This window comes from Diospyros lotus, chromosome 4 (assembly GCF_014633365.1).
Source record: "Diospyros lotus cultivar Yz01 chromosome 4, ASM1463336v1, whole genome shotgun sequence".
In the NCBI taxonomy this organism is placed as follows: Eukaryota; Viridiplantae; Streptophyta; class Magnoliopsida; order Ericales; family Ebenaceae; genus Diospyros; species Diospyros lotus.
In genome coordinates this window covers 13740505-13866011 of record NC_068341.1, presented here as the reverse complement: position 1 = coordinate 13866011, position 125507 = coordinate 13740505, and the positions used below count along the sequence as shown (strand labels likewise).

General features: G+C 37.2%; 4 protein-coding genes and 1 long non-coding RNA gene across 10 annotated transcripts; 2 read left to right on the top strand and 3 right to left on the bottom strand.

The window, feature by feature from the left end:
* The first annotated feature begins 9273 nt into the window (after positions 1 to 9273).
* Positions 9274 to 13866, top strand: LOC127799044 (protein NETWORKED 2A-like). Its single transcript, XM_052332747.1, has 2 exons — positions 9274 to 9593; positions 10257 to 13866. The coding sequence occupies exons 1-2, from the start codon at positions 9500 to 9502 to the stop codon at positions 13667 to 13669; spliced, it is 3507 nt and encodes a 1168-aa protein (XP_052188707.1). The 5' UTR covers positions 9274 to 9499; the 3' UTR covers positions 13670 to 13866.
* Positions 13867 to 15564: 1698 nt separating this feature from the next.
* Positions 15565 to 79839, bottom strand: LOC127799176 (uncharacterized). 6 transcript variants are annotated; one of them, XM_052332943.1, is made up of 6 exons: positions 79576 to 79839; positions 79267 to 79459; positions 73425 to 73511; positions 60537 to 60911; positions 58327 to 58474; positions 15565 to 16953 (listed from the first exon to the last, which is right to left on the bottom strand). In XM_052332943.1, exons 1-6 carry the CDS (start codon positions 79644 to 79646, stop codon positions 15845 to 15847), a joined length of 1983 nt encoding a protein of 660 aa, XP_052188903.1. In that variant the 5' UTR covers positions 79647 to 79839; the 3' UTR covers positions 15565 to 15844. The 6 variants fall into 6 exon arrangements, with proteins under 6 accessions (XP_052188903.1, XP_052188900.1, XP_052188902.1 ...); XM_052332940.1 differs by lacking the exon at positions 58327 to 58474 and adding an exon at positions 18185 to 18332; XM_052332942.1 differs by lacking the exons at positions 58327 to 58474; positions 60537 to 60911 and adding exons at positions 18185 to 18332; positions 21233 to 21607.
* On the bottom strand, positions 56860 to 58316 carry LOC127799177 (uncharacterized). The gene is made up of 3 exons (XR_008022555.1): positions 58095 to 58316; positions 56974 to 57101; positions 56860 to 56872 (listed from the first exon to the last, which is right to left on the bottom strand). It is a non-coding gene; the product is annotated as an uncharacterized LOC127799177 (long non-coding RNA).
* A 6330-nt stretch (positions 79840 to 86169) lies between the features above and the next one.
* On the bottom strand, positions 86170 to 112398 carry LOC127799068 (NADPH--cytochrome P450 reductase). The gene is made up of 19 exons (XM_052332780.1): positions 112231 to 112398; positions 111791 to 112138; positions 110114 to 110173; positions 109945 to 110021; positions 109774 to 109831; positions 109604 to 109687; positions 109484 to 109520; positions 100027 to 100096; positions 99647 to 99841; positions 99458 to 99550; positions 89254 to 89479; positions 89072 to 89155; positions 88712 to 88863; positions 88527 to 88623; positions 88226 to 88375; positions 88073 to 88150; positions 87868 to 87990; positions 87669 to 87782; positions 86170 to 86499 (listed from the first exon to the last, which is right to left on the bottom strand). The coding sequence occupies exons 2-19, from the start codon at positions 112079 to 112081 to the stop codon at positions 86419 to 86421; spliced, it is 2070 nt and encodes a 689-aa protein (XP_052188740.1). The 5' UTR covers positions 112082 to 112138; positions 112231 to 112398; the 3' UTR covers positions 86170 to 86418.
* A 9953-nt stretch (positions 112399 to 122351) lies between these two features.
* LOC127799678 (protein VERNALIZATION INSENSITIVE 3-like) lies at positions 122352 to 125081 on the top strand. Its single transcript, XM_052333902.1, has 3 exons — positions 122352 to 122578; positions 123722 to 123913; positions 124153 to 125081. Exons 1-3 carry the CDS (start codon positions 122530 to 122532, stop codon positions 125007 to 125009), a joined length of 1098 nt encoding a protein of 365 aa, XP_052189862.1. The 5' UTR covers positions 122352 to 122529; the 3' UTR covers positions 125010 to 125081.
* Positions 125082 to 125507: the final 426 nt, after the last annotated feature.

Below are 125507 nucleotides of genomic sequence, written 5' to 3'. Positions count from 1 at the left end.
TACCTAAAAACCAAAATGACTAAATGGTTGGATCTTAATAGATCTATTTTTTTTTTAAATAATACATGTTTCTAGAAGGGCATCACACGGTCCACCGTCCATGACTGATTCTGATGATCGAAACTGACCATTGGAATCACATTTGTCTTGTGACTCACATATCAAAAACCAAAACAATCCAATGGTTAGATTTGACTAGATATGGAAATCATTTTTTTTGGAAAAAAAAGGCTATTACCTATTTTTGGAAGGACATCGCCAACCACTGTCCATGGAAGGGTTTGACGATCAGAACCAACCATCATAATCGTCTTAATGCTGCACATATCCAAAAATCAAAACTAGGGGTGTTCAAAAAAATCGGCTAATCGCGAAAACCAGGCAAACCGCACCGCACCGCATCAAACAGCGTGGTTTTTTTAGATAAGCGGTTTGGTGCGGTTTAAAAAAAATTGCAAACCGCAGTTTGCGGTTTAAAAATTGACGATTCGATTTTAAACCGAACCACCCGAATAATATTTTAATAATAAATAAAATAAAATATAAAATATAAAATATAAAATATAAAAGGGCACATAACCCAAATCACTTCCAATTTCAAGCCTTCTGTTTCTTCTCTCTACCCACTGCCTAGCGCCGCATGCCTCCAACCCACCAAGGACTCAAAGGGGATTCGATATGTCAATCTTATTAGCAGCAGCTGCCTCGTATCACCAGGATAATAATTCCCTATTGATGGAGTTACCCAATCAGGAGCAGTAATAGATGATGCTTGCAACTGTTCCTCTGTGTGTGGGGTTTCAGATTCTTCTACAATTGATAGCTGGGAAAATTCTTCTTGAAGAGCATGTGCAATGATCTCATCATTCTCTATGCTACACTCTATACTGTAATTATTTTCTCTCTGTACTGTTCACGAGAGATGTTCATGCCACAGCAGTAATAGAAATTCTTGTAGTAAATTCCAAATCAATTTTTCTGTTTTCTTGGACTTTCTAGTTAAAAGATTTAATGTAAGATCAATGTAGTGTGTTTGTTATTTGCTTTGTTTGTAAACATATGGATTTGGAATTGATGTTTCAAGTTATTGGTTACTTGCTTTGTTTATGCGCAGAGCATCTGGTATGTCTTGGTTTTAGATATGTGTTTATTGCTCTGTCAATATTACATCAAACTGTGGAAACCGCACCAGACCGCACCACAAATTGCAGTGCGGTCTGGTGCGGTTTTTGTAGACCAAACCAAACCGTGCGGTTTGGTTTAATGATAAAACGCACATGCAATTTGGCGTGTTAAAAATAGTCTAAACCGCCCAAACCGTACCATTAACACCCCTAATCAAAACAATCCAATAGTTGGATATCGCTAGATCTAAAAATTAAGATTGCGTTCTCTTTGTTGTTTTTAACCTATTTTGAGTTTTTCAAAACATTGAAAACACGTTTACTTTACTATTTTCAAAAACATATTTTTGAAAATAAGAAATTTTTTTATAAAGGAAACCCAAAAAACATTTTGTTATTTTTGGTATTTTCAGCCAAAACATGCTGAAAACACCCAAAACGAAGAAAACACACAACCCCCTCCCCCACCAATCTCGCATAGACCTAGCATTTATTGTAATACCCTGAGAGCCCAGAGAAGTTAGTATATATCGAGGATAGTGTAAGGAATGAAACAACACCAGCTAGATACCTTTTGGGTTGAATGTTAGCAAAGAACTCCCAAGTTAAGCGTGCTTGACCTGGGGTAATCCAAGGATGGGTGACCCCCCTAGGAAGTTCGTGCAGGTCCATCAGGGAAAGTTATTCCGGTCCTTCCTATCGCTCGAGCGGAATGTTACAGGTGGTATCAGAGCCTAACCTTGGAGAAGGCGGTCTGATGAGGGCGGGGAGTGGCGCCAGGGGCGCAAGGCCTGATCAAGGAGCGGCTCCTGGCAGCCTTCTAGGATGGCAGCCTCCAAAGGGGAGAAGGTCTGGGACCAGTTGTAAGGTCGCATGAGGAGGACGTCATGCGCTCAAAGGGGGAGAATGTAATACCCCGAGAGCCCAGAGAAGTTAGTATATATCGAGGATAGTGTAAGGAAGGAAACAACACCAGCTGAATACCTTTTGGGCTGAATGTTGGCAAAGAACTCCCAAGTTAAGCGTGTTTGACCTAGGGTAATCCAAGGATGGGTGACCCCCCTGGGAAGTTCGTGTAGGTCCATCAGGGTAAGTTGTTCCGGTCCTTCCTATCGCTCGAGCGGGATGTTACATTTATTGTCTATCTCCTTTTTCTTCTCCTTTCTCCTCTTCCTTCAGCCATCGATCAAGCCTACCACGCCATCATCGTTGTTAACTACGCCTGCCATTACCATCATCGCTGTCAACCGTGCCCACCACCATGACCACCGCCGTCAACCGTGTAACACCCCAAATTTCTTGAGCATATTATAACTTAAGATTTCGGGAATATAAAAAGTTTTCATATCAGAATAGCTGTCATACATCATACAATATCCCCAAAACCTTAATTTTTACCTTCTTAGCTTAACAAACTCAATAATCGAATAGCTAAGACGGGCGTTAAAATTTCAAATGCGGAAGCTAGATCGAACCTGATATGGTTCACAACCATATTACTTTATTTATCATAAAATTGTTCAAGACGTCTACAAAATGTATTGCATGGACATCATCTCTAGTAAGTGATAACTGGACATCTTAAACATATCCAGAATTACATAGGTTCGCACATAAACAAAAATATGCTAAATATGCTACAGATAGTAAATTAAACTTATTCTTCAGCTATCTCATTTCCCTTAGAGCCGCTCGTCAAACCTGGAACGTTTGAATATTCCAGGGACATGGTCCAATTAGAAGATGAATCTTCTAATGAGAAACTCCAAAAATAGTTTATATCAATGCATGATCAAGTATAAAATGTATGAGAAGACAACGAGAACTACTCCAAAGTGCCTTGTGAACACGTCAGCCTCCTCCAACGAGAGCTTTCTCAATGGCGCACGCATAACGCCTCTCGGGATATCCCTAACTATATCACTTCGGCCCGACCTCATAGAACTCATGCAAGCACCACATCCATTGTTCCTTAGACTCACGGTCTTCCCCACGAGAGCTTTCTCGATGACGCACGCATAGCGTTTCTCGGGGGATATCCGACTTTTGCTCGGCCAACAACAAATAGGTACAACAGTATGGCCACATAAATTTTATAAATGCAACAATTAAAAAGCCAACAACATATATTTTTTAGAAAAATTCATTTCATATATGCAACATGATTTCACGTAAGAGAATAACAAGAGTTTATGTATAAGAACTTCACAAAACACGTCTCATGCAATAGAAGTTTCTCATAAGAGAATAAAAAATAGGATTTGGAGTATAGGAGTCTCACCTTGTTGGTTTATCTCTTGAACGGTACGATTTCACTGCAAAAGGCCCAGGTTTTTGCAGAAAAGATGCATTTCAGTAAATCTAACCTCAAATATATTTACATAGGGTTGAGGGGCATTAAAGTATGGACAAAACTGGAGAAGTTGGAGAAAAATAGGCCCCTCACGCGCCCTAGAAAAGTGGGCCACGCGCCCTCACGCGCAGCCACCTTCCGGCACGTGTATTTCACGCGTTGCTTACAAGATTTGGACAATATTGTGTCGTTTTCGTATTTCGGCCATATCTCCCTTGTTTGAACTCCGATTCGACCCCGTTTGAACCTACGCGACCCTCTCTTCCCCCTCTACAGGATTATAAAAAAAATAGACTTACCTCATTTTTTTTTCTGACTGATTTTGGTGAATTCCAACGAAGGCTCGTAACTCCGACGAGACTCGTTCTCCTCGGCTTCTCCTTTGATTTCTTCCCGCCTTCTTGCCGAACTTCCTCCTCTCTCTCTAGAGCAAGCTCCTTCTCTTACAGTGCCTCAACTCTCAAACTTGCTTGGAATGATTTAAGAACAACCCATGGTGCCTATTCATAGATTTCTTCAACCAATCACATTGTGCCACTTATCACAATCTAAGCCATGGACTCCAAAGACTCAAAGATATATTTGAATGGTTTTTCAAATCCAAAACTATAATAGATTTAACTTTTGAAATCCAAGCTAATTCCCCAACTTATTCCAAATGACATTTTGACCCTTATTTCAAGTCCTCAACTTTAATGTTTTATCACATGAACTTATAATTTCATCCTTATTTCATTTGGATAATTCTCTAATTATATTTACACCTTTAAATATCAAATTTATAGAGATACTTAAAATTTCAAAATTTATAACTCAAAATTTCTCGATATGTACGATTTTCGGGAAGCCCTTACCATCATTCGGTTTTTTCAGGCTACAACCTAGCTTAACCGAAAAACCGTCTCCAATCTGATTTCTTTCCATGTCATAAATCTCGCCTCGAGACGCTCATAAAAAATATACTATTTCCTTAGGTATCTAACCTCCAAGGCATTCCCTGCAGCTGATTCGGTCACTTGTTGCCATTTTAAGCATATTTTTTGATATTTTAAACTCACTAAAGATATATGGCATCTTCACAAAAATATAGGGTATTATAAATCGTGCCCGCCACCGGTGATGCGAGCTGCTGTCGACCACCCCCCGTCGCTCTCTTGTTGGTTTTGTCTCATCTCTCATCTTTTCTCTCATCTCTCATTTCTTCTCTTCATTCTCTTACTGGTTTTTGGGTATGTTAGTCGATGGGCCCTTGGGTATCGAGTTGTTGCCTCTAATTGCCAGAAAGCACTAGCAAACGGTGGCCGGTGGCAACTGACAATGCGTTTATAGATGGGTGTTGGTTTTGGTCAAACGTTTAAGCTTAGATCTAAGGAGATTTGACTGTTGGCCTGCTATTTTTTTGGTATGTTGGTCGATGGACCCTTGGGTGTCGGGTGGTTGCCTCTGATTGCCAAAAACTATCGGCCATGGTGGTCGATGGTGACTGGCAGTGCATTTTTTACTTGTAGCCAAAAATTAAAATTGGATTTACAAAAATCCAACTATTAAATTTGGCTTATTTTTGTGTATGTTAACCTCCTTAGCTTGGATTTTCTAATGGTAGGCTTTAATCTTGTGAATCCCTGGTTGGCGGTGGTTGTCAGTGACGAAAAAGATGTAAGGTGCCGGAGAAGAAGAAAGGGAAAAAAAGAAAAGGAAAAAAAGAGAGAAAAAAGAAAAGAAAAAAAAAAGAAAAGAAGAGAAAAAAAGAAGAAAAAATTATTATTAAATTTTGAAAATAAAATTATATATTTATTTAAAAATTAAAAAATGTAGTATATTTATATTATGATTAAAAATATAGGATAACATATAATATATTATTAAGTGTACAATTTAATATAAATTATTATTAAGGTGTATATCAGTAATTTATTAATCAAATTTATTGTCTTATTTTAATAGTAGAATTTCATTAAAAAGAGTTAATTTTATTATTTAATAATTAAATTTATTAAATAAAATATCATAAAATAAGTTTTTTTTTAAATTCCAAAGTAAACATATTTTCTAGTTTTCTATTTTAAGAAACAATTTTTTCAGAATGATAAAAAGAATGCGTTTTTAAAAATCTCAAAACAGACACTCAAAACACAAAATTAAAAATGAATTCAAAACTCTAAAGTGAAACACGAAGAGAACACCTAATTTTTCGAAAAAATTATACTCGTTTCTAGAAGGGCATCACCGACCACCATCTATCGTAGATTCTGACGATCGGAACCGACCATCGAAATTGCCTTGGTTTTGTGATCGAACAAAAAATCAGAACGATCCAACAGTTAGATCTCACTATATCTAAAAATTAAAATTGAAAAACTTTAGGTGCTTACCTTGAATTGGAGAAACTCTGATCGCCAATGTCTGAGACAATAGTCCGTTGGTCGAGGAAAGAATAGATATTGCCGAATGAAAGGATGAGAAAATGAGCCAACGGCTGACGATTGCAAGTTAGAGAAGAAAATGAGACGGAGAAGCAAACGAGAGAGAGAGAGAGAGAGTAACAGGCGATGCAGAAAAGGAAAGGCGACTGCTAGGGTTTGCAAGTATTTGGCCAGCTTACCAAGACCCGACTGGGCCGGGCCATTTTAGCGGGCCAGTTGCCCACAAGCCATTTTGGTGGGCCGGGCTGGGCCGCGGGCCACATATTGCTGGCCCGGCATGACTCTCGTTTTGCTAGGCGGGCCAACCCGGCCCGTTTGCTACAGTAACGAGCCGGCCCGGCCCATGGGCCACCTGACCCATTTCCCATATCTATCCAAACCTAGTGATTTTTCAATAATTATTACACACCCATACTGAAATTTAAATTAATATCACTCATTTTAAGCGCAATTTTCTTTGAAAATCATTGGTGTTGGACACTGTCCTTGCCTTAACCCAAAATTGGATTTAGCTATTCATCTCCATTTAAAAGTAATTGATAGGAATTTAAATAGCATAATTTAAATAACAGAATTTAAATAACAGGAATTAAAATAGCAAAAATTAACCGGCCATTTAGGCGGTGGATAATAAAATGACAAGAATTAAAATTACAAAAATTTAAAGGGAAATTAACCGGCCATTTAGGCGATAGATCGTAAAGTAACAATAAATGACATAAGAATTTAAGAGAAGAAAGAAAAAAAGAAAGTAAGATCACAAGAGAAAACAATAGAGAAAATAAGAGAGAATAAAAACAATTCTTAAAGAGAGAATTCTAAGAAAACAACTAAGTTTTGATTCAAGAATAATAATCACACTTACAAGTGCAACCAAGTAAGCTATTTATAGCCCACAAGATGCAATACAAACCATACATTTCAATTATTCAACTAGACATAATTATATCTAATGGACACTCACACACTTAAAGTTGAATGAATTTTAGCTAAAATACACACATAAAGTTAAATAGATTTTAGTTAAAAAACACACCTAATAAAGCATTCATAAAACAAATATTTAAAAATAAAAAAATAAATTTCTACAATTGGGTTTTTGGTCTTCATTAGGATTAAAAAAAATGTTTGAGTTTTCTCCAAATGATGTCTTCCATGGGTTTGCTCAAGTTGGGCCTTAAACATGTGCTGGGCATTGGGCCTTCAATTTAATGGGTACGCGTTAGGCTTTAATTCTTCATGGGTTGGATTTGAATTCTTTATTTTTCAATCCAATTTGAGTCTCCAAGCCCACATTCTTCATGCCTGCAAGCAAGCAATTGAGTGTTATTAATAGATTATACATATTATATATATTTTTATTATTATTATTATTATTATTATTATTATTATTATTATTATTATTATTATTTTTAAATTTTATTTTAGAACTTCATTTAATTCATTTTTCAATTTAAACTTGCATATAACCATAAAATATGTATTAATATCTAATTTAAGCCATTTTTTAAGATCAAAAGAATGTGTAATTATAACAGAATTTTTACAAAATTAACCACTAATCAGTCAGGTATCGGGTCAAGTTGACTTGACGTCCTGCAATTTCTTCAATTGTAGGATGAAAGCCTTTTCTCGTATGATAATATCATTGTTGAGATTATTATATAAATATAATATATTGATATTATTAATATTGTAAAATATTTTTTATAGGTAAAAGCAGTCGCTAATTAAATACCCAAATTTCATAATTATAAATGAATAATTCTCATTAGAGCAACTCCAAGAGGGAGTGTCAACCCATTAACACTCTAGATTAAAAATTTTCCACTCCAACAGAAATGACATCTAGGGTTGCAAAATGGCAACAATCTTTTTATGGTGTTATTTTTTCAACCTCTAAAGAGAGAAAAATGGAGAGGTGCCATTTCCAATGGTAAAATCCATCGGCTCTATTTCAACTTCTATAAATATATAGCTTACTTGAAACATGGGTTTTTAGGTTAAGCGAGGCGAGCGACGGAGCGAGAGAGAGCTAGAGAGGAAGCGAGCGACGGAGGGCTAGAGGGGTGAGTCGACGAAGGCAAGGGCGAGGCTGAGGCAGCGATGTCAGTGAGCGACAAAGTGAGAGAGTTGAGAGAGGCAGTAAGTAAGAGCGAGGCGAGCGACTGAGGGGAGAGCCGGTGAGGGCGAGGCGACGATCGATGAAGATGAGCAACGAGTAACAATTGACCAAAGGCCGGGGGGGAAGTCGTCGAGGGGAATGAGGCACAGAGAGAAAGACACAAAAAGGAAAGGGAAAGGAAAAGAAGCAAGGGTATATATATATATATAATTGATTTTAATTTAAAATAAATATTTTTATTTTAGTTAATTGTTAAAATTTAAATTTAAATAGATTCTTGCTTTGCCTATATATATTATTTTTTGTAATTTAATTTGAATTTTTTTAATTAAGGGTGATTTTATTTATTTATTTATTAATTGATTAAGTTTAATTAAAAGTGAAAAACTATGTATTAAGTTTGATTACTATAAAAGTACTTGTGAAATTGAAATACAAATTGAAATTGAAATTGAAATTAAAAATATATTCGTTAAATTACAACTGTTATGAAAATTATATTCATTAAAATATAATCGTTAAGTTTAATTATATTTTTAATAAAAAAATTAAAATATTAAAATGACACCCCTATTTTAGCACATGTCATTGAAGTGTATTTATAATTCAGAGATATCTTAACACTATTCAAAGTTACAAATAAATGGTTTAGCACCCCCTCCGCCAAAATAACACTCTCCCTTAGAGTTGCTCCTTGAAATTAAAATTAAAATTAAAAATATATTCATTAAATTACGATTGTTATGAAAATTATATTCATTAAAATATAATCGTTAAGTTTAATTATATTTTTAATAAAAAAATTAAAATATTAAAATGACACCCCTATTTTAGCATATGTCATTGAAGTGTATTTATAATTCAGAGTTATCTTAACACTATTCAAAATTACAAATAAATGGTTTAGCGCCCCCCCCCCCCCCCCCCCCAAATAACACTCTCCCTTAGAATTGCTCCTATCATAACAAATGAAAAGAGAGTTGATGATAGAAGCAAAGAATTTGCACTTAATAGAGAGCGACTTTTAAGAAAATGGACACACTTAATAGAGAGAGACTTTTAAGAAAATGGAAGAGGTAAAATCTTCTCTCTGTGTTTTTTCTTTATACTCATTTATTAAAGAAAAAAGGTTTTTAAAGATAATTGGATAAAAATTATGTGACTGATTTTCTGGGAATTGATAGAATTGGCACATTTAATTTCCCCATGTTTGAGCATTTGAGATTGAGACTTGAGAGGATCCCCACACCTTGTTCTTTGGCGAACTATTCTCCCCTCCATATCCAGCCATTATCAGCCATCTCTCTCCCACAAATTTCTTTTTGGTTTTTTATTTTTATTTTTTACAAACCCAAAATCCAAAATCTTCTCTGGTTTTGTGTTAATGGGTTCCATGTCTTCTTTCATTTCAAAGGTGGCTATGCAGATTGTTTCCGACAGTTGCTCCATGGATTCAGAAGCTTAGAGATACAGAATGTTGAGTAGGGCAGCAAGGAATGCATATTCATGGTGGTGGGCAAGCCATATCAGGACAAAGCAGTCCAAATGGCTGGAACAGAACCTCCAGGGTAATTCTAACATATCAATCTGGCCACATCTTGTTCAAAGCATTAAATTTGCAGCCATTTATGCATATTTCCATGTGGGTTATTATGATAAATCTTAAATAAATCCGATTTCAAGACAAGTTTTCCTCCCTTAGGTTATAAATAAGATGCCATCTGAACTGCACGAAATTGGCAATTTTCTGCTTGGTTCTGTGATTATTCCGATACCCTTTTCAACAGTTTTCTTTTTTTTTTTTAAATCAAATATGTGCGTTCCAAGAAATCTCCGTTAGGCAATGTTTGTTAAAATAAATAAAATAAGACTCTATCAAAATAATTTATCTATAAAGTTCAAAATAAGTTATCCGAAAGGGGGGAAATAAATAAATTTATCTTGAAACTTCAAGATAAGAAATTTCTAAAAAAATTAACAAACACATTGAAAAACATTTTTGTCTGGGATGTTTTTAATATTTCACTTTTTTCGATCTATAATTTGGTTAACAAACACTATTGGGGAGGAAAAGGAAAGATGATGTAGAGAAATGTAATGCTTTTCACAACCAGAAAATTCCATCAGAAACTACAGGAAATGGAAATTTTCTTCCATTGAAGAAAACTGTTCAATTCATCATTTGCGCATATTGTGGTGTGGTGTGTAATGTGAGGTTTGTGCAATTGCAGACATGGAGGAGAAGGTAGAGTACATAGTCAAAATCATCGATGAGGATGGCGACTCCTTTGCACAGAAGGCTGAAATGTACTACAGGAAGAGGCCGGAGCTGACAAATTTTGTGGAAGACACTTTTCGAGGATACAGGGCTTTGGCAGAGAGGTATGATGCCATGTCAAGAGACCTGCAAAGCGCTAACCGCACCATTGCCACTGTCTGTCCCGAGCAAATACAACTTTTAATGGCTGAGGAGGAGGATGAAAATTGCCCTGCCACCTTTGTTCCTCCCTCAAAACCGTCAAAGAATTTGCCAGTTGCCCCAGAGTTATGCCTCCCCAAAAAGACTACAACTGAACCAAAAAATTTGAAGGCCCCGACTAGAATGATGTCAAAGAAGGGACTGCTCAAACTGAGCGTTCCTGGTGATGCTTCAGCTGCTGCAACTTCAGGAATGAGCAAAGACGAGGCCCTTGAGGAAATTGATAACCTTCAGAAGAAGATTTTAGGGCTTCAAACCGAAAAGGAGTTTGCAAAAAGTTTGTATGAATCCGGGGTTGCAAAGTATTGGGAGATTGAGGGGGAGATCACGGAAATGCAAGCTAAGGTTAACAGTTTACAAGATGAGTTTGGCATTGGTACCTTCATTGAAGATGATGAAGCTCGATCATTGATGGCGGCTACAGCCTTGAAGTCATGCCGGGAGAGCTTGATTCAGCTGCAGGAGAAACACAAGCAATTGGATGAGGAGGCCAGAGTGGAGTACCAAAAGGTAAAGGAAGTCAACAAGAAGTTGGGTGCTCTCAAAGAGAACTTCAACTTCACTGAGAACGTTGAGTGGGATGGTACAAGCGCTGACGTAAAGGAATTGGACCAAGAAGTTGATAGCTTGGAAGAAGAGAGGCATGATTTGGAATCGTTGAGGGCAAATATTAAAGAGAAGCTGCAAGTGAATTCCGGCGAATCTCTTTCTATCCCTGAACTGGCAGAGAAGATTGATGACCTGGTAGACATTGTCGTCACTTTACAAACTGCACTGTCTTCCCAGAATGCTTTGGTGATGAGACTAAGATCAGAAGCAAATTGGCTTCAATCAAATCTTTGCAGCCTAGAGGAGGACAAGGAGGCTCAGGCTAAAGGGTCGCAGGATATTCGTGGCAAAATAAGTGAGCTGGAGCGAGAAATGGGTAGAATTCAAAATTTCAACCAGAATGTCAAACACCAAAACCGAAAACTCCAAGTTCACTTTACTGAAGCGAGTTTCAGCGTTGATCATCTCTCGGAGAAGCTGCAGACTGTGAAGCAGGATGAGGAGGATGTGGCTGGAGTCCCGATCAAAGAATTAAGTGCTACTCATGATATTGGACTGGAAGAGGATCTTCAATTACATAAAGAAGTGGCTTCTCCAAGGAACCATTCTATGATCTCGAAAGATGTTGACACAGGAGCCATGGAGAAGATTGATATTATGGGGCAAAGTGCTTCTTTCAAAGTTGAAGAAGAGAAAATTTTGAAGTCCAATCTGGGAAATTACCTTATTGATCTTTACCAGAGAGGTCAACTGAGTCTCAGAGATATTCCTGATGCCGAAACAAAAGACAGCATTGCAGATCAAGAAATTGCTTTCAGAACTGAGGACCGGAACTTCGTCATTCACAATCTAAGCAGTGGTGTTGATGTTCATTTGATTCCGGTTGCAGAGAGAGATGTACCAAATGCCAATCTGGAAAGGGAGTTGAAGGAAAACGAAAACAAGGTGTCTCTTAACCATGATTCAAATACCCTAAAAAATGTGAGAATGGAAGTGGAGGCCAAGAAAGGTGATGATATAATGGCAGCTTCTAACAATCAGGTGATCGCAAGAGATGCAGATACAGGCAAGATCAAGAAAAAATATGGAGATCAAACTCCCGGAGCTTCTTTCAGAGCTGAAGAAGATTACCTTGTCATTCCAAATGCCAATCTAGTGGAACGGTTCAGAGAACATGACGATATGGTGGCTTGCAGTAATGATTCGCCGATATCAGAAGATCCCAAAACAAGGGAGGAGGTAAACGATAATGCTAGAAGAGAGAACAGTACCATTGTGAAAGCCAACGAAGAAGGTAGTTGCCTTCATTCAAACTCAAGAAGTCAGCTAAATTATCACTCTGGAAAGGACCAGGAGCTGAAGAAACAAGTACTGGAATCTGAGGATGAGTATCAACCAAATTGGAGGCAACTGTACCTGAACGGGTTGGATGACCGAGAAAAGATTCTGTTAGAACAGTACACTTTAATTCTCTCGAACTATAAGGAAACAAAGAAGAAGCTCAGTGAAATGGAGAAGAAAAACCATGATGGGCTGTTGAAATCCGCAATACAAATAAAGGAGCTGAACAATGCTAATGCATTGAAGGATGCAGAGATCCAATCTCTGCATAAAAAACTGAATTCCCCCCAAAATTGTCCAGATGAAACTCCCGATACTAGTTTGAAAGACTTCGACCTCTCACGGGAGGAAAGGCCCAAGGAGGAAAGCATGATAACAGAAGTTGCCACCACTCAGGTTGTTGATACTTGTGCAAATTCTGATAAAAAGCAAGTCTCTTTTTTGCAAGATAAACAAATATTTGAATCTGTAGAATGCAATGAGAAAGTAAGTGCAGCAGAACTCGTGATAAACTCTTCTAGAGAAGGCGAGGAAGGTGAGAAAAGGGTAACATTTCTTGATGAACTTCAAGATGTTCCAGAGGCGGAAGGAAAATTTCGTTCAGATATAGATGGACTGCTCGAGCAGAATGTAGAGTTCTGGTTGAGGTTTAGCACCTCATTTCACCAGATACAGAAATTCCGGACTTCATTTTTGGATCTGAAGGAAGAGTTGGCGAACATTAGGGAAAGAATGAAGAAGCAGGATGGAAGCAGTAAACAACAGACTCCCCTGATGTCAGAGGTTCGCCCGATATACAAGCACCTGAGGGAGATACAAACTGAACTAGCACTATGGCTGGAACACAACACCTTACTAGAAGATGACTTGCAAACCAGATTGTCATCTCTGTCGGGCATTCAGGAAGAAATATCAAGATCTTCAAGTTTTGGGTCTAAAGAGGAAGAGACTGAGCTCAGCGACTATCAGGCTGCAAAGTTTCAGGGGGAGGTCATGAACATGAAACACGAGAACAGCAAGATTGCATATAAATTGCGGGCAGGTTTTGAAAGCGCGAAACAACTCCAAGTTGAAATCTCAACTATACTTTGGACTTTGGAAGAAGAACTTGGGATTTCAAAACACCGGCAGACTAAGTCTTCAAGTCGGTCTAAACTTCCCTTGCGGTCCTTCTTGTTCGGGGTTAGGTTAAGGAAGCAGAAGCCATCACTCTTCCAGTGCATGAATCCAGCACTGCAAAAACAATACAGTGACTTGCATACATTGCCATCGTAGGTTGGTTTCACTCTTTCTGTAGGCTTACATTTAAATTTAGCTTGATTTTGGGGCCAAAAAGTGAGAAAGGACTACTTCTGCATCGTCGCGTCGCATCCCATCGTGCCAGCTGCAGGTTTTAGTTTATTTTTGCTGTAAATGGTGCTTTTGAATTTGTATTACATTGCCAAAGTTGCTTGGTTGTGTATTGATCTAATGATATGGCTTGCTTAAAATTCCATTAAGAATTTTGAATTTTCTGTTCTAATTGTCTCATCATCTTCAAATCAATTCAAGTTGACCGAGTCTGTCCCACAGCCACAGGTGGTTTACCAAGCATAGATTGTGTCTTCTCTTCCATTTCCCGTGGAAAGGAAAATCAAGTCATTTTCTCCTTTTTACATTCATTTGCTTAACTGAAACTTATTTTATCATCATCCTTTCCTCTTTCCTCTTTCCTTTCTACCCATTTTTCTTCACAGAAACAAGCATCTTCCCTTTCAATTCTTTCCTCTCTCCCTTTCACATGTTTGTCTTATGTTTCCTCGTTCCAATTGGCGAGCAAGTTCGCTTTTTAAAAGAAAAAGTTGATCCTCGAGGCTTCTTGCATGCTTCTTGTTTCACTTCTTGTCTGCAACTAGACAGTTAAAGCCAAGAGCTTCAAACCCTAAAGGGTCTGTGACTAAAAACTGCCCCTGAATAAGACTAATCTGAGCATTATGTAAAACACAATGGCATGCTAAACCACTATCATATTAAGGGTATCCACATATATATGTATATATGCATATATATATATATACACTCTCTTTATAAGTTCCATTAAGAATATAAAAAAGGCATTTGAAACTTCCTGTTCTGAGACAATTAAATATAGATTATTTTTATATGTTAAAAGAATGTTTTCACAACTCAAACCTATTATTATCCACTAACAAAAGAATAATTTTACCATTACTGTTAAGACTCGCTTCCTCTACATTAAAAAGATATTTTGGTAAAAGAAAAATTCTAAAACTCCTCTAAATAACCATGCTATTGAACAGTATGATATAGGATTATTATAAATCCCAATATTACATATTTACAGTGATTTTTCTTCTTTGTTTGATAAATGCATTATGCCAACTAACAACCTAGTAATTCATATGTTGTATTGAAAGGTCTTTTTGATTATATTTTTTTCACCTTTTATGCAAATCTCCTAAATAGTTAGAAGACCATACAATTTATAGTGTTCTTTATTCGTTAGAGGGATAAAAAAAAACTCTTACTCTCTGTTTGAGAAAGAACTTGGAATGGAAAGAAATAGAGCTAAAAATGGAATGTAAAATATTTCTTTTGTTTTTGTTTATTCTTGTTTGAGAGAATACTGAAAATAAAATAATATTAATGACAAATCATAATTGATACCTCTTCATGGATACATAAAATATTTTTTGTAAAATTAATAAAATCTATACACAAAAAAGAAAAAAAAATACTTACGACCCGTTACCATTTCATTCTTCTCTCCCAAGCACATGGTTAGTTGATTGACGGCCCGCTGATATAAATTTTGAAAATGAGAGATGAATAATTCATATGCCTCTGCAGAAGGTGCTACTGTTAAGCCACCCCCCATTATTGGAATAAAAATCGTTATCCTTTTACCTATGGATGATGATTCTTGATGAGAATAAAACAAAGTAATATATGTACATAATAGAACAATGCGAATTTAATGCAAGAGCAAGCTACACCTACACCTGAAGGTTTGGCATTAAGAGCGCCAAAGAAGGTTTAAAACTTGATTTTTCCTTTTCTTTTTTTACAAAAGAAAAAAAAAATGCTTACACACATTTTTGCATACAAATATTAAGACTATGAATTGCTTTCCCGAAATGTAATTATCTAAGTACCATAAACCTTTCCCATCCAAAAGTAACCTCATTGCATTAATGATGGTAAACTCGATCCATTCTCTGTTTTTCTCCACATTTTATGATCATCCAATAATAATAGCTTGTTTCTTAAGTTATAACACGAGCATCCCAAGCAAAGACACTTGGACCTTGTGATGGGCAAAGTAGTTATATTACACCACTAAAAAGAAAACAGCCCTAAATCTAGAGGAAATAGTCAACTTATAACACACAATTCACTCCAACCTAGCCATCCTTCCCCTTGTCCCCAGTCTCAGCTTTAGTTATTGATTCAGTCGGCAACTTCCATATTTTCATCACTTCCATCTCTTCCAGTGCCTGCCAAATCTGTTTGTTTCACATCCAAGATCTGACTCTCAGGAACTACTTCCACCATAGACTGGTTTTCGCTTCCTTGCTCCAAGGCAGTGCATATCAACATCTCATCATCTCCCTTTTCACTTCCACTTCCACTTCCAGTAACAGCCTTTGTACTGGTAGTAACTGTTTGACAATCTGCCGGGTTATCTGGACTTGAGGAACACTTGAGATTCTCAACAAAATCGTTTTGGCCATCTGAGCTGGGTAAAGCAGTTTGATCTTCTTGGACTTGCTCATTTGGTGCATTGCTGAGAGCAGAAGCTTGATCTTGACTCTGCTCTTTGGGTGGAGAGCTAGAAACAGAAACTTGGTCATTCTGTACTTTCTCCTCTAATGCATTTCCTAATGCAGCAGCTCCAGTTTCTTGGACTTGCTCTCTCCCTGGGATAGTAACTTGATTTTCCTGGATTTGCTCTTTAGGTGGATTGCTGGGGACAGAATTAATAATGTCATCAGCCTTGAGGTCACTCGCAGGGCTAGAAGCAATGACATTCGTCGCTACAGCTGATGGGTTTGATTCTGCAGCAGTCCTTGTTGAATGAAGCTGAGCTGCAGGTGCTCCAGGTTTTGGAGAATTGTTCTGTGCTTGCAGAGTTCCACCAGACCGCGAGGCATTGGTGGCAGCAGCAGGATAGGCAGAATGTTGTACAGGTGCCAGGCCAGTACGAATAAAATGAACATTAGGAGGCAAGGCGCTTGCATTGCCTCCCACAGATGATTTGACTAAAGAACTCCCTCCAGGCATGATATGTACAGCATTCTTGGACTGTGCAGCTTTAAGCAGTGATGCCGCATCAGATGGGGTGGCAATGCGGGCCCCAGCAGCAACAGCAGCAGCTTTGACCATAGCATCAGGGCTCAAGACAGGCTTTATTATTGAAGGCTTTTTCGCTGGTACCCGAGGTTTTGATAAAGGAGCACAATCTTGTCGGGATTGTTGTTGGGATTGCACCCCAACTGAAGCTTCTGTAGCAGCAGGGCTTGCTGTGTTACCAGGCATGGTGTTAGGATTGGTTCCGGCTGTTCCACATCAACCAGGTAAAAACAATGCTTGTGAGAATACCAAACTGGGAGGGAGCAAATATTTGAGATGAACAAACAGAAAAAACTTGTGAAGAATAAACAAAATCAAGCCATCTGATATGCCATTTTCAAACAATTTCACAAATAAAACTCCCTCCCTCCCTCTCCTTGGAAACATGGATGCACGTAACAGACTGATGAGTCCATACTGGACACCAATATTCATCAGAAAGAGATACGGACACTTCTAATAGGATAGCACATCCATACCAGGCACCAAGACTCATCAGAACCAATAATTGTTTTTATTCATAAAGGAAACATATATATTTATATATATATATATATATTAACAAAAAACAGCAATAATTATTATCCAGGTTTAGAACCTGGGGCTACTTGTTTTACTCTTTTAAGGCAAAAAATGATGATGATGATCGTTGGTATTTTTATTGCTATTTCATAATACAGGCTCATACAAAAGTAGTAAAAGATTGGGTCTGGTTAAGAATGGTTTCAAGAGGAGGCAGTGAATATGCTCAGAGGGAGGGAGGGAGGGAGGACTACAAATATCATTTATTTGATTGCTGTTCCCAGATGTGTGAATATCATGTTTTTGATAAGGAGGTGATAGAAAGAAAAACAAAGGTTGTCAACATAAATTCAGCAAAGGGAAGACAATAAAATTTTTGCACAAATGATGCTATCTCCATACAGTGATACACTACTCATGGTATTGTAAGCAGGTAGAATCACTGATAACATTTGAACAAGCTGCTGTCAGAGGACTACAAATATCATTTATTTGATTGGTGCTCCCCTGACGTGTGAATATCAAGTTTTTATTAAGGAGGTGGCAGAAAGAAAAAAAACAAAGGTCCTCAACATAAATTCAGCAAAGGAAGGGAAGGCAATGAAAATTTTTGCACAAATGAAATTATCTCAACACAGTGATACGCTACACATGGTATTGTAAGCAGGTAGAATCACCAATACCATTTGAACAAGCTGCTGTCAGAGGACTACAAATAATATTTATTTGATTGGTGCTCCCCTAATGTGTGAATTGATAGTTTTTAATTAAGGAGGTGGCAGAAAGAAAAAACAAAGGTTGTCAACATAAATTCAGCAAAGGGAATGCAATGAAAATTAATTTTTCCACAAATGAAATTAACTCAACAACCGATACGCTACACATGGTATTGTAAGCAGGTAGAATCATCAATACCATTTGAACAAGCTGCTGTCAGGTTGTCTACCATTGGCATGTTGAGGGCCATGGAAACAGCTCTGCGAGCAGCCAGCTGAGCCTCTGAAAGTTGTGAGCCACTACTAATATTCGAGTTTCCTTGCCGCTTTCTAATAATGGCCCACCTCTGCATAGACCCAGATCCAATGAGTATTATTACACACACACACACACAGAACCATGAATCAAACAATACTATTATAGACAGCCAAAGGATTAGAACTTCATAGAAGATGCCAAATCTATTATCCCCTTAACTTCATGAAGAGAGTAATACGAACAATATACAGGGTAGCAAAGTATTCCGTTGCTGGGATTTGAACCCGGGAAACCTGGGCAGTACCCAGACATCCTAACCAAACTAGATAACAACGGATTCCCATACTACAGTAGTAATATTATTTCTCAACTACAAGCTTATAGTGGAGTCAAGATTTAAAAATAGTGTTGGTGGATGAAACAAAAGGAGTGAACACTAAGCTTGAGTTGTGAAAAAATAATTTAGAATCTAAGAGATTTAAATTAAGTAGAAAGAAAACAGAATATATGGAATATAAATTTAGTAAAAATGCAAGAGTGGATGATGTTATAATAAAATTAGAAGACCAAATCTTACAAAGAAAAGACCATTTTCGATATTTGGGATCAGTGATTCAAAAAGATGGAGAAATCCACGAGAATGTCGCACATAGAATTAAGGCAGATTGGCTAAAACGGAGAAATGCATCGGGGGTGTTATGTGATGGTAAAATCTTATTAAAATTGAAAGGAAAACTTTATAGGACAGCTATAAGACCAGTCTTGCTGTATGGCTCAGAATGTTGGGCAGTCAAATACCAGCATGAGCAAAAGATGAGTGTAACGGAGATGAGGATGTTAAGATGGATGTGCGGACATACAAGAAAGGATAAAATTAGAAATGAAGTTATTCGTAATAAGGTAGGAGTAGTGCCAATCGAGGAGAAGATGAGAGAGACTAGACCAAGATGGTTTGGTCATGTGAGAAGGAGACTAAGAGACGCTCCTGTGAGGAGAGTTGATGAAATGAAACAATTAGTCACAAAAAGAGGTAGAGGTAGACCCAAGAAGACTTTGTGAGAGACATTAAAATTTGATATGAAATATATGGATCTAAATGAGGATATGACAAAAGACAGAAATACATAGAAGTCTAGAATTCATGTAGCCGACCCCACATAGTGGGATAAAGGCTGAATATGTTGTTGTAATAAAGATCTGAACTCCAAAGAAATTTATCAGATAACAAGATCTGAACTTATGGTTGGAATAACACTTCAGTTTAACAGGGTCCTTGCATTGAACACATCATCATCAAGTGCACCTTATACTAATAAAAAAGGGTCAGCAGCACGGCACTAATAATGTCAATGGATGTCTAAAAGTCATATTAACAATAAAAATCTATGCAAAAGAATACGTGGTAAAATTTTACGCTAAATGCCCTTCTTGACACAATCCTATAGTGAGGGAATGATGAGATAAAGTTCCAACACCATCTTCACATGGAAAAGTTTCATGAGATGGCGGTGAATTAAGATAATTGATATGGTCATGTTCCATCACATAGTTGGTATTGTGAAGCCAACATGTACATGGAAATACAACTTGGTCCTTGCTTTGAACTTGGTTAAAAAGAAATAAAAAGAACTATTACACCAGTTTGAAGGATTTTCTCTTTTATGAAATCATTGTGCATAGCATACAACTGCTGATTTTGAACTTACCTAGTACTTAAACAAGGGTAAGGGTGAAGGAAAACAAAAGCAAGAAAAAGCATTGTACTCTTCAAGATCTATTTAAAGATGTGTCAGATGGGTACAACCATTAATTATTAGTCACCACAATAGGTCAGTTGTCTATGCATTTTCAGAAACCCAATGATCTTACACTAAACCCTTTGAACTATTATTGCAAAAAATATGTCAAGGTTCTGCGCAAAAGCTATGGAGAAAATATATATATATAGAAGCCCTCAGCATCAATATAGATTAGCAGCAAGAGATGCAGCACCAAATATGTTTAAATTCTAATAATAGACACATTATTGCCTCACAGGATACTGGCACAATACATGGACCATTATGAATGAGATGATTTTAATCATAGCTTTCTTTCAAGAATGTTCTTCTGAAAAGGGTTGCTAAAAGATCCTCTCAGAGAAAAACCTTAACCACTAAAGATTATTATATACCAGTAAGAAGTTATTGCCTGACAGGATACTGGCACAATACATGGACAACTATGAATGAGATACAGGCTTTCATCATCGCTTTTAAAAATGTTCTTCTGAGAAGGGTTGCTAAGGACACTCTAAAATAGTACTCCCAATGGAGAAACAACTATTGACAATTTGAAAGAAATGAAATCTCCAAAATAGTAAAGAATTAAAGACCACTGTTTATTCATGCTAAGGTGGTAGAGGAAATGTTCTGTAGATATTTGCACATTTATTGGTTTTAGTACCACCTTCAATATTCTATTATTATATCAAATTATTTGTTATCTAATTATGACATCAAATTTTGGTTATTGTTAGAGTTGAATCAGTAATCTGTAACCCTTTCCTACTTCAGTTTGCCAATAGTCTTAAGGTAAAAGCATATTAAGATGTAATAGTCCCTAGCTTCATTAGTTGAAAACCAACACACAAAAAAACGACACAAATATTGTCCTGTTTAGATGCTAATAGTAATTTTACAATTATACGTCCAAAATATATGGTCTTCTAACCTTAAATTTGACAGATAAAGTATCTGCTTGATTAAGCATATGCATCTAAGTGCTCATACATCATGTGAATCCAGAATGGTCATTAACCCACCCTACCATACAACTTATAACTAAGCATCCTCAGGGGCATGGATTCAAATCCGCCAGTTAGAGGCAACAGGGTTCAATACGGTGCAGATGAGAATAGGATAGTGAATAAATAAAAAGAGTACAGGGGGGAGAGAGAGAGAGAGAGTCAAATCTGAATCAAAAGTCAACAAGGAAGAGAAAAACAACCTGAGAAAGCTGTGAAGCAGTCCTATCACCCTTGAAATCTCCTTTCAAGATATTTGCCCAATTCCCTTCACCACATTTCTTCACAGCAGCAATCAATTCCAGGTCCTCTGCTGCAGACCATGGTTTTCTTTTCCTTCGAGGAGGTAGGTTGCCACTTGCTAGTCCATTTGCATCCAATCCTTCAGAAGAAGTCACTGTCGGCAGTGGTTGTTTCTGAACAGTAACTGGAATTGTAATGTTTGTCCCTTGCAGTTGTGAATTTTCTGAAGGAGCCCTGAATGGCTCACCATTAGGTATATTTATAGTTAATGGAGCCTCAACTGTTAACCCATTTGGAAGGCTGGTATCGCTTTGTGAACCCGAAGAAATCAGTACCTAATCAAGTCACCCATTCCAAAGAGAGAGAAATTTGACCATGATAAGTTTATTTGAGTTCAAACATTAATATTCACTGAAAATACATGTGTGTCAGGTCAAAAGAAAATGCTTATTCTTCAGAATTAGCATGCTAAGTAATGATCCAATAAAACAACAGCAGCACAAATGTAAGGTTTTGCCATAGATATCATTATATGTAAGATTTGATAATTTATTGACGAAAATATACATATATGCACCTGGCACCCAGAAAAAGAAAGAAAAGAAAACCAACATACGTGCAAGTGCCAAGAGTAGTGGAAACCACCTCTTTGCTAAAAAGGGATTAAAGATGCATACAAAACCACCCCTCTCCAACCCCTGTAAAGTGAGGAGCCTCATGCATTAGGGACACCCTTTCTACATACATGCACATCATTGCAGAATGCCATTGAAATACAAAGCAGACAGTATACATGTCAAAGATACTCAACTAGGTTGTTGTAACACTACAAAGGTATTCAACCAGATGGTAAGGTATTCAACTAGATTGTATGCTATATCTATAAGTAGGTTTGGCTTTCTTCAAAGAAAGGAACAATCTATGATCAATTATGCTACAGTGCAGTTAGCAATCAGGTGCAGAGTTTCTCTAGAACATTACCAAGCGATCCAGGACTTCCTCAGGCTGGCATTGTCTTTCTTAGACCAACGACTAGAGATGCCAAATGATATTTTGTTGTAATCACTTGTATTAGATTAGCTTTGGTTTTCTCAGGAGAGTTTCTTAAACTGTTAGCATTTGTATATCACTTGTTTTATTCTAGAAGGATTGTTTCTAGAAGGGTTAGTTAACAGATTTTTTAGTTCAATTAGTTGGTTGTAACTACCGGTCTTTAAGATGCTTTCTGTTTACCGCCTCTATGTTGTATAAATAGAGGTCGGGTGTGAGGCTTTAGTATGGGCTTTTATTCTGTCTTGAGATGAGAGGGTGAGAGGAGTATGCACTCGGTTTACTTGAGAACTAAGAGGGTATACCTTTGTATCTTGGGTAGGGAAACTCTCAGCAGTTCTGGGTATAAGGCTGGTGAGATTATTGGTGCATGCAATCCTTGGAGTTTCATTCAAGATAGTGAAGAAAAAATGCCTTGGGCAGTCTAGATGTAGGTCTTCATAAAAGACCGAACCAGGATAAAATTGTTGGTGTTCTTGTTTCTCATTTTGTGTTCGTATTTTTTGAGTTTCATTAATTCTTGTGTGCGTCAAAGATCTGAGTGATTCTGTAAAGAGTTTTGTTGTGAGTGCGAGTGTCATTGAGAGAAAGAGAGCTGTGAGATTATTCCAACATATTTTTTTCCTGACACACGGCATGGGAAGGGCAGGCTTACTTAGAAAGATATTTGGCATTGCAGCTCGCTTTGGAAGGGGTGGCTTTGTTATTTCATTTTGCATATTTACAGTATCTTGATTTTCCATTTCCCTTCTAATAGAAGTTAGCATATGTGAGAATCCAGTATCAAATGAACCATGTCAAGGATCTTGTAACCTAGACCAAAATTCCATAGGGATTCTAGAATGTTCTTTTGGATCCATTCTTGGAGAATGTACATAGGAGGGGACAAATTACCATGGACTAGCACTACATATATAAGATCAGCAAGTCAATGATTCACCTTCATCTCCATTGTCATATGGTACAGAAAGACTAAAGACCTTCTCAGTCTATTTTGAGTTAAGTGGATGAAGCTTGGCCTCAGCCTCAACAGGCTTGCCTAAACAACAACAAAAAACTATCTTAATCGTGTCTCAACCATCTTATTTTCTATAGGAGTCACTTTGACTTTTAAAAAATAACCTCGTTTTAGTTTCATCTTTTCTTATATGACTGCACATTCATTGTATCGTGGTTATCTCATTGAGCTCATTTTTTCCACGGGTTGGTGCATCACCAACATCACCATTGTTTTTGGACTAAAAATCAGATTGGGAAGGAAAAGATGAGGAGATCAAAGGGAAGGGCTCGAAGAAATTGGGTTTTCAATGTTTGTCTTCTTGAGTATTATTCTCCCCCTAGAGAGAAACTTGGGGGCAGAAGGATTGATCTTCAACAACGGAAACATCACACGAGATCAGGAACCGTTTCGTAAAAGGTTAATAGCACTTATAGCCCCCTTGTGTGGAGGAGTAACCAAGAAAGACACATTTGAGAGCTTTAGGATCAAGAGAATTATGGACCCAAACACACGAGGTTCAAGAGAATTATGAACCTGAGAGGAAGGAAAGACAAAAACAATGCAATGAGAGGCGTTCGGTATTGAAGGACTTTGGAGGGAACACGATTGATAAGAAATGCTGATGTAAGAAGGCTTCACCCCAAAAAGAGTGTGGAACATGACTAACAAACATTATGGATCGAGCATCTTCCAAAAGGTGACGATTTTTTCTCTCAGCAACCTCATTTTGTTAAGGAGTATACACACATGAACTTTGATGAAGTATCTCATACTCTTGGAAATATTCATTTAGTTCACGGGAGAAATACTCTCTATCATTATCCGTACGAAGAATATGGATAGATGACTGGAAAACATTTGTGACACGCTTGTGGAATTGTTTAAAAATTTTAGTCATTTTGGATTTTTCCATCATCAAGTAAACCCAACATACTCAAATATGGTCATCAATAAGAATAACAAACCATCGTTCCTCGGTTAAATTGAACACTCGTGAAGGTCCCCTGATGCGGACACTGATCAAGACCCGGCCCAAGCCAAGGCCAAGCCAACCACGCCCGAATAGTAGCACCAGAACAGTATTTTAATACTTCATATGTTTTAGGATTCTACTTGATTTAGGATTCTATTTCATGTTTCTACTTGATTTAGAATTTTATTTCATATTTGATTAGGATTTATTTCTATTAGGATTCTAGTTGGATTTTGTTTACAAATATTAGATGGATTTAGATTAGCCAAATACTATAAATATGCCTAGGATCTAGAGTTTGTAATCAAGTTTTTTCTCAATCAAATTTCAACAACCTATATGGGTTTTCTTAGCAAAACAATCTTATTTTTGCATCTTCTTGAAAGCCAAGCTTCAACCATTGAAGTTTACTCTTTCAATGGTTTATTTTGTTGTGTTTTTTTCACACACATGCTACACGTTGCGTCATCCCCACACATCACTATGAATTAAATGGAATGGAGTAAAAGGTTTGTACGCGTGAGGTGGATAAAATGCATGGGTTTGTTTGGCAAGAGTACAATAATCACACTAACATGATGAATGATCTTTATTAATTAACAAATGAGGGTACAGACGCTTTAAATAAGAGAAACTGGGGACGCCTAATCTATGATGCCACAACAGAACATTGGAATTAGAAAACAAGGAAAAAAAAATAGGCAACTTTTGACTTGAAGGAGAACCAACACCTAACAAGTAATAGAGACTAGCTCGCTCCTTAGCATTCCCAATCGTCCTCTCCGATGACAAATCTTGAAATTTATGGCCAGAAGGGAAAAATATTACTGAACAGTTCAAATCTTTGGTTAATTTACTCGCTGAAAGTAAATTGCACTATAAATTTGGAACATGAATAACTGAATTCAATTGAGTTCCATATCTCCTCTCCTTGTTGCTGTGCACATGGACCCATCTGCTACAGTAATACCAAGATTTTCCTTACATGGTTGATAGTTACTGAATCTTGTATTAGAGCTTGTCATATGGTCAGAAACACCTGTGTCCACTATCCAAGCATCATGTGAGCCTTTACATAACAATAAGAAAAAAATACCTTTATTGGATGTAAGCGCTGCAGAGTTGGTGGAGATTGATGGGAAAGTTTTGGAGGCAGTTGTAACTAATGAGGAAGCCATCAGTTTTCGGAGAATTTCCATTTGCTCTGTTGAGAATGGTTGAGAGGCTGCATCAATTGTTATCTCAACCACATAGGCATTCTTTCTCCTCTGGCTTTGTGGCTTCCAATCTAGGGGCATGCCATGAATATCCTAGCATGTCTTTAGTATGGTTGGACTTCTTACAATGCTCACACCACAAGCGCTTGTCCTTTCCAAAAGGACCTTTCGGATTGTATCCTTCATTTCGATTTGCAACTAAAGCAGATCTTTGGACTGTTGTCTCGGTGGATGAGCTCTGAACTGGAGAAAACATCACTTTTCTCCTTGCTTCTTCACGCTGGACTTCAATAAAAACCTCCTTCAATTTAGGTAGAGGCTTTGTGCCAAGATACGTCCTCAAACGTCATCAAGATCTTGATTTAGGCCTTGTAAGAAATTAAATATTCGATCTCTTTCAACCATCTTATTGTATGGGACTCCATCATCCAAACACTTCCAATCAATATTGTGAAACAAATCGATTTGTTGTCACAATTTTGAGAGTGTATTAAAGTACTCGATGATAGATAATATACCTAGTCAAGTGTTTCGAATTTTAGAGCAAACTTCAAAACTTTGAGATATATCCTCAGTGTCTGAGTAAATCTCTTCCACTGCATCTCACACTTCTTTTGTTGTTTGGTAGAATAGGTACAGACACCCAATCTTTTGCTCTCGAGTTTATCAACCATGCCATCACAATTGAGTTTTCTACTTCCCATACAGTATAGGTGACAGAATCTGATGGAGGTGTTATCATTCCTCTTGTTAAATATCTCATCTTTTCTCTTCCCTTGATCACAAGTAAATACTGATTGATACCACTCTCTAAAATTGCTCCCATTCAATTTATGAGAGATAATTTGTATTGAGGGGTTTTCAGAATGACCGGGTACTAAGGATAATTGGGGGTTAGAGACAGTTGGGATCCTGGTGAATTCTGATGTGGATGAAATGGAGGTGGTCATTTTATAGATAATGGTGGTTACTGGAATTCACGTCAGCGACGATGGTCAGCTAGTCTAAAATCAGTGGGTTGCTACAAACCAGATTTGAGACTATGAAGTCCAGATCTGAGGTCGACGGTCTGATAGACTACCACAAAAAAATCGAAGAAGAGGATCAGGATGGAAGGAGCAATAAGCAATGGCAGAAGCTCGTTGAAGAAACGGCAACAGTGGATGGCGACGGACGATGGTCGGCGACAGTGGACAACGAAACCACCGAGATCTGGATGGGTTGAGAGAGACTAGTCCAACGGTGGTGATGACGTCATGATTGGAGCACCAGAGAGGGAGATCGGAGCAAAAACAGTCTTGGCAAACAGATCTAAAGGGCGACGCGTGGAGACTGCAACGGTGGTTGGGCTCCAAGAGTTAGCCGATCAAAGGTTGGCGTGACGGCGATGAACAGATTGGACACGGAAGCCTGATTGATGGCGGTGAAGTCTGGCGGTCACAAAAGCGACAGACAAAGGTGGTGAGGCCGACGATCGACGATGGTTGTGCGAGGTCGACAACGGTGACGATGGCCTAGGCATCGGTAGTAGCGGAGGGCGAAGGTTGGCGAAAGTCAGAGATGCACGCAACTTTTGGAGACGACGGATGATTGAATGACGAACAAGAGACCCTTCGTCTTCTCTGTTCCTGGTGTTTTGACAGCAACAACAGACTTGTCTACTAGAATAGTGGCAGATCAACGGCGGCTACCGGTGGCTCTAATACCATATAATCAGATAATTGAAACAACAATGATATCTTCACACCCCCAAACCTAATCAACCTACAACATCCTATATACAAAATAACTTGCTAATCCTCCTATTATTCAAACTAAAAGATAAAAAACAAGAAACCAGAAATTATGGACACGTGATTCCCTAATTTGTGGGATCCCATAAATTATAGATCATGTGTCCCCATTTCCTACAGTATCTATCTCTTGATTTAGTCCCTAAAAACTGATTTTAAATTCAGCTTCTTACCTGAGGTTTCACCTGCTTGGCTGCCACCTTACATATTTTGTTTTAGCAACTGTCTAAGAATAGCGCTTCACCTTTTTGAAGTGTCATTTTGGGACCCTCTTCCAGTGTTTATTAATAAATTTATAGGGTTTCACATCCAAGGTGCGAGGAACGCATATCCAATAGTGCCCAAAACTGTCGAGCATTACATAGAGTGAATGGGCAGGCAATACTTGCTGAAAGTGTGCGCCTCTCGGGCAAATGTTATGATATGAAAGCTAAGACTTCATCCTTTCTGTTGTTTACACAACATGGGCACAACTTCGGCAAGTGTTTTACTTTATTTATATAAAAACATCTAACCAAAACAAAGAACCATATCTTAAATATTTCTCTCAAATGTTTACTAGTTTATGCATCTTTTCCTTATAGTGCTTGAAATTTTGTGACCTCTAGGAATTTGAATAATATAAACCAGAAACTGCTTCAATAGGAATGCATCTACAGAAAAAATAAATAAATAAAAACAAAAATATTGTTACAAAATTTTCAATAAGAAATGATTTTATGGTTATAATATACATACGTTATAGATTTATTTACTTTCTCTTGAGTATAAATCCACTACATATTTTATTTTCTTTTAAGTATACATCATTAGAATGGATATTTAATGACACATCCATTATATACATCTTGATAAGTAGCAATAGATAGAAAAAGAAAGTGCTAGAAGGTAATGAACCTTATATAAAAGTACAAAAGATCTTTTACGAGGAATGTTCATCAAATAAATGCAACAAGAATGAGAAAAGTGGGTCGGATCATTCCTTCACAAGAAAGATAGGGAAATGAGAATGGCTACTTAAGACAGATAAGAAACAAAAAGGAATAACCATTCATGTGATGAAGACATATCCTGAAGCATCTCTTATTCTTTAATATTTTTTTATAAGAACAAAGACATATCTTGAAGCATCTCTTATTCTTTAATATTTTTTTATAAGAACATCTGTTTTGAGTAATTTATGTATATACTGAGGGGGCGTTTGTTAATCAAAATATGAGTTGAAAAAGTCAAGATATGGGATGCATCCCGGACTTCTATCATTTCCAATATATTTGTTAAGCTTATCTGATCATTCTTGAAAAAATCATTAATAACCTTTTATCTTGATCTTTCAAGATATACTTATTTCTCCCCTCCCTCAAAATAAGCATATTTTGGTCTTTATAGATAAGAAAAAAATGACATTTGTATCCTCTAGTGCATTTTAAAAAAATTAACAAACAGCTTAATAAAAATCTTAAAATGTTTCCCAACTTTATTTTGACCATTCCATATCATGGTCCGAAAATCATTTCGGACTTATCTTGATACTCCCTTATCTCGCTCATTTTAACATACGCTACCTAAAAAGACATCTGAATTAGTCCAGCAAGCATGAAGCGGTTCCAGTTTGAAAAGGTATAAGGAAAAACCTAGGACAAAACACAAATAAAGCAGAGAGAGAATTCTGGAGATTGCACTAGCTTCGTATTTCATAAATTGAAAAATTAAAAACAACAAGAGTGCACTACTGCATATATATAACAGTAAGCCTCTTACACTTGCATAACACTTACACAGATTAATGACCTAATACAAATAACACAGCAGAGAAATAAAGAAATAGACCGAACAAGAATAAGTGTTGTTGCAAACACAACATGCTTTCACATCCCCCCTCAATTAGAACTCCCTTGCTCTTTTGACTGGTGATCATTTATAGAGGCATAAGAAATCCTGTGAGCTGGAGAAAATCTTAGACCAAGCTTGGTACACAAAAACTAAAACCGACTTTTTGATAATTCTTTAGTGAGAATGTCAGCAACCTAATATTCTATGGGCACATATCTGATTTCAATTTCTCCTTTTTCAACCTTCTCTCGAATGAAATGTACATCAAGCTCAATGTGCTTGGTTCGACCATGAAAAACAGGATTTTCAGCCATACTCTTAGCAACCAAATTATCACTCCATAAAATAGGCCTTGAAGAAAAGCTACAAGGATCCCCCAACTCTATGAACAAAGATTTCAACAAAAGTAGCTCAGTTACACCATGAGCTATAGCTCTATATTCAGCCTCTCCAACCGATCGTGCAACAACAGATTGCTTACTGGAGCTCCAAACAATCAAATTAGATCCAAGATAAACACAAAGCCCACTAGTTGATCTTCTTGTGATCTTGCAACCTGCATGATCAGCATCTGCATATACTGAAAGTGCCAAATCTCCTGGAGATGGGCAAAAGAATAGACCATAACCTACCGTCCCTTTCAAGTATCTGAGTAACCTCTTACAAGCAGTCCAATGCTATAGCTTAGGAGCAGTTAAAAACTGACTTACCGTCCCTTTCAAGTATCTAAGTAACCTCTTACAAGCAGTCCAATGCTGCAGCTTAAGAGCAGTTAAAAATTGACTTAAACGATTTACCACAAAAGCTATATCCGGACGCGTGTAGGTTAGGTATTGAAGAGACCCAATGAGAGTTCGATATAATGAGGGATTAGGAAATACTTCACCATCATCAGTGAGACAGAAACCAGATGAGGTAGGAGTTGCACAAGGTTTACAATCAGTCATATCTGCTTTCTTTAACAGATCAAGGGTATATTTAGATTGAGTCAAATAAATCCCACTTGAATCTCTAAAAGCTTCAAACCCTAGAAAATAATTAACTGATCCTAGAGTTTTCAGTGCAAAAGTACTCTCCAAATCTTTAATACACTTAATAGCTGAAGAATTAGATCCAGTTATGAGAATATCATCAACATAGACTAAAAGAAAAAGTACATAATCAGCAGTGCATTTACCAAAAAGATATGCATCAGACGTTGCCCTGTAAAACCCCACTGAAGAAGAGCAGATTTTAACTTCACATACCAAGCACGAGGTGCCTATTTTAAACCATATAGAGATTTAAGCAGTCTACACACATGAGAAGGATATGTAGAATTCACAAACCCTTCTGGTTGGGTCATGTACACAGCCTCATCTAAGTCATTATTCAGAAACGCGTTATTAACATCCACTTGTTGGATGTCCCAACCAAAAGTAACAGCTAGAGAGAATAGGACTCTGATTGTTGGAGCCTTCACCACGAGGCTAAAAGTATCACCATAATCAACACTGGGTGTTTGTAAAAATCCTTTAGCCACCAAGCGAGCTTTGTATTTAAGGACTGAACCATCTGATTTGTATATTTCACCCGAAAAACCCATTTGCTTCCAATAAGATTCATCTTATTAGAAAATGGAACAAGATCCCACGTATTATTACGTTGCAAAGCTGAGAATTCCTCCTGCATAGCCTGCAACCGTCGAGAATCTACCAAAGCCTCATGAACTGAACAAGGCTCTAGGCTACTTACTAAGGCATGAGGAGAGGTGGTGACAAGTTGTTGAGCTTTAGACCTTGTTACCATTGGATGAACATAGGGTGCAAAACCAAGTTTAGACTTAGAAACAGAAGTAGGGTTGGGTGAAGGACAAGAAGAAACAAGCTGCTGTTCCCTTACAACTGACTCAAAATCAGAAGCACGGAGATCATTAGAACTTGAAACAACAAGTGACAAGGAAGGATGCAAGGGCGATGCTACTCTTGGAGAAGAAAAACGTGAAGTAAGTGATTGAAGATAAGAAGTAGAATATCCTAGTCCATTGGGTGAAAAAGAAGAAGAAGAACGAGGGAAAGTAAACAATGAAGGAAAAGGAAATTCATTTCGATTAAACTGAACATGCCTTGAAACATAAACTTTCCCATAAGGATGTAGACACTTATACCCGGCTTGAGAATGACAATACCCTAGAAACACATATTTCGTGGAGTGAAAATCGAATTTATGCTTGTTATATGGTCTTAGGAGGGGAAAACAAGCACAACCAAAAGGTTGCAACAAAAAATAGTTTGGTGGTTTGCCATACAGCAGTTCAAACGGAGTACACAACCGAATAGAAGAAGCTGGCAGCAAGTTAATGGTATGACTGCAGTTTGAAAAGCATCTACCCAAAATTTAAGAGGCATTTGAGAGTGTGCTAAAAGAGTTAAACCCATTTCAGCAATATGCCGATGCTTTCCTTCTGCCACTCTATTTTGCTGGTGGGTATATGGACATGAAAATCGTGGTCAAATTCCATGGCTTCTAAGGTATGGCAAAAAGGCTTTGAACTCCACCCCATTATCAGTTTGTAAAGCTGTGAGCTTTGAATAGTATTGAAGCTCAGCAAACTTGTGAAAAGTAATAAAAGTAGATAGAGCATCAGATTTAAGTTTCAAGGGGTAAAGCCAAGTATATCGAGTATAAGCATCTACAAAGATGATATAATATCTATAGCCCTCTATAGACAAACTTGGAGAAGGTCCCCATAAATCTGAATAAACAAGTTCCAACGATTTTGTAGCTGTAATAGCACAATCACTAAATGGAAGTTGAGGTAACTTTCCAATTTTACAAGAGTCATAAAATGGAATAGAAGATGAACAAAGAACTTGAATTTTATTCATAATATGTCACAATACACGAGATGATGGATGTCCCAAACTTGCATGCCATTGTTTACAAATTGAAGAATCTGTAAGAATTACATTGACACAGGGAGTAGACAACTCATGACAAAATGAGCGTCGTTTATTACACGTATGTCTCAACTGTTTATTACAAGCATTCAAAAAAGTATTAAGCTGAATAGAATCGGTAGGCACAATAAGATGAACAGAATTGCTGGTTGCCACAGGAACAAATGCGGAATCCAGCTGGTATAGTCCATCCTTAAGGTGACCGTGAAGTAGCACCAGTCCAGAGTCCTTAACAGGTTTAGGAGGTAATTGGGGAGGAATTGGGGACTTAGATCGGAAAGATGGGAGGAAGTTAGAGAGAACAAGACAGAGAGGGAAAGAAAAAGAGAGATTAGAGAGAAATTGGAGAGAGATTGAGAGAATGCAAGAGAGGGAAATAAGAGATTTCAATTCATCAATTCAAGCATATCCACTCTCTTACAACAATGGCTTATTTATAGCCTCCGGCCATCATCCCCCCATGTGCAATACAACTATAAGCCTAACAAGTCTATATCCTTATTACAAAATTGCCCTTATACTACTATTAGGGACATGACACTTCCCCCCGCCTTGAAACATTTCTTGTCCCCAAGAAATGCCAAACCTCCACAACTTCCCATATCCTTTTTCCTTCTCTTCCACAGCTTGCATGGAGAAGTTTTGAAAAAAATCTATATGCATAACAAATTTGCAGTGGTTCTCATGTACTTTAATTCTTCATCACTTTTCGCAACAATATCCACAAATGCCTTAAAATGCGGCAATGTAGAAATGTCGAGTCTAGGAGTTGCTGCAACATTAATTTCCGCCATCACTCCATCCATCATTGTAGTAGGCAAAAATCCCAAATGGCCATCTATAGCAATAATGCACAAAGCCGCAGCAGCTTTGTTCTCCATGGCCAAGCTTTTGATTGCTACATCTATCTTCCTCAGCTTTCCTCTCGTGATAGCTATTTGCCAAGATTCCTCACAACTTTGAATCTGTTGTTGATGAGGGAAATGCCTAATAGGGTCATAACTCATAGGAGATTTCCCTTGGCTGGGAGAAAAATCATCTGAAACACCTGTCTTGTTTACCTCTATTCCCTCCAACATAAAAAACTGGTTTACACCTTTTGAATTATGGTCTACATCTTTGGAAATGACAGCAACATGGTGACACCATTTAAGATCTGCAAAACTTCCTCCTGCTAGTGTCGTCTTCACCATCTCGTTAGCTAAGGAATCCTCAGCATTATCCGAAACCATAGGCAATGGTATAGTTATAGTATCCTTAGGAGCTCCACCATCAATTCCTTTTCTGATAGAATACTGATTCGGAACACCATCCGATCCTTTTGTCCCTGCTCTAATCACCAAAGGTAACGGATTAGCTTTAGCTTCCTCGGTCAGTTCCTCAAATGCTGCCCCCGTTTCCTCTCTTAGCTTTTCGGTAGTTGCATCTTAAAATAGTAGTTCTCCTTTTAACTTCTCAACCAATGCAACAGAATTCCCTTCAACATTGCAAGTTGTCGACATTGATTGAGCCTGTGTCTTATTTAGAACAACAGGACCAATTTCAAATTCTGAAAATTCAGAGATGTTTATCTCCAATTCCAGAAATCCCTTGTTGCATGCTCCTTCTATTGCTCTCTGATTGACTGCATCAATCATTTCTTGTTTTGGGCTTCCGTGATTGTCATCTAGTCCATCTTCACCAAGAATTTCTTTTCCAAAGGAATCAGTACCTGCTATCCCAACCACCGGATTGTTACAGCTTCCCTCTATGTAATGTTGTTCACCGCCAAAACTACTCCTAACTTTGCAGTCATCCTTCTTGTCATTGCTGCCTAAATCCGAATATTTCTTCTTCTGCCCAGAATCTAAAGCAGGCAATGACTTGGCCTTCCACAAGCTTGACTTCTCCTTAGGCTGCTCCATTTCAAGGAAGTCTTCTTTCTTAAAACTTCCATGATAATCCTCAAAGAATTCTATAGGGAAGCTATAATGATACTTCTTAGTAAGTATCATTGCAAACTCCTGCAATTGTTCGTGTAGCACCCGGCCGAATTCCTTGCTCGATTCATGTACCACACTTCTTGTTCCCTTGTCCAATTGGTTAATCCCCTTCTCCTATTTCTTGTTGTTTCCCGCTTAAATTGCAGCCTTCTTTTGCTGCCATTGAGGCTCCAATTGCCTCATGCGTGCATTGCTATCCATGGCTGATTTTTTTTTTCACAAACCGTATACTTTGAAATCCGACGTTTCTGCTGTGCAAATACTTCCGGACTTGATTGAATTGATTCCGCTTCCAGATTCACCTCACGAAATTCCTGAGATCTGGATCTGCTTTGCCTCCAAATCCGATTCAATTCCGATTAACTGAATCGGTGATGGACCTCAATTAATCGGATCAACTCTGCCTCAATTCACCCTTCTTGCCCAATCACTGACTTGGAGGACCCACAGAATCGTTTCTAACCGTTTGGGATCGAACTTGTTTGCTTGTGCTCGCTTCACCCAATCACTTCTCTAAAACGCCTCTGGACCAACAACTCGCTGATGTTCAACAGTGGCGTAGGAACTCGTTTCTCATCGTCAACTTCCTAATTTGCGTCAATTGCCGAAGTATGCTTCACCTTCACACGTCTTCAAATCTAGGCTGAGATTAGCAACGTTTCCAGCCACGAAACTACCGCTGCGCCACTCTGATTCGCCTCCAATTTCAACTCGATATTACTGCAGACCTCTCCTAGCCTACATCGTCTTCACTTCCGAGCCGAAGTGGCTTTGCTCGGTTTTGCTTTTCAATTCCGAGTTTGCTATACTCAACGACACCTTCCAAATCCAAGTTCAATTCCGAATTCAGTCGTTGCTTCTTCCCCAAGGAGCGTTGCCTCCAATATTCAAGTCGCAGTGGATTACGGAACCTACTCCACTTGCTGTTTCCAACTTGCAACAGTTGTGACCCTCCCAATCACCGTCCAGTGGTTGCGACCATCAGCTCATTTATAGACTTCACCTGAATTGCTTCACATAATCGCCAAGGAAAACGCCTGGTTCCAACAGAAAACTATCGACTCACCTCTGATCACCAACTGCGAACGCTCCTATGTTCGCGTTGCCTCTGTATAAATCATTGTTCACTCAACTACCTGGCCTAATCACCTTCAAATTTCGAACTGAAATTATAGCCAACTAATCAATCAGAATTCTCCTATTAAAATCGCTTGGGTTGCTCGCCTGCTAATTCTAATTAGCTGAAATTGCTCCAAGAGTTGTCGGAAGCATAGTCGGAACGGCCTAGCCAAGTCGTTTTCACACGCCTTCACAATCTGGACCTTAATTCAGATTCTAGAGCCAAGAATTCCTCCGACGAAATCACTGAGGCTGATTTAACCTGCAAAATTTGAACACATACTACTAGAATTCACAACTTGAATGGCTGGCTCTCTTCAAATCGAATCAAATCACAGCCAAGGATTGGTGGCTCTAATACCAATTGTCATGAACCTAGGGTTCATAACAGGTTTAGGAGGTAATTGGGGAGTTAGATCGGAAGAGATGGGAGGAAGTTAAGGAGAACAAGACAGAGAGGGAAAGAAAGAGAGAGAATAGAAAGAAATTGGAGGGAGATTTAGAAAATGCAAGAGAAGGAAATAAGAGATTTCAATTCAACAATTCAAGCATATCCACTCTCTTACAGCAATGGCTTATTTATAGCCTCCAACCATCATCCGTCCATGTGCAATACAACTATAAGCCTAACAAGTCTATATCCTTCTTATTACAATATTGCCCTTATACTACTATTAGGGACATGACAGTATTAAGCTGAATAGAATCGGTAGGCGCAATAGGATGAACAGAATTGCTGGTTGCCACAGGAACAAATGCGGAATCCAGCTGGTATAGTCCATCCTTAAGGTGATCGTGAAGTGACACCAGTCCGGAGTCCTTGTCCTTGACCACACAAGAATTTGAGTCAAACTCAGTTATGACAGTTATCATGAGTTAACTGAGACACACTAATCAAGTTCTTCTTTATTTGAGGAACATGAAGAACATTAGGTAATGAAACATGTGAAGAAAATTGAGTAGTACCAACACTTGTAATAGGTAAAGACTTACCGTTACCAATAGTCACTTTATCACCACCATAATAAGGAGAATGAAGAGACAAATTGTTTAGATTTGAAATAATGTGATTTGTGGCACCTGAATCCACAAACCAGGAAGAATCAAAGGGAACAGGTGAATGTGAATGTGAAGATTGATAAGTTTCTAGTGGACGAGAATTAGGTCCATAAGGAAAGCCATGATTAGAGCCTATCTCAGTCATGTAGGCTTCGTTAGAGTCACGATGAGAGGCTAAATAAGCACGAGGACCAATTGAACCACCACCTTCAAAAGACTTACCGGAATTCCTCTGAAAATTTTTATCAAATCTGTGATAGCATTTATCAACAAAATGCTCTGGTTTTCCACAAAGTTGACAGTAGATACGTTTTCCACCAGATGACCTACCTCTACCTCGACCTCCTCTATTACCATAATTTCCTCCTCTAGTGTTGTAACCTCCTCTAGAATTATTGACAAATCCATTCCTTGATTGAGATGAATATGAAGCCACATTTACGGACATTGAAGACATAGAGGAATCAAAACCAGCAGACGACAGTGGCAAATTTTGCGAGGCTAATCTTTGCTCATGCATTAGGAGAAGATATTGAACCTTTTCTAAATTTATCTCATCCATGTGATCGGTTATAAGGCCAACAACTATTTCATAGTCATGACCTAAGCCATTTAAGATCGCTAACAACAGTTCTTTATCTTGCAAAGGTTCACCTATAGTTGCTAAAGAATGGCCTATTGTCTTGATCTTTAGTGTATAGTCATTAATGGAGAGATCAGACTTCTTGATGGAACGCAACTGTTGTTTTAACTGAAAAGACTTTGTAATTGTCCGTCTAGAATATAAATTCTCTAGTGTAGACCATATCTCAGTAGCTGATTCGCACTGAATTACCTAAGCCAAGACCTCTCGTTCAATAGTTGAAAATAGCCAGCCAAGAAGAAGTTGATCAGACCTTAGCCAATTCATATATTCCTCGTTCAATCTCGTAGCCTCAACATTGCTACTTTCTGGATCAGCGACATATTTAGGAGGCGGAGTCGATCTTTGTAGGAACGGTACTAGATCAAATGCTCGAATGGTAGCCAACACTTGAGCTTTCCAGAAAATATAATTTCCTAAATCGAGCTTAATCAGAGCAAAGTTCAAAGCCTTTGCAATTGCACCAAAATCAAATTGCGAGGCAGTAGAAAGCGAGGAGGATGACTCAGGAGGACGAAGAGAATAAGAGGTACTATGCGAAGGATTCGACGCCATGACTTTCGTCTATGGCTCTAATACCATGAAAAAGTATAAGGAAAAACCTAGGGCAAAACACAAATAAAGCAGAGAGAGAATTCTGGAGATTGCACTAGCTTCGTATTTCATAAACTGAAAAATTAAAAACAAAAAGAGTGCACTGCTGCATATATATAGCAGCAAGCCTCTTACACTTACATAACACTTACACAGATTAATGACTTAATACAAACAACAAAGCAGAGAAATAAGAAATAGACCGAACAAGAATAAGTGCTGATGCGAACACAACATGCTTTCACACAGTTCAAAGGACACTAAGAATAAAATTATCAGCACAAAGTCAAAACTGAAAAGGTTGGTTTACCTGCATTTCCAGCATATATGTCATATTTTTTTAAGTTTTAGTAAGCAAAATTTCCAGGACGCAGTCCAGCAAGGTAAATCATTCGTCATAAACTATTGGCTTGACTTACCTTTGCGCATGCTGTGGCTTCAGTTGAAGCTTCACTACTGACAGGGGGAATAGCCTCCAACTCATAATCTAGATCACTATCATCATCCTGCCAGGTAAAATCAAACAACTTGAGAAACAATTAATCATTTTTTCCTTTTTTTCTTTTTTTTGTTTCCAATGAGTAGAGAAACAACAAATTTTCATTCAATCATGCAATGCAACCATTTGAGATGATCAGTCACTATCAGAACATAGTAATAAGGATGAATGTCCATAAGTGCATCCTCCAGGAAGTAAAGAGTTATTTGGTACTCAAATCAGTGAAACAGCGGAAGAAAAGTTTTCTGAAGACTGAAATGGGAGAGGAGATATCATTCCACATTTCAGCTGGGTTCCAAAGTGCATTCACCACCCTCTCCCTCCTCACCATATCTCATTAAGAGAGTAATAGACAAGGGACCCCATAATTGGCTAATTACCTAATAACAACAATTTACAGTTACCACATCTATGAACATGGCATGTTCTGAGTCATGGTACAGAAATGGGTACATGATACATTAGTATGCTAATTTTTATACAAAGAGGATAGCTTTTATTGATTCATTATTTTTTGTCATGGTAGGTTTTATAGTTGTACTCGGGTCAAAATTAGTTGGATTGATACTTTGCTATTACTGAAGCTGGTTTGTTTTGCTTTGAATTCCTTTTTATGTTCTAGTACAACTTATGCATTGAAGAATCCTATGCAAATGAAATCCAGTTTGAATATAATTCAAAATGCAACAAAATATACAAGTAAGCGCGGTAGATGATGTGGAACATCTTGCAAGTGTCTATTTGGACCAAACAGAGAGGCTAAAGCCAGTTCGAAAGAGACCAAAAGAAGCCCAATGAGCTCTTTCAATTTTAGGGTTTTCTATGTTTCCTACTTTAATTAGGATTTGAATTTTGTTTTTTGTTTCCTGATTCAACTAGGATTTCCTTTTTCTAGTGAATTAAGGTTTAGAATTAGCCTGTAAGTATTCTTGTTCTAAGTATTAGGGAGCAGCTTTTGAATAATATCAGATTTCTTATTCTAAATTCAGTTTCATCCACAGTTTCAACATGAAACTAGTTAACGTTGCTTCCTATGCTGCGTCAATTGGTATTAGAGCAAGCAAGCTCGCCCAGTTTGATGGCCGATGACGACAACGTAGGCAACAGCGGTTCCCTTGGCAGTGAACAGGGAACTGAGGCCTCAAATCCTGAGGCAGCAATGAAGGCTAAGGAAAACAAGATAGATCTTCAATTCCAACACCTAGAGCAGCGTTTCAAAGAGATGGCAAATCGCCTAGACACCTTAGCCCTAAGTGCCAACATAGATGAAGAAAACAAGGCGCTACCTGCAAGAGATGAAGTTGCTCATGCGCGCGATGGTCATTTTGGCAAACTTGGTTGGTCCTGCAAATCAACAAAGGCAGCCTACCTATGATGATGATACAGAAGATGAATACCTAGAGGAACCTGTGAGAGATTATTGCAAGAATAATCAATACAATCGAGGTAACCGAAGAAACGCTTACGGGGACAGGGATGAGTTCAAGTTGAAGGTAGACATTCCACACTTCAGTTGTAATCTAAATATCGAAGAATTTCGAGACTAGATGACGTGTTGGACAGATTACATGGTGCTAAGTGGTTTTCAAAATTAGACTTGAGGAGTGGATACCATCAAATTTGAATTAGAGCAGGGGATGAGTGGAAAACGGCCTTTAAGACTAAGGAGGAGTTGTATGCGTGGTTGGTGATGCCATTCAAGTTGACTAGCACCCCAAGCATGTTCATGAGATTGATGAACCAAGTACTAAAACCTCTTATTGGAAAATTTGTGGTGGTGTATTTTGATGATATCTTAATTTATAGTTGATTTGACAAAGAGCACCTCTCACGCTTGAGGGAAGTACTGCTAGTCTTGTAGAAGAATAAGTTGTACGTGAACCTAAAGAAGTGCGGTTTCATGACAGATAAACTTCTATTCTTGGGCTTATTGTCAGTGCTGAAAGAATACAAGTAGATGAAGAAAAGATTCGAGCCATCTGAGAATGGCCAATCCTGAGAACTGTCAATGAGGTGTGAAGTTTCCATGGGTTGGCAACTTTCTACAAGTGTTTAATACGCAACTTTAGTAGCATCACAGCACCCATAACCAAGTGTCTGAAGAAGGGGAAATTCCAATGGGGAGAGGAAGCCAACACTAGTTTTGTTGTGTTAAAAGAAAAGTTGTGTACTACCACCGTATTGGCGCTGCCAGATTTGACAAGTTGTTTGAAGTGGAATGTGATGCTAGTGGAGTAGGGATAGGGGTAGTCTTGTCCCAAGAGAAGAGGCCCATAGCATACGTCAGTGAGAAGTTGAGTGAAGCAAGGCAAAAGAGGAGCACCTAGGACAAGGAATTCTATTCAGTTGTCCGAGCTTTAAAACATGAGAGCATTATCAGGTTGGGTGAGAATTTGTTCTATACTCAGATCATGAAGCTTTGAAGTACTTGAATAGCCAGAAACGAATAAGTAGTGATATGCATCCCAGGTGGTCTCATTTTTTTCAAAAATCCCCTTTTAAACTGAAGCACAAGTCTGGAGTGCAGAATTGGCAGACGTTGTAAGCAGGCGAGCAGATTTATTGATGACAATGAGCACAAAAGTTGTGGGTTTTTGAACAACTGAATGAGTTGTATGAGACAGATGAGAATTTCCAAGTTCTTTAAGAAAAGTGCAATAGCAACAAACTTGCAAATGATTTTCACATCAATGAGGGGTACTTGATGAAAGGAAATCAGCTTTGTATACCTTGTTCCTCCAGATGAGATACATATACATGCAAAGTTTCTGGTTGAGTGGACATGCTCTCGAATTTAAAAATCACGTTATAGAACTACCATATAATGCTTATAAGGTCATTTCTGTCTATTTGGATTGCTTTAGCAGTAATGGGAACAAAAAGAATAAGAACAAGAATACTTTACATCAAACAAATTTAGCTTTCAAAGGATAATTCAAGTCTAAATGGCACTGTGAATATATGCATAAATTTAAAACAATATTATTGACTATATGTATAAATAAATAGTGATAAGTGAAATTACTAAGACTTGAAATTTAAGCCAATTGGTGCTAGTCAACAAAGCCTTTCCAGTGTGATCTATAATCATATCTGATGCACAACGATCCTCCCTCCAATCTAATAGGATCCCAGCTAGAAAATCCAAACTGTAATCAATTAACAATGGCTATCAGAGTTTTCGGTCAAAAACAAGCGCAACCCAAGGCATTCAAAAGGCCCTTAACTCTCCCAAGAACTCAATACCAAAATCTTCTCTCCCCCTCCAAGAACTCAATACCAAAATCTTCTCTCCCTCCCAATATCTTCACCCTCTACATATATCCATCTCTCCTCCTCAACCACATTCTATTACGTACACTTGTTGGGTTGTTACACAACCCAGCAATTTCCCCACTCTATCCCTTACGCACATGGTTGGTTGTTATGCCAACCAGCCAATTTACCACCCTACCCCTGCTTCTTGGACCTTCTTTGATAAGTCCAATGAACCGGGACCTATCATTACCCCCCCCCCCCCCCCCCCCCCAAAAAAAAAACTTGTCCTCAAGGTGGAAAAATGGAAATTGTTGCTGGATCAAAAGGTAAGGCTCCCAAGTAGCTTCCAATGAGGGTAGCCCCTTCCATTGCATGAGCACCTCTAACACATACGATGGGGGTAGAGACCGCTTGTACGCCAGCCCCCCAATCCTTTCTTCCACCTCGTTGATAATCTCCACCTTGTCGTGAACAATCAGTTTCCCTTCTAGGCTGAGAATCTGGTCAACCTCAGTAACCCCCGCCATCAATTGACATCTCTTTTTAACTTTGGAGAAGAGATGATCTCGTTCATAAACTATAGGTAGTGTATCTAAAGAGCCTATTGGCACCCTAAACATGATCCACACCTTCAAGTTTCTTAGAGCAACAGCAACCAATCTTCCGTAGATAACTTTCATGCCCAAATTCCCATCAATATTTAAGATCTTTGGGTCTATACCATTGGGCTCCACAACAGAATGCAAATTGAGCCCTCGACTTCTAGAAACATGCTGCCCTTCCACCATCGTGACCTACTTGGACGAGGCACCCACCCCCTCATGATGGTGAGAATACATGGGGGGGCCTCCATTATCAACCAACCCCATGTAAAATTTCTGAGAAACCTGGCTAATAGTCAAACCATCTTCCCAGACAACATGGACCATTGATGGCACCCCCTTCCTCGGCAAGATGCTCTCCTTGGCTGTTACCGGATCGGCCGTCCATGGCATTTTAAATGGACCGATCGTCGGCTGCCCTTTTGCCTCGTCGGAGAACTCCGTAACACCATTGTCGTCGGCAGCCACTCTACCTCGTGACACCATGTTCTGCTCAACTGCCAATCCCCCTTCAATATGCAGCTCATCCAATTTCTCCACCGCGCCTTCCTACATGGACCCTAGGCGATTCCTCAGCAGCCCCTTCACCTCTTCCCAGCTTCTCACTCTTCGTCTCCGTTGCACGCACCGGACCGATGAAAGTGCAACACCCTCTAAACACAGTATTGTTGTGTCCATCTTCTCCTCGTCAGCCAGCCCATTCACCGCAACTCCCAACTCCTTACCCGTTGCCTTCCCTGCGCCCACTGGAACCAAGCAAGAGCAGCTCCTTCGAAGCCGAGAGCAACGGAGTCTAACTTCTCCACATCCGACAACTGATTCACGGAGAAGTATCGCTCGGCCCGAAACACCCAACCGTCGGGGTCGTCTTCTTCAAACACCAGCATCTCCAGGTGTTGGCCACTTCCATCCGACCTCCCATAGACGTCGTACTCACCGCCAGCTTCCTTGTGCCGATTTCCCAACTCCGGTGCGACCTTCTCAATCAGGGATGACCCCATCGGTAAGTGCTCGTCCCCTTCCGCCCTTTCTCCTGGTCTTCCCATCTCTCCTCATTCTTTCTCTCCCGTTCCTGCTCTTCCCACCTTGTTCTCATCCAAGCGAACCATTCCAACAAGCTTGCTACCTTCTTCCCCACTGATTGAACCACCCCACTCTATCCCTTACACACATGGCTGGCTGTTATGCCAGCCAGCCAATTTACCACCCTACCCCAGCCTCTTGGACCTTCTTTGATAAGTCCAATAAACTGGGACTTATCACAATCCAAAAGAGATAAAGAACACTAGTGCATCTATTTTTGAATTTATACGTTTACTCTCGGTCCTTGGTCCACAAACCACCCCCCGGCGCGCACGCGGGGGGTGGGTGTTTAAGGCTCAGCAACCCAAGTGTGTAAAGTATTTTAATAATCCACACACCATTGTAACTGTAAAAATGGCCCATCCATAGGCTTTTGCAACTTTACCATGGCACCTTTGAATTTTGGAAACCCCCGACTAACGTATACCCACGCATCAAAATTTTGAAAATCCTCAATTATATTTGGCCTAGGATTTTTCAAGAGACATGAAAATCGATTTACTTAAGCATTCTTAAAGCACAAGACTAACCAGCGGTTCAGACTCATCATCTAATCTATCGACCATTGAATCACGATAAGCCAAATGTCGCCACAGCATCTGGTACTCCCGGGCATTTGAAATCCCAGTTGCAGTCTTCTTCACCAATGCGTTCCAATCAATTTTTACCTCTGGAACCTGAGCAACTTCTTGCAGTAATGACAGCACCGTTGTAGCCGAATACCTACGATATCACAAAATCACTATTTGCATCACTATCTCCGAATCACGCACGCCACATGCTGAGAACCCAAGAATTCGCAAGTCCAAGCAATTAATCGAGCAGAAAGTGAGAAAAACCTTTGGAGCAGAGTTGAGACATCTCCTTCACTGATCGTGCCCTTTTTGTGCTTCTTCGCTTTCTCAACCATTGTGGCGTTGCTTCCGAACTAAAATCGCTTGATTTTGCAGTGGACTTTTCAGTGTAGAGCGCGAGTTCAAAGAGTAACCCCAAAGAGCAAAACCCTAGTTAACCCTGAGAGTGAACCAGGGTTCTGCGAACGAGGAAACTAAGGCAACGTCGTAGTAAGGAGAATCAGAAGGGGTATACACCATTGAAGAGACTAAGCAACACAAGCCGCCCTGTATGGTGGCGAAAGGAAAGGAAGGAGAGAGAGAGAGAGAGAGAGACAGCCAGTGTTTCACTGTTTGGGTGGAAGAAAATGTAAAGAGATCTGTGTTCGGGTTCATTTTCTTTTTACCCTTTCTATTTTTCTATAATATCCCAGGGCCCCTATGTTTTCTTTTATTTTCTTTTCCCCCCTTGGACCTTTCCTTATCTAAAATACCGCCGTGTTTTTGTTTTATTTTCTTTTTCCTATTCTTTGTTTGTGTTTCCCTTTGATAACCCTAAAAATTTAATTTTTTATATAATTTATTTCTTCTTTTGTTATTTTCTTTTCTAATTTTGTAGGATAAGGATAAACTTAATTTAATGATTAGTATCAAATTATCATGGATTGACAAGTAAGAATTATCATATAATATTTATAGTGTTTTACTTTTATATACTTAATTTTGATAATAAAAATAATATTTTATTTAATCCTTAAGTCATGAATTAAGGTTGTGATTTTCAACATAAATCAATTTCAATATCAAGTATTATTTTGTGAGAATGAAAACCAAATAAATTTCAAGTATCGAGATTTCAAAGTCATATTTTTCTAAGTTTGGAATATTAGCATCTTATAAGGAGACATATATGAAAATATTTTCTTTTTATAAAACTAACTCCCGGTAATTCAATAGCTAACATTCATTAGTGATAAAATGATTTTTAACGAATTTTTCAAAAAATAGAAAATGTATATCTTAGAAGTGGTAAAATTACAAAATTTTAAGTTTATACTAAAACTCAAATTCTACTTTTTTATTCTTATGGATTTTGATTTTTTGGATATTTTTATTGAATCCAAATGGGGGTATTTTCTTATTTACATTTATGTATTAAAGTAAATGGAAGGTAAACCCAAATATGTTGTAATGTTTTCAAGCTTCATTCTGTTGACTATCTTCTTTATTTGTCGACTGTGTGCTTCAATCTGTCGATTATGCCTATAAATAGTCGACTATGTGCTTAAGGATAGTCGACTATGCCTATTGTTCTGTCAACTATGTATGGCTTCTGTCGACTATATTTCATTCTGTTGACTATTGTGTAAAGATAGTCGACTATGTTATTTCTTTTGTCGACTATATTTGTATATGATATTCAAAAATTTCTTCATATTTTCGAATCTGTCGACTATGTGAATGTGATAGTCGACTATGACATGTTTTTGTTAGACAATAGTCGACTATGCCTTATTGTCTGTCAATTATGCCTTATTTTATTTATGAATCTGTCGACTATCTATTTTCGCAGAAAGTTTCCAACGGTTAGTTTTTCAAATCCCAACGGTAACAAACGGCTACATTTCTCTTCAATCTTTTGGGAAGCCTATATATACAACTCAAGGAGGATCAAGAGATGGCTAATGGACGGAAACGAGATGATCTAAATATTGCAAATCATTTTATTCGAACTTACAGTGTTTTGTGCTTTCATTGTTATATTTTTCTCTCCAAAGCTTCGTTCTATGATTATTAATATATTCTTAAGCCTTGTTTTCATTATGAGAGATCTTATAACTAAGAGTGTTGACTCTTAGCTTCTTTCTTTGATTTGTATTATTTTTATTTTTCTAGCTTATGTAGTTAGAGAACCCATTTGAGTGGGAGGTTTTGTAATTTTCTTAGACTTGAACTAGAAGACCTACTTGGTTTAAATAGGGGTTTTAGTGGATTGTTTGAAAAATCCTTAATGATGAGCTAAGGTGGTGGATTAAACTTGGGTTAAGCTGAACCACTATAAATCTTTGTGTTATCTCTTGCTTATGTTATTTGATTTGTTTATCATTGCTAGCATTTCATTATCCTCACTTGCATTGATTTTTTATTCTCAATCAAAAGGATTTCAAAGTTCTATCAAATTTTTAAAATAATCAATTCATCCCCTCTTAGTGTGTACCATAGCACCTCCATGTCTAATAATTTAGAATTTATTATTTCTCTTATAATTAAATATAAAAAATCATAATGAATTGCATGATGATCCATTTCATGTTATCAACCTTTTAAAAATTTTCATTTAAAAACATATGTGAAATGATAAGATATTTGACATCTCCAATGATAAGATATAACGAAAACAACTAACATATAAAGAAAAAATTTAATTTTAAAATAAAGATAAACAAATTTACTAGAAAGACTTATCCTATAACTCAACATTTTTGCCTGATTTAATCCTCAAAGATGTTATCTTAGAACACCTCAGTATAGTTTTCCATTGTCTAGAATGAGTAATTCAATTTCAATTTAAACACCTCTCTTTAAGATACAAACTTGTGTTTATAAAAATATTATTAGAAAATACCCATCTATTAAAATTATAACAACCATAACTTTTCACCTAGATTTTTATTTACAACAGTGGAAGCAAACTGACAAAATTTCACATTTTAGGGGCTCTTACTTACAAATCATAGCATCAGCTACACAAAGTTAACAAAACACCCCATCTGAGCCTCTTGTCCACACTCACCACCATGGATCTTTTAGGTCGGGAGAGCCCCGTACACATGGCTATCGGTAAGGATCTGATACTACTAGCTTGACCTTGAATTTTTCGTTCCTTAAACTGGAATGATGTTAAAACAACATAAGCCACGAGATTCATCGAGCATATCTGAAATAAATGAGGCATCATAGGAACACACGTATTCATAATTATGCACATGACTATTTGAGGCAAGTTCATATTGTATACCGTGCACTGACATGCACGTTCACGTTCACGTTACTTTTTACGTCATGCACATGCTCAATATGCCCAACAATATCATATATAATGACATAACCCTTAATACTCATTAACCATACGTCACCCTCTTTAGCATAGCAGCACACGCCTATCCTTCCCGAACGTCATTGGTACAACGATAGCAGTGCCCTCATTCACAGGTCGATGGAACAAATACACATCCATAAACTTCACTTGATAAACATATAAATAATGTCATGCATAGTCAGATGCAACTCACACGACCATATATATGCAATGGTCTTTACACAGTTGTTATGGAAATATTTACTTGAGTAATTTAAGGCCAAAAGCTCACATGTTCCACGTTATGCAAATCACGTCATTGAACCCATATTGGTACGTTTCCAACCTATTTATGGCATAAGGTATTAGCCCCAATATTTGTAGGCAGACATATTGATATCCATACGATTCCGGGGTCAAGGTATGAACCCTTATACGACGTAAGTATTTGTACCACTTTACTTTTGGGATTACGAGTAACGCCCTCTATTAGTCACATTATTGGCTGATCCCGCATATTTGATAATATTAAATATTAGACAGAAGTTGGTCAATTGACTGTCACAATTACATCGAGTCTCCCTAACTCTTTAAGAACCTAGCCTCAACGGGTTTGGCATTATTTCCAAGGAAAGTATGGGCGATACAAAATCCAGTGACGATTAGAAATAAATATATTCAGGAGTCACGTATATAGTTTCAACTACAACTCGCATATTATAAAACAGTTACTAAGCGTATTTCCATAATTAATACGTGAAATCAAATCATGGTAAGGAAGGTAATAAATTATGGAAAATAACGGAGACTTGCGCAGGAATTAAAGAACATAAATAGAGGATTAGAAACTTGCCTTTAAATAACCCTTTCTTGTCCTCTTTGCCTTCCCGTTACGAAGTAAAACATTTCATAAGAAGATAATAGAATTACAGCTCATAATAATCAAATTTGATCACATGAAACACATGATTTAGTCGAAACAATTTATAATTTCGACATACAATACTCTTAATAATTTTACTCACTTACCTGAAATTCTAAACATCGAATAACTCCAAAAATACCTTGATTTCTCTCAAATTCTTCTTGCAAATTCTCCATTATCCTCCCACTTTCTCCTTTTAATTCCCTTAATTTCCCTCACTATTTATAGCATTTGCATACCTTGCAGCCAAGCTGAAATCCAAAAGTAAAATTAATGGGAGGCTCAGCCCTTACGTCCCACGCTGCTACTTCCAATCTCCTCCCTTATGCTATGTATATATATATATATAGGACTTGAGATGGCAGTAAGTAGAGCCTTCTCCACCACACACACCAAATTTATACATAATTACAACTTGGGCATTGCTTCAAAGAGCCCATTGTTTCCTCTTAACCCACTGTTTTCCAAGTTACCATTTAACTCACCCACAGCTCACACCCACACACATATATATCATTTTATTTAACTCTGTTTCCACTTTTCACCCACAACTTACACCCACAAACTTCATGCCCACAGAATGCATACATACATATACATGTGTATTATATTATGCTTGCTTTCCACTCTCATTTTCAAGTATTTTAATGCACCTCCAAATCCATTGTTTTATGCCCATAGATTTATGTATATATTAGTTAATTGTCCCTGCCTTCATCTCCATAAGCTTTAGCCGCCCATAACTTTACATACATGAATAATATATTTATACATTGATTTTCACTCTCTTTAATGCTTTCAATTATGTTTCAATGTGCTCTCAATCCACAAATTATCTCCTTGGTTTATGCACACATCATCACACACACAAACATTTATATATTGGTTTCCACTCCAAGTTCAATATCAAATCCATGTGCTTGCAATTTCAATGTGCCCACAGATTCTCATCCTCACACCCATTGTTACATATATATGTATTTTATATATAATATATTATATCTATATATTATATTAATATAAAATTATTCACTAAAAATCTTATTTAAGTATTTCTTTAATTGCTATTATACCTTAACATCAAATTAATAATTATTGTGATACTTAAACTCAAAATTAATAACTCTAAGTTACTCAATAAAGTCGATTTTGTCCTTGCGCCCTCGTAGGACTCTTGTTTCATTCCAAAACCACCTCAAGATTAATCGTCATGAAAAATCGGAGCCCCCTTAGGGTTCCGTGGACTTCTCCGAAGTGTCCTATAATTATTCAATTTTTCAGTCTAAATCATAGTTGTACTGAAAACTATCTCGATTTCAATTTCTTTTAATACCATAAATCCTAACTCGGGACGTTCGTCAATACCATATTATTTTTCTTAGACATGTAAGCTCCAGGGCACTACCTGCAGTCGATTCGGTACTGAAAACTGTAAGGAAATTATATAACCCCAATTTAATAATTTCATAAATATTCCAAAGTAAGATAATTAATTACCTATTTCTCAAAAGCAAAATAACTTATTATTTTCTTCTAAATTATCAAACATTCATTAATTACCTCAAACACCAGAATTAATAATTACTATTTGTCTCCAAAATTCTAGGATGTTACAAAAATTGATCGTTATATTCACATAAATAACAATAGAGATGCAAATTATTAATTACAACAAACATGAAATTTGGGAAATTTGCAAAAATAAGACTTTTGTCATAAAATTATAACACTTTAAATTTTGTTGCAAAACTAGGACTTTTGAAATAGAAAATGACAAAAATACCCTTGTCCCTTTCTTCCTCATTAATTCATCATTCTCTTCCGTTTTTAATCCTCGTTCCTTCACACCACCACCATTAATCACTGTATAAGATGTCACTAGAGTCAGCTTTTTCCAGAGACACAAAAAGCTACGAAACCCAAACAGTTTCTACCGTTGTTGGATCTTTGGTCCAAAACGCGAACTTTTAAACATGTGGGAATGCTCGTTGTTGTTAATATATTTGGTTCATGCATAACACTTAAACTGGAGTATCTTGTAAAAGTGAAAAACAAGTTGCAAAAAATTAATACTACTTTGTATGTTTCATCCACTTTATAACAGAAACAATTTAATGTTTATGTGTAATTTTTGTTATTATTGATATATATTTAATCAACTAATATATTTGCATCGATATATTTGAACTAATATTTATCAACAACAGATATACTTGAACCGATAGGTTTGAACTTGTTATTGTCAAAATATAACAATTGAAACTTGTTTGGAGTGAAAGAAACTGTCGCCTAAAGTCGTATGCAATGTCAACGACCGAAGGTATAATCGCCCAACGAGCTCTCTCGGATAGAAGGAACCTTGCGAATAGAGGTCTGTCGGAGAGAAAAAGGGCTCACGAATAGAGTACTCATAGCGGAGAGAAGGATTCCTTGCGGGGAGACTAGGACTCAAGGAGAGAGATGGCCAACTGGGTCCCTCGGAAGGTTCAAACTGGCTAAGCGTTTAGTTCAGCTCAAGGCTCTCGAAGAAGGTCTGATACACCTCTCGGAGAAGGATTGATCAGCTTCCGAAAGAGTATGGACCTTTTTTGGGAAGATGTTTCAAGGGCCTCGGAGGGAACATGGGTTCTCTCGGAGAAAACACGTCTAACTTGACCTCTAATTTTAGAACAACTACTACACGAGATGAAAGTTAGAAGGCTTGCAGGAAGAATCTCCTCGAAGACCCTCCGACGATCAAGGCAATGGGTAGGAAGAGAAAAAACCACCGGAAGAAATGCAAGGACTTCGGAAACGAATATTTGAGAAGGTCGAGATAGGTTACCAGATGTTCGAATCCTCACAATTGTGTTGCATCTTGCCTTTTATAGAAGTTCAAATCTCAACCGTGTCGCTGGCATCTCAGAGAAACATCTTCGAGAGAGAACTAATTCTCTTGGAGAGATCCTCGGAGGTGTTTCTCTGGGAGGACACTCGGTAACTTCTTCCCCTCGAGGAGCACTCTCCGAGATAACCCTCTTGGAGAGGTAGGGTATCACAGAACTGATATCTATCAACAATCGATGTATTTGAACCGATATCTTTGAACTAATATTTATGAACAACTGATATCTTTGAATATATATTTTTGCACCGATATCTACAACATATATCTACAATTGATATCTGAAACTGATATCCTTGAACAATCTTTGTACTTGTTTGATGGAGAACTTGTAAAAGGTGAAGAAATAAAAAAGAATATAATAGAATAACAGCTTAGGCGAATAAAACAAGACGCATAACTACTGTGTGTAACGAACTTTGGAAATCTTCTTAATAAATTAATCAGTGAGGAAGAAGAAGCGCCATTGAAAAAAAAGAACAATGAGAGATCTAACTGAAAAGCGGGAGCATTTTTTCAAAGTTTAGTATCGACAATCCTATTTTTCCAAATTTCCTTAGATAGAGAGAATGTATGAGAAAGAATAAGATATGATCTTATACCTAATACAAGCGAAGGTATTTTTGTCCAGTAAAAATTTAAGTCCTAGTTTTGAAAAAAAATTCAAAGTGTCATATTTTTACAAAGTTTAGTACCGAAAGTCCTATTTTTGCAAATTTCCCGATAAAATTTCGTAGAATTGTTTGAACTCAACATGTGAAATTCAATCTATTCTAAATGGAAATCTTTTTTATGTCTTTGTTCATGTAATAATTTATTTGAAGTTTTTATTTTTATTTATTGCATAAAGGAGTAGGTAGAGAAACGAGGTCATGGGTGCATAACTATAGAAATTATGAAAAATTTGATAAAAGATGTTAGAGAGTTCAACCATCTATTTATAGTTTTTTCTCCCATCTTCCATGAAATTTGTCAACATGACAAGAATAAAACTACATACAAAAAGTGGTTGTAACCTCAAAAGAGTAGGGTTAGGATGACAAATGCACTAGCATCGAGATTTAAGAACAAATTATGCTATAGGTACGTCGTGGGCTACTTCCTTGGCTACCAAAACAATTTTAATTTATTTTTACATTATTTTCTTTTTTCTTTTACAAGGCCCAAGAAAATGTGCCTGCTCAAACCCATCTTCTCTTTCTTTCTTTCTTTCTTTTTTGCTTTCCCCTATTTCCGATCATTGTCGGCTCAGCTGCCTCTCCCCGTCTTCGATCATCGTCGGCCTCCTCTCTCACAACCAGCGTCGGTCTATCTCTCTCTCTCTTTCTCTAGCCCAATACAACATCGTTGCCCCCACCTCTCTCTCCCTCTCTTGACATCGTCGACCCACCCACATTCCCCTCTCCCGACTTCGTTGACCCTACCCTATCCCCTTTCCTGACAGCGTTGGCCCCACCTGCATCTCACTCTTATGATGACCTTCGACCCCAACCGCTAGCCACCCCTCGCACGACCATCGTCTTTCTCTCTCTCTCTCTGGCTCTCACAGTTGTCGCCTTGCCCCCAGCAAGCCACTGCACCCCCCATCGTCGACCGTCGACCCCACACATCGCCGGTTAGCCACTGCATCCCCCACATCTTCTTTTCGCAAAGATAATCTTTCGGAGCAAAATGACTAGTTTTTCAAGTAATTTTCTAGATTTATATACTGCTTGATTTATGTTTTTGAGTATTTCTGAAATGCTTGATTTATGTTTGTTATTTTAACCTTGATGATGAGACAATAGGTGATGGAAGTTTGGGAAATGATGAAGATTATAATTTAATGGAGAATTTGGATGGTTTGGATAATGAAATATTAGAAGAAGATAGTGAGATTATTGTGTTGTAGGTTGGAATGAAGTTTAAGGATGCCAATGAAATATTTGAGTTTTACAAGAAAGATGCATATAACGTAGGATTCTAGTTAGGAAAAGAACTTCCAGAAAAGGTGAGGATAGGGTAGTAAAATATGTGACATTTTCATGTTGCCAAGAAGGACAAAGAACTAGGTCTAAAAGTACTTCTTCGAGGCCACAACAAACCATTCAAATAGGGTGTACAACTAGATTGACTACAAGTGTTGATGGTATTGGAACATGGCGAATTAACACAATCCATCTTGAGCATAATCATAAGACGAGTCCATCCAAATCCCGATTGTTTCGATGCAACCGACAATTGAGTGCACATGTAAAACATTAGCTTGAAGTGAATGATATGGCTGGAATTTCGTTACATAAAAGCTATAACTCAACGGTTGTTGAAGCAGGTGGATATGAGAATATAACGTGCATCAAAAGGGATTGTAGAAACTATGTTGAAAAGGTTAGGTGATTACAATTAGGGGAAGGAGATGTGGTTGCAATACAGTCTTATTTTTCAAAAATGCAAGCAATTTGCCCTGGTTTTTTCTTTAGTATTGATTTGGATGAAGAGTCTCGATTGAGAAATGTGTTTTGGGCCGATAATATGTGCAGAGAAACATATAAGGAGTTTGAAAATATTGTGACCTTTGACACCAAGTATCTCACAAATAAGTATAACATGTCATCCGCCTTTTTTGTTAGGGTGAATCATCACAAACAATCTACGTTGCTCGGATATGCGTTACTCTCGAGTGAGGGTACAAAGACATTTGTTTGGCTATTTAGGACATGGCTTCAATGTATGCAAAGTCAGGCTCCTAATGGAATAATTACGGACCAAGATAGGGCTATGCAAAATGCAATCCAAATAGTATTATCGAATACTAAGCATAGATGGTGTTTGTGGCATATAATGAAGAAGTTGCTTCAAAAATTTGGCAACCATGTTCAAAAGGGTGCCATATTTTAGGCTATACATGAACTAGTTTATGATTCGCAAACCCCAGAAGAATTCAAACAAGGTTGGATTAGGATGGTTGAAGAACATGAATTGCATGGCAATGATTGGTTGGCCAGACTTTACATTGATAAAATTCGTTGGGTTATTTGTTTCTTGAAAACATCATTTTGGACAGGTATGTCAACAACCCAACGCAGTGAGAGTATGAATGCATTATTTGATAGGTTTGTCCATTCAAAGATATCGTTGAAGCAGTTTGTTGAACAATATGGGCGAGCACTGAAGAATAAGGTTGAGAAAGAGTTCCAAGCAAATTTTCGATCATTCTCGCAAATGGTTCCATGCATTACACCTTATGAATTTGAAAAGCAGTTCCAATCAATTTATACCATATCAAAATTCAGGGAATTTCAAGAAGAAATCAGCAGAAAGATGTATTGTGACCTTATATCTGCCGACGATGGTGTTCAGGAACAATGTATAAGCTATAAGAGGATGTCGTTGTTGGCGGGAGTGTCAAGAGAAAAAAAATTACCATTTTATTTTAGAGGGATAGCTGCGAATTTATTTATAGTTGCCACATATTCGAGTTTAGGGAAATTATTTGCAGGCATGCTATCTCAGTACGGATCTGTAATAACATAAGATCACTTCTTGAAAAGTATATATTAAGGAAGTGGAGGAGAGATGTGACTAGATGCCACATGAGGGTCACAATTAACTATGATGGGTGGATCAATAGTCTTGGGCAATTAAGATATGACAAATTGTGCAAAGCTTTTACCGAGGTAGCTAATCTCGCAGCATATCATGAAGGTTGTACTGTAGAGCTTATGAAGTGGATTCAAATTAAAAAAAAAAAATGAGTTTTCCACATCAAAGTCAAGTAGCGGAAGTAATCATCTAGCTCAGGAGATTGTTCATGTAGGCTCTGACAAGAGAATGACGAAGAATGCTTTAAGCGATAATATATTGGACCCCAACTGCTTGAGAAGTAAAGAAAGGCCTAAGAAGCTTCGCAAAAAGGGCCCGTTGGAGTCGAGATCAAAAAGAGATAAAGTAAGCACTACTTTGTAGTGTTCAAGTAACCTACTAGGTGGAATATAAATTAATCATGGTTCGATGATGCACAGGTGTCTTCGGGTACACAGAAAGTCAAGAAAATGCCTCAAAAGAATTTACAAGATGATGTAGTCGTCATTCAAACTACACAGGAATCACAATACCTTATCATGACACCCTTCTCATATCCACGACGCTTGGTATGTAACTTTATAACATTTTCATTTGATCACTTTTTTCTATTTTGTTTTTAAAAAATTATTTTTCGGTGTAGGATTAGAATAAAATATAGGTAGTTACACATCCTAAATTTCAAGTTAATGAATTGGAAAACATCCCGCAACACGTTCTATACATTCAACAATTGTCATTTCCCACCTTGGGGCGTCTGTCTCCACCAATTGATACATTTAATTTTGAAGGTGAGTTTATTGTTTAATTTCTTAAAATACCAAAAAAGTTATGTCATGCATATGTTTATTAATGTCTTCATGTTACAGGAAGTCCTCTTTTAATGGTTTCTTTTATTGGTTCTGTTTCAGGAACCATTAGACTATGGTACCAGCATATATGACATTGTAATATTGGAACTATTGTATTTATATGTTTGAGTTCTGACCTGATTCATATTATTTGAAAATATTGTATCTATAATGGTCAGTATGAGCATATGGATCCGACATATAATTTTAATTTATATCAATGCTATATAAATTTACTTTCCTATCTTTATGTAGCAAAGATAGGAAAACTATGCCAGGATAATGATCTCAATCTTATACCACCTTAACAAGAAATCTCCATAAGAGCTGGTGCTTGTATTTTGTAATTCCCATTGGGTTTTGTTGTCCTATTTTATTTTGTAATTCCGAATTGATAGAGTTTTTACTATCAGTAAAGTATTTAGCATAAAACTCTGAAAGTGTCAATTCATCGATTTTTTATCTTATTTGTTCCTGATCGTAGAAATATCACTTGTACTCTGACAATGTAACAATTAATATTCAATTACATTGCAATAAATACATTTTTGGTAATTTATGTGTATTTAAAATCGTGAATGTCTCTCTACCTACCATGTTGAATGTTAAATGAACAAGTTGTTGACATTTTCTTGTGGATATGATAAGAACACACGGACATGAGACCAATCTTCACCACCTTGTTGTTATATGAACAGATGATTTGTGTCATTAAATAAGAGGATAGGACATTGGTTTGGGACTGATGAAGGCAATTGAGGAGTCGAGATTTTCTCTAGACAAGCACATTGTGCTGAGTTCCAAGATGGAGAAATGGAAAGCAGCTCTAACTGATGTTGCCCAGTTGTCTAGTTTTGTCTTGCATAGCATGGTGGTTTGTCTTGCATAGCATGGTGGATGGGTATATTAATTTCTTTTTCATATAAGGTCTCTCATCCTAGTGTTGATGAAAAAGTTTGTAGCACAATTTCAACATTTTCTATTTGTTTATAAATGAATTAATTATTAACAGGGACGAGACAAAACAATAATTGCCAAAACTACATATAACCATATATTCTTATTAGTTTGAAGGTAGTAGCGTTGTACAGCCATAAAGGAATCGAATTCATTATAAAGCAAATAAATGGTTTAAACAAACTAAAAATTAAATTTAAAGGCCATTTAAATAATTTTATATAATTATAAAATAATCATCAAATAAAGTTTAAAAACCATTTAACTATAAAAATCAAATACCACTAACAAAAAAAAAGCACTACAAACACATTTATATCTCCAGAAAAACTTGTTCTAATTTTACCACTACAAACACATACCTAATAGTTCTCATGAGATACAATTTTACTCTAATACCCCACTACATACACATAATAAATACAATTCTCAAGTGTCAACCAAAATCATGCCGACCCTTTTCCTTTACCATTGTCAAACACACTTCCTTTTCCCTTGCGCACTGTTATGTTAACTGAAATCTTCATGTAATCTTCTTCATATATTCGAGCTATAGTCTAGAACATCGAGATAACTCTTCTACGTAAAAATTGGCTGTAGACTTGGCCAAAACACTACCACTGGATTCACCTTCGTCAAACAATTCACTTGATTTATCTTCTCCGACCCACTTCCAAAATCCACACTTTATACTACAAATATTGAATAACCTTCCTTTATTTAAAGACTCTTTTTCCACCTCGAAACATTTTATAATACCTCATTTACACAATGGGCATGGACGCTTTATTGGACATGCCACAAAGTAGTGCCCTTGCTGTCTACAACTATGATATACTTCTGTATTTCGTCCCATCATTGTAACACTGTGAATTAGAAATTGTACTTCAATTAGCAACAACACAAGATTAAAGAAGATTCATAGCAACAACACAAGATTAAAGATTGAAGGCTTTTTCGCTGGTACCCGAGGTTTTGATAAACTTGTAGGAGCACAATCTTGTCGGGATTGTTGTTGGGATTGCACCCCAACTGAAGCTTCTGTAGCAGCAGGGCTTGCTGTGTTACCAGGCATGGTGTTAGGATTGGTTCCGGCTGTTCCACATCAACCAGGTAAAAACAATGCTTGTGAGAATACCAAACTGGGAGGGAGCAAATATTTGAGATGAACAAACAGAAAAAACTTGTGATGAATAAAGAAAATCAAGCCATCTGATATGCCATTTTCAAACAATTTCACAAATAAAACTCCCTCCCTCCCTCTCCTTGGAAACATGGATGCACGTAACAGACTGATGAGTCCATACTGGACACCAATATTCATCAGAAAGAGATACGGACACTTCTAATAGGATAGCACATCCATATCACCAAGACTCATCAGAACCAATAATTGTTTTTATTCATGAAGGAAACATATATATATATATATATATATTAACAAAAAACAGCAATAATTATTATCCAGGTTTAGAACCTGGGGCTACTTGTTTTACTCTTTTAAGGCAAAAAATGATGATGATGATCGTTGGTATTTTTATTGCTATTTCATAATACAGGCTCATACAAAAGTAGTAAAAGATTGGGTCTGGTTAAGAATGGTTTCAAGAGGAGGCAGTGAATATGCTCAGAGGGAGGGAGGGAGGGAGGGAGGACTACAAATATCATTTATTTGATTGCTGTTCCCAGATGTGTGAATATCATGTTTTTGATAAGGAGGTGATAGAAAGAAAAACAAAGGTTGTCAACATAAATTCAGCAAAGGGAAGACAATAAAATTTTTGCACAAATGATGCTATCTCCATACAGTGATACACTACTCATGGTATTGTAAGCAGGTAGAATCACTGATAACATTTGAACAAGCTGCTGTCAGAGGACTACAAATATCATTTATTTGATTGGTGCTCCCCTGACGTGTGAATATCAAGTTTTTATTAAGGAGGTGGCAGAAAGAAAAAAAACAAAGGTCCTCAACATAAATTCAGCAAAGGAAGGGAAGGCAATGAAAATTTTTGCACAAATGAAATTATCTCAACACAGTGATACGCTACACATGGTATTGTAAGCAGGTAGAATCACCAATACCATTTGAACAAGCTGCTGTCAGAGGACTACAAATAATATTTATTTGATTGGTGCTCCCCTAATGTGTGAATTGATAGTTTTTAATTAAGGAGGTGGCAGAAAGAAAAAACAAAGGTTGTCAACATAAATTCAGCAAAGGGAATGCAATGAAAATTAATTTTTGCACAAATGAAATTAACTCAACAACTGATACGCTACACATGGTATTGTAAGCAGGTAGAATCATCAATACCATTTGAACAAGCTGCTGTCAGGTTGTCTACCATTGGCACATTGAGGGCAATGGAAACAGCTCTGCGAGCAGCCAGCACAGCCTCTGAAAGTTGTGAGCCACTACTAATATTCGAGTTTCCTTGCCGCTTTCTAATAATGGCCCACCTCTGCATAGACCCAGATCCAATGAGTATTATTACACACACACACACACAGAACCATGAATCAAACAATACTATTATAGACAGCCAAAGGATTAGAACTTCATAGAAGATGCCAAATCTATTATCCCCTTAACTTCATGAAGAGAGTAATACGAACAATATACAGGGTAGCAAAGTATTCCGTTGCCGGGATTTGAACCCGGGAAACCTGGGCAGTACCCAGACATCCTAACAAAACTAGATAACAACCGGTTCCCATACTACAGTAGTAATATTATTTCTCAACAACAAGCTTATAGTGGAGTCAAGATTTAAAAATAGCCAGATAACAAAGATCTGAACTCCAAAGAAATTTATCAGATAACAAGATCTGAACTTATGGTTGGAATAACACTTCAATTTAACAGGGTCCTTGCATTGAACACATCATCATCAAGTGCACCTTATACTAACAAAAAAGGGTCAGCAGCAACCGTGGTAAAATTTTACGCTAAATGCCCTTCTTGACACAATCCTATAGTGAGGGAATGATGAGATAAAGTTTCAACACCATCTTCACATGGAAAAGTTTTATGAGATGGCGGTGAATTAAGATAATTGATATGGTCATGTTCCATCACATAGTTGGTATTGTGAAGCCAACATGTACATGGAAATACGACTTGGTCCTTGCATTGAACTTGGTTAAAAACAAATAGAAAGAACTATTACACCAGTTTGAAGGATTTTCTCTTTTATGAAATCATTGTGCATAGCATACAACCGCTGATTTTGAACTTACCTAGTACTTAAACAAGGGTAAGGGTGAAGGAAAACAAAAGCAAAAAAAAGCATTGTACTCTTCAAGATCTATTTAAAGATGTGTCAGATGGGTACAACCATTAATTATTAGTCACCACAATAGGTCAGTTGTCTATGCATTTTCAGAAACCCAATGATCTTACACTAAACCCTTTGAACTATTATTGCAAAAAATATGTCAAGGTTCTGCGCAAAAGCTATAGAGAAAATATATATATAGAAGCCCTCAGCATCAATATAGATTAGCAGCAAGAGATGCAGCACCAAATATGTTTAAATTCTAATAATAGACACATTATTGCCTCACAGGATACTGGCACAATACATGGACCATTATGAATGAGATGATTTTAATCATAGCTTTCTTTCAAGAATGTTCTTCTGAAAAGGGTTGCTAAAAGATCCTCTCAGAGAAAAACCTTAACCACTAAAGATTATTATATACCAGTAAGAAGTTATTGCCTGACAGGATACTGGCACAATACATGGACAACTATGAATGAGATACAGGCTTTCATCATCGCTTTTAAAAATGTTCTTCTGAGAAGGGTTGCTAAGGACACTCTAAAATAGTACTCCCAATGGAGAAACAACTATTGACAATTTGAAAGAAATGAAATCTCCAAAATAGTAAAGAATTAAAGACCACTGTTTATTCATGCTAAGGTGGTAGAGGAAATGTTCTGTAGATATTTGCACATTTATTGGTTTTAGTACCACCTTCAATATTCTATTATTATATCAAATTATTTGTTATCTAATTATGACATCAAATTTTGGTTATTGTTAGAGTTGAATCAGTAATCTGTAACCCTTTCCTACTTCAGTTTGCCAATAGTCTTAAGGTAAAAGCATATTAAGATGTAATAGTCCCTAGCTTCATTAGTTGAAAACCAACACACAAAAAAACGACACAAATATTGTCCTGTTTAGATGCTAATAGTAATTTTACAATTATACGTCCAAAATATATGGTCTTCTAACCTTAAATTTGACAGATAAAGTATCTGCTTGATTAAGCATATGCATCTAAGTGCTCATACATCATGTGAATCCAGAATGGTCATTAACCCACCCTACCATACAACTTATAACTAAGCATCCTCAGGGGCATGGATTCAAATCCGCCAGTTAGAGGCAACAAGGTTCAATACGGTGCAGATGAGAATAGGATAGTGAATAAATAAAAAGAGTACAGGGGGGAGAGAGAGAGAGAGAGAGAGTCAAATCTGAATCAAAAGTCAACAAGGAAGAGAAAAACAACCTGAGAAAGCTGTGAAGCAGTCCTATCACCCTTGAAATCTCCTTTCAAGATATTTGCCCAATTCCCTTCACCACATTTCTTCACAGCAGCAATCAATTCCAGGTCCTCTGCTGCAGACCATGGTTTTCTTTTCCTTCGAGGAGGTAGGTTGCCACTTGCTAATCCATTTGCATCCAATCCTTCAGAAGAAGTCACTGTCGGCAGTGGTTGTTTCTGAACAGTAACTGGAATTGTAATGTTTGTCCCTTGCAGTTGTGAATTTTCTGAAGGAGCCCTGAATGGCTCACCATTAGGTATATTTATAGTTAATGGAGCCTCAACTGTTAACCCATTTGGAAGGCTGGTATCGCTTTGTGAACCCGAAGAAATCAGTACCTAATCAAGTCACCCATTCCACAGAGAGAGAAATTTGACCATGATAAGTTTATTTGAGTTCAAACATTAATATTCACTGAAAATACATGTGTGTCAGGTCAAAAGAAAATGCTTATTCTTCAGAATTAGCATGCTAAGTAATGATCCAATAAAACAACAGCAGCACAAATGTAAGGTTTTGCCATAGATATCATTATATGTAAGATTTGATAATTTATTGACGAAAATATACATATATGCACCTGGCACCCAGAAAAAGAAAGAAAAGAAAACCAACATACGTGCAAGTGCCAAGAGTAGTGGAAACCACCTCTTTGCTAAAAAGGGATTAAAGATGCATACAAAACCACCCCTCTCCAACCCCTGTAAAGTGAGGAGCCTCATGCATTAGGGACACCCTTTCTACATACATGCACATCATTGCAGAATGCCATTGAAATACAAAGCAGACAGTATACATGTCAAAGATACTCAACTAGATTGTTGTAACACTACAAAGGTATTCAACCAGATGGTAAGGTATTCAACTAGATTGTATGCTATATCTATAAGTAGGTTTGGCTTTCTTCAAAGAAAGGAACAATCTATGATCAATCATGCTACAGTGCAGTTAGCAATCAGGTGCAGAGTTTCTCTAGAACATTACCAAGCGATCCAGGACTTCCTCAGTCTGGCATTGTCTTTCTTAGACCAACGACTAGAGATGCCAAATGATATTTTGTTGTAATCACTTGTATTAGATTAGCTTTGGTTTTCTCGAGAGAGTTTCTTAAACTGTTAGCATTTGTATATCACTTGTTTTATTCTAGAAGGATTGTTTCTAGAAGGGTTAGTTAACAGACTTTTTAGTTCAGTTAGTTAGTTGTAACTACCGGTCTTTAAGATGCTTTCTGTTTACCGCCTCTATGTTGTATAAATAGAGGTCGGGTGTGAGGCTTTAGTATGGGCTTTTATTCTGTCTTGAGATGAGAGGGTGAGAGGAGTATGCACTCGGTTTACTTGAGAACTAAGAGGGTATACCTTTGTATCTTGGGTAGGGAAACTCTCAGCAGTTCTGGGTATAAGGCTGGTGAGGTTATTGGTGCATGTAATCCTTGGAGTTTCATTCAAGATAGTGAGGAAAAAATGCCTTGGGCAGTCTAGAATGAGGTCTTCATAAAAGACCGAACCAAAATAAAATTGTTGGTGTTCTTGTTTCTCATTTTGTGTTCGTATTTTTTGAGTTTCATCAATTCTTGTGTGCGTCAAAGATCTGAAGTGATTCTGTAAAGAGTTTTGTTGTGAGTGCGAGTGTCATTGAGAGAAAGAGAGCTGTGAGATTATTCCAACATATTTTTTTCCTGACACACGGCATGGGAAGGGCAGGCTTACTTAGAAAGATATTTGGTATTGCAGCTCGCTTTGGAAGGGGTGGCTTTGTTATTTCATTTTGCATATTTACAGTATCTTGATTTTCCATTTCCCTTCTAATAGAAGTTAGCATATGTGAGAATCCAGTATCAAATGAACCATGTCAAGGATCTTGTAACCTAGACCAAAATTCCATAGGGATTCTAGAATGTTCTTTTGGATCCATTCTTGGAGAATGTACATAGGAGGGGACAAATTACCATGGACTAGCACTACATATATAAGATCAGCAAGTCAATGATTCACCTTCATCTCCATTGTCATATGGTACAGAAAGACTAAAGACCTTCTCAGTCTATTTTGAGTTAAGTGGATGAAGTTTGGCTTCAGCCTCAACAGGCTTGCCTAAACAACAACAACAAACTATCTTAATCCTGTCTCAACCATCTTATTTTCTATAGGAGTCACTTTGACTTTTAAAAAATAACCTCGTCTTAGTTCCATCTTTTCTTGTATGACTGCACATTCATTGTATCGTGGTTATCTCATTGAGCTCATTTTTTCCACAGGTTGGTGCTTCACTATTCAACAATCCATGCTACACAACAAAGCTAGTCTTAAAGAAATCCTATAAAATCTTCCTTTTAGGTTCAAGGAAATCTTTACTATCACATAAATGCCAGACACATGTTTTCGGTTTTAATCACCCTCCTTAATTATATAGGTAATATCCTCATTAATCTCTCCATCTTTCTGAATGATTAATCCAAAGCGAACTGATTTTTTCTTGGAATGATTTGATCTTCAAGTCTCACCATAACAGATCTGCCTACTTACTATTTTTTTCCTTCTAATTTTTGATATGGGATTTGTGGCAGGAGAGTTACATCTGAGCATTTCGTAGTACAGGCATTCAGTTCAAAGTCTAAAAGGGAGTGATTCCTAATTTCCCTTTTTTTCCTTGGATGCGAGAAGAATCTACATTTACCTTTTCCTTATTTTGTACACTTTCTGATGAGCTGAAATTAGATATATGGTATTTAGTGTTTGCCAAGCCCCCCCACCCAAAGCCCAAAAAAACAGGTAGTTGATCCGGTTCTTTTATAATATTTTTACTTACAAGAAAAGCACAGGCTACAATACCAACACTAGTAACAGGATTAGAACACACTGGAATGCAGATGAGGGAAAGACTTAAGAGGCTGACACTGTGACACATGACAATTTAGAAACTTTACAAGATAGCCATCACATGCCTTTCATGTTTTCATATCTGTCCTAATCCTGTCCTGCATCCCCCTTTATCTATATTTTTTAATCAATTCTATGAAACTCCATTCAACTTCAGTGTCAAAACCACACTAGCACTTCGAAAACATATAGCATCATTTTGTCTGATATTTTATGAGCCCCAAATAATGCATTTGAGACTGTTCATAGAACAGACGATGGTACTGCTCAAGCTGAATTCACCACTTCCCATAATTCCTTAGCTAGCAAGAGACTTCAAATATCACTAATTTCTTCTATAATTTGTATATAGCATAGGTATTTTTGTTTCTAAATGGATAAGTATTTATTACAAAATAGCCATGTAGTGGAAGAAAAGAAATTGCAATTATTACAACCTATTTCAATCCAACATTTTAATTAACTTGATGCAGGAGCAGATTGTTGTTTATTAGTGTTGTTTTTTCATTTCATTAGATATGGTTAGTGTTCAAGTTATACATTTAAAATAGATGGATTATAAGCAAATAAAATAAAATAAAAACACTAATAAACAAAGAATATGCATCTGCATCACTTGTAATGCACATTCCATTTCTTATCATGATGATTAAATTATTTAGCGCATAAACGCCTTACCAATTTAAACATTTATAAAAAAATCAAATAATAACAATCCCAGGCCTTGACCCCACTACCCCACTAGGTGAGGTTGGCTACATAAATGTATCTATAATCAGATAATTGAAACAACAATGATATCTTCACACCCCAAAACCTAATCAACCTACAACATCTTATATACAAAATAACTTGCTAAAACTCCCATTATTCAAACTAAAAGACAAAAAACAATAAACCAGAAATTATGGACACGTGATTCCCTAATTTGTGGGATCCCATAAATTATGGATCATGTGTCCCCATTTCCTACACTCCCCTAAATCTAGAGAATAGATGTCAGTCATTCCCAGTTTGCAAATATAAATATCAAAACTTGATTTCTGAAGTATTTTAGTTAAAACATCATCTTCCTGGGAGTAGGAATGTAGGACAAGGCGATAGTCCCATTTTTAATCTCGGTCTTGATAAAATATCTGTCAATCCTCACAAGTTTTATCCGATCATGTTGAACTGGATTAGGGACTACATTGATAGCTGATTTACTATCACTAAACAACTTCATAATACCTGTTACTGGCATGTTTAAATCTGTCATCAATCTCTGTATCCAAATGAGTTCATATGTTCCTTGAGCTATGGCTCTATACTTTGCTTCTGCACTGCTTCGAGCAACCACAAATTGTTTCTTGCTTCTCCATGTCACTAGATTACCCCAAACTTTTTGCAATACCCGATTGTTGATTTGCTATCACCAATAGCTCCTGCCCAGTCTGCATCTGAAAAACCAACATCCCTGACTCCAGTCTTTTTAAACAATAATCCTTTGCCCGGACTTCCTCTTAAATATCTCAGAATCTAGTTTGCTACCTCCATGTGCCTTTTTGTGGGAGCATGCATGAACTGGCTTACCACGCTCACACTAAAGGCAATATCTGGTCTTGTGAGAGATAGGTAAATGAGTTTTCCTACCAAATGTTGATAGCTCTCTTTATTTACTGGAGGATCACTATCTGACACCTTGTGCTTCTAGTTACATTCCAAAGGTGTACTAGAAGGTTTACACCCAAATTTTCCCGTCTCCTTAAGTAACTCAAGTGTGTACTTTCTTTGCGAAATGAAAATCCCTTTGTGACTTCTTGCAACCTCCATTCCAAGAAAGTATCTAAGTTCCCTAAGATCTTTTGCCATAAATTCAGCTTGAAGTCTCTTTTTGAGATTTCCAATTTCCATTTCATCATCACTTGTGATCACCATATTATCAACATATACAATGAGTATTGCTTGTTTTCTTGACTTATTCTTCTTCACAAATAAGGTGTGATCAGTTTGCCCTTGGTTGTATCCAAGATCCTTCATAACAGTACTAAATCGTGTAAATCAAGCTCGAGATGATTGTTTCAAACCATAAAAAGCCTTTTTTAGCTTACATACCTTGTCTAGATCTCCCTTTGCCTCAAATCCAGGAGGAACTCTCATACATATCTCCTCCCCTAATGTGCCATTGAGAAAAACATTCTTAAATTCTAGCTGGTGTAGTCTCCAATCTAAATTAGCAGCAATAATCAATAGAATTCTGATTGAGTTAAGCTTGGCAACTGGTGCAAAGGTTTCTTCATAATCTATTCCATAAGTTTGAGTAAAACCTTGTGCTACTAGTTTTGCCTTATACAATTCAATAGTTCCATCTGGTCTGATTTATACTTCACTGAGAAGATCCATTTACTACCAACTGTTTTCTTCCCTTCTAGTAACTTCACCATCTCCCAAGTTTCATTATCATTCAGCGCCTTCATCTCTTCTAGTACAACTTTCTTCCAATTCGGATCTTGAAGAGCCTCATGAACATTTCTAGGAATCTGAATCTCATCAATCTTTGCAACAAAGGCTTTGAAAGTTCTTGATAACTTAGTATATGCAACATAATCTGATATAGAATACTTGGAATTTCTCATACAAGACCTTACTCCCTTCCTTATGGCAATCGAAAGATCAATGTTATTGATAGGTTCTTCTTCCTCACAACATGGCTCATTTTTTTTCATCCTCTTCTTAGTTATCCGTAGTAATGGGATCTGCCATTGGTTCGTACTCTTGAGTTTGCATTGGAGTTTGTGATCTCCTAGAGTAAACTAGAATTGGTTTTGACTCTATAGTGTTAGATTCTCCCCCTTAACCTACATCACCATTGTTTTTGGACTAAAAATCAGATTGGGAAGGAAAAGATGAGGAGATCAAAGGGAAGGGCTCGAAGAAATTGGGTTTTCAATGTTTGTCTTCTTCAGTATTATTCTCCCCCTAGAGAGAAATTTGGGGGCAGAAGGATTGATCTTCAACAATGGAAACATCACACGAGATCAAGAACCGTTTCGTAAAAGCATAATAGCACTTATAGCCCCTTTGTGTGGAGGAGTAACCAAGAAAGACACATTTGAGAGCTTTAGGATCAAGAGAATTATGGACCCAAACACACGAGGTTCAAGAGAATTATGAACCTGAGAGGAAGGAAAGACAGAAACAATGCACTGAGAGGTGTTCGGTATTGAAGGACTTTGGAGGGAACACGATTGATAAGAAATGCTGATGTAAGAAGGCTTCACCCCAAAAAGAGTGTGGAACATGACTAACAAACATTATGGATCGAGCATCTTCCAAAAGGTGACGATTTTTTCTCTCAGCAACCTCATTTTGTTGAGGAGTATACACACATGAACTTTGATGAAGTATCTCATATTCTTAGAAATATTCATTTAGTTCACGGGAGAAATACTCTCTACCATTATCCGTACGAAGAATATGGATAGATGACTGGAAAACATTTATGACACGCTTGTGGATTTATTTAGGATTTATTTCTATTAGGATTCTAGTTGGATTTTGTTTACAAATATTGATGGATTTAGATTAGCCAAATACTATAAATATGCCTAGGATCTAGAGTTTGTAATCAAGTTTTTTCGCAATCAAATTTCAACAACCTATATGGGTTTTCTTAGCAAAACAGTCTTGTTTTTGCGTCTTCTTGAAAGCCAAGCTTCAACCATTGAAGTTTGCTCTTTCAAGGGTTTATTTTGGTGTATTTTTTTCACACACATGCTACACGTTGCGTCATCCCCACACATCACTATGAATTAAATGGAAAGGAGTAAAAGGTTTGTACGCGTGAGGTGGATAAAATGCATGGGTTTGTTTGGCAAGAGTACAATAATCACACTAACATGATGAATGATCTTTATTAATTAACAAATGAGGGTACAGACGCTTTAAATAAGAGAAACTGGGGACGCCTAATCTATGATGCCACAACAGAACATTGGAATTAGAAAACAAGGAAAAAAAAATAGGCAACTTTTGACTTGAAGGAGAACCAACACCTAACAAGTAATAGAAACTAGTTCGCTCCTTAGCATTCCCAATCGTCCTCTCCGATGACAAATCTTGAAATTTATGGCCAGAAGGGAAAAATATTACTGAACAGTTCAAATCTTTGGTTAATTTACTCGCTGAAAGTAAATTGCACTATAAATTTGGAACATGAATAACTGAATTCAATTGAGTTTCATATCTCCTCTCCTTGTTGCTGTGCACATGGACCCATCTGCTACAGTAATACCAAGATTTTCCTTACATGGTTGATAGTTACTGAATCTTGTATTAGAGCTTGTCATCTGGTCAGAAACACCTGTGTCTACTATCCAAGCATCATGTGAGCCTTTACATAACAATAAGAAAAAAATACCTTTATTGGATGTAAGCGCTGCAAAGTTGGTGGAGATTGATGGAAAAGTTTTGGAGGCAGTTGTAACTAATGAGGAAGCCATCAGTTTTCGGAGAATTTCCATTTGCTCTGCTGAGAATGGTTGAGAGGCTGCATCAGTTGTTATCTCAACCACATAGGCATTCTTTCTCCTCTGGCTTCGTGGCTTCCAATCTAGGGGCATGCCATGAATATCCTAGCATGTCTTTAGTATGGTTGGGCTTCTTACAATGCTCACACCACAAGCGCTTGTCCTTTCCAAAAGGACCTTTCGGATTGTATCCTTCATTTCGATTTGCAACTAAAGCAGATCTTTGGACTGTTGTCTCGGTGGATGAGCTCTGAATTGGAGAAAACATCACTTTTCTCCTTGCTTCTTCACGCTGGAATTCAATAAAAACCTCCTTCAATTTAGGTAGAGGCTTTGTGCCAAGATACGTCCTCAAACGTCATCAAGATCTTGATTTAGGCCTTGTAAGAAATCAAATATTCGATCTCTTTCAACCATCTTATTGTATGGGACTCCATCATCCAAACACTTCCAATCAATATTGTGAAACAAATCGATTTGTTGTCACAGTTTTGAGAGTGTATTAAAGTACTCGATGATAGATAATATACCTAGTCAAGTGTTTCGAATTTTAGAGCAAACTTCAAAACTTTGAGATATATCCTCAGTGTCTGAGTAAATCTCTTCCACTGCATCTCACACTTCTTTTGTTGTTTGGTAGAACAGGTACAGACGCCCAATCTTTTACTCTCGAGTTTATCAACCATGCCATCACAATTGAGTTTTCTACTTCCCATACAGTATAGGTGACATAATCTGATGGAGGTGTTATCATTGCTCCTGTTAAATATCCCATCTTTCCTCTTCCCTTGATCACAAGTAATACTGATTGATACCACTCTCTAAAATTGCTCCCATTCAATTTATGAGAGATGATTTGTATTGAGGGGTTTTCAGAATGACCGGGTACTAAGGATAATTGGGGGTTAGAGACAGTTGGGATACTGGTGAATTCTGATGTGGAAGAAGTGGAGGTGGTCATTTTATCGATAATGGTGGTTACTGGAATTCACGTTAGCGACGATGGTCAGCTAGTCTAAAATCAGTGGGTTGCTACAAACCAGATTTGAGACTATGAAGTCCAGATCTGAGGTCGACGGTCTGATAGACTACCACAAAAAAATCGAAGAAGAGGATCAGGATGGAAGGAGCAATAAGCAATTGCAAAAGCTCGTTGAAGAAACGGCAACAATGGATGGCGGCGGACGATGGTCGGCGACGGTGGACAACGAAACCACCGGGATCTGGATGGGTTGAGAGAGACTAGTCCAACGGTGGTGACGACGTCATGATTGGAGCACCAGAGAGGGAGATCGGAGCAAAAACAGTCTTGGCAAACAGATCTAAAGGGCGACGCATGGAGGCTGCAACGGTGGTTGGGCTCCAAGAGTTAGCCGATCAAAGGTTGGCGCGACGGCGATGAACAGATTGGACATGGAAGCCCGATTGATGGCGATGAAGTCTGGCGGTCACAAAACGACAGACAAAGGTGGTGAGGCCGACGATCGACGATGGTTGTGCAAGGTCGACAACGGTGACGATGGCCTAGGCATCGGTAGTAGCGGAGGGCGAAGGTTGGCGAAAGTCAGAGATGCACGCAACTTTTGGAGACGACGGATGATTGAATGACGAACAAGAGACCCTTCGTCTTCTCTGTTCCTGGTGTTTTGACAGCAACAATAGACTTGTCTACTAGAATAGTGGCAGATCAACGGCGGTTACCGGTGGCTCTAATACCATATAATCAGATAATTGAAACAACAATGATATCTTCACACCCCCAAACCTAATCAACCTACAACATCCTATATACAAAATAACTTGCTAATCCTCCTATTATTCAAACTAAAAGATAAAAAACAAGAAACTAGAAATTATGGACACGTGATTCCCTAATTTGTGGGATCCCATAAATTATAGATCATGTGTCCCCATTTCCTACAGTATCTATCTCTTGATTTAGTCCCTAAAAACTGATTTTAAATTCAGCTTCTTACCTGAGGTTTCACCTGCTTGGCTGCCACCTTACATATTTTGTTTTAGCAACTGTCTAAGAATAGCGCTTCACCTTTTTGAAGTGTCATTTTGGGACCCTCTTCCAGTGTTTATTAATAAATTTATAGGGTTTCACATCCAAGGTGCGTGGAACGCATATCCAATAGTGCCCAATACTGTCGAGCATCACATACAATGAATGGGCAGGCAATACTTGCTGAAAGTGTGCGCCTCTCGGGCAAATGTTATGATATGAAAGCTAAGACTTCATCCTTTCTGTTGTTTACACAACATGGGCACAACTTCGGCAAGTGTTTTACCTTTTTTATATAAAAACATCTAACCAAAACAAAGAACCATATCTTAAATATTTCTCTCAAATGTTTACTTGTTTATGCATCTTTTCCTTATAGTGCTTGAAATTTTGTGACCTCTAGGAATTTGAATAATATAAACCAGAAACTGCTTCAATAGGAATGCATCTACAGAAAAAATAAATAAATAAAAACAAAAATATTGTTACAAAATTTTCAATAAGCAATGATTTTATGGATATAATATACATACGTTATAGATTTATTTACTTTCTCTTGAGTATAAATCCACTACATATTTTATTTTCTTTTAAGTCTACATCATTAGAATGGATATTTAATGACACATCCATTATATACATCTTGATAAGTAGCAATAGATAGAGAAAGAAAGCGCTAGAAGGTAATGAACCTTATATAAAAGTACAAAAGATCTTTTATGAGGAATGTTCATCAAATAAATGCAACAAGAATGAGAAAAGTGGGTCGGATCATTCCTTCACAAGAAAGATAGGGAAACGATAATGGTTACTTAAGACAGATAAGAAACAAAAAGGAATAACCATTCATGTGATGAAGACATAGCCTGAAGCATCTCTTATTCTTTAATATTTTTTTATGAGAACATCTATTTTGAGTAATTTATGTATATACTGAGGGGGCGTTTGTTAATCAAAATATGAGTTGGAAAAGTAAAGATATGGGATGCATCCCGGACTTTTATCCTTTCCAATATATTTGTTAAGCTTATCTTATCATTCTTGAAAAAATCATTAATAACCTTTTATCTTGATCTTTCAAGATATAGTTATTTCTCCCCTCCCTCAAAATAAGCATATCTTGGTCTTTATAGATAAGAAAAAAATGACATTTGTATCCTCTAGTGCATTTTAAAAAAATTAACAAACAGCTTAATAAAAATCTTAGAATGTTTCCCAACTTTATCTTGACCATTCCATATCATAGTCCGAAAATCATTCCGGACTTATCTTAATACTCCCTTATCTCGCTCATTTTAACATACGCTACCTAAAAAGACATCAAAATTAGTCCAGCAAGCATGAAACGGTTCCAGTTTGAAAAGGTATAAGGAAAAACCTAGGACAAAACACAAATAAAGTAGAGAGAGAATTCTGGAGATTGCACTAGCTTTGTATTTCATAAATTGAAAAATTAAAAAGAAGAAGAGTGCACTACTGCATATATATAGCAGCAAGCCTCTTACACTTGCATAACACTTACACATATTAATGACTTAATACAAATAACACAGCAGAGAAATAAAGAAATAGACCGAACAAGAATAAGTGTTGTTGCAAACACAACATGCTTTCACATCCCCCCTCAATTAGAACTCCCTTGCTCTTCTGACTGCTGATCATTTATAGAGGCATAAGAAATCTTGTGAGCCGGAGAAAATCTTAGACCAAGCTTGGTACACAAAAACTGAAACCGACTTTTTGATAATCCTTTAGTGAGAATGTCAGCAACCTAATATTCTATGGGCACATATCTAATTTCAATTTCTCCTTTTTCAACCTTCTCTCGAATGAAATGTACATCAAGCTCAATGTGCTTGGTCCGACCATGAAAAACAGGATTTTCAGCCATACTCTTAGCAGCCAAATTATCACTCCATAAAATAGGCCTTGAAGAAAAGCTACAAGGATCCCCCAATTCTATGAACAGAGATTTCAACAAAAGTAGCTCAGTTACACCATGAGCTATAGCTCTATATTCAGCCTCTCCAACCGATCGTGCAACAACAGATTGCTTTCTAGAGCTCCAAACAATCAAATTAGATCCAAGATAAACACAAAGCCCACTAGTTGATCTTCTTGTGATCTAGCAACCTGTATGATCAGCATCTGCATATACTGAAAGTGCCAAATCTCCTGGAGATGGGGAAAAGAATAGACCATAACCTACCGTCCCTTTCAAGTATCTGAGTAACCTCTTACAAGCAGTCCAATGCTGTAGCTTAGGAGCAGTTAAAAACTGACTTACCGTCCCTTTCAAGTATCTAAGTAACCTCTTACAAGCAGTCCAATGCTGCAGCTTAAGAGCAGTTAAAAATTGACTTAAACGATTTACCACAAAAGCTACATCCGGACGCGTGTAGGTTAGGTATTGAAGAGACCCAATGAGAGTTCGATATAATGAGGGATTAGGAAATACTTCACCATCATCAGTGAGACAGAAACCAGATGAGGTAGGAGTTGCACAAGGTTTACAATCAGTCATATCTGCTTTCTTTAACAGATCAAGGGTATATTTAGATTGAGTCAAATAAATCCCACTTGAATCTCTAAAAGCTTCAAACCCTAGAAAACAATTAACTGATCCTAGAGTTTTCAGTGCAAAAGTACTCTCCAAATCTTTAATACACTTAATAGCTGAAGAATTAGATCCAGTTATGAGAATATCATCAACATAGACTAAAAGAAAGAGTACATAATCAGCAGTGCGTTTAACAAAAAGATATGCATCAGACGTGGCCCTGGTAAGACGTTGCCCTGGTACTAGATCAAATGCTCGAATGGTAGCCAACACTTGAGCTTTCCAGAAAATATAATTTCCTGAATCGAGCTTAATCAGAGCAAAGTTCAAAGCCTTTGCAATTGCACCAAAATCAAATTGCGAGGCAGTAGAAAGCGAGGAGGATGACTCAGGAGGACGAAGAGAATAAGAGGTACTATGCGAAGGATTCGACGCCATGACTTTTGTCTATGGCTCTAATACCATGAAAAAGTATAAGGAAAAACCTAGGGCAAAACACAAATAAAGCAGAGAGAGAATTCTGGAGATTGCACTAGCTTCGTATTTCATAAACTGAAAAATTAAAAACATAAAGAGTGCACTGCTGCATATATATAGCAGCAAGCCTCTTACACTTACATAACACTTACACAGATTAATGACTTAATACAAACAACACAGCAGAGAAATAAGAAAAAGACCGAACAAGAATAAGTGCTGATGCGAACACAACATGCTTTCACACAGTTCAAAGGACACTAAGAATAAAATTATCAGCACAAAGTCAAAACTGAAAAGGTTGGTTTACATGCATTTCCAGCATATATGTCATATTTTTTTAAGTTTTAGTAAGCAAAATTTCCAGGACGCAGTCCAGCAAGGTAAATCATTCGTCATAAACTATTGGCTTGACTTACCTTTGCGCATGCTGTGGCTTCAGTTGAAGCTTCACTACTGACAGGGGGAATAGCCTCCAACTCATAATCTAGATCACTATCATCATCCTGCCAGGTAAAATCAAACAACTTGAGAAACAATTAATCATTTTTTCCTTTTTTTCTTTTTTTTGTTTCCAATGAGTAGAGAAACAACAAATTTTCATTCAATCATGCAATGCAACCATTTGAGATGATCAGTCACTATCAGAACATGGTAATAAGGATGAATGTCCATAAGTGCATCCTCCAGGAAGTAAAGAGTTATTTGGTACTCAAATCAGTGAAACAGCGGAAGAAAAGTTTTCTGAAGACTGAAATGGGAGAGGAGATATCATTCCACATTTCAGCTGGGTTCCAAAGTGCATTCACCACCCTCTCCCTCCTCACCATATCTCATTAAGAGAGTAATAGACAAGGGACCCCATAATTGGCTAATTACCTAATAACAACAATTTACAGTTACCACATCTATGAACATGGCATGTTCTGAGTCATGGTACAGAAATGGGTACATGATACATTAGTATGCTAATTTTTATACAAAGAGGATAGCTTTTATTGATTCATTATTTTTTGTCATGGTAGGTTTTATAGTTGTACTCGGGTCAAAATTAGTTGGATTGATACTTTGCTATTACTGAAGCTGGTTTGTTTTGCTTTGAATTCCTTTTTATGTTCTAGTACAACTTATGCATTGAAGAATCCTATGCAAATGAAATCCAGTTTGAATATAATTCAAAATGCAACAAAATATACAAGTAAGCGCGGTAGATGATGTGGAACATCTTGCAAGTGTCTATTTGGACCAAACAGAGAGGCTAAAGCCAGTTCGAAAGAGTCCAAAAGAAGCCCAATGAGCTCTTTCAATTTTAGGGTTTTCTATGTTTCCTACTTTAATTAGGATTTGACTTTTTGTTTTTTGTTTCCTGATTCAACTAGGATTTCCTTTTTCTAGGGAATTAAGGTTTAGAATTAGCCTGTAAGTATTCTTGTTCTAAGTATTAGAGAGCAGCTTTTGAAAAATATCAGATTTCTTCTTCTAAATTCAGTTTCATCCTCAGTTTCAACATGAAACTAGTTAACGTTGCTTCCTATGCTGCGTCAATTGGTATTAGAGCAAGCAAGCTCGCCCAGTTTGATGGCCGATGACGACAACGTAGGCAACAGCGGTTCCCTTGGCAGTGAACAGGGAACTGAGGCCTCAAATCCTGAGGCAGCAATGAAGGCTAAGGAAAACAAGATAGATCTTCAATTCCAACACCTAGAGCAGCGTTTCAAAGAGATGGCAAATCGCCTAGACACCTTAGCCCTAAGTGCCAACATAGATGAAGAAAACAAGGCGCTACCTGCAAGAGATGAAGTTGCTCATGCGCGCGATGGTCATTTTGGCAAACTTGGTTGGTCCTGCAAATCAACAAAGGCAGCCTACCTATGATGATGAGACAGAAGATGAATACCTAGAGGAACCTGTGAGAGATTATTGCAAGAATAATCAATACAGTCGAGGTAGCCGAAGAAACGCTTACGGGGACAGGGATGAGTTCAAGTTGAAGGTAGACATTCCACACTTCGGTGGTAATCTAAATATTGAAGAATTTCGAGACTAGATGATGTGTTGGACAGATTACATGGTGCTAAGTGGTTTTCAAAATTAGACTTGAGGAGTGGATACCATCAAATTTGAATTAGAGCAGGGGATGAGTGGAAAACGGCCTTTAAGACTAAGGAAGGGTTGTATGAGTGGTTGGTGATGCCATTCAAGTTGACTAGCGCCCCAAGCATGTTCATGAGATTGATGAACCAAGTACTGAAACCTCATATTGGAAAATTTGTGGTGGTGTATTTTGATGATATCTTAATTTATAGTTGATTTGACAAAGAGCACCTCTCACGCTTGAGGGAAGTACTACTAGTCTTGTAGAAGAATAAGTTGTACGTGAACCTGAAGAAGTGCGGTTTCATGACAGATAAACGTCTAGTCTTGGGCTTATTGTCAGTGCTGAAAGAATACAAGTAGATGAAGAAAAGATTTGAGCCATCTGAGAATGGCCAATCCCGAGAACTGTCAATGAGGTGTGAAGTTTCCATGGGTTGGCAACTTTCTACAAGTGTTTTATACGCAACTTTAGTAGCATCACAGCACCCATAACCAAGTGTTTGAAGAAGGGGAAATTCCAATGGGGAGAGGAAGCCAACACTAGTTTTGTTGTGTTAAAAGAAAAGTTGTGTACAACCACCGTATTGGCGCTGCCAGATTTGACAAGTTGTTTGAAGTGGAATGTGATGCTAGTGGAGTACAGATAGGGGTAGTCTTGTCCCAAGAGAAGAGGCCCATAGCATACTTCAGTGAGAAGTTGAGTGAAGCAAGGCAAAAGAGGAGCACCTAGGACAAGGAATTCTATTCAGTTGTCCGAGCTTTAAAACATGAGAGCATTATCAGGTTGGGTGAGAATTTGTTCTATACTCAGATCATGAAGCTTTGAAGTACTTGAATAGCCAGAAACGAATAAGTAGTGATATGCATCCCAGGTGGTCTCATTTTTTTCATAAATCCCCTTTTAAACTGAAGCACAAGTCTGGAGTGCAGAATTGGCAGACGTTGTAAGCAGGCGAGCAGATTTATTGATGACAATGAGCACAAAAGTTGTGGGTTTTTGAACAACTGAAGGAGTTGTATGAGACAGATGAGAATTTCCAAGTTCTTTAAGAAAAGTGCAATAGCAACAAACTTGCAAATGATTTTCACATCAATGAGAGGTACTTGATGAAAGGAAATCAGCTTTGTATACCTTGTTCCTCCAGATGAGATACATATACATGCAAAGTTTCTGGTTGAGCAGACATGCTCTCAAATTTAAAAATCATGTTATAGAACTACCATATAATGCTTATAAGGTCATTTCTGTCTATTTGGATTGCTTTAGCAGTAATGGGAACAAAAAGAATAAGAACAAGAATACTTTACATCAAACAAATTTAGCTTTCAAAGGATAATTCAAGTCTAAACGGCACTGTGAATATATGCATAAATTTAAAACAATATTATTGACTATATGTATAAATAAATAGTGATAAGTGAAATTACTAAGACTTGAAATTTGAGCCAATTGGTGCTAGTCAACAAAGCCTTTCCAGTGTGATCTATAATCATATCTGATGCACAACGATCCTCCCTCCAATCTGATAGGATCCCAGCTAGAAAATCCAAACTGTAATCAATTAACAATGGCTATCAGAGTTTTCGGTCAAGAACAAGCGCAACCCAAGGCATTCGAAAAGCCCTTAACTCTCCCAAGAACTCAATACCAAAATCTTCTCTCCCTCCCAATATCTTCACTCTCTACATATATCCATCTCTCCTCCTCAACCACATTCTATTACGTACACTTGTTGGGTTGTTACACAACCCAGCAATTTCCCCACTCTATCCCTTACGCACATGGTTGGTTGTTATGCCAACCAGCCAATTTACCACCCTACCCCTGCTTCTTGGACCTTCTTTGATAAGTCCAATGAACCGGGACCTATCATTACCCTCTCCCCCCCCCCCCCCCCCACCTTGTCCTCAAGGTGGAAAAATGGAAATTGCTGCTGGATCAAAAGGTAAGGCTCCCAAGTAGCTTCCAATGGGGGTAGCCCCTTCCATTGCATGAGCACCTCTAACACATACGATGGGGGTAGAGACCACTTGTACGCCAGCCCCCCAATCCTTTCTTCCACCTCGTTGATAATCTCCACCTTATCGTGAACAATCAGTTTCCCTTCTAGGCTGAGAATCTGGTCAACCTCAGTAACCCCGGCCATCAATTGACATCTCTTTTTAACTTTGGAGAAGAGATGGTCTCGTTCATAAACTATAGGTAGTGTATCTGAAGAGCGTATTGGCACCCTAAACATGATCCACACCTTCAAGTTTCTTAGAGCAACAACAGCCAATCCTCCGTAGATAACTTTCATGCCCAAATTCCCATCAATATTTAAGATCTTTGGGTCTATACCATTGGGCTCCACAACAGAATGCAAATTGAGCCCTCGACTTCTAGAAACATGTTGCCCTTCCACTATCATAACCTACTTGGACGTGGCACCCACCCCCTCATGATGGTGAGAATACATGGGGGGCCCTCCATTATCAACCAACCCCATGTAAAATTTATGAGAAACCTGGCTAATAGTCAAACCATCTTCCCAGACAACATGGACCATTTATGGCACCCCCTTCCTCGACAAGATGCTCTCCTTGGTTGTCACCGGATCGGCCGTCCATGGCATTTTAAATGGACCGATCGTCGGCTCCCCTTTTGCCTCGCCGGAGAACTCCCCAACACCATTGTAGTCGGCAGCCACTCTGCCTCGTGACACCATGTTCTGCTCAACCGCCAATCCCCCTTCAATATGCAGCTCATCCAATTTCTCCACCGCGCCTTCCTACATGGACCCTAGGCGATTCCTCAGCAGCCCCTTCACCTCTTCCCAGCTTCTCACTCTTCGTCTCCGTTGCACGCACTGGACCGATGAAAGTGCAACACCCTCTAAACACAGTATTGTTGTGTTCATCTTCTCCTCGTCAGCCAGCCCATTCACTGCAACTCCCAACTCCTTACCCGTCACCTTCCCTGCTCCCACTGGAACCAAGCAAGAGCAGCTCCTTCGAAGCCGAGAGCAACGGAGTCTAACTTCTCCACATCCGACAACTGATTCACGGAGAAGTACCGCTCGGCCCGAAACACCCAACCGTCGGGGTCGTCTTCTTCAAACACTAACATCTCCAGGTGTTGGCCCCTTCCATCCGACCTCCCATAGACGTCGTACTCACCGCCAGCTTCCTTGTGCCAATTTCCCAACTCCGGCACAACCTTCTCAGTGAGGGATGACCCCATCGGTAAGTGCTCGTCCCCTTCCTCCCTTTCTCCTCGTCTTCCCGTCTCTCCTCATTCTTTCTCTCCCGTTCCTACTCTTCCCACCTTGTTCTCATCCAAGCGAACCATTCCAACAAGCTCGCTACCTTCTTCCCCACTGATTGAACCACACCCCTCATGGCATCAAGTTCCCGTTGCATGCCTTCCATCTTCCCTTCCAATTTTCCTACTCGATCCGTCAAGTTCACCATTAGGATCGATGATGCTCTGATACCAAATTGATAGGATCTCAGCTAGAAAATCCAAACTGTAATCAATTAACAATGGCTATCAGAGTTTTCAGTCAAGAACAAGCGCAACCCAGGGCATTCGCGAGGCCATTAACTCTCCCAAGAACTCAATACCAAAATCTTCTCTCTCCCTCCCAATATCTTCACCCTCTACATATATTCATCTCTCCTCCTCAAGCGCATTCTGTTACGCACATTTGCTGGGTTGTTACACAACCCAGCAATTTCCCCACTCTATCCCTTACACACATGGCTGGCTGTTATGCCAACTAGCCAATTTACCACTCTACCCCTGCCTCTTGGTCCTTCTTTGATAAGTCCAATGAACTGAGACTTATCACAATCCAAAAGAGATGAAGAACACTAGTGCATCTATTTTTGAATTTATACGTTTACTCTCGGTCCTTGGTCCACAACCGCCCCCCCTTCCCCCCCCGGCGAGCAACCCAGGTGTGTAAAGTATTTTAATAATCCACACACCATTGTAACTGTAAAAATGGCCCATCCATAGACTTTTGCAACTTTACCATGGCACCTTTGAATTTTGGAAACCCCCGACTAACGTATACCCACGCATCAAAATTTTGAAAATCCTCAATTATATTTGGCCTAGGATTTTTCAAGAGAAATGAAAATCGATTTACTTAAGCATTCTTAAAGCACAAGACTAACCAGCGATTCAGCCTCATCATCTAATCTATCGACCATTGAATCACGATAAGCCAAATGTCGCCACAGCATCTGGTACTCCCGGGCATTTGAAATCCCAGTTGCAGTCTTCTTCACCAATGCGTTCCAATCAATTTTTACCTCTGGAACCTGAGCAACTTCTTGCAGTAATGACAGCACCGTTGTAGCCGAATACCTACGATATCACAAAATCACTATTTGCATCACTATCTCCGAATCACGCACGCCACATGCTGAGAACCCAAGAATTCGCAAGTCCAAGCAATTAATCGAGCAGAAAGTGAGAAAAACCTTTGGAGCAGAGTTGAGACATCTCCTTCACTGATCGTGCCCTTTTTGTGCTTCTTCGCTTTCTCAACCATTGTGGCGTTGCTTCCGAACTAAAATCGCTTGATTTTGCAGTGGACTTTTCAGTGTAGAGCGCGAGTTCAAAGAGTAACCCCAAAGAGCAAAACCCTAGTTAACCCTGAGAGTGAACCAAGGTTCTGCGAACGAGGAAACCAAGGCAACGTCGTAGTAAGGAGAATCAAGAGCGGTATACACCATTGAAGAGACTAAGAGGCTGTTTGGCTTACCATTTTTAATTGTAGCTTTTAAGTTAAATAGCAGTTAGTATAAAAGTTATATAGTGTTTAAATTAATAACGTGTTTGGATAAATGTGCTTTTAAACTGTCAATTAATAGTTATATGTTTGGTTTGTAAAAGCTGATAAATTATCAAAACTGACAAAAAGACTAAAATAGACATAATGTTAAATAATTCAAATAAAATTTATAAAATATTATTTTTATAAAAAAATTATAAATTAATTTCTAAATATTAGATAAATTATACATACTTATTAAAAAAAAATATTAATATAATATAAATACATCTTTCATTATTTTTTAAATATTACTATTAATATATATATATATAATATATATATACTTACAGCTGTAATATATATATCGTATATATTCTGCTACGGACGTCATCAGCGATGGAGGAAGAGGTCGCGATCGAGGTTGGAGGCGGCACTTGATGGTGACGGCGGTAATGGAGGAAGGTCGATGGTGCTCGGCGACGGCTGCGACAGATCTAAAACCTGGTTGCAGTAATGGCGCGACTTGGTGTTATAGCAATGGCGCAACCCAACTGGACTACACGACCACGTTGACGGCGGTATGGAGGAGGGGCAACGGCTGCGGCGTCGATAATGGTAGAGCAAAACTTGGGAGAAGATGATGGAACCTGATTGAGATTTGGGAGAAGATGAGGGCATTTTGGTATTTTAAGTGGTCAACCAAGCAATGTTTTTGGGCAAAGCTGGGGGTACCAGCTTTTGAAAAACGCTGGTATAATAGCTTTTACGCGGGACAACTGTTACGCTAAAATTTTTTGCCAAACACTTTACCTTCAAAAGCTGTATAGCTTATCAGCTTTCAAATAGCTTATCCGCGATCAAACCGGTAAGCCAAACATCCTCAAAGCAACACAAGCCGCCTTGTATGGGGGCGAAAGGAAAGGAAGGAGAGAGAGAGAGAGAGAGAAAGCCGATGTTTTAGTGTTTGGGTGGAAGAAAATGTAAAGAGATCTGTGTTCGGGTTCATTTTCTTTTTACCCTTTCTATTTTTCTATAATATCCCAGGGCCCCGATGTTTTCTTTTTATTTTCTTTTCCCCCCCTTGGCCTTTCCTTATCTAAAATACTGCCGTGTTTTTGTTTTATTTTATTTTTTCTACTCTTTGTTTGTGTTTCCCTTTGAGAATCCTAAAAATTTAATTTTTTATATAATTTATTTCTTCTTTTGTTATTTTCTTTTCTAATTTTGTAGGAAGAGGATAAACTTAATTTAATTATCAGTATCAAATTATCATGGGTTGGCAAGTAAGAATTATCATATAATATTTATGTTATTTTACTTTTGTATACTTAATTTTGATAATAAAAAATAATATTTTATTTAATCCTTAAGTCATGAATTAAGGTTGTGGTTTTCAACATAAATCAATTTCAATATCAAGTATTACTTTGTGAGAATGAAAACCAAATAAATTTCAAGTATCGAGATTTCAAAGTTATATTTTTCTAAGTTTGGAATATTAGCATCTTATAAGGAGACATATATGAAAATGTTTTCTTTTTAGAAAATTAACTCCCGGTAATTCAATAACTAACATTCATTAGTGATAAAATGATTTTTAACGAATTTTTCAAAAAATAAAAAATGTATATCTTAGAAGTGGTAAAATTGTAAAATCTTAAGTTTGTACTAAAACCCAAATTCTACTTTTTTATTCTTATGGATTTTGATTTTTTGGATATTTTTATTGAATCCAAATGGGGGGTACTTTGTTATTTACATTTATATATTAAAGTAAATGGAAGGTAAACCCAAACATGTTGTAATGTTTTCAAGCTTCATTCTGTTGACTATCTACTTTATCTGTCGACTGTGTGCTTCAATCTGTCGATCATGCTTATAAATAGTCGACTATGTGCTCAAGGATAGTTGACTATACCTATTGTTCTGTCGACTATGCAATGCTATGTACTAGGCCTGATATTGCTCATGCTGTAAGTGTTACAAGCAGATATCAGTCTAATCCAGGTGAGCAACACTGGATTGCCGTTAAGAATATCCTTAAATATTTGAAAAGAACTAAGGATTTGATCCTTACTTATGGTGAAGGAGAACTGAAAGTGGAGGGTTACACAGATTCTGATTTTCAATCAGATGTTGATGATAGAAAGTCTATCTCTGGATATGTGTTTACCTGCAACGGAGGAGTATTCAGTTGGAAGAGTTCCAAACAGGATACGACTGCCGATTCTACAACAGAAGCTGAGTATATTGCAGCATCGGATGCTGCAAAGGAAGCAGTCTGGGTCAAAAAGTTTGTGACAGAACTTGGAGTGGTTCCTTCTATAAAGTCTGTCGTCCCCTTGTTTTGCGACAACAATGGAGCCATAGCGCAAGCTAAGGAACCGAGGTCTCACCAGAAGTCCAAACATATTGAAAGACGCTTCCATCTCATTAGAGAGATCATTGGTAGAGGAGATGTCAATGTGCAGAGAATAGATACATCAGAGAATGCAGCAGATCCACTGACTAAGGCCATGAACCAGAAGCAACTAGATTTTCATCTAGATAGGTGGGGTATGAGATACCACACTGAATGGTCTTAGTGCTAGTGGGAGATTGTTAGATATGAGCCCTAAAGACCAGTTCCAGTGACACAAAGGGACTCGATCTTGTAATTCTTTAAATATTATTTAAATGGCAAGTTTATGTTTTTATTTAAATTGCAATATGGTTTAAATTATAAAACATATATCCATTAGTATAATAAGAAGTGGATACCATTCTTAAGTGTTAAGAATACAAGTTACGGATAATCCACAATTTGTTATACTATAAACATGTTCCTGGCCATAGAATTCCTATCATGGATGATAGCAACTCGTAAAGGCCAGCACATTGTCTTCCTCCTTGTTTCAGTATGAGATACTGAAAGATAAGGTTGGTGAGTCTCGTGCCATTCTGTATGAGCTATAGAAGGAAGATAAGTGGGTGCTCGTTACAAGAACGAGTTCACTGAACGGGACTGTTAACATTAAATCACATGGGTTATTTCTCACGGGTCAATGATTTAATGTTAGCTGCGATTTTACAACTAGTCCTTAGACCTGAGATGACATGGATATCTGTGTATTGGTGGATTAGGATATCAACGATATCATGTGGTTGTTCTAATCAAGGATAATCATACGTATCTATGTGCCTGATTCAGTGATACATGAGGTATGTGTGCATTAGACATGGAATCTATCACCTCGAGATTTATGAGGAAGATATCCTATGCGATCCAGTAATCACTTGACGATAAATCCTTGGCCGAGGTAATATGACGATGGAATTTGTTCCATACGGGTTATGTCATAATTTGTCAAGATTGATTTTGGATTTGGTCATATGACAAGATTAAGAGATTCGACCTACTGACCATGATCTCATATTTTGTCGGGATATAGGATGATAGAAGGACCGTATTGTATGGTAACGTAGTAAAAGGTTCACAATACCCGCTTCACAATAAATTGGGTAATCATGATATATTGCTAGATGTCACTCATGATTTACGAGAATTAATTGTTGATTATTCTTGTTGCCAATTTATTTGTGGACCCAGAAAGTCCCACCCAAAAAGAAATTACTTTCAAAGAGAAAATAAATAAATTAGTAATTTTATAATTACTAATTATAATGCATTTATTTATTGGATAAATAAGAATAATTAAATAATTATATTATGAATGTAATTATTTAATCATAGATTGGGTTGGGCCTTTTGCTAGTGCATTAGGCTTGGCCCAATGGCACTATTGGATTCAAATAAATTCCATTGGATTGGGCTTGGTCCAATTGCATTAAATGGAATGGGCTTGAGAAGCCCAACCCATTTAATGAAGAATAGTTTTTAATTGGAACTATAAATAGCTCCAAACTCTTATTTTCTCTCATAAGTGTCTTCTTGATTCACTTGAATGTAGAGAGAATTTTGGAGAAGTGTTCTTGAATCCAAGAGGTAAGTTAGAAATTTTTGTGAAAAATTTCTTCTACTTATCTTCTCTCTTTGATATTCTTGAATAGAAGTGATTTCGGGTGGACCGACTCGGCATCCTACACTTGGAGGATTATACGGCGGGAAATCTAACGGTGAAATAAGATTTCATCAAAGAGGTATTTTTCGTTTATGCCTTCGTTTTATTAAACCATAATTTCTGAAAAACGGGATACCTCCAAATTAAATTTTAATTTCCGCTGCGCATATGATAAGATCTATGTAACTCAACAGTTTACACAATGGGCATGGACGCTTTATTGGACATGCCACAAAGTAGTGCCCTCGCTGTCTACAACTATGATGTACTTCTGTATTTCGTCCCATCATTGTAACACTGTGAATTATAAATTGTACTTCAATTAGCAACAACACAAGATTAAAGAAGATTCATAGTAATGAAGTTTTTATAGAAAGAGTGTTACGTATTTCCTATTCAGCCATAAGATTTCAACCTCACAAGTGATCTTGGTTGTCATTCAAACTAAAGTTAATCTTGCATCTAAGTTTACTCGTGTATAACTGACTGTCATATTCGTGGGGATCTTTTTGTGAATTAGCTCTTCAATCTTTGTGACATGCCCATTGGCTAGAAGAATTTGGTTTGTTGTTTTGGAATTCATTCTAACTTGTATGATATGAAATCTATTCAACAATGAATTTCTGTACTTTTAATCCCATGGAATTGAGGATGGTTGTTAGTCTAGAAATGATGCAGCTAATTTTTTTGTGGCGCAATTATGATGAAGCGATTTGGAGATGAAGGAATTTAATCAGATTTGGATCTTAAATCATTTTTGAATAGGATACTTATGAAACGGATTGACCATGCAAACAAGCAGCAAGAAGATTGATGCAAAACACAAAAGTACATAGTTTCCAAAGCTAACTTGGCAATCTCTTGGCTTTAGATACATAAAAGATAAAATTGTGATACAGATTCAACATTGGAAGATGGGGAAGGTTCCATTGTAAAAGACATACAAGAATGTGGTTGTAGCAAAGACTTGGTTGCTACTACTCTAACATTGAAGCTGAAATGCGGATAAGCATTGATATGAGTCATTGAACAGCATTGGCAGAATTTGACATTTGAGACGAATCCACTAATGGCATTGATATGAGCCATTGAGCAGCATTACCTCTGCAGCGTACTACAATGCTTCTCTTAAGCATGTTTGGGCATGGCTTTTTAACACCTATTATTCAACTATAAGCATGATTTCATCTAGTATGATAGTAAAATTATTTTCAAAATCCATTTATATTGGGGGACCAAGATCAATAACGACTTTGATGCAAAACCACTGCATCTTTTTTTGTGTTGTAAATGGACTCAAAACTAAAAAATATCACCATATGAGAATGCAATTATGTGAAGACATGGGCAAATATATAAAGCTCAAAGTACCACAAACCAGGAGCGTCAACCGGTGGGTGGGCGCGCCCCACAGGCGATTGGGGGTGTAGTGGATGGCTGGTGGTCGAAGAGTGGGGGTGACGATGGTGAGAGCAAGAGAGAGAGAGACGGTGGTCATGCGAGGGGTGACTGGCAGTTGAGGTCGAAGGTCGTCGTGAGAGAGAGAGGCGAGTGAGGCCGACGGTGTTGGAAGAAGGAAAGGCGGGTGGGGTCAACGGTGTCATCAGAGGGAGAGGCGGAAATGGGGGCGACGATGCTGTTTTGGACGAGAGAAAGAGACAAACAGTGGCCGATTGCTGGGTCAACGGTGTCAGGAAAGGGGAAGGAGAGTAGGGTTGACGGAGTCGGGAGAGGGGGAGGCGGGCGGGGTTGATGGTGTCGAGAGAGGGAGAGGCGGGCGAGGGTAACGATGTTGTTTTGGGTGAGAGAAAGAGAGAGACAGACAGACCGATGCTGGCCGTGAGAGAGGCGACCAACGATGATCAGAGACAAAGAGGCGACTAGGCCAACAGTGATTGAAAGCAGGGGAGAGCAACAGAAAGGGAGAAAGAGAAGATGGGTTTGGGTAGGTAATCGGGAGAGAGAGAAGGGGATGGGTTGGAACAGGTACATTTCCTTAGGTCTTGCAAAAGAAAAAAAAATAATATAAAAATAAATTAAAATTATTTCGATAGTCGAGGTTGTAGCCCACGGCATACCTATAGCATAATCCTTAAAAAACACGAGCACGCCCAGCTTTATAATTTGGCAATTAAGAAGAAACAGCAGCTTTATTCTAACTTCACCTCCCTAACTGTTCGTACGTACTAACAAACACTCTTAATAGTTGAAGGTGTATGTATGTATGTGCACTGACATCATTGCAACTGACTACAACAATTTCATTCTGTATAATTGAGAATAGGTAGAGTAACAGATCAGGTTTATAAACTATCTCAGCGTCCAGCCAAAGATCAAACAAAACATCTAATGGATCTTTAAAATGTCCAAGAAAAGATGGTTTACATTCAAACTTTCTGGAGGGCTGGGCTGGGCTGGGCAAGGTCCATAGAAGATAGAAACGAATCCACCTCGAGCCATGCCGCATGCCACAGCTTCAAATTTGATCACCACACGTCCCTCAGATACCGTCCTTCCATCTGGAGTTTCTTCACGATAGCCTCTGCTTCTGATGAACTCACATTTTCCTGGAATTGGTTTTGAATACCAATAAAGAAAATGTAATATGAAGGTGGTTAAACCAAGTACCAGAAATACTGAGATATTAACACAAGCAACTCTCACCCAATCAGCATAAGATATTGTTATTTGATTGTAACTTTTATCATTTATGGATTGGGTTAGGAAAAGGGAACCCTAAAAATATGAAATGGGTAAAAAGATTTCCACCATCAAAGGCACCAAACTCACGCATCTAATCTTGTGCAACGGGGGCAGGGAAACCCACCTCGAAAGTGAAAACAAGAAACCAACACCGCTAATCAATATGGGTAAACCCACCAAACTACTAGAGAGAGAGAGAGATTTATAGCTAGGAAAAGCAAATGGACTTCACTCATAGATTAAAGACTTTAAGAGTGCAACTGACAAAAGAAGTACTATGCCTAGCGACCCCATTCAGATAACTATAAGAATGACTGCGATGCAGGGTTTCTAAAGAGATGCCCCATAGACCTAGCTGCATTTCCATAATGACAAAACTTGAGTTTGAGCCACAGGTTACCTTCCAAAATATGAAGTTCAAAAATTAACTTTCGTCTAGGAAGAATGCAGTATGATCAAGAAAAACTCATATAGTAATGGATAATAATGTTGCATGAATGACTGGCAAAAGAAAATAAGAACACAAGTTCTTTTGAGCGGTTCAATATTATGCTTGTATTTTGCTTGAAGTCCATCGTGGCCATGATCTCTCTTTTGGATTTTGTGGATACCCCTCCCCACAGCCAAAACACAAAAGATAAAAAACGACCATATGTTTGGATCTTCAATTGTGGATTGATATCAATGCCCAGATTTTGTTCCATGAAAAGGACATCAGCAAACAAAAGATGACGTAGTTTCAGATTAGAAATAAGGAAATAATATTAGCAAATAAAAAGAAAGAAATATGGAAACACTTCACTAGACTGTTTACTTAGAATAACAGTGTGTCTAGAAAGTAGACAGTAAATTGAAAAACAACTACTTGGCCACATAAACTCTACCAGGAAGTGGATTCTTCCACAGTACTGGTTTAGCAAAAATTACAACTTTACCTAAGAGATACAGATGGACAGCCCAGAATTATTTAAGTTGCGCACGCGCGTGCGCGAGTGTGTGAGAGAGAGAGAGAGAGAGAGAGAGAGATTCACACCTGCTCTTCAACAATGGCATGCAGCATGCGATGGACATCTCTGGCCATACCCTTCGCATCACCACAAACATAAAGATATCCACCCTGGGAGACAATACTCCAAACTTGGGCTGCCTGCACATCATCAACAAAATTGATGAACATAATCTTATACTTTTCATCTAATGAACTTAAATCAAGGTTGAGTTTCATTTCTTACTTTTTCCTTCATCTTATGTTGAACATACACCTTTTCTGGCCCCTCTCTTGAGAAAGCAACAAGCAGCTCAGATATTACCCCTTGATCCACAAAATTATTGAGCTCATCCTCATAAATGAAGTCCTACAAACAAATTGAATTAGAATAACAAGCATAAGGCCCCAGGGTCACCCTTATCAAGACCACATATCACACATTATCTTACCATTCTGCGATTTCTACATCCGAAGAACAGTAGAGCAGTACCAAGCTGCACGCCCTCCTCCTTCAGGGTCACCCTTTCCTGGAAAACTTATCTTTAAGTTGAGAGCTTCTCCTATGAATAAAAGAAACCCAAAAAAGAATAGTCAATCCAAACCTGTAGAAATCCTCTGAAAGGTGCCAGGCCAGTACCAGGTCCCACCATGACAATTGGAATTAAAGGGTTTGCTGGTAACTTAAAATTAGATGTCCTGATAAAAATTGGAGCTGAGCTACAGTCACGGCTTTTCTCTAGAGGAACTGCATTCTGATTTAGTTTGATACAGCCAGATTATCTTAGATAGTCATAAAGTCAAACCAGTTGAGAGACTGAAAAGAAAGGACATTGCAAGAACAAAGCATGATCTAAGCATAATATAACCAATTGTGCACAAAAACTAAGACGGCTTGCTTCATACCTTCATCCAGGTTGAACACACCCCTTTATGAATCCTGCCTGTGGGACTTTGACCATAAACTAATGCACAGGTCACATGAACTCTATTGGGAGCGAATCTGCCATGAACCCAGGAATTTAAGTGGTCCAAGATCTATATGCTAGGAAAAACTATGTCAACAATCACAGGTGGAACAAAAAATATACCTAGGGGATGATGAGATAGAGTAGTAACGTGGCTGCAAGCGAGGGGCTACCGCAGCAAAAAATACACCAATGGGAACTTTTGCTGAAGGAAACTCAGCCAAGACCTCAAGAAGACTTCTTTGACTTGCAACAACCCACTGTGAGTAATCATCCTGCAGAACAAGAAAGAATCCTAAATATAAACGGAAATATGAAAGAGCGAAGGATAAAATGTTGAACATTGACCCCAGAACCAGATTAGTTAGCAATTTGTCAAAAATAAACACGCATGACATTTTCTTTTTGAATAAAAATTAAATTCTAAAGAAAATAGTAAAGAAAAGAAAAAATTATAAGGTAGGTGAAGAGAAACCTCCTTACTTTCCCCTCTGGCGATGACAAGAATTTAAGCCTTTCCACTTCACTAGGTTCAACCGCATGAGCAGCCAAAGCAATTAAAGCAGCCTGAAAATGCAAAAGAACATAAGACATCATTATTGAGTCACAGGTCTTAGAAAGGAAGGGGTAAAAGGTCAAAATCTGGAAAATTGAGAATGAACTACCTTCCGAGGAGGATTCAATAAGTCTGCATAATGTGCCAGTGCAGTGCGAAGGCTGCAAGGGCCAGGGAAAGGGGGTGGTAATGAGCCTCCAAGAGATGTACCATCATCTTTGTCAGTGTGAATAGAGAATAGCAAATCTAGAGGTTGGCCCAACAACTTTGCTGCTTCTTCAACAGTTTCATCACTATTCTCAGCATAAACACCAATATGATCTCCAGTTTCATATCTGTAAAAGAGCGGTCAAAAGAGAAAGCAATTACTGTATTCATTTACTTATTCCCAATGATTCAAATGTGAGGGACTAAGTAACAAGATTGCCGTCTATCTAGTTGGAGCTAACGACACTTGCTATGTGATCAGCCACAGAGCTATTGATATACAAGTCAAAATAGTGTTAATACCTAACCCAAAAAATAGTGTGAATATTTTTTTCGCATCCTTTTCTAAAAGAAACGAAAGAAAGAAAGAAAGAAGTTGCACAATGGAGTACTATAAGATTTTAGCAGAGCGATTTTGGATTTGCTGACAGAAAAATATGCAAGAAAACAGCACATATTCTCCTGGTTTATATATAGCCAAAACTATATTAGGGGGGTAAAGCATGGCAGAGCCTCACAGTCAGTTAATACTTGACATGCACACCTTTAATAAGGAAATTTGTCTACTAGAGGAACTTAGATAGGAAAGTGATGGTAAGCTGTATAGCCTATACCAAGACCTTGTTCTAACAGGACAGAGAGCACAAACAGTATTTTTCTAACTCTTTCCTGCGTGAAGCAAATTGGAAGATCACTGACACAACACTCGCTCTTCCTCTTCTTTTGTGTAAACAGCACTGAAATTTGAAAGATCAACTGGGGCCAAACCATGCATGCATACTACAATAGAAAGATTGAAAAGAAAATGCTTTTGACAGCCTATTGTTGGATGGCTTTGAGGCTCACCCCATTCAGAAGAATAATTAATTTTTCAGTCCAGCAGAAGCAACCAAACTAATAAAGTGGCAACAAGCACCTTATTACATATTTTCCAGCTGATGAAAACCTTCACAAGTATCTCAGCTGCTGGTATATATAAATACAAACACAAACATGTAAAAAGGAGTTATGACTGTAAAATGTCAGTCCCAATATGTTATTTTATTTAGAGAAGAGTCTGAGTCAAAGATCAAGCATCCAAAATATTTGAACACAAGCCTTTAAAGCATTGAATTCAAGGATAGGTGATAAATAACAAGGATAATCAAATGAGGAAGTCCAAAGTACAAAGAAATCAACACTGAAAGGGCTGTAAAAACTAATGCTTAGAAATGTGGAAGCCTTGACAAAATAGTAAAGACCAGAGAAAATATAAGGTTTGGATAAGTGGTTATAGTTAGCAGATACAACTGGATCAGCAATAAATCCCAATAAAAAATGGTATCCCGTATCCATCCGGCTCCCTACATTGGAGGGTTGGAGGAGGGTTGTTTTTGCATGCATGCTTACGCTTACCTTGCAAAGAAGCTATTTCCAAAACTCAAACCCATGACCTGCTAATCATAAAGGAACAACCTTACAATTACTACCAACACTCACCCTCACAAGGATTAGAACCCAAGGTTGTTTGAAAATATTTTTCTAGCATAATGACATTTCTTGACCGCATGCCAAAATAGTGAATGAAGTGAAAGAATAATGGATGCAGTCAAACAGGTCTGTTCAAACCACTCAAGATCTGAAGGTTGAAAATTAGGTTCTAACTCAATTAAATTACAAATTAAAATCTGGATTGAGCTTCCTTGTGTCAAGACCCTAGGATGTCCTAAGGTTTGAATTGGAATTTAGAAGAAGAAGAACAGAATTGGAGGGAGAGAGAGAGAACAGATTAAGGGGAAAAAGAGAGAAAGAGAGAGAGAGAGGATTGAAAGAAAAGAACTTGTCATTATTCTCTGATGCCCTACCTCATACTGCTGTAGGTCTCTTATAGAGCTTCCAGCAATCAGCATTCTTAACAATATAACAACTAACTAACATAATAGCCAAAACAGTAAACTAATTCCCTAACCACTTAACCCCCATCTAGTTAGCAACTAACAACACATACAAGTATTTATTAACAACCATTTATTGATTCACCCCTAAGGTCGTGACAATCCCCTCCCCTTCAAACAATTCTTGTCCCCAAGAATTGACAACTACTGACCTTGTTCTTCAGCCAATTCCAGCCTTAACAATCTGGTTTAGTCTTCTTCTCTTTCTCCTTGCTTTCTTTCTCCTTCGAAGCTTTGGCCTGTCTTCTCTCACGCTTTGTTGCTTTTGTTTTTCTTGCAAAAATAAAATGTAGACTCCAAGGATTGCCATGTCAAGGCTCCCTTCTCCAATGTCCCATCTCCCGAACCAGATGCCAGCAACCCCCTCTTCCACAATATCAAAACTCATGAACCAAATGGCAGCACCCTTTTGTTCCTTCATCTTTCGAATCTATGACTCCTCAATCTTTTCCAAAACCAAAGCCAAAGAAACCATACTCTTTGAATCTGCTTCCTTAGAACCATTCATGCCCTTAGCCTTTAGTTTTTGTCTTTGGTCTGAACCCTCATTGGTTGCCTGTCCACCCTCAACAACTTCAGTATCAGCTTTCTTGGAGCTAATGTAAAGTTGCTTCGATCTAGATTATTCCGTCAAAACTCCTTTAGCTACATGTGGTCCGTTACAAACTTGCGAGCTGCTCTTATGATAATTTTCCGGTTGCAGTCCATGTTTTCTGTAAATGGCTTCTAATGCCAATTCATGCAACCTTGCCTTCTTTGCCGCTTGTTCCACTGTAGTAGGACAACATATTTGCACATTAAGTCTTAGCGCATCTTCAAGACCATTAGTAAATTTCGACACAAAGTAAGACTCATTCAAGATTGGATGGGAGTTGAGCATCAGCACTTTCCATTCCTCAAACCTGACCTTGTAATCTGTTACAGAGCCTTCTTGTTTTAGATTATTGAGTTCTTCGCTGTATCTCTCATCTCTAACCTGGTTTAATTTTACTCCACCTACTGTCTACCAACTGGAAGCATTTTACTCCACCTACTGTCTACCAACTGGAAGCATTAGGTATGCTTCCATTGCTTGCTCGAACTGGCCCTACTGTGGATCTAGAGCTTTCCTTTATCTCTGAAAGCTGACTCCATGGACGAGTAATGTTAAGATCTCCACCTGTCGCCGATTCTAACCTCTTCCTCTGAATAATCGGATTCCCATACTCCTTAGAAAGTAACTCAGCTAGAAGGCAAATCTGAAATCGTTTGGCCACCATGATCATAATCTCATCCAACTGTCTGCTGATTTTAGCGCATGTTTCTTCAAATCTTGTGTCCATGGCTCGCTTCTAAAACCTCTTTTGGTGCGTAACTTTCCTTCCCAAATTTGAAATTTTGTCCGAAATTGCCTCACAGCAATCACCCAGGACAGATAGCCAAGAATTCCACTTCGATAACCCCCTTCCTGAATCGTCCAGATCCAAGTCAGTGGCCGAGGATAGCTTGGCTCTGAATTCACCCAATATCACTGTTGTTTTGGCTCGCCTACTACACAGAGTCGCTTGCGCACTCTTGTCCGCCTCCAAGATCCTTTCTTGGACCTCGTCTGATGCCAAGAACATTGTTGGGCTCGCTCGACTCACGGTGCTAGACCCAATTGCGATTGCCCAGTTCTTGGGTCAAAGGAATTTGGCCGGAATTCCTTGGGTCTGCTTTGTTTTCTCACTACGGTAAGAATCGCCCCCCACAATTCGAACTAGAGTCCTACAGAATTTGGGCTGGGTTCTGATAACTTCAAACTTGCTCTTAAGAGTCGTCGGAAGGCCAAGTCGTTTTCCAAAGTCAAATAGGAAATTCTGGTCTGCTGCTCCACTCCGTCTTTAAGACTCGAACTCACAATCGCCTGATTAGAAGTCAGAATTTGTTGGAATCATAGCCAAGAATTGCACCAAGGAATTCAAGATCGCCTGAGCCTGCTTCCACGGCATGCCTTCACTCACCCAATCACCGTCCAAAGGCTGCAAGCCTCTGACTCTGATGGAATTAATTGTTTCGGAGTCACTGAACTTGTCGCTTCTTGAATTATCTCTAGCAACTTGGTCAATTCCACCCCAAACTCAGATTGCTTCACCCGCTTCGCGTATGTCTGTAAGCTTTAATCAAGACCGCCTCTTGCAGCTGCACCAGCTTCGCATCCGTCGTACTGCCTCGTCTTGGGTAGCGCCTTGCTGCGTCTGTCAACCCAGGTCACCTGCTTTCGTCCGTCCGTTTTGCTCCTGTAATTGAATCAGACTTGCTCACTCATAAATTCCAATGTCGCGCCCCAACTGAACCCGCTAAAATCTAGGTCCGCTACTGGATTCTTTGTCGCCCAAATCGTCAAAATCACTATTGGAATTAGTGGGATCCACAGCCAAGAACATTGGCTCTGATACCACTTGTCAAGACCCTAGGATGTCCTAAGGTTTGAATTGGAATTTAGAAGAAGAAGAACAGAATTAGAGGGAGAGAGAGAACAGATTAGGGGAAAAAAGAGAGAAAGAGAGAGAGAGAGGATTGAAAGCAAAGGACTTGTCATTATTCTCTGATGCCCTACCTCATACTGCTGTAGGTCTCTTATAGAGCTTCCAGCAATCAGCATTCTTAACAATATAACAACTAACTAACATAATAGCCAAAATAGTAAACTAATTCCCTAACCACTTAACTCCCATCTAGTTAGCAACTAACAACACATACAAGTATTTATTAACAACCATTTATTGATTCACCCCTAGGGTCGTGACACCTTGTTTGCTTGAGATTTGGTTACTTCTGAATATCTATTCATTTACAATGCTACATCTATAAATACAAAGCTATAGGTATTGTGCTAAAATTCCTCTACAACTATAAGCCATGTAGGTTCCTCTATTGCTCTTCATACGTGCATGCATGGTTGTTCAAACTCTTTGGTGGGTGCAAAAGGAAAGATCAAAAAACCATCCTTAGCCTTTGGTAAGCTATATCATGCAAGAATACAAAACAATTCAATAACCAATCAAAGAAGATTATGGGGCTTGGCTTTAGATTCCAAGGGAGTCTCCCAGTTTTCATCATGGGCTTTGAATTTTCACGTAAATCTCCATGCCTCATTTTATTTTGTCTTCTCCTTATCACAATATCTCTACAGTCGATAATTTTATATGAGAAACTACTGAATCTAATGTCTTATTGCAATTTCTCCAGTTTTCTGTTCAAGTCCATCCTGTAGAGGCACTCAAATTGTGTAAGTGATTGATCATAGCATACATTGAATTTTCCGTATCTATCTAACATCACTATGAGAATTAATTCCTCTTAACTCACAGACAGAGAAGGATGGATCAAACTGAGCTTTTAGCAAGTTATAATTCAATTTTAAACTTTAGGGTAGAGGAGTAAGCCTCATTTGAGGCTCGGATCTGCAAACTGAACACAGTTGGTCCCTAAGCAAGGAACCTGGAAATTTGGTCGAGTATTGAGATGAATAAAATCAATACCTTGATTCAAAGATAGGAACTCTACTTAAAAAGGTTTCTATGCTATCTATTCCTACTATTTAAGAGATAATATACAACAGATTTTAGGATATACATGAGTAAAGATAACAACTATCGCTACTCCTATCTACTCCTATTATTTATCCTGATTTTTAGGAACTTATCTTCACTGTATGTGCTGTTTATCATCATCTGATCGGACTGCATGTCTTCATATCAGCAACAACTTCTTCTCTCTTGTGAACTCCTTAGTAACTAGGACTCTCCAACACCCCCCCCCCCCCCCTCAAGGTAAGGAATAGATATCTCTCATTCCTAGCTTGTTAATGAGAGTCTCAAAACCTGGTCTAGACATGGATTTAGTGAGTACATCTGCCACTTGATCTGTTGTAGGAATATATATCATCCTTATATCTTCTTTTTCAATTTCTCATTGGATGAAACTTCAATCAATCCGGACATGTTTCATTCTATCATGTTGCATTGGGTTGTTGACAATACTTATGCCTAACTTGCTATCACTGTATAGCCTTGTTGGTTTGGTTAGAGGCATTTGTAAATCCTCCATTAGTCTTACCACCCAAAATAGTTCACAATGCATTCTTGATATCAAATTGAAACAACTCCCAATCTAAATTCACAGCAATAGATAGAAGCACTCTAATGGTGTTTAGTTTTGCTACCAGACCAAAAGTTTCCTCATAATCCATCCCATGGGTTTGAGTGTACCCTTGGGCAACCAACCTTGCTTTATAACGATCTATACTCCCATCTGATTTATATTTGATGGTAAAAACCCATTTGTAGCCTATAATTTGCTTGGTTTTTGGTAGATCAACTAGTTCCCATGTTTGATTGCTCTCCAATGCCTTCATCTCCTCCATCACAGCCTTTTTCCAATTTGGATCTCCTAAAGCTTCCTGTATACTGCTTGGAATAGACACTCCATCCATGGTTGTAGGGAACGCCTTAAACTAAGGAGATAACTTGGAATAGGTTAGGTAATTTGATATTGGATATTTAACACAAGATCTTACTCCTTTTCGGATGGCAATTGGCAGATTCAAATCACTGTTTGTTGTACTGTTATCCTCACTTGTTGGACCGGTCTTTGGTTCTAACAATTGGCTGATTTGAGGATCTGGTTGTTTTGGTCTCCTTGAGTACACCTTAACGGGTTTTTCAGAACTCAAGTCCTCTTTTGTATCAGTCTCCCTTGGTTCAGCTGATGGGTGAATTGGTTTAGGGCTTGAAGAAGATAATAATTCAAGGTTGCTTGGGTTAGAGGTGGCTGGCTGAGAACAATCAGCTGTATCTGTTTGAATAAGGTCTTCATTTGGAATAGAGGAAGAGATAGGTAATGTGACAGGCATTGAAACAGTGGGATCTCAATAGTTTTCCCTTGTTTTTGACAGGTTACTTGAGTGGTAGAATTTAGTTTCATCAAAAGTTACATCACAAGAAACAAAAGAATTTTTGTGATGTAGAATAATAACATTTATATCCCTTTTGTGTGGATGAGGAACCAATGGATATGCATTTGAATGCCCTGGGTTCTAGTTCATGGCGATTGGGGTTGTTTTGGTAGACATATATAACACATTCGAATACCTTTGGAGGAAGAGTGTTGAGAATCCTAACAAGAGGGAAGATGGTCATGAGGTTGTGCAATAGGGTTTGGTATTTTAGGATTTTGGTTGGCAGCCTATTGATCAAGTAAGAGGCTGTTAGGATAGCTTCACCCCAATATTTGTTTGGAGTAGAACTAGTAAACATTAGGGCTCTAACCACTTCAAGTAAATGGTGATTTTTTCTCTCAACTACCCCATTTTGTTAGGGTGTATAGGGGCGAGTGCTTTGATGTAAAATTCCATTTGTGGTGAGGTATTGAGTGAATGGGTACGAAAAATATTCTCGACCATTATCAGTCCTAAGAATGCAAATAGAGGATTGAAATACGTTTAGGATAAACTTGTGGAAATTCTAAAAAATTGCACAAACCTCAAAAAAAAAATTCATTAGGTATACCCAACATACTCTTGTATGGTCATTAATGAAAGTCACAACTCACCTAGCACCATTCAAGTTTGGAACCCTAGCTAGTCCCCAAATATCACTATGGATCAAATGAAATGGTTTGGAAGGAGTGTATGGATTTGGTTGATGAGAACTATGGGTTTGTTTGGCAAGTATGCAATGATCACACTTGAGAACCGACTAGTTTTTATTGATGAAAAAATCAAAGTACAAGTGTTTCAAATATTGAAAACTAGGATGACCAAGATGTCTATGCCATAACAAAATTTCAAACTTCAAACTAACTGAAAGAGAAAAACTAGGAGCTAACTGACTAGGGAGAGCCTTGTTGTCCAATACTAAATAAAGACCATCCTTCTCCTCAGAACTACCAATCATCTTCCCCGTGGACCGATTCTGAAAAACACAATATGAAGGGAAGAAAGTTACAATGCAATCTAAATCCTTTGTGAGTTTGCTCACAGGCTACACTTCAAATTTGGCACATATACACACTTCATTTTCCCTTGACCGAGAATACTGTTCCATCTGCCATTAGAACTGTTAGTTTCTTATCCTCCAACTGAAACTTTTTCACTATGTTAGTAAATCTGGTCATATGATCAGATGCTCCAGTATCTATAACCCAATAACTATCACTCATCCTTCTAGTAGTTAAGGAAAACACTACATTACTTCTTTGATCTATAGGCATTGAAGGATTGGCTGTCAGTCCATCTGATTCCTTTGAAATATGGGTGTTATTTAGTAATTTCTGTAAGAACTCCACCTGATCAGCTGTTAAATTTAACCCCATACCTCTTTCTGCATTCTGAACACTTGCAAATGCATAAGTTGGCCTTTCCTTCTCCTTCTTGTTCCTCGGTTGCCAGTTTGGTGGCTTTCCATGAAGCTTCCAGCAGGTTTGCTTTGTGTGATAGGGCTTGTTACAGTGTTCACACCACTGTTTAGCCCTAGAATTTTCTTCTTTCTTAGAGGCAGCAAAGGGTAGAACATGTGTTTGGTTCTAGTTGTGTGAGCATAACTTGCCTTCTGCTTTCCTCTCATCTGACCCCCACAAATACTTCTCTGAGAGATGGTAGTGGCTTGATACCTAAGAGTCGTCCCCTAACTTTATCCAAGTCTGAATTAAGGCCTTGGAGGAAATCAAAGACCCGTTCCTTATCCAACATCTTATTATACTTCTAGCTATCACTTGAACATTTCCACTTTGGATCATAAAACATATCCATCTCTTGCCATAGTTCTACTAGGTTGTTGTAGTATTCGGTGACACCAAGACCACCTTGTTTTGTAGTCCTAATGGCTGCTCTGATCTCAAAACATTGGATTGTGTTTTCGAGATCAGAATATAGTTCTTGGACTACATCCCACACCTCCTTTGCGATCTTGTAGAATAGATAGGTTCGGCCTATCTTAGGTTCTATTGAGTTGATAAGCCACGCCATGAAAATGGAATTCTCTACCTCCCATCGTTGGTATTCCGTGGACCCTTCTGAAGGAGTTGGGACAGTCCCAGTGAGATAGCCGAATTTCCCTTTGCCTTTGATCACCAAAGTCACGGACTGAAACGATTCCCTAAAGTTTCTGTTGTTCAACTTGTGTTGTGTATTTTTTAGGGTTTGGCTATCCATGTTGAGAGTGTTGGCAGGAATCATGGCAGCCTATTCGATCGATGGTTGAGAAACTGAACTTCAAGAGGATTCTTCAATCGTAGGGGCTGAATTTGCTGGGTTAGAACTAGCCATATTAATCGAAAGACTCGGCTATGACAACCAAGCTCTGACACCATGAACATAGTTGGTCCCTAAGCAGAGAACCTGGAAATTTGGTCGAGTATTGAGATGAATAAACTCGATGCCTTGATTCAAAGATAGGAACTCTACTTATACAAGTTTCTATGCTATCTATTCCTACTATTTAGGAGATAATATACAACAGATTTTAGGATATACATGAGTAAAGATAACAACTATCTCTACTCCTATTATTTATCCTGATTTTTAGGAACTTATATTCACTGTATGTGCTCTTTATCATCATCTGATCAGACTGCATGTCTTCTTATCAGCAACAACTTCTTCTCTCTTGTGAACTCCTTAGTAACTAGGACTCTCCAACACAAACCAAAATCAAATAAGTAATACTAGGCCATTGAACTGCATTTCTAAGTATTATAAGCAATCAGAGAACATTACAAGAATTACTTAGCTAAATAACGATAACAAGCAACTAAAAATCAACTTTAACTGGCAGAGACCAACATTCATACTAATGCAAAACATGAAAGTATATCCACGTTGCATCAGAGAACCTTACAAGAATTACTTAGCTAAATAAGGATAACAAGAAACTAAAAATCAACTTTAACTGGCAGAGACCAACATTCATACTAATGCAAAACATGGAAGTACATCCACGTTGCATCAGACCATATCTGAATGAAGACAGATCTAATGCAGAACAGAATGAATAGAATGAAAATTACTTCAGTAATCTTCTTTATTACTGCTGCTGTTGTTGTTATATATTCATTTTCCTTTTAACATACAGGCACATATATCAATTGATCCAAAACCTATAAAACAACCAAAATGAAGAAAGGAGATGAATTGAGGAGCTCAAAACTCACATAACACCAGTGCCTGATATATCAAATTCCAGATGAATGCAAGAGCGATCAGACTCGGGTTTATGAAGTTCTCTCTGAACGGCAACGTTAACTCTTTAAGGGAGGAAATCAAAATTGACGTCAGTAAAAACTAAAAGATTAAAAGAAACAAAAAGGAGGAAAAAGAAAAATAAACATACATCCAGATACCTGCAAGGATGGTGAACATCATATGAAGCATTCCCATTGGCCATCCACAAGAACTTGTCCTCATAAGATGTAGTAGCAGGATCATGAATCACTACTCGATATTCAGGAATAGTAGCTGTATATGGAGTAGCCACGGTGTTTGTATCATCCTCATCTCTAAGTAATTGATCCAGTTCAGGCCATAGTGTTTCTCGCCTAAAGCAGGAAGTCATAACTTTGCAGTAAACATGATAGAACAAGTAAACTCATACTTAGTAAAGAAGCAAATCCTCCTCCACACACCCCAAAAAAAATTAAAAAAATTACTTAGCAATTGATAAATTGAGAATTAGAATATCAGGTTAAACCCAAAAACATATGATATGGAGAGTACTTCCTACCAAGCAGCAAAATCATCCTCGATGCATTGATCATCATCCCCTAGACCAATTTGAACAAGACGCTTTGCACCTGACACATAAAACACTTGAATAGAATTTCCCATCGAATATCAAGAAACTAAACTGAATATAATCACTAGTATCAAACATAGGGAAGTTATGAAACTTAAAAACATTAGAAGCTAGAGCTAATAATCAGCAGATTCATGCAAAAATGCTAGGTATATAACCAAGAACATCATGCAACCAGCATATCTAGCAACCCACCAAAAAGAGTGGAAAAAGAAATTTGTTGACACATACACTATTCAACTAGTTTCTCAGTCTACCCATGCTAGGACAAGTTAAACCAGCAGAATATCAACTTGTTGTCTACCACATACATTAAAGAACCAGATTCAAAAAAACAAATGAAAGAAAAAATAAATAAATAAATAGATAAATAAAGAACCAGACATAAACATGGCACTTCCCTCCCCTCCAACTGGAAGTAGGATGAAATATGGCAACCAGTATCCCTGAAACAGAAGCAAGCACACATGCTACTGGATTTTTTTAATGTGAAAACCTATTCAGGGAAAAAAGTTACAGGGATTGCAACAAAACATTCCAGTACTATGAAACCAAGTATGGAGAAACAAGACCCTGGGCCCTGCTATAACAACCTGAGACCTGTATTATTTTTCCCAAATAATTGATGCTATAATGCGTGGATTATTGCTAGTATTCATCTTGACATGGCATGATTATGTATGATTGTAGATGTTGTGTCTGTAATGGGTATCCAATTGATATTAACATGGTTTTTGATGCATTGGCATGGCTTGTGTGTGTGCATGTGATCTTACTGACTTCTAGTAACTCATTCTATGATTTACATTTTCAAAGACAGCTCAAGTGCTAGAGACAAAGCCCAAGATGTATAGGAGGATCATCCTTGAAAGACTGTATAACTATCCTAAGAGGAAACATTGTTTGATTTATGTATTGTAATGTTGTAGAGGATGAAGTATTTTGTTGATCAGGGAGCTAAGACTCAGATTTATATATGTTTTGTTTAATGATTGTATTTGAGGCCTATGACATGAGTCCAAAGGCAAAGATACCATTTTTTAATTACGATGAGATATGAATTCGTTACAATACATGATTTATTGATGCATAAATATTGACCGGTTGGGGTGAGTTGTGGCCAAGCCGCTAAGGACACGATAATGAGAAGTATAAAATGAACTACGAGATACATCTAATAAAGGAGGCTAAACATGTTTGAAGGATGGTACCTGAAGCCCTATCAAGTTCATAACGACTACGAGAAAGTATGAGTAATAAAAATATGCTAAAAGGATTAAACTAGCAGAGAGGCAATGTACGATAGTCAAGAGAAGCAGTTGACCATTGGGTCAACCATGCAGTCCAAAGAGTTTGGAAACTTGATTCTCAAGCATTATAAGAATCAACTGAGACGTGAGATGGGTGTTATATCTACTGTAGGAGTGTCAAAGTTGACTAAAGGTTGAGTATCCATTACAGAATGTCTAGAATATCAACAGGGGAAGGTGACAGTCTACTGCAAGTAGACTATCCAATACAAAATGCCAAGTATGTTGGTCGTAGGGTATGACAATTGACTGATGGGTTTGACTATCCTGGATACTATTGTTGAGAGGTCAACTGCAGGGTTGGCAGCCGGGTGTAGAGTTGACTAAAAGCTAAAATTGAAGATGAATTGAAAGCAAATAATGATTAGAGGCCTAAGCTGATTGAATTTAATTTAATGAGTTCTAAAATCATCATTTTAATGCACCATGTAGAAAATATGTAATTATTCAATTTTGAATATTGCATTTGAGTGTATAGTTTGTTATGATTTTATTTCTAGAATATTTCTTTTGCTTGTTTGGCAATTTCTAAGTCATAACTGACTCCTATGAAGCACTTACATATGTACCATATATATTGCTCTTTAAATTTCGAATGAAGTCATGTTGATTTTCTGTCAAATTATACATGGTATTAGAGCAGTCCTAACACCGATCAGTTCATTCTAAATTTGCAACTGATTTCATTCCAAATCTGCATCTAATATTGTCGGTTTGTTCTTCTCAATTTTGTACCTGATTCCATTTCTATTCCACTGAGCATTTCTATCCTGTTTCTCTCATGTTTTTAATCTGCAATGACTTGTACTGTTGAAGTTTCTTCTCCCTCTCAAATTCCCTCAGTTCCGACCCCAACAGGAGGATCTGATTCCTCTACTCTTCTTATTATCAGAACATAAACTGAATGGCCACAATTATATGCAGTGGTCTCATCCAGTCATGATGTTTATTTGTGGGCGAGGAAAGGATGATTATCTCACTAGTGCTGCCCCCTAAACCGAAGATCGATGATCCAATGTACAAGGTGTGGAAGACAGAGAACAATATGGTCAAGTCATGGCTTATCAACTCCATGACGAATGAAGTCGATAAAAACTTTATTCTCTACAAGATGGCACAAGAAATCTGGATAGCCGCCAAGGAGACATACTTTGACAAGGAAGACGGAATGGAAGCCTTCGAAATTGAAGGAATACTTCATGATTTTCGTCAAGGGAATCTCACCCTCACCTAATATTTTAGTCGACTAACAAGATATTAGCAATAGCTTGATATGTATGAGACAACAACATGGGAATGTCAAACCGATGCTGGAAAATACAAGAAGATTGTTAAGAAGATGTGAATTTATAAGTTTTTGCTAGGTTTCAACAAGAATTTAGATGAAGTTTGAGGGCGGATTTTAGCCATCAAACCTCTACCAAATCTGCATGAAGTTGCCTCAGAAGTGCAACGTGAAAAAAGTAGAAAGAAGGTGATGATGGGCACAGCAAATCAGCCACTAACTACTGAAGTTTCTGCCATGCTTTCTCGGGGAATAGATGCTCACCGCACCAAGAAAGGTAGACCCTGGTGCGATCACTGCAAAAAGGCAAGACACACCTGAGATACTTGCTAGAATATTCATGGCAAACCCCCTGATTGGAAACCAAACACTGAGGAAGAAAGTCATGGACATCACACTGCAACAGAGGAGAATTCTATTGCAGTCCTAAATGGTCAATTCAGCAAACAACAGTTGGAAATTATTCAGTAGTTAATTTCCCAAACTCAACAAACATCAATCACTTCAACCACTGCCCATTCAACAACAGCTACAGTAGCCCAAAAAGATAATTTTCTGACTGCATTTAAGGCTAAAAAGATGGATAGCAATGGTATTTTGGATAGTTGATTTTGGAGCTTCTGATCATATGACTGGTGATATATTCCTAGTCCGAGATTTCCAACCTTGTTCTAAAAATTACACTGTGTGTATTGCTAATGGTTCCATATCAAAAGTGTCTAGTAGAGGTTCTATTACCCTTTCCAAGAACCTTACACTTGAATCAGTTTTATTGGTTCCAAAGTTGGATTATAATCTATTACCTATTAGTCCGCTTGCTCTAGAAAAGAATTGTGTTGCTAAATTTTTCTCAAATCACTATGTTTTTCAGAATTTGAATTCGGGATAGATGATTGGCAATGTTGAGTTGCATTCGGGGCTTTATATGTTCAACGTGAACGAGTCCTCTAGAAGACAAATTCAAAAGATAGGTGATAGCAAATGTTCTTTTTCAACTCTTAGGTCTAGTAATGATAGTGAAATTATGTTATGACACTATCGTTTGGGTCATCCTAGTCTTTTGTATCTCAAAGAACTCTTTCCATCCTTATTTAATAAAAATTCAGTTGATGTTACATGTGAAGTCTATCAATTATCTAAGCATGTTTGTAATTCTTATCCACATCAAACTTACTAAGAATCTCATCATTTTTCATTAATTCACAGTGATGTTTGGGAACCTTCTAAAATTAAAAGTGTAACCGGGGCAAGATGGTTTATTTCATTTATAAATGACCACACTCGTCTCTCATGAGTATTTCTCATGAAAGAAAAATCCAAGATAGGTCAACTATTCAAAAACTTCCACATCATGGTTCAAACTCAATGCAATTCCAAAATTCAAATTTTCTGTACTGAAAATGCCAAAGATTATTTTAATTATATTCTTTGGGCATATCTAGTTCAAGAAGGTATAGTCCATCAAAGTTCTTATCCTAACACTCCTCAACAAAATGGGATTGCTGAAAGGAAAAACAGGCATTTGCTAGATGTTACTCGAGCTCTTATGATATCCTCTCATGTTCCTAAAATTTTTGTGGGGGCTGCTATTCTTACTACTAAATATCTTATTAATTGAATGCCTTCTTAGGTTCTCTAATTTCAGACTCCATGTCAAGTCTTTCTCAAGGCATATCCTACCAACCAGCTCATCCCATCTATACTTCTTAAAGTGTTTGGTTGTACTTCTTTTGTCCATATTCCTCGTCAAAATCAAGATAAATTTGATTCTAGAGCCATTAAATGTATCTTCCTCAGTTATACTCCAAATCAAAAGGGATATAAGTGTTATTCTCCTCTCACAAAGAAATTCTATCATTCTATGGATGTTACTTTCCTAGAAAAACAACCTTATTATTCCAAAACCAACATTTAGGAGAAGAGCAAGAATTCTGAAGAATTTTGGTTTTGGGATTTTGAATCAACTATTGTCCTTTCTTCTACTCCTAGTCTAAAGTCTTATGTCACTGAAAATCAGTTAAATTTACAGCCTTTGAGTATTCCTTCAACTGTTAACAACAAAGAGTTAATTTTGTCATAACCTTAGGAGCAATAGAAAGGCAATATTGTAATAGGGTTATAATAGTTTGTTAGGACATATTTGCAATTTGTTAGGAGCACATAGATGCTGTTATGATTCAGTTAGCAGTCAAATTTGCCTATAAAATGGCTACTGTAAGAGGAGGAGATTATGCTTGAATTGATTAAATGAAACTCTAATTCTCTCTCTACAATTCTCTTCAATCTCCCTCTCGTTTCTCTCTAATGCTCTCCCTCATTTCTCTCTAAATTCTTCCCCATTTCTGTCCAATTTCCCTCTCCCATCATTCTGTTCTTGATTTTACTTCAATCAGATCCTTTCGATTCCCAATAACACTCTCAATTCCTCCCCCAATTACTTCTTAAACCTGTTATGAAACCCTAGGTTCATGACAATTGTCTATTCTAGAAGGAAGAAAGATCAAGGACATGTAAAGAACAAGTGCAACTCACTACTAACCATGAAGTTGAACCAAATTCAATTCCAAAAGAGACACAAGTGACTGTTTCTAATTTTGGGGAGGTGAATTTAGATGATCTTGATCTACCAATTGCCCAAAAAAAAGGTGTAAGGTCGAAAAAGTGTAAGGTCCTGCACAAAGTATCCTATTTGCAATTTCCTATCTTACAAGAGATTGTCCCCAGAATATCATGTTTTTCCTACTAAACTCACAGATATTCAAGTTACTAAAAATATACAAGAAGCTCTCCAGATACCTGAATGGAAGCAAGCTGTAAATAAAGAAATTAGAACACTTGAAAAGAATGGAACTTGGGATGCAGTCAATTTACCTCCTGGAAAGATTTCAGTTGAATGCAAATGGATTTTTACCATTAAGCACAAAGCAGATGGAAGTGTTGAAAGGTTCATAGCTTGATTAGTTGCTAAAGGTTTCACAAAGGCTTATGGTATTGACTATCAAGAAACTTTTGCTCATGTTGCTAAATTAAATACAATTCGAGTACTTTTATCCCTTACAATGAAGAATGACTGAAAATTACATCAATTAGATATCAAGATGCTTTCTCAATGGAGATTTAGAATAAGAGGTGAACATGGAGATACCTACAGGTCTTAAGGATCAAACAAATTTAAACAAAGTCTGTAAGTTAAAGAAATCTCTTTATAGTCTCAAATAGTCTCCTAGAACTTAGTTTCATAGATTTACTAAAGCAGTAAAGAAGTTTGGTTATTCACAATGTCAATCTGATCATACCTTGTTTATAAACAGTTCTCCTAGTGGAAGAATATCCATTATTATTGTGTATGTGGATGATATAATCCTAACAGGAGATCATGAAGAGGAGATTAGCAAACTCAAGAGATTTCTTGCAAATGCATTTGAAGTCAAAGACTTGGGAAATCTAAAATATTTTCTTGGGAGGGAAATTGCAAAATCCAAGACAGGTATTATAGTTTTTCAACATAAGTATGTTCCTGATCTACTTAAAGAAATTGGAATGCTTGGATGCAAACCTTCAGATACTCCAATGGAGATTGTAACTAAAGATAAAGAGGAAAGGAAAAATGCTCTTGCTGACAAAGGAAGATATCAAAGACTGGTAGGTAGACTTATTTATCTATCACATACAAGGCCTAATATTGGTTTTGTAGTAAGTGTAACTAGTCAATTTATGAGCAATCCCACTGAAGAGCATATGAACTGATTGTATCACATTTTAAGATACCTAAATAAAACTCATGGGGAAGGTCTATACTTTAAAAAGGCTAAGAAGAAGAATATTGAGGTATTTACTGATGCAGATTGGGCTGGTTCTATTACTAATCACATGTCAACTTCTGGATATTGTACTTATGTATCAGGAAACTTGGTAACTTGGTGCAGCAAGAAGTAAACTACTGTGGCTCATAGTAATGCAAAAACATAATTTAGAGCAATGGCTCATGGAATTTGCGAATGAATGTGGTTAAAGCGATTGCTCCTTGAACTTAAAGCTGTACCAAGTGATCAAATTAATATATTGTGTGATAATCAAGCTGCTATAAGCATAGCTAAAAATCTAGTTCATCATGATCGAACTAAACATGTGGAGATAGATAGACACTTTATAAAAGAAAAAGTTGAAGATGGGACTATTAATATTTCTTATATACCTACTGCTCTTCAGATTGCAGACATTCTAACCAAGATTCTACCTAAGATCAAGTTTGAGGATATGACATCCAAGTTGGGTTCACTTAACATTTACAACCCAGCTTGAGTGGGAGTGTAGAAAATATATAGTTATTCAGTTTTGAATATCCCATTTTGAGTATACAATTTATTATAATTTTATTTTTAGGATATTTATTTTCCTTGTTTGACAGTTTCTAAGTCATAACTAACTTTTATGGAGCAGTTATATCTGTACCATATATATTGCTCTGTAAATTTCAAATGAAGTCATGTTGATCTTCTCTCAAATTCTACACACCCTAATAAGGTAAAAAGGTCATTAGTCCTTCCTTATCATAAATACATGTTGATGCCTAGATCATGAGGAACCACAGGTTTCCAGTTACGCATTCGGTCATGGCAGAACTTGTGCCATCAATAATTGATGGCATAAAAATTAGACATGGAGATCAGCAAATGAATGGTATCAGAGTAATGGCTAAGAAGAAATTTAAAGAAAATTTCTACGCCGCATCTAGAGATGGCAAACGGGCCGGGCCGGGCCGGCCCGACCCGCCACCAAGTGGCCCGCGAGCCAAGCGGGCCGGGCCAAATCGACCCGCTTAAAAACGGGCCAGCAGATTGCTGGCCCTAGCCCGGCCCTACACGGGCCCGCGGGCCAAACGGGGCGAGGGCGAGGGCGAGGGCGAGAGCGAGGGGTGAGGGTGAGGGCGAGGGCGAGACAGAGGGCGAGCGAGGGGCGCGGGTGAGGGCGAGCGAGGGCGACGGTGACGGCGAGCAAGGGCGAGGGCGAGGGCGAGGGCGAGAGCGAGGGGCCCGGGTGAGGGCGAGGGCGCGGGCGAGGGCGAGGGCGTGACGAGGGCGAGGGCGAGACGAGAGCGACGACGAGCGAGGGGCGCGGGCGAGGGCGAGACGAGGGCGAGGGCGAGGGCGAGGGCGAGGGCGAGGGTGAGAGGCGAGGCGGGGGGGGGGGGGTTGTGGCCGATTAGCGGGTCGGGCCAAATCAGCCCGGCCTTAAATGGGCCAGCAAAATGCTGGCCCTAGCCCGGTCCCGAGCCGGGCCCATTTTGCCATCTCTACCCGCATCTAACTAAAGATGGATTAACTGGATAATTATCTACATTATAAGGCATAGACCTTCACGCCTACTCTCTAGGTGGCCAATCCTTCAACTTCTATGCCCATTCTATTCATGTTATTCGATTCCCTTGGTTATGCATTGATTCTATTAATACTATTATGCAATGCTTCCTTGAATATCAGATTCAACAAACGTTTATCAACAAACGTTTATAATCTACTGGAAACAAAACTCATATACACTACATTTAAACAGAAAAAAAAAAACAATCTTCTCAACTCCACAACATCACAATTCCTAAAACATGAAAAAGAACACCACGCATTGATCTTCAAGCAGAAAGACTCTTATGGATTTCTCAATTCTCCTTGGTGAACAGAGTTATATTAGAATATATTTGCATAGCCATATCTTGTATGCCACACCTCTTAAGGGAACTCTTTCTGTCTATATATAGTTTTAGAATCACCAGTTGATATTCTAGGCATTATGCTAGTAGACTGTCCAACAACAAGGGGAAGGGTGTGTGAATACAATCTTCCCCCAGCCCTAGCAAAGCAAGAAGACTTGCGTTCTAGGGATGCCTTTTTAATTAAAAAGTAAGGATAAGACTGCATACAGAAAAACCTCTAAGAAAGTGGGGAGCCTCATGTACTACAAAGTACAAACAACCTTTATATTATTTTATATTATTATGGTAATATCCTTTTTAATATTGTATGTATACAGTGATGCATATCTAATCGATATCATATTATGCATATAATAACTTAGATAGTACACATGAGTGTGCCTGAGGGTATTTGTTCAATAAGAATTATGATTATGGGGATAATATGGTATATTTTTATCTCCTTCAAAAAGTCTTTATATGTGAGATAATATTCCAAACCTCTAGTGGAATATATACATCTCATGTGTGTGGGATATGAAGGTAGGTTGAGAAATGGTATCTAGTCTCCTAAAGTCTAATCAATGGTTCAAAACAGTCACTTTGGGGTAAATTATCCTCATCTCCTATTACCGCAAGAAACAAACCCTCAAAATTCTATCACAGACACCAAAACAGAATTCCATGAACAACAATCAAGCTATGAATACTGTAGATTGTTTCAGATATTTCAAAGTAGCTTATAATACAAGGAACATGACACGTATTTTTTGGAACCTGTGTAGCTATGCCTTAATACTGCCTGTAAAGAATATGATTCTGTAAGTATTAAGTACAAAATCCCAGTTCTTTCAGAAATCATGTATGGTAAAATGAACTTATGACCTTCTAATCACAAGAAAGCAACTTTACCTCTGCTATCAAAGACCCTCATGAAAGAGTGATAAATAATAATTAAAGAAAAAAAGTTGAAGAACCTCCACAAGTCAGACATAGGGAAGCAAGTTTTAGGTTAATAATTCAAAGAACCTTCAAAAACATAAAACAGTATTAAGGTGTGCTTGGGATCTTCCAATTCATTGATAGAGAGTGACTTCATACCTTGTTCGCTCAGTTGTTCATCTACCACCTTCCCAATCTGGTCCACAAAGTTGCAGTCAAATATCAAGTACTTGGAAAAAAGAAGGGGAAGGGAGTAATGCAAATACCTAATAAACTTACCTTGTTGAAATGTTCATATTGACGGTTACCTAGACCGAAGATACCATAAGTGAGATGTTGAAGCCAGGCTTCCCTTTCATTTCCCTGAAGCCATGTCCAATACCATTCATGAAACTTCTCAGAGAAATGTCCTACCAAACTTAAATATACTGTAAAAGAACTTCCCACACCTCAGTCAACCATTTGTAAAATCTTGCAGCATTGTCAGTTGGCTCTCCATCTCCATAACTACAATGACCAGCTCAAATGTAGATTAAATAGGTGCCTTGGATCCAAATAAGTTTAGAAACATTAAGAAATGATGAGCAGATGACAGAAGAAAGTGTATAAATTTATCTTACGTTGCCAACATGAAAAATGTCAAAGTTTCTTTCTTCAGTTTCTGCTCATACTGATCATCCATAGCAGCATAATCATCCTAAGTCAAATCATAGAAAAGTGATGATGAATAGTTAATTCTAGAAAAAGTAACTTCCCATAAAAAATGATAAAAAATTGCATTTACCATACCAAGTCCACAACTCTCACATTTGCCTTCTCATATCTAGCTTTGATCTCTTCTGCTAAAGACTGTAAAAAGAAATTGTCAAGGGAGAACAATTGTCAAAACTTTAAAATTAATGCATCCAATATTAACTGTTGGGCAAACAAAGAAAAAGAAAAGGAAAAGGAAAACTTATTATAAAATTTTCTTTTTGTGTATTAATTAAAATTACCCTGAAAACTCAAATTGAGGGTTTAAATTGTTTCACAACACAAGGGGGCAAACCATAATTTTATGATAAGACATGAGTCATCAGCAATCTGCCTCACCACTCTTTCTTTTGCGTTTCAATTTGGTTTTATGAGTGCCTCCATAAGTGAATGTGAAACACACGAAGAAAGATGGACGTGTGTAGGTAAAGCATTTCCAGCTACAAAGATACCCATGTACCATTCCCTATAAAGTACAGAAAACAGAACCATGGCTTGACTTAAATCTTAACAAATGAAAATTCTAACATTCAAGAAGCTTTCCAATCATCCCACTTCTGGGACTTGAGCCAAAGTTTTGTGTTGCAGTTCAAATATACACACGTAAAGAAACAATAAAAATGAAAATCTTAGCTGATTTGACTAAATTATTTCAACCACGTGGCAGGCTGGGATTTCCTATACAGTTTGACATCATAGCATCCAACAGAAAACTTTCTTTGTGTGTCCATTTGCCTAGAGGGTGTTCTTTCTTTTTGGTGGAAGATCAGCAAAGGTTTTCCCTTTGACTCTAGCCAAGATTCTGATTGACAATCAGCCAAAAAAAAATATGGAATAACATAAAGGGTTCTGTTAAAGCTGGGAGAGGATTGTTATGTTGCTTCCGTCCTTATTTGAAATACTTATCCCATATGTGGCAATGGGTCGGCCATTTACCATTTACAAACCCATTTAGTAAATATTCAAAATATTTACTATGTCTATATCCTTCAAATATGAAATTTTCAGACTTATTTCAATTTTAAGTGGATAATTAGGACTTATTTTAGTAAATGTTCAAATAAATTTTATCTCCATGACTTAAAATATAAATTTTTTATAATCATTTTAACTTTAAATGGGACCCATTTATTGACCCATTGCCATCCCTACAGCCATATCTGAATAGAGAGATGATATTACTGCTGGACGTTCATTTTCCTAAAAGTTGGGAGATGCCCATTCATTTTCTTGTCAATTTTCCAGCCCAACCAGACGCAAGCAAAGACCCTCTTTTTTTTCATTTTCCTTTGAGCTTTCTTTATTTTCTTCTCCCTTTCCGTTCATTTTCCGTTGATTTAAGTATAAGTCAACAAAGTACCAACCTAAAGGCAATGGCTTAAGGAAGGATAAAAATATAGAAAGAGAGATGAGGAGAGAACACGAAAACCAGAAAAGTGTGTGGATTGAAAATTCAGATTCTCGGTGTCTACTACACACTGCAGAAACTTTATTCGCCTGACCCGTATTCTAGATTCCCCATTCAGCTGAACCGATAATTACTTTCCGCCGTAAAGCATTTTCCCCCAAAAAATCAGCCCTCTCAATATAGTCCAATCTCAACAACACCAACCAAAAAACAACTCAAAAGCAACCAAGACTCATTCCCAAAACAATTAAGCCACAAACTGCCAAAACAAACAAAATTGACAACAAAACAAAACTCAATTTTACCTTGGCAAACCCCTCGGCAGTGCCAGTCTGAGTACCAAACAGCACCGTGACCTTCGTCTTCCCCGAACCGTCCTCGACCCCATCGTCCTCCTCAGCCTCCTCAACCGAGAATGGCTTGGGAACGACAAAAGGGCTAGCCTCCTTTCCCCGATCGGACGATCTCTTCCACAGAATGAACAAGAACCCCGCGATCGCAGCAACAGAAGTCGTCACAACCAACACCGAATAGAAACCGACCGGCGCTCCGAGCACAGACTCCAGCCATCCGATCAAATCCGACCTCGAACTCATCGTCCAAAGCCGGCTCCGAGAACGCAATGCGAATCCGTAACGCTCTTCAGTTGATTTCTACGATCAGTCAAATCACTCAAAGTTACACAAAACCTACCTTGCAATACATATCATTCACGCGTATATGCACTGTATAACTATATATATACATATGTATGTGGATGTTAAACTTCAAGTCTGAATCAAGGAACCGAAGTGGACAGAAGCTTCGATACAAGATCCCGATACTGTCTCTCTTCCCACTGTCTGTGCTCTGAATCTGATTGATCGGCTAATCTTCGACCAGAAATTGTTTCAGCTTCAGCGACGGGTCTTAAAATACCTATATTTTTGGGGATGACGTGGCTTTGACCATACATGTCCTTGCATTGGGACGTGTTTGGCTGCCGAGCAACGAAATTTCCACAATTTTATACAAAATTGATGCTCCGTTGTAAATTACCTTAGATAGTCGATAAAAGAAACAAACATATTTTTTTGTACGAATTTAAAATATTAAATGAAATAATTGGTAAAAAAAATAATTATAAGAATGATGAGAAATAATAAGGATAATAAACCTTTATTCATGGAAATGTTCTCGATCATTATAGTGAATTTTTTTTAAAACTACAATTAAAAAAATCTTATATTTATTTAAAAAAATTAATTTTACATTTTTACATAGGTGATATTTTAGGTTCCAAGTTAAGTTGGTGCCGCGAGACGATAGTTTATCTTTCTACCATAAAGGGATTCGTTAACACCTGAAAAAAAATCAAACTGACTTAGAAGCTAAAGAATTTGATGCAATATTTGAAATTGTGATTTTTCCTTAACAAACAAGATATTTTGTTACCACAAAAATGAGTAGACTACATTTACTAATTCTCACCGCTCTTTTCTCTTACCAACTATTTTTTTTGAAGAGTTTATATATACCCTTAATTGTACATTCTATTTTAATTCAATGTATATTTATTAAATTAACACTATAACAGTGTTTATAATAATTGAATATACAATATATTATAATTGAGAGTACATATATCATATTTGATTAAAAATTTCTATAAATATGGCGCCGTGTCTTCTCATTTATCTAGCTAATTTACAATGATCAAATAGAAAAAATTCTCTACAACTAAAAAGTCTCATAATTTATGAATGAGTCCTTAAATTTTTTGATAAAAATCTTATTTTTAAAAATTAAGAATGATGTGACAAAGATCTTTAATTCATGATTTCTTAAAAGAATTATCGATCCTCAAATTTATCAAAAAAGAAATATGGTTTGTTGATTAGGGACCAGTATATAGTCTACTACCATTATTTAGCATGAGATGTTAATAACTATGGGTGGTGAGTCACATGCCACGCCACGTTGCATGAGATACAAATAGTAGATATGTGGGTGAGTGTTAATTGAACATTCATTGAATGTGACGTTTGTGATAGATCATATGATTTTTGTTATAATCGTATAGCAATGGCACCATAACCTAAGAGGGTGTGAATTGAGTGTTTGAGAAATTTAAAAACTTTATAGGATATTTTGAAAAAAAAATATAAAAAAAATGAAACACAACCAAAATAAATGCAAAAGTGACAAAATGATTTATAGTGGTTCGGCTAAACCAAGTCTAATCCATTATCTTATCTTCTCACTAAAGATTTAAAGTAATTCACTAAAATCTCCTACCACATTCGGTAGGCCCTCTAACAACCATGTTAGGAATTACAATATCCTACTTCACAAATAAGCCTTCTAGCTTACAAGTTATGAAATACAAACCTCAATCTTCTAACTATTCAATGTAGAAAAATTGAGAATGATACAAAATAAATGATCTAAGAATAGACACTCTTAGTTACAAGATCGTTCAAAATAAACACAATACTTGAACAAAATGATACAAATAATATTCAAAACATTTTGAAAGAAAAATTAATAACAAATGAGAATATAAAAGATTAAGCACTTGAAAGCTTGTAATAAATTAACTTGGAATACTTGAATGAACCTACATCTCTCTAGTTATGGAGCTTCATGAGAGCTTTCAAAAAACTAATCGTACTGTAGCAAATGGTTAGAATCACTGTAGCAAAAGGTTGGATTTACTATAACAATAGTCGAATCACTATAGCAACGGTCCAGTCACTATAGCAATAGTAAAGTCACTGTAGCAATGGTAAAAATACTATAATAATGATAAATTATTGTAGTAACAGTAAAAAATACTTTTATATAAATTTTTGCACATTTTAACCAAATAAAACATAATATTTTAAATGCCATAAAAAATTTATTACAACATTTTTAGTATTGGATTGCATAATGAAATTGATTTTCATTTTGGTGCTTATTATAACATATAAATGGAGTGCCAAATTAATAGCCATTAACAAAATAATTTTATCATCAAAATACAATTATTTTTCATTATTAAAACCATATCAAATGCAAAACATCAGTTTTAAGGATTAATAATCTGTTCTTGGTTCTCGATTGTGTATCTGGTCATTTGACAGAAAGCGATAAAGTTGTCTTGTGCACTAGTGTTGGGTATTTATCGTCAAGTGAAATCATCCGGTGTAAGAGGAGGGAATGATCTCTATGTGATCTATGTGCTATGGTGTATGGAGGTAAATGTTCATTAATGGGATCCGTTATCCTCTATTAGACAGGTATGGTCTAAGTTAGTTGTGATTAGAAATTCCCTAACCAGGGTAAGCGTGATCGGAAAGAGTTTCTAATGTCAGAAGAGTTTTGAAATGCTACATCGATCACACCATACTGGATCTGACATAGTTATCAAGTCCTCTGAGTTTAATCGGTTCATAACTATCACTTGGTCAATATGTGAGTCCATGGAAGGACTATAGTGCACAGTAATTGAAGAGTCTTAATAGGTTCATTTAAGGTTCAGACTTCATTGTCATTAGAATTATCATAAATCCTTATTAGATAATACTTAAGATCTTTCAAAGTGTTCTAGGAATTTGAAGAAATCATCTTAGTAGGTCGAAGTGTTCAACCAACACCAAGGAATTGACGTGTCTAGATTGCTACAAAGCGATAAATCTAGAAAGTCACGCATATACTAAATAATGTATCGGATTAGTGAACCATTGATATAAGTATGTTCCACATCATTGAGAGTTAGTGATGCCATTTGCAGCTAAAAGTTATTTGTGTGGATCAATATGTACGAGAGATTGTTAAGAATTAGTAGGGCACACTGTTAAGAGTTATCAAGGGTTTTGGTTCCATTAAGAGTAAGTGGAAAGACTATTAAAAGTTAATCATGGGGCCGAAGTGTAAAATGACAAAAGTTGAGTAATAGTTGGCCAAAACAGGTCAACTGGTGCGTGAGGCGGTCGACCAAGAGTTTCATGTGGATAATTGTTTTATGTTTTTTTTGCTCCTACGGCTTTGTCACATCAGAACATTAAATGCTCTGATGCATTATATAATTAGAGAAAATGATGGGAGAATGCTTGCACAATAAGCCTTGCCCGATTACATTTTCTTCTTCTTGCTTCCTTACTTCTTATTCCTTTATTGCATAAAGCTAGTAGCTTCTCCTTGCTCCAAGTTCCTTGCTTTGCATCATCTTTGCTCTCATACTAAGATTCTGCTGTGAGACAGCATAGCTTATTGAGGGACACCGAACAGCTCCAGTTCACATTCATTAAGAGGGTCCTAACATGGCTCTAATGATGGATTCTGAGAAGGTCCTAACACGGCTTAGGCATAGACAGACTAGGTCGTCTACGTTTGAAGAGGCGAATTGGTCACCTGAGTTTCGCAGGTAAGTAGAAGCAAATTCGATAGTAAGAAGAAGGAGGTTCATTAAAAACAACCAGCAGTGAAAAATCTCTGTGGAGGTATATTGCTAAACCCCTTATGGTTTGTTTTCAATTTTTGTTGCATATGAATGACTTAATACTGAGTCTTACAAGGGTTATTTTTTGTTCCATTTGTGCCTTGTGTATGGTTTTCGATTAATCCACCAAAAGTTTGGTTTTTAGCCTCGAGCTCCTTTTTTTTCTTTCAACCCGAAAGATATAGTAAGAAGCAATTAATATATTACAGTGAAAATATCAAAAATTAATTAATAAATTAAAAATAAAAATTGGGCCAACCCATAAAGGTGGGTCAAACTGACTATCAGTTGTGGATAGGGGCGGATGCATGCGTGAGCTCAGAGCAGCTCACAATTAAAAATATTTTTTTAATATTAAAATTATTTTTTAATATAAAAAAATATTGTTTTAATATAAAAATTAATTTTGTAATATAAAAAATAATAAATTTTACTAATAATTCAATCACAAAAAAATTTCAACCTACCCCAAAATTTGTGATATGTAATTTTATACCTCAAAACAAAATTTTAGCCTCTCCTACATAAATTTCTGGATCCACCCCTGATTGTGGAAGACTTATAAGGGCTTCTTGTTGGTATCTCGTGCTCAAAAATCTTATTTGGGAAGCCATCCTCGCCCCTCAGAGATGATAAAACTACCAAATCATCTTTCCATAAATGCACGCGTGGGGAGGGGGGTCTCATGCAACGTGCAAACTAGATAACTAAAACATTTGAAAATCGCTTAGAAAGTTTTACGAGAATAATAAACATCATCCATAAAGAATGCTAATGTTGATAAGACGTCGAGATATTGGGATAGACATTATTTGTAAAAAAATATAATTTTAGGAGATTTATGATTGTTTTGATATTAGTATTAATATGACTTTCAAGTTTTCAATATTTCCGGTGCATGATTTAAGTATCGTAGTGTTTGTGCAAGAACGTTCTTATATCCTTTAATTATTGTTTTTCTTATAAACTGAGATGACTTAATAACAACATTTTCAAATATTAAATTTATTATTATATTCAATCGACAACAATTACTAACTTAATTTTTTTTAATTCATTTGCAATCAAATAACTTTATATTTTTTATCAATCTCTTCCCTTTTTCCTCTACAAATCCAAATAATAAATTACTTTATTCACAATTTCTTTTTCAATTATTTTTTCCGCACTTTCCAAACACGGCCTTTTGACCTGTTGAATATTTACCAATTAATGATGTAAGACATAATCATTAACACATTCACTATGCTTTCTTTTTACATGTAAATTTCACTCACATCCTACGTAACATTAGCTATTTTATATAATTTATTTTTAATATTTTGAGTTTTTTTAATAGACCCTCTAATAATTTTCCCCTTGTATTATTTAGATCAATATTTTTTTATCTTTTTTGGAACCAATTTTGTGACAATTTAAATTAGTTCAACATTGATATTTAAAACGATGATTTACATATTAACCTATCATATGGAGATCATTTAACGAATTGATCAAAATGATACCAAAAAATATTGAAATTCGAAAGCAATGGCACAAAAACATGACTCATCGGCCCAATAGCAAAGCTAGCGAGGCAGAAATACCCATAATTAGCCCAAAACAAAAGCCCAACTGAGAGCCTGCATATTGTTATAATTTTCACGTAGAATTTAAATTTGTCTGTGATTAAATTTTCTAATTTGATCGTAATTACGACTTCAAGGTCCCCAATATTCTAAAATTAGTTATAATAATATTATTTTAGTGATATTTTAGTAGCACTTATATCACTTTTGTTATACCAATATCTGATTCGATTTGAGTTTTTCAAGTAAAATTCTGCATTCGCATGTATGATTGATGGGTTGATTATAGCTTATTTTTTATTCAATTTCGTAACACAAAAATCCAATTCTCACTTAACCAACTTGTAATTTCTTTTTTTATGTATATTATTATTATTATTATTTGAATATGGTTAGAGGATCTTCCTATTTTAATTAGTCAGATAAATAATAAAGAACACCTTTAAGGTTTGGTAAAATTGCAAGAAATCTTTTTGGCATCTGAGTAATGATAATGAACACCTTTGTTATTAAATAAATTAGTGAAATGACAAATTTATCTTTTATTTTCTCTCTTTTATCTTTCAATTAACAAATAAAAGCTAGTATAAATGGAATCCAGATTTGAGTTAAAGAAGAATAAACAATCAATAATCTAGGTTTGAGAAAGAGAAGGAAGAAGATGGGATGAACCTAGATATGGGTTCATTGCCACTAGGTTTAAGAAGAAAGAAAGTAAAGTTAAACAAAAGAAGAAGACAAAGAGAAGAAAAAGATTATTTGAGTTTATCACTTGTGTGTGGTGACGAGCGCATATTCGGATTTGATAAGAAATAAAAAGATAGAAGAAGAAGCTAACTATAAACCTAGATAAGGGTTCTAAGAGAGGGAAAAGATAACAAAAAAAGTCAGCAATTTTCTATACAAATTTGGGTTCGAGAAGAAAGAGAAAGTTACCTAGATACTTGATGAGGGAATATTTACAAGGGGGCAATTTTACTGTACTACCCCTGGGAGGTTACCATTAACTTTGAGTCATGTGTGCCAGTACAGGCCAATATGCGATCGCCACGTGTCAAGTTTTAGGAGCTCCACTTATCTTTATAATCTTTATTATGAGTTTGAACTGTAAGAGATAGAGAGGAAGACTCAGTCAAACAAGAATCTCTCCAACACCTTAAGATTTTTCTCAATTCAAATATTATCTTATCTCCATCTGAAAGTTATCTGATCTTCTCAGGGTAGGCTGAACGTCATCTATAAATAAAGGACAGCCTCTACAGGTAAGGGGATCGGACTCTTAAGGGACTCTTTTACTATATTCCATTACTATTATACTCTTCAAAAATTCGTGAACTGACTTGAGTGTCGGAGGGATCACGAGGAGTAAGTCCCGACCCTTTTTGCAGGTACTTGGTTCGAGACAGAAGAAGGTGATCGGCTCTGCATCATCAATACTCAAGAGAGAAACAAACATAATTTTATATACAAATTTAAAATATCAAATGAAATAATTAATAAAAAAAAATAAATTATAAGAATGGTGAGAAATAGTAAAGATAATATTCCCTTACTCGTGGAAATGTCCTCAATCATTATAGTGGTTTTTTAAAAAAAAAAATTGCAATTGAGATAAGATATTGTGTTTATTTAGAAAAATACTAATTTCAAATCCTTGTCTGTATGATCTTTTGGCTTCCAAGTTAGCTTAGTGTCTTTTTGGTATTGATAGAATCGAGACGATGATTTATCCAATTACTATAATGAATAGACAAAATCTTGTGTGCTATTCAAGAAAATTCTAGATCCAAATTCCCCATACCTTGGGTTTTTTGGCCTTCCTATTAACCCAATTTCTCCATTCACATCAGAAAAAAAATCGAGTTAGCTTGAAGGTTATATGACCCAAGGCATGAGAAATTTGGAATTAGGAGATCTTGCTTATCTATTAGGGCGTATTTGATAGCCCAAATTTTTCAAGGAAAATGTAACTTTTCTACTAAATTTTCAACTTTTGTATTATTTGATAGCATTTTTTTTTTAGGGAACTCATTTTTCCATTAATGGTCACGTGAGGCTATTTTCCTTCAAACCATGAAAATCAAATTATTTGGGGGAGGAGATGGAATTTTCCTGGCAATTGAGAAGGGCAGTGTGTGGGTGACAGCTGGGGATGAGGGAGAAGAGTAGGTGGGTGGGGGAAGGGTTTGTAAATTATTTATATTTTATATTTTTAATAATTAATAAATATAAATGTATAAAAAAATGCCAAAATTAAGTATAAATTATTTTTTTGAAAAACAAAACAAAAATAATTTTGTAGTTTTATTTCTTTGAGAAAATAATTTAATTAATTTAAAATACGTTATTATTTTAATTTTTCTGTACAAGATTTAATATTTTTTAATACGTTTTCACCATTAAATTTCATGGAAAATGTGTCATTTTCCATGAAAAATAATGCCTATCAGACACGAAATGCCAAGAAAATAATCCAATTTTATGAAAAATATTTCCAATCAAATACCAAAATATGGAAAATAATATCATTTTTTAGGTAGAAAATTATACCAATCAAACAGTTTAAATTTTCAATTTCCATGAATTTATTTTTCTTACAATTCAATTCCCTGGAATTCATTTTCTTTCCACTCAAATTCTACCCTTGCAATCAAACGCACCCTTAGAGGGCGTTTGATACAGGAGAAATTTTAAGATTCCTGGAAATGTTAGGTTGGGAATCTGTATTCCTATGTTTGGTACAACTTTTTTATAAAAAGAATCCTGAGAAATAGGATTCTCGGGAATAATTTTTAAGTAACTTTCCCATAAAAAGATTTTTATGGGGGTTGAGAATCTAAGTTTCCCATAAACTTGAGAATATTTTTAACAAATAAAAAGACTAAAACACCCTTACTCTTTTATAACCCATACAAACATATTATATATATATGTATATATATTTATATATTATATATTAAATATAAAAATATATTATAATATATTTATATTATTTATTATAAAATATTATATATATTAAAGTAGATATTCATACAAACATATATATTATGTATATATATTATATATATATATACACATGCATATATATACATAATGTGTAAAAAAATAATTTTTTTTATTTTCTAAAGATATTGTGGGTCTCAATATTTTATATAGTAGGAAAAATTTATCATTTTTAAATAAAAAACTAAAGAAGGATAATTTTGAAAAAAGAACATGAATTCCCAATAATGTTACATTTAAACCAAACATAGTAATGTAAGATTCTCATAAAAGAATACTTAACATTCCTGAAAATGTTTAAATCTATCCAAACACAAAATTGCATAAATCCTAAGAATAAAAAATTTTTATGAGCATTCCCAATAATCATGAATTTTAAGAATTTAAAAACTTCTCCCATACCAAACGCCCCTTATAATAAAGGAGAAACCATAGTCTTAAGTCCTTTGACCTCCAAGTTAACTCAACTTTATTCTAATGCCTTGGGCCAAATATAGGATCTGGCACGAATACGGATACGCTACTCTTGCTAATTCTCATCACTATTTTTCCTTACCAATTCTTTCATTTGAAGAGTTTATATATATGATCGATTGATTGTAAGTTTAATTGTATAATAATTAATTTGAATTTAATATATATTTATTGAATCAAGACTACAAGAGTGTTTATAATAATTGAATATACAATGTATCATAGTTAAGTGTACATAAATCATATTCGATTATAAATTTCTATAAAATTTGATATTATTTAAAATTTAGATTCCCGAGTGATTTTGATGATTAGAAGACAAGTCTTGTCTTCGGTTACATTTTATCATTATTATAGTTGTAAAATTAGAAGATGATAAACATAAGGAAAATAAATCATTAATTAATGAGGAGATTTTCTGAATTAAACAACAACATAGAATTGAAATGAAATAAGAAAATTAGATATCTGTTTATGAAACATGATATGGGATTGCATTTAATTTAATATTTTCAACCAACTTAAAATACCAAATATATAATATGAAGATAACCCCCCCCCCCATGATAATTGTTCCATATCACTAATTAATTTAATTAATTAAGAGATTAAAGGAGGAGCCACAAAATTAAAAGATTAAAGGGTCTCTCTCTGTATTTTATTTTTTAGTTTTAAATTTATTTTTAATTTTATATTTTAAGTATCTGTTTTGAAATTATTATAAACGTATTATTTTTATTATAACATTTTTTGTATTTTAAAAATTTTAAGTATTTTTATAATGAAAATAGTTAAAATAATTTTTTGTTATTTTAATTTTTTTATGATTTTTTATTTTTAAAAATATAAAAATAAATATATTTTTATTATTTTAAAAAAGTAAAAACTAAAAATAGTTTGAAGCATAACAAAGAGAATAGTCGATTATATGTAATTGTTGCTAAAAAATGAAGAAAAAGGGAAAGAAAAAGACAGAATCCCTGGATTTGAGGTCACCGCATCTGACTCCTCCTCGATACCCACAGCCACAGAGGAAGGCGGTGACCGACGGGAAGGCCAGAGGCAGGAGGCATCGGGCATTCAGTCGTCACTCGTCAGTCGTCACTCGTCAGCAGCAGCAGCAGCAGTAGCAGGAGCTTAGGCCTGTCTCATTCACTCCTCATCTCCAAATCACGCAAAATCTCGTTTTTATCTATGCCAACAAAATTAATTAAAATATACCAAAAATCACAACACGCAACTCCCTCTCTCTCTCTCTCTCTCTCTCTCTCACTGTAAGTTCTTATATTTATTATTTTTATTTTTACCTTTCAATGCACTTTTAGTTTTCACCAACTTCTGCCACCCCCACTCTCTCTCTCTCTCTCTCTCCGAATAGCATAATCCTTTGTATATTTTGTTTCTCATCGTGTGATTGGTTCCCTCTCTGAATCTCACACTTCTCGGCCACAAATCTGTCCTAGTGTTTAATTCATTTTATCCCCGAACAAAAGATCACTATTTATTTCGTTCCTTTTCATTTTCTTCTGTTTGGATGATGAGAAAACCAAAAGGTCGATTTTCTAGTGTGGATTCCGTACGTGGTTAGTATATCCCAGTCTCTATGCCTTCTGGGTTTTCCGCCAGTGATTGTTTTTAGGTGCTTGTGAATGTTTTTTCATGTTTCTTGTACAATGCTGTTGTTTGCAGCCTTGTTAAATTCTGATTTGCTCATTTTTCTTGGTTTTTTGTGTTCTTTGTGGTCGCCTGTTGGTTTCTTCTTGACAGTAGACGTAACGAGGTGGTGGGTTTGGATCATTTTCTTGTGCGTTTGTTTGTTTCCATGGAAAATTACTTCTTGGAAAGAGTGGAAAGAGGGTTACATTCTTCTTTCTCTTTCATCCTGTGTGCATTTACATGATTTTGCCCTGAACTTTGGCATAAATGATCACACGGTTGATTGACTAGATTTGGAGGAAAAATATAACTTATTCCGACTGAAACAGCTCATAGTTTTTTTTTTTAATTTTCAGAAATTTGATTCCCTTGGATTGTTAAACAGACAGTGGCCTTTGGTTTTGCTTAATATTTCATGAAATAGACAAATATATTTATGAAGAAAGTGGACCTCCATGCCTCTCTACGTTGAAGCAAGCATGATGTCTTGTGAGGCTTTTCTTTTTCCTCTGTTTGTTGTGTGTTTTTGGGTTCTCTTTAATTAATATTGTCATCACAAATCTTAATCCTGCCAAATGGGGTCGGGTAGGTTAGTTATGGCACAACAACTAGTTCTATCCATAGTCATATATATCTTGTGTTATATATAAGGGTTTTCTACTTTGGTTGCCCTTCATCCCTTTTCCTATATATCTATTCCATTTCTTCTACTCATTTCATTGGTTTATGACTTTTTGTTTCATCATCTATGTGTTTAGACTACTTTTATCTCTAACGGTATTCCAATTTTATTGTGGATAATCTCATTTCAAATTCTATCTTATTTTTACGTAATTGTGTATTTACCGTGACATTCTCCTTTCACTTAAAACACTCATATTTTGCATGTATTGGTACTTGCCAAGATGGTCTTAAATAGTCTTTGGATAGAACTTCCCCATTAGCGCGCTTTGATGCTACGAGTTAGATCCTGAAGTATCCGGTGTTTGTACTTGTTAAAATAGAAACGAAAGCTCTGCTTCTTCAGTGATAAACATAAGATGGTTGTTACTTACCATAAATTATCTTAGGACTGGCTATGTACAGATCATTAGATAATATTTCGGACGCATGCACTGTAAAAGCTAAAACAAATCTCAAGCAGTTCCATGCTGAAAGGAACTTCAAAAGACGTTCCTGCAGAGCAACTCCAGCTCCAGAAGACGTCTGCTGCAAGAGATGTTCGTGCAGTGTCTACCATCTGTATGGGAGAGAACCACCTTGTAAGTGCCGTTTGATAATGAAATTAGCCTAATAAACAGTAATAACAGAAATTTCTACTCTTTTTTCTTAATCTTAATTTAAGATGAAAAAGTGATAAGATTCTGACTTGGGCTTGCTTGCTTGCTTTTTTTCTTTGTAATGTGAATGCTCTACTTCATGATCTCCATTAGTGTAGTGAACCTATCTGCTTTCTTTCCTTCTTGTTGCTTATTTATAATTTACCTGGCGCACTTGGCAGGGTGCCGGATCCAGTTTGAAGAATTATCACCAACTAGAGTTACCTTTGTCTCGGTGTACGGCGCTCATCTTCTGGACAAATGCTTGATGAGTTGTAGTGTCTGGCATCGAAGATCGGCCATGAAATATTATCCCCAAGAAGCTGCATGCATTTTCCTAGGCCCGGAGAATAGATTCAAGTTGGCCGATCTCAGTCCCTCCACTAACTACTCCTGCAAGGTTTCTTTATTTAGCGAGTCGCAAACTCTAGGCATCTGGGGAGCCAAATGGGTCACACCTGCACCAACCAAAAGATCTATCTCAGATGAACAGGGAGAGAAAAAACCAGACCCCGACCCAGACCAAGGCCCGGCTTCAACAGTCAAAATTCATCAAAAGATCGATTCAGTTCATTCTAACTACAGCAAGCTGTCCCTGTCCCTGGCCAAGCATGTGGCACTCGCAGAGCTTCAACCATGGGACGAGTCCAACAAGAACAATAGCTCTCTTGTGCTGCGCTCTACCACCTCATGTCCACCCCGGACGCCATGTAAATCTTATCAAAATACTAAACACGCAGTCCTCAGTGGCCAAAAACGACCAGAAGAGAGAGATTATGAGTACTATGTGCAAGTAGTTAGGTGGTTGGAGCATGAAAGGCTCATAGAGAGGGATTTCAGGGTGAAGTTTCTCACTTGGTTCAGCTTGAAAGCCACACCAAGAGAGAGAAAGGTGGTTAGCGTGTTTGTGGACACTCTGAGCGATGACCCTCCAAGCTTAGCAGCCCAGCTCATTGATACTTTCAGCGATGAGATTTACAGTGAACGAAGGCCTGTTTCTCTGCCTCAATGCCGCGCTAAATTGAGGCATTGGATGTGAAAAGTTCACTGGCCGGGCTGGCTGAGCATTCTAGTCTCTTACAAAAAGCAAGCAGTCTCAAACTAATTTCAATTACCTAGGACCTTGATAAAAATTTCAATTCTAGTTTACTTTTGTTTCTGCAGAATACATGGTTTATAATGAATGTTTAATTTCAATCATTCTACTGTCTGTAGCACCATCCCTTATGCGGAGTAGTTTTAACCAACTATAGATATGAACATGCCGTTGAATATACAGTAAAGGCCATCAAGTGGAAAGTGATATCCATGCTTGGTTTTGGAGAAGTTGAATTTCTAGGTTAGGGTTCATTCCTATTCAAATGGTCTTTTGAGTACAAGAACAGACAAGTCGACGCAAAAGGAGTGGAAAAACAGTTTCTAGAATCATGAACTCCTGCTCCGCGATCACAATAAACGAACCCAATTATATATCAAAGCTCACAACTAGAAAATAATTAGAACAGTAAATGCAAGCCATTATACATGAACTCCAAAC

Excerpts from the sequence above, each read along its gene's own strand:
- LOC127799044 (XM_052332747.1), top strand. The coding sequence starts at position 9,500 with ATGTTGAGTAGGGCAGCAAGGAATGCATATTCATGGTGGTGGGCAAGC. Across the intron at positions 9,594-10,256 it reads GCTGGAACAGAACCTCCAGG|ACATGGAGGAGAAGGTAGAG; the intron begins GTAATTCTAACA and ends GTGCAATTGCAG.
- LOC127799176 (XM_052332943.1), bottom strand. The coding sequence starts at position 79,646 with ATGGTTGAGAAAGCGAAGAAGCACAAAAAGGGCACGATCAGTGAAGGA. Across the intron at positions 79,460-79,575 it reads GTCTCAACTCTGCTCCAAAG|GTATTCGGCTACAACGGTGC; the intron begins GTTTTTCTCACT and ends GTGATATCGTAG. Across the intron at positions 16,954-58,326 it reads GACAGCAGCTTGTTCAAATG|CCGGAACCAATCCTAACACC; the intron begins GTATTGATGATT and ends GATGTGGAACAG.
- LOC127799068 (XM_052332780.1), bottom strand. The coding sequence starts at position 112,081 with ATGAGTTCGAGGTCGGATTTGATCGGATGGCTGGAGTCTGTGCTCGGA. Across the intron at positions 110,022-110,113 it reads ATGTGAGAGTTGTGGACTTG|GATGATTATGCTGCTATGGA; the intron begins GTATGGTAAATG and ends GATTTGACTTAG. Across the intron at positions 86,500-87,668 it reads ATGCCATTGTTGAAGAGCAG|GAAAATGTGAGTTCATCAGA; the intron begins GTGTGAATCTCT and ends AACCAATTCCAG.
- LOC127799678 (XM_052333902.1), top strand. The coding sequence starts at position 122,530 with ATGATGAGAAAACCAAAAGGTCGATTTTCTAGTGTGGATTCCGTACGT. Across the intron at positions 122,579-123,721 it reads TAGTGTGGATTCCGTACGTG|GACTGGCTATGTACAGATCA; the intron begins GTTAGTATATCC and ends AAATTATCTTAG. Across the intron at positions 123,914-124,152 it reads GTATGGGAGAGAACCACCTT|GGTGCCGGATCCAGTTTGAA; the intron begins GTAAGTGCCGTT and ends CGCACTTGGCAG.